The following is a 144,179-nucleotide window of genomic DNA, read 5'->3' on the forward strand; positions in this document are numbered from 1 at the left end:
CTGATTTGACCATCATAGGAAATATCCAAGACTACGAATGGTCTAACACCGGGGAGCAGTCAGGAAGTGACCACTGCGTAATTAAAACGCAAATTAAACTTACACGGTTCAGCACAATCCACAGAAAGAGAAAAATCGCAGATTGGAAAAAATTCCGAGAACAATTGGAGAATGAAGCCGGGGGAAATGCGCTAACGGACATCGAAAAGTGGAATCGAACTGCCACGGGAGGTCCACAGAGACAATACTACGGAGCTAGAGGTTAACGATGAATATCCACGTGCGGTTAAACGATTGCTACATCTTTGAGAGGCTCGCTGGGGGCTGAGGAAAAGATGGAAGAAACAAAAACATAACAGGAAATTGAGACTTAGAATAGCTCAAATCAATAAGGAGATAGAAGACCACACCGAAAACTTACTTACAGATAATTGACACCAAATTTGCAATGAACTAAACGGCAACTTGGGTAGCGCTAAAACATAGGTGCTGATCAGGCACCTCATCGACCTGACAAAATCGAAGAGAGAAAACAGCAAAACGATAGAACGTATCACGGAAAATTTTCAGGGAATGGATGCCCAGATTACAGATTTTCTTTGGTCCAGGTACGTCGGAAGCACGCAGGTGCCACCCTGCACCATGGTATATTCAGGGACAAGGAACTCGAAGCTGGATGAACCGATAAAAGAGTAAGAGGTATAGGCGGCTGCCGGGTCATTCACGAGGAACACAACACCGGGAAAAGATCAAGTAACAAATGCAATGATCAGAAACCTCAGTGATGACCACATCGAAAGCCTAGCTGGACAAATTAACGAGCACTGAGAAAGGGGCACGGTCCCGGCGGAGTGGAAACACGCTGAAATTATCGTGATACCTAAGCCAGGGAAAACACCCAGTTTAGAGAACCTTAGGCCCATATCACTAACTTCATGTCTTGGTAAACTATACGAGAAAGTGGTCAAGACTGGACTGAGCAACTACATGGAGGACAACGGTCTCTTTCCGGATACCGTGTTCGGGCTCAGAACGGGGCTCTCCACGCAAGACGTGATGCTCCAGTTAAGAGTCACGGGACTAAAAAAAATATCGAGAACTCGAGAAGGCGTAATCTTGGCTGTAGACCTCAAGGGGGCCTTCAACAACATCGGCCACAACGCCATTCTCACAAAACTCTCGGCAACAAACTGTGGGGAGAGGATCTTCGCATACGTAAAGGTCTTCCTGTCGAACAGAACAGCAACGATCGGCATCAACAACATTAGGTCAGAAAAGAAGACGACGCCAAACAGAGGGACACCACAAGGATCCATTATCTCAACTTTGCAATCCATAGCAATGATTGGATTAACTAGGCGACTGAAAAACATCAAAGATGTAGAACATTCAATTTATGCGGACGACATAACAGTGTGGACGACAAAAGGATCGACTGGAAACAAGCAAAAAATACTGCAAAGAGCAGCGGATGAGATCGGTGAATGTGCTTTATTTAGCGGGATGCAGTGCTCCTCAGAAAAATCAGAATTTATTAGACATTACAAAAACAAAGATGAGAGGGGAATGACAGAATTAGAGATAGATGGACAACCCTTAAGAAGGACAAATAAGCTTCGCATCTTGTGAATGTGGCTGCAGGAGAAAGGCAAACTGGACCATACCATCTAGCTCTTGTAACATTCAACGAAACAGATATGCAGGATTCTAAGCCGGATTACGAGCAAGAGAAAAGGGGTGAAGGTATGAGTTGCGTTACGGATCACTTCTGCGCTCATCATACCGAGGATGAGGTACGCGCTTCCGTACCTACAACCTAACAAAGGGGAAAAGAACAAAATGGAAACATGCATCAGAAGGGCGTATAAGCAAGCCTTAGGCGTCATGACCTGCGCCTCGACAGAGAAGCTGATGAACATTGTGGTGTACGGCACCTATGAGGAGCAAAGCGAAACCATGCTCTGATTTCAACTGGAAAGACTTAAAAGAACAGCCGCTGGCCGCGCACTACTGGTAAAGCTAGAATACCCGGCAGAAGAGGAGGGCGAAGACAAGACAGACATTGACAGCCAAATTAGGACCACTTTCTTGGTTAAACCAGTGCCCAGAAACATGTACCCGGAGAACCACAAAGGAAGACGGGCGGCGAGATCATCGGAGTTGGACTGGTTCCTAAATCAGAAACAGATGGTATTGTATCTTGACGCGTCCAAGTACAGAACGGAGGAAAGCGCTAGGGCGGTAGCAGTAGTGAACGCCAAAGGGAGGATAATTACTCGTGCATCAGTGCGCAGAAGGACAACACAAGCAGCGGAAGAGATCGCCATAGCTCTAGCCCTGACTGAAGCCAATCGGCAGGAACTGAATTACTGGATAGCGACGGATTCTCAGGCTGCAGCGAGGGCATACAGAGATGGAAGGATCGGCCGAAAACCGCGAGGATCCTCTTCGAACAAAAACAACCCAGACATGGATCAAACGACACAAACATTCAACACACCATCTTTTGGGTCAGTGACACTGGGGTTGAGGGAAATCTCATTTTAGACACCGTTGTCGAGGGTTCACGAACCGGAGGTCGGGTTTGCCGGTCGAACCCTTCAGCACGCCAGAATCTTACGGGGTAGCAATGAAGGCGTTGTTGGGAGCGCGCAAGAAGTACAGCGGATATCCTCAACAGAGAGCAGGGCACCACGCTCAGATGACTACAAACAGACACCTACCCAAGCAGAGCCATGTATCATAAAATGTGGCCGAACAGATACGCGAAAGAGTGCGTGTAGTGTGGGGGCTACGCCACAACGTACCACGCCACCTGGGGCTGTGAAAAAAGCCCTTTATTACCGAAGATAAATAGCCCTAGTCTAGAGCAGTGGGAGGCCCTCCTGACTGACTCCGACCCGAGCACACAGCTTATGCTGGTGACGAGGGCCAAGGCAGCGGAGGAGGCCAACGGGATCCTGGAATAGGGAAGACCGACCACTGATGCTGCACATCTCTCTATCCCCCACCCCTACTCCCTAACTCTCCCTTTTGCGACAATCAATGTTTTTTTACTACTACTACTACTGGGATGGACCACATATGTGCATGTTCCATATAGACTGAGTGACGTCGTGGTGACCGCTCTGCATGACTGCGGAGGAGCCTAGCGTCATTTTCTCATCTCGACATCGTGAGGTGGGAAATAGAGATATGACTGCACTCCTAGAACTGCCACGTACGCTGCGCAGTGCAGCAATTCACGCACAAAGAACTGAAATCTAACACTGCTGGCTCGAAAGTTATCGGTGGTCGTACCCGATAATACTGAAGTTCATTCGCTTGTTCAGTTTTAGGGAGCAAGGACAGTGAAATTACCAGTAAACGTTGGTAAAGTCGGGCCACAGCGAGACATCATCAGTTTATACCAACCAGAACTCCCATGATTCGCGTTTATCTGTTAAATCACAAGATAAAATAGCACTCTTCCTGTCCAGGTGGCAAGGTTGGTGCCTAACAGAAGTTGGGCAACACATGCAGTCGCTTAAGGACTCAGATGCATACATGGTCCCACAGCGACGCCGCATCACCGACTTGAGCAGTATCGCGGAATGTGAGCTCGTGAGTCGGTGCAGCCCTACAGTGCAGCTATAAAATAGATTCACAAGAAAAACTCAAAGGAGACGCGCGATGTTGCACGCTGAGGCGCGGTTTCTGGTGAAATATTTGCGCACCCAAAATGCCGCGCAAATTGCGTCTGAATCCCCGTAAAGTCTCGGAAATAATTGCTAGTCGCCACGCGCGCAGCCATCGGCCTGGAGTTTCACCGTCTACCAAGAGATGCACGGTTGTCTACGAAAATACTGATTGAAATGTGTGCATTGCCTGTTCTATGTGGCGGTGCAGAAGGGCGCAAAAGGAGGCCCTATGCTGTCGCATTCTTACACGTAATCAGCAATTAAATATCCCCCCCCCCCAGTATTTGATTAAAAAACTATTCTGTTAGGTCCCACTTCATAAAAGCACGTTCGTCAACGCTACATACGCAGCAAATTATGACTACCTGGGGCAGTCATGAAGCAGACCCAGAACTCGGCATGTGGGATGAAAGAATTGTGTTACATTGTGTTAAATTTAGAGCGGTTATCGTAAACTTTGCAAACGCTTTTTGAAAGCACAGGCTGACTACATGTATTGAAACTTACAAGCATCCCATTTTTCAAAAGCGTTTACTTCCACTCCTTTGTCACCTCTGTTGAGGCTAAGCGCATGGACCACGTTAACTGCGTTCAGGCCGAGTGCAACCAATGTGTGGAGCTTATTTCCATAAGAGTGCATTGTATTGAGATTTTCACTGAAAGTTACGCTAATGCACAGTGACATTACAGAGTATTAGCTTAGCGAAGACGTGTTAGTGCAGTCGTATACAGGATTAACAAATGCCTGCTACGCATGTGCCGTCGATTATTCACTGTCGAATTGGCCGCGCTGCTGCCATGGCGCGTAGTATCAGCCTGAAATGAAACTAGAACAAGGAAACTGAAAGCAAAGTGCAAAGGTGAAGGATATTGCACTAGAAAGACATATTACACGAGCGGTTGATTTTCGCATCTAAGGGTTAAAGACCGCTCTTTGGAAAGGTTAAAACCACGCCTGTAATTCGTCTCCATCCGGTAATATTTTTGATTGCTGGAGCTGACGTTTCAGTCTTTTGTTCGGGTTGCAGTTCACACTGATGGTACGCAGAAGTAGTGCGCTCTATAGCATTAAGGCAGTCGGTGATATTAATTTTGCATCCGCTCAGTTACACTGTATTTTTGCAGAAAAGTGCTGAAAAACGTTAGTTAAACGCGGGCGGGGTTTTTTGTCCTCCTGTTTAGCGATAGGCGCAGAACCTTGATGCGACGCTCCACTCCCATGCACTTCACGCTTCGACGGAGTTGAGGGTGTAAACGAACATCTGGAAGCGGCATGCTCGGCACGTTTGCTAACTTTATGCTTTTTATTTGTGAAAAGTGGATCCCAATTCTCAGAAACGTCATGTGATGTGTACGCGCTCTGTACAAGCGCCAAATATCCCTTTTCTTTTTTGCTATTTCCTCGCATAGAACATGCAGCTCTGCATAATTTCTATTAGGCGTAGCGTCACACCCGCCATAGTCAGCTACGATTCAGCCATATCACGGGACAGGAATTTTTCAGCCAATGAGCGCTCCCTATTTAGAGCTGTGCTACAGCTCTTAATGTACTCCATGTTGGTCTGTGGGAACGCGACCGCCCAGATTGCACCGAAGGGAGCAGCACGTGCGGCATGTTTACGGCCTCGGAGCCGCGCATCATTCGATCCCCGCTGCTTTTCACTCGCTCGGTTGCTGCCGCTTTGAGGGTGAACGGGAACGGTACGCTATCGGCTTCTGCCTGCCTCTGCAGTTCCACCACTTCGAAAAAAACGCGCGCGCTAACTCCTATTAGTGCTTCGCTATACAAGCGAGGCTAATGGCACTTTGGGATTACCGATCGAGCACGAACGGAGCGTATTTCACGACAGTTACCGATTGGGCCGGTTGGTGCATAGAGGGCGTAGTGAAAGCGCGAAAAGGACTAGAAAAAGAGTCGACTTCTTTCTTTTTTTTTTTGTAGCGCTTGCTCCGACTCGTTTATCGATTGAAGCGGGTAGGCTGCTGCGGAAGGCCCTCGAAAATGCCGCATGACGTAAATAATTGTAAATTGCAAATGGAAAGGAAACAATAAAATAAAATGAAAAGGAAACAATAAAATAATCGCTGATGGAAAATCTGCGCTGCCTAGCAGCGTGTTGTTAACAACACGCTGTGCTGCCTAGCAGATGGTTCTTAACAATCAAAATTCCAATCCGCTACCAGTAACATCAGGAGTCCCTCAATGTTCTGTACTAGGCCCGCTTCTATTCCTAATTTATATTAATGACTTACCGACCAATGTGTGCTCTAATATTCGCATGTTTGCTGACGACTGCGTTGTTTATCGCACGGTTACTAACGCCTCCGACCCAACATACCTTCAAGATGACCTAAACCACATACAGGAATGGTGCGATCGTTGGCTAATGGAACTGAACCCTCATAAATGTAAACGTTTGTCCTTCCACCGCCGCCGTATCCGCTTGATTTCCCATATGTAGTCGCTAACGTTCACCTGCAGTCCGTTTCATCATACAAACACTTAAGCGTCACGCTGTGTAACAACTTATCATGGGCTAGACACGTTACTAACATCATTTCATCGACTAATAAAACTCACGGATTCTTACGACGTCATCTTCGCCACGCTCCACAACCGGTAAAATTACTAGCATATAAATCTCTTGTCAGGTCAAAGTTAGATTATGCATCGCCAGTTTGGACCCCTCATCAAGTTTACCTTATCAATGCGCTCGAATCACTTCAAAACAGAGCAGCCAGATTCATTCATTCCTCTTATTCGTACGACATCAGTGTGACATCTTTAAAAGCGGAATCCAGTTTAGCGCCCCTTTCACTTCGTCGTCGTATTTCTAGCCTCTGCCTATACCATAAATTTTTCCATAGTTCGCTGCGCTGCGCTCCCTACATTGCCCCGCCAGCCGGCATATCCCACCACATTCGTCATCCTTTCCAAGTGTTTCGCCCACGTGCCCGTACTGTTACCTGTGCCGCTTCTTTTTTTCACCGTGTTTCTGTAGACTGGAATGACCTCTCCAATGACATCGCTACCATCTCATGCCCATCCACACTCGCCGAAGCTGTCACCAACCTTTTTTCAACATAACACTTGTTCAATTGACTGTTTTGTACCCACCCCTTATGTAATACCCCCAGTGGGTCTTTAAGGTATTAAAATGTAATGAAATAAATGTTAAAAGCAGCACTACGTAGTTTTAATATGAGTATAATCCCAATAGAACGGGGCAGACGAGCCATTTTAGCATGGCTGGTGCGGTCGCTAGCTTTCCAGCTTCCTCCATCGTTCGTAGCGTTTTAGTGCGCTAGTCCTTTGAGTGGCCATTTCCCGCATTTAGCGCATTTAGCCGTTGCGTGTTTGTTTGTCTGTTTGTGTGTTGTCTGAAGACGGTTTTATGGCAGGCTCCTCACCTGCTCATCAACTGGTAGGCAGCTGAACATGAGCAGCCTGCCCATCGTGTCAGGCGGCAGCTCAATTAATCGCGAGAGGCTGCTCGCGGAGAGCAACGTGGATCGCAACCCAAGTCCCACCGATGGAAACATCTTCCATGGAAGGGAAGTGGCGCATCGCTTGACCGCTACCCCATTGTGCTAGGAGTGCTGACTCCCAGGGATCATGAATGTATGGATTAGCCAGTTCCCATATATATGAACATTAACTCATTATCGCTATCCGAATTGCTATCCGCTAACACTGGATGTGAACACTCTACCCAGAGTGAAAACCGAACTCACTTAATTCGCATTTGACCTAATTTTTTTTGCAGTTGTATTGTTCCGAGGACTGGTAGTTTCTCTAGACTGGTTTAACAGAACGACTTCATCACCCCCGTCACTAGCCAATTAAGAAATATGACCACTAGACATATATTTTATCACTCTGCGTTGCATTTTTGCGGCATATTTGAATTTTAGAAAATAAAAGTGAAAATGGTTCTTTAGGAAAACTGCCATTGCAAAATAAACCGTAATTGCTTTTGGCTGCGTGGTATTAGTAATGATAAGAGCGGGGGGCTGTGCAGTTACATTCCGATTTTTAAACATTTTCATGATTACATTATTCTATCAAAATAAGTGACGTTTTCATTGCTATATCGCTGGTCATTCAAATTTTATCATCGCCATTACGAAAACAACTGAAATACTAAAATACTGAGCTCATAGCCACCACCCTTAGAAAATTTAAAGGCAGTAGAGGGTTATATGGGCTGGGCTTCATTCGATGTACGGGAAGCTCAGAGTCAAATATTACATGAAGAACGCCTGAGAAAATTGGAGGTTAACAGATGAGCAGCTAAGGTATTTAAATTCTTCTACAAAAGAGGGTTGGCTCAAAGTAGTAGAAAAGGACTAGAAAACTGAGCAGCAATTACCCAGGACGCAAGGAAGGAGAAAATAAGAACTTCAGACGGCAAGAAAAAAACGCAGAAGGTGAAAGCTGGATTAGTTCAGGGGGAAAAGAGCAGATTGAAGAACTATATGGCAATTTCAAAAAAAAAGGCAGGTCAAGAAGCAATTGTTCTATGCTAACTCAAAAGGCAGTGCCCTATTATTTGAAGCTGGATGAGGAAGTAGTGATCACGGACGGACGTAAAAGGAGTTGAAAAGGCGCGAAATTCTGCACGCCGCATTTCTCATAACAGTGCGCAGCAGCCGCTTGGCATCCGATAGTAGCCTAAATGTTTATGCATTACTACTGGTTAATGATTTTGTCATAGGCAATATTTAAGAATTTTAGCTCCCTGGTATCACAGACAAAGATATTCTATGAAAGACATGAGAGCGCAAAACGGAAACAAGGACGAATAAGGGAACAGGACGAGCGCTGCACTTTCAACAGGATTTATTCAAGGAAAAACGTTAATATAGCCTTTGCCCTTATCCATGATCTTAATTGCGGACATTCACCTCTAACAGATATGCATCAAGAAACAGCCTTTCACTGTGGCGAAGAACAACTGACGTGTCGCTAATGCAACTATCACCTCGCTTCTTGATATAGAAGGCTTCCACAAGCTCACGTTCTGTCCTATCTCGGCTTTTCAATAGCACTTTGCAATCAGATAGTCGAGGCTTCCAGGCTATACGCTTCCCTTTCGAACAGGCTTGGCAGTGGTCTAGAAGATAGCCTCTCTTGTTTAATGAATTCTTGTGTTCAAGAGGCCGCTCATTCAGACAACGTCCGGTTTGTCCAACGTACACCTTGCCGCATGCAAGCGGGAACTCGTAAACTACTCCTTTCTTGCAGCCAACACGTGGCATTCGATGCCTGATGGTGCACTCTTGTACTTTTTTTCTTCCAATGCGTGAACACATTCCGGCGAGTTTTCGCGGCGCTGACAATACCACATCGACGCCATACTTATTGGCCAGCTTCTTGAGGTTATGAGAAGTGTGGTGTACGTAAGGTACAACTTCCGGCCTTGCCTGCTTTTTATCTTGAAGTCGGTTGTTTTCCTTGCTGCCCTTCAGCTTTTTCTGCAAGGACTGCGCCACGGAGAGAACCAGGCAAGCCGGGAAGCCTGCTTTCTGCAGCCTGGACGCCTGAGAAGCAAAGCTTGCGTGCATGGCATGGTGGCAAAACTTGTTTAGTGCGGATGCTAAGCACTGGGAAGCGATAGCCCACTTAACGGTCTTAGAATGGTTCGAATGGAAAGACAAAAAATCTTTCTTTGCGCGCGGACAGTACCGCCAGCAAACGTGTGAAGGGTGAAAGGTTAGGGTGAGATCTAAAAACAGTAATTGATTATTAATGCTAGACAGTTCGTCAGTGAAGGTGAGGCCCATGCTGTTTCGACCAGACGTACCTAAAACATCAGCTACTGCTACGTCAAAAGTAAAATCGTTATTGCCAAAGGACCAGGTAATCGTGTACATATCTAAAAACGTGGACTATACAACCCGTGTCAAGTTCTTCACTCAAGCAGCGGTCAATTTCAGATAAAAACATATTACAGAGTACCGGGGAAACACACGAGCCAATACAAATGCCCTTTTCTTTTGTAGATACGTTTGGTCATTAAAGTCAATAAAAGTGGCCTCGAGATAAAAATCAAGTAATGGCATCAAGTTGTCCACATTCAAACAGGAAGCGTTTTGAAAAGCCGTGGCTCCATTTCTGTCTATGCACTTACGCACTGCAGAATAGAGATGTCGATGCGGAACAGAGCAGAAAAGATCTACAGCAATTGAAAAACCAGACCTTATGTTCTTATGAGTCTGAAGGAAGGCTGTCACGTCATCCGAGTTCTTAGTTGCAAAGGGGTCTTCTACTTCCAAAGTCTTCAGTTGCTTGAGCAAAAATTTTCTGATTTGGCGTTGCCAAGTTTCCTTTTCGCTTACTATAGCCTGGAAAGGCGTGTCCCGCTTGTGTGTTTTGGGGGCGAAAAAAAACCGAAAGGCTCTTCTTTTCACACTTGTTGATGGCCCTGGCTAGTGTATGAAGTTGCATCTCCTCACAAAACGGCACTGCATCTTTTTTTCATTTGCGTCGTCTTCACTTTCACCGACCTGAAATTCTTCTTCGCTGCTTCTATTGCCTTTTCGTTGTATAAACCGGACGGTATTATAACCAAACCGCCTTCTTTGTCTGCCTGCACGAGCTGCAGATCATTCGCTTTAAAAAACGAAACGACCTTCGCCGTGGGATCAGCTCGATGGCTGGGAGGGTTTGGATCCCTGACTGACCTGGTGAGGGTGTCAACGCCGTCCAAGAAGCACCTTTCCTGGTTTTCTTTCGTTGTTTTGTTGGCCGGTCGTTGGTTGAGGGCTAGCCATTCATGTGGCTTAAGTTCGGCTTCTACGCTAGATCTTGGTCCTTCCTTTAGGACTGCCGCTATTCCTTCCGGGAGTTCGACTCCTCCCAAAACTATCACCTCGTGGCGTCCGGGATTCTTGGTCTCCCCCTTCTTGAGTTGTTCCAGGTGTCTCGTTACTTGGTTCATAGAGCACTTCCACCAAAGCTCTGTTGTCTGGGCCGCGAGCTTCTTCCTTTCTCGATGTCTGATGGCCGCCAGCCACTCTTGGTCTTGGGCGTAACATGCTGCGCCTAAAAGATCTTAAAGCAGCCTCACTTGGTAACACAGTTCGGAGCGGAGTATCTTGCAGACACGTTTGGCGTGGCCTACGGTGCGCTTAAAAGGACCGAAGAGGCCTGTGACTTCACTAGGTACGAGTCCTTTTCGCTGGAAGAAGCCAAGTAGCCTGGCCTGACACGTTGAGGTGACGATGTTTGCGATGAGCAGGGGAACATGGGAAAGAGAGGGCTGAGCACAAAACAGAGAGCCCGATGTAGAAGAAATATGGCTAACAAGTACTTGAAGTTGGGCTTGTAGGTGCGTATTCGTGAAAGACATGAGAGCGCAAAACGGAAACACGGACGAATAACGGAACAGTATGAGCGCTCCACTTTCAACAGGATTTCAAAGTGAAGACGACGCAAATGAAAAAAGATGCAGTGTCATTTTGTGAGGAGCTGCAACTGCATACACTAGCCAGGGCCATCAACAAGTCTGAAAAGAACAGCCTTTCGGTTTTTTTCGCCGCCAAAACAGACTAGCGGAAAATGCCTTTCCGGACTATAGTAAGGGAAAAGGAAACTTGGCAACGGCAAATCAGCCTGTTTTTGCTCAAGCACCTGAAGACTTTGGAAGTAGAAGACACCATTGCAACCAAGAACTCGGATGACGTGATAGCCTTCCTTCAGACTCATAGGAACATAAGGTATGGTTTTTCAATTGCTGCAGATCTTTTCTACTCTGTTCCGCATCGACATCTCTATTCTGCAGTGCGTAAGTGCATAGACAGAAATGGAGCCACGGCTTTTCAAAACGCTTCCTGTTTGAATGTGGACAACTTGATGTAATTACTTGAGTTTTATCTCGAGGCCACTTTTATCGACTTTAATGACCAAACGTATCTACAAAAGAAAAGGGCATTTGTATTGGCTCGTGTGTTTCCCCAGTACTCTGAAATATGTTTTTATCTGAAATTGACTGCTCTTTGAGTGAAGAACTTGACACGGATTGTATAGTCCATGTTTTTAGATAAGCATACGATTACCTGGTCCTTTTGGCAGATAACGATTTTACTTTTGACGAAGCACTAGCTGATGCTTTAGGTACGTTTGGTCGGAACAGCATGGGCTTCACCTTCACTGACGAACTCCCTAGCAGTAATAACCAATTACAGTTTTTAGATCTCACCCTAACCTTTCACTATTCGCACGTTTGCTGGCAGTACTGTCCGCGCGCAAAGAAAGATTAGCTGCCTTTCCATTCGAACCATTCTACGATCGTTAAGAGGGCTATCGCTTCCCAGTGCTTAGCATCCTCACTAAACAAGGCTTGCCACCATGCCATGCACGCAAGCTTTGCTTCTCAGGTGTCCAGGCTGCAGAAAGCAGGCTTCCCGGCTTCCCTGGTTCTCTCCGTGGCGCAGTCCTTGCCTAAAAAGCTGAAGGGCAGCAAGGAAAACAACCGACCTCCAGATAAAAAGCAGGCAAGGCCGGAAGTTGTACCTTACGTACACCACACTTTCATAACCTCAAGAAGGTGGCCAATAAGTATGGCGGCGATGTGGTATTTTCAGCGCCGCGAAAACTCGCCGGAATGTTTTCACGCATTGGAAGAAAAAAAGTACAAGAGTGCAGCATCAGAAACCGAATTCTACATGTTGGCTGCAAGAAGAGAGTAGTCTACGAGTTCCCACTCACATGCGGCATGGTGTACGTGGGACAAACCGGACGTTGTCTTAATGAGCGCCTTCTTGAACACAAGAATTCATTAAACAAGAGAGGCGATCTTCCTGACCACTGCCAAGCCTGCTCGAAAGAGAAGCGTATAGCCTGCAAGCCTCCACTACCTGATTGCAAAGTGCTATTGAAAAGCCGAGATAGGATAGAACGTGAGCTTGTGGAAGCCTTCTATATCAAGAAGCGAGGTGATAGTTGCATTAGTGACACGTCAGTTGTTCTTTGCCACAGTGAAATGCAGTTTATTGATGCATATCTGTGAGAGGTGAATGTCCGCGATTAAGAGCGTGGATAAGGGCAAAGGCTATATAAAAATTCTTCCTTGAATAAATCCAGTTGAAGGTGCAGCGCTCGTCCTGTTGCCTTACTCGTCCGTGTTTCCGTTTTGCGCTCTCATGTCTTTCACGAATACGCACCAACAAGCCCAACTTCAAGTACATCTTAGAAATATTTTAGCAGCAAACTACACGAGGGGAAAGGGCGTAATGGAGGTGTTCTGGATGGTCTTATTGGTTAGTCTAAAGCTCTTTCCTTGTTTTTACGCTCTTTAAGGTATTCAGAACGTATAAATACATAACTGACTGCCCACTATCGCGCACAATTAAGGAAGAGAAACACAAGAAGCGCCGTTGCCGCCATGCGTTTTGGTGTTTCCACAGGCGCACACCACGGAACAGTAAGCACTCTGAACCAGAAGGGACTGAAAGATGCGAGAGGTTAGTCTTTTCGGGGACTGACTGACTAGCCACAACCATTAGTGCTTTTCGGGACAGACTTCAAATGGCTAAAACTGTTTATCACCTAGGAAAGGGTTGAAACAGTTAGTACCAGGGAGCAGCGCTGTTTAAAGAAACAATGCAAATGAAACGTTACTTACAGCGTAATTCAGAGTTAAATAGTTAAGGCAGCAGCAGTTATAACATATAGCAACAAATAAGGTAACACATGAAGACATGAAAACTCCAGAATCTGAACCAGCTTCTAGCGGATTTTGAACCTAGCACGGATATGACCAGGCCACCACAGAAGAGGGTCCGGAGTACAAAATAAACACCCTATACGAGGGGGTACCGAAAAGAAACCGCACTAAATTTTTTGGTCGGCAAAGCTTCTGTGGTACCGCTTTTTGGCACTAGGAGCGCATAGAACGAACATTGCAGAGTCAGTAAGCCGAGTGCTTTCGTTGAAGGAGGTCAGACTAGTTTAGACAGAGTTTTAGAGTGACGACTGTTTTGTGTGAATGTTGTTTTTGCAATGGCTGATTTTCGTGAACAGCGTGCGCCGGTGAAATTCTGATTTTTGCTTGGAAAAAGTTGAATGGAAACTTTTGAAATATTAAGAAAGACGTACAAGGACGATGCTACGGGGACAACTCAGGTGTTCCTGAATCGAATCCTGAATCAAAGCAACAATCATGCCAATGGAAAACTTCAAATTCACCTCGCCTCAAGAAAGCTCGTCAGGTGAAACCAAACCTCAAAACAATGCTGATTTGTTTTTTCGACGTGAGAGGTGTCGTCCACTGAGAATTTGTTCCGCAGGGTCAGACAGTTAGCCAGGCTTTCTACTTAGATGTTTTGAAAAGATTGGGCAACAGTGTGCGGTGGAAGCGGCCAGATTTGTGGCCCTCGGGTGACTGGTTTTTCCATCATGGCAATGCCCCTGCTCACACAGCCCTTTCTCTACGATAATTTTGGACCAAAAATGGCATGACCCCTATTCTTCAACCCTCATACTCTCCCGACCTTGCCCCGTGCTACTTTCTTTGTTTCCTAGAATGAAAAAATAGGTGAATGGAAAGCGTTTCGCTGATGTTGCTGAGGTGAAGAAAAAAACGACGGAGGCACTGTCAAGCATCACAAAGATGAATTTAAACAATGTTTTGAAAAATGGAATGAAAGATTCGACAAGCGTATCATTGCAAGTGGGGAATACTTTGAAGGAAATTGAAGGTATGCGCTTAATATGTGAACAAATAAGTTCAAACAAAAATAAGTCTGGTTTCTTTTGGGTACACTGTAAAAAATAAAACACCCTTAAAGGAGTTTCCAGGTGTCTATAACTCGCACCCTTGCACCCGGCCCAGAAGGGTGTTTTGTGATTTCAATACACCTTTCACATGGGGTGTTTCATGAAAAAACCAACCCGAAAATGATATAACTTGACCCAAAGGTGTTGAGGTGTATCACACACTTTACCACCGAGCCAAAGGAGTTTTATGCTTCTTACACCCTACACCCTTCAGGAAAAAGCATGCAATGGGTTCATAATTTGTCCCCACTTTTATTACTTTTCTTAAGCGTTCTTTAAATTTACCATTATAATGCCTATGTATTGCAATATACCTGTGTTACTGGAGCTCTTCATAGCAGTAAACAGGCTGTATGCACCTAAGAAAAACGTTTATTGACAAAACTCACAAAACTGCAGAAATGTTGAAAATTTTTATTAGAACAAAACATCCATAAAACAATGCACAAGAAGCTTCTCCAATGAATTCCTCACTGCCATCCAAGGAACTTAAAATTTTAAGGTACAACAGCACCATACCTGCCATTACTGGGTTTATGGTGCTGCAAGAATAAGGTTCCATTGCACTTACTCTACCTCCTAATTTTCCAGAGCAAACAATGAAAAATTCATGCTTGTGCAGCCTTTCAGAGCAAACAGAATGAAAAATTCATGCCTGTGCAGCCTTCTATACCAGCCTGAAGAAGGCTTGGACTGTGACGCTAACTCCCAGGAATAAGCAAAAAAGCAAACTTAAGGCAGCTTATGCTGAACACGCATATTCCTGACATTATGGCAGTTGTGGAGTGAGCCGCAGTGGTAAGCCTGAGGAGTAGTCATCCTCCCTCGACGAACAGGTTCTCAGCCACCTCAGGATTGTCTTCGGTGAACAGCATACATGGTGTGAGTCTGCATTTCAGACAAAAACAGTAAAATATTTCACATCAGTTTACACTGCTCAATGGTCCTTATAAACGCCAACATATTGCTCATTAACAATGTGTTTTATAATGCATGCTAACACTAACAGAAAGAAAATCTGCCCAAGTGGCAAGCAAGTGCCAGCTGTTATCTTTTGAACCATTCCAAAGAGGCCACCGTGGTTTAGAAAAAATAGCTCTAAGCGGCATTATATAAACAATGTTTTAGCTAAAAAGCTAGATGTTATGAAATGGAATGAAGGTGGTCAGGCCATGCAATTAATTCTGCACGAACTGCTAAAAGCTAGTGCAAACCACTGGCCTGCCTGGCGGGTAAACTGACTATAAAAGGCACAAAACACCATGACAACAAAGGTGAAAATAGAGCACTTCAAAATGCTTTACAATAAACCGAACGACAAGTAATGTGCAACATTCACTGTAACAGAAAGCACAGTATCTGATCAAAGTCAGCAATACGACCCCTTCCATGAGAGTGGTCGGCTGCAACTAACGCAAAGCATGCATTCATTATTATACCAAGCAAGTGACATCTTGAAAGGCAGGCAACAGTGCTAAGTTAACATATCTCCCATGTCTGCAGCCAGTAACCTCAAAAATCCATCAAGAAAACTTTGCACAAGGCCACTAAACTACTACAAGAAAAGGAGCTCGGCCAGTTGGTGCATGAATCTTTGCAAAACCACGCAGGATAACAGGACACAGACAAGACAGGTGCAGCGATAACAACTGCGGAATTTATTGTTTAGTTTGCAATGAATACAGGAAGCATCATCCAAAATACAAAGAAGGGAAGTCATGGAATCGTCATTTTGTCAAATCTGTCGTGATTATTTATCCAGGTAATTGATTTCTTTTTCCTTAGAGTTAGTGATGATGTGCTTAAACAGGTTGAACAATTCTTATGTACCATGCACGTCTCTTACATTTCCTCAGAATTTTACATTGTCGAAAGTGTGATATACACTCACAGTCCGATACGTGTCTTGGTAGCTTGCTACCATATCCTTTCTCAGTATTCCGACATGTTGCATTAGATAAATGTTAACATGCTGACCTTATTTCCCAACACAGGACGCTCCGCGTGACGGAGTGTTCTTGTAAACTAAGCCACTGTTGCATGCCATGAATTTGTCTCTGTGCGTCTTACGCTGGGCTGTTTGTGAAGCACCTTTGCTAGGAGCATTGCATACTACATTCAGCTACTTTCTGTGAAAAAGCAAATGAAGCCACTGCAAAGAGCTTCCACAAGCTGCAAAAGAAAGTCATGCCAACAACTTGACCAAACTAGGGCTGGTTGTGAAAAAGAGTGAGGGCCTATGCCTGAATGCCTTCTTTATGGCAAAAATGCAATGATAACTGGCCTTTCAGAGTAATTGTCTCTGAACAAGGATCGTGGCAACAACCCTTAGGGCAGTATCTGCAAGAATTGCTCTCCTTGCTCACCGTGGAAGACCTTTTCCTGGTAAAAAAGCCAGATGTGTCCGCATTCCTCTTGAACAGCCGTCTAGAAGGAGTGTCTTCTCATTGTCATCAAGGACTAACATTACACGCTGCCACTTACCACCTTGTTTGAGACTGTAAGAGAAGGCATTGATTCAATGGGAGCAGCATGATTCCAGATCCAATGTAGAATTAATGCTCATAGATTCCTCGAGTTGCTAACCATCTATTATTTTAGTTTCATGACCTGCACATACAGTGGCAAGGAGTATGCACCAGTTCCTGTGTTGCACTAATTCTCATTGTCCTGCTAGCCTGTCAAGATAGTAAAACTATTAAAAAGCTTTGCATGGCACCAATTTAATAATGACCTTCCAATTCTTGGACGACTTCCTAGTAATCCACAAGCTTCATAAGAAAGGGCAATACAACGGCATTGTTCACATATTGAAGACCTTCTCCGAAGTTCTTGCTGGAGGTACAGCTTCTCGAGCTATGCCTGCACATCAGAGAGGCCCATATGTGTTGGTGTTACGTCCCACAGTTGAAAAAGACTGTTGCTACTGGCACACTAAAAAATGCCTCAAACAGATTGTGTACTGACCGTCAGCAGGAAAGCATTGAGGCCCAATTAACATAGTTACCTGAAGCTGGTTTACCCGATGACCTGGTCTGCAGCCTAGGCTTGAAGATAATGAAAGAAATTTTCTGATCCACCCTAACGAGGCTTCAGAAAGAAGAATGGAAGTTAGCTGTGACGGCGTATGTGCATGGTATCAGCCACGCGCTAGAGAAAGTGGTCAGGCAAGCTGGTGTGAACTTAGTAAACAAGGCGCCTAAGTAACTGTCGCATGCTGTGAATTTGACTGCCTTCTATACCAGGCTGTCTTTGAAGCACCCTTGCTGGGCGTGTTGCATACTAAGTTCACACCAGCTTGCCTGACCACTTTCTTTCGCGCGTGGCTGATACCATGCACCTATGACCTTAATCACCATGTTGCCCACTACCCTCCCGGCTTCCACGTACTCCTCTGGCTCCCTGCGCACCATGTGGGCCTGGGTGAGAAGCTGCTGCCTCATTGCGTGGGTCCTTACCGCATCTTCTCTTAAGGCAACTGAGCAATGTGACCTATCAAATCACGTCCCTGGACTACCACACTCCTCCCACGGCCTCCCCACAAAGCTCGCGCACGTCACCCGTCTTAAGCCCTACTATTCACACCACCTTAGGGCACCCAGGGACTGTGCTTCCTTCCACGAGGCAGAGGGGGTAGTGCCACAGTGCAAGTTGCAAGGTGAAGAGGACGTTTTGACGCTGGACAGTCGACAACGGGGACGCTGCAGCTAGTGCTTGGGGTGAACTTGGTTTGGTGTGCCTTCTGAGTGCGACCTGTCGCGCCTGCTGCTGAGCTAAACCCAATAATAATATTCTACGACAGCTATGGTCCGTTCTTTCTGAAGCCTTTTAGAGGTAGATAGGCAAATTTCTTTATCCTGAAGCCAAGGCTGCAGATGAGGTCATCTGGGAAATCAGCTTCAGGTAGCCATGTCAGGTGGGCCTCAAGGCATTCCTGCTGACGGTCAATACACGACCTATTTAGGATATTTTTCAGTGCGCCAGTAGCAATAGCCTTTTTTTTCGACCCTGGGAAGAAACGCCAGCACATATGGGTCTCTACAAAGTACAGCCATAGATTGGGAAGCTGTACCTCCAGTGACATTTCTTTGGTCAGCTCAAAGTTGGCAAGAACTTTGGAGAAGGTCATGAAGATGGCAACAATGACTTTGTGTTACCCTTGGTAATGAAGCTTGTGATTACTAAGAAGTCGTCCACAAATCGGAAGGTCATTATCAAACTGGTGCCATGCAAAGTTTAATAGTTGGCTATCTTGACAGGCTAGCAGCACAATGAGAATTAGTGCTACGCCAGAACTGGTGCATACTCCCTGCCACTGTATGCACACATCATTAAACTTTACATAGGTAGAACGGAAGTAGATGGTTAGCAACTCGAGGAATCCATCCGCATTAATTCTGCACAGGTTCTGGAATCGTACTGCTCCCATTGAATTAATGCCTTCTCTCATCGTCTCAAACAAGGCGGCATTTAGCAGCGTGCAATGTAAGTCATTGATCAGAATGAGAAGACAATTCTTCTGTACAGCTGTTAGAGAGGAATGCGGACACTTCTGGCTTCTTTACCAGGAAGAGGTCTCCCACGGTGAACAAGGGGAGTAATTCTTGCAGATACTGCCCTAAGGGTTGCTGCCTTGATCCTTGTTCAGCGACAATTACTCTGAAAGGCCAGTTATTGCTGAGTGTTTTTGCAATAGAGAATGCATTCAGGCACAGGCCATCACTTTTCTTCATAGCCAGCACTAATTTGGTCAAGTTGCTGACTTGACACAATTTTTTAGGTTTCGTTCTTCACTGTATGGCGCTTGACCTTCTTTTGCAGCTTGCGGAAGTTCTTTGCGATCGCTTCATTTGCTTTTTTGCAGAAAGTAGCTGAACGTAATATGCAACGCACCCAGCAAAGGTGCTTTAAAAACAGCCCAGCACAAGATGAAGCACTGAAACAAATTCACAGCATGCGACTGTGGCTTAGTTTACAAGATCCGTCTCTCATGCAAAGCATCGTATGTTGGGAAATAAGGTGAGCGTGTCAACATTTGTCTAATAGAACAAGTCAGCAACACTGAGACAGGATATAGTAGCAAACTAGCAAGACACGTGTCGAACTGTGAGTGCACCCCACACTTTTGACAATGTAAAATTCTTAGGAAATATAATGAACAGCTCATGCCGAGACATATGAGACATGCATGACACATAAGAATTGTTCAACCTACGCAAGCACATCATCACTAACGCCAACGAAAAAATAAATTGACTATCTGGATTAATAATCACGACAGATGTGACCAAATGATGATTCCACGACTTTCCTTCTTTTGTATCTTGGATGATATTTCCTCTATCTATAGTGAGCAAAGCAATAAATTCCTCAATTGTCAGTCAGCACAGTATCTGCGTCTTCCTGTCAGTGTCCTGTTACCCTGCACGCTGCTTTGCCTAGACTAATAGACTATCTAAATCTGGAAAAAGACCACAAGGGGTTCCAAGCTGTTTCCTTTCTGGTTTGCGTTCCCTTTCTTTGAGGCATACATGCACCATGTAGTGAACAAAAGTACAGAGTAGATAAATAGAATAAATCATTTGGCAAATATCACTACTGTAAAATGGTGTTAACAAATGGCCACATTCATCCTTAGGACAGATCTGCACTTCATCTGCCATTACAAATGAAACATGAAAATTCCAAGCACCCAGGTGAATGCATACATTTTTCCCAGAAATTTACCAAAGGTACACACAGTGATACCATTCCAGTGGATCAGTTGAGTATGCTGCTCAGGAGCAGCAATATTCATATGGGGTGAATGCTTGCAGGAAAAAATATTGGCAATGGAATATAAGTTCGCATACAAGATGCGAAATAAACGGTATGATATGGAACCATTCCAATTATGCCAGCAGAAAAAATTGCATTCAACCTACACTCCAATATTAATCGAGTTACAAAAATATCATAAAGGCTTTTTCAAACAAGCACACAGTTGGCATTTATATGTCATTGGATCATTCCATGCCAACTGTTCCAGGCTTACCACTGAATCTTCGATTTCTTTAAAAAATTCATGGCTTATTGCATTACTTAGGCAAACATTATCCCAGCTTGTTTTAGGCGGAATAATTTTTTCCCATCGTGGCCACCATCTCACGTTTGTAAGCGCTAGCCAGACCTAACCTTGCAAAAATATTTGTGAAAAGAAACATTCTTAAGCAGGACTATGAAGTTTTTGTTGTATAAATTAAAGGTATTCTATATCCAATGCAGTAAATTGAACTTATTTTGTTTTAAATAAAACATGTAAGAAGTACAAAATATGAAAATTTGAGATCTTTTATCAAATTTTATGTTCTCACAGTATTATTCTATTTTCTAAGCTGTCGAGAAGGCAAAGGTGATAAAAATGTTTCAGAGAGCAAAACAAGTAAGGCAAGTCAGCGAAAGGATTCTAAAGTCGAGAAAATTTGCTTTATGTGACATATTCAGTAATCTACTACATAATGAGGTGATCTTAATTAAATTATGAAAGATAGAAAGTTAAACAGCACCATTTAATGGCATTTATTTTTAGTTCAATTGGAGCTCTTTTTTTGTTTTAAGCGAGAAAACAATCTTGCAAGTTGAGTCCCAGCGTTCAACATTGACACTGCACAGTGCTTCCTTTTCACTCCAGCCCACTTTGCCACCGGCTGTAAATTACACAAAACCACCACTCCGCTGCACGAATACAATGGTGTGCTGGTCTTCGATGGCACCAGCTTCGGCAATAAAGAAATCTGCTGAACGATAGATTTACAAGAAGTAAAACTGAAGTGGCCACATGGCAGAACGACTCTCGTTCCTCGGCACAAACAGTACTCAGCCAGGAAGCACTCTTGCGGTCTGACCAATCATAGTTAAAACCTCTACTACCATGAAAATTATTTAAACTTTTCAGTGGAATGGACTTTTTCACCACATCACATGGGAGGATTGCTTGTGACAGCATTTGTGGGAGTGTGAGGCCCCCTGCAGCAACAGCAAGCATTCAGAGGCCATAGAAAGGTCAAATACTGTTCTTGTATAAGCTATTTACATGGGCGGAGACAACCATTAAGATTGTCGTAGCCCTCTGGGTGCTCCAACAAAATATTCAAGAAAACAAAGGTGAACTCACTAGGCGGTTTACAAGAGTGCTACCATTACAAGGAATACCCATTTTTCACCACATCAAGCCTTTTTTATCTCTCTCAATGGTGCACGCTGGACTTAAGTCATGCTTGAGTTTAAACTGACAAAATTTGAGCGAATATGCCAGCAGACTTCTCAAAACCAAAATATGAGGAGCATCCACATGGAGTACCGTGCAGCAAAGCTTTGTCTCCTTCATGCCGGCTCTAGCATGCACCGCAGTGTCGAGCAAGCAGCCAGCAATGCTGCGGTTGAAGGTAGACTCAAATTGCAAAATTATTTTCTCGCCTAAAATGAAAATCGCTTCAATTAAAATTTTAGAAATGTCACAGCCATTAGAAAATAAATGAGGCCAACCTCACTGTGCAACTGGTGGCTGAATATGCCTCAAAAATATAATTTTTTTTAGCTGACTGACATGCCTTGCGTTTTTTTCATCTCTGAAACACTTTTATTCCATCCTTTGCCTTTTGGATAACCCAGAAAAATGGTTTAAATGACAGTTATGAGAACATAAATTGGATAACATATATCAATTTCCAATATTTTTGCACCTTCTTTCATGTTTTATACATGAGTCCAATTTATTGGATATGAAAGCACATCCTTCATTTATACGAAAAAGTTTCAGTCATGCGTAATGCATTTATTTTTAACATGTTCTTTTGCAAGACTTAGCTTTCCTTGTAAACATAGGACGGTGGCCACGACATGAAACTTCTTTTTCTCTGCAAAGAACATGATGGAAAAATCTTTGTCATGGTAATAAAATAAGCCATGATTTTTTTTCTTTCTTTAAGAAATCAAGTGGAGTCGAGTGCAAAAGTCTGGATAAGGTGGCTTGGAATCACCTTATTCAGTATTGCACAGGAACAAAAAACACAGCCTACTTATCACCAGGCATATAGCAGCTTCCGTATAGGTCAATATATTGGCTGGGCTTTAAGAGGCTTCTGTAACACTAGAAAAAATTACAATTGCAAGTTACAAAGAGGACACCAATCTGAATCTTTACATTGTACAGATGTATAACCCTGACACTGAGAACTCCCACTCCCCTACTTGGATGGTGGCATTGTTCCTGCCAGTCTACCAAATATGGTCCCCGCAATATCATAATGAGTCGAGCATTTTGCCTTCTGTAGAAGTGAGCAGCAAAGGAGACTTAATGCTGCTAACAACAAATATAAGCATCCTAAGAGTTTCGTAAGCTTGCAAAATTTAAGCTTGTTCGTTTCCAAAAAGATGCAATAGCAATCTGAATGGTCATTCATTCAAACCATGCGAATGCAATTGGTAAAATGGCTTCACAATGTAAAAAGTTACTTTCTTGAACTAGTCGGTACATGTTCGTCAGCATGAAGGGCACACCATGACAGTAATGGGATGAAAGAACTAGACAGACTCGGCGCTGACTGACGATTTTTATTGCTGCCACACAATAAACAAGTGAAAAAAGGGCACAACCAACATTTTTTTTGCAACAGTTTGCCTGCTTGCAAAACATGTGGCACTGCATTAACGATTGTCTGCGAAGGGCAAAAACCCTGGCGAATAAAAACAAAAAAAGTGTTAAAAATGTAGAAAAAACCATCACTCTGCCGTCTTAACTGCTGAGGTAGCCTAGTTCTTTGCATGTGAGCACAACAGTAGGTTTGCTGATGCATTTGTCTTGCTCCTGACACATCAAACGCATCAACAACAATCTCCCGCGTGTGCTGGTCCTTATGTAAGTGCACAGTATGGTTGGCTGAAAGCAGAGGCGCAGTTTTCACACGACAGTCAATATATAACCATATTGCTTTCGGGAGGTGGTTTTAAGGAGCTCTTGTGTTCGCTCAAAGTCGTTTAGGCATCTCCTGTTTGACTGATACAGCCCGTTCCGCGGGATAGCTCACTTCTGTGCGCCACATTTTTGGGGCACTTGTACATAAGAGAATTCTTGGTTCTTTTCGCATTCTGCGGGTGGCAACCCTTCACAGTTGACACTCTTGCAGAGACGTTGCAATTTGCTTGGAGCAGAGAATACTACGACGCTCCACTCCCATGCACTTCACGCTTCGACGGAGTTGAGGGTGTAAACGAACATCTGGAAGCGGCATGCTCGGCACGTTTGCTAACTTTATGCTTTTTATTTGTGAAAAGTGGATCCCAATTCTCAGAAACGTCATGTGATGTGTACGCGCTCTGTACAAGCGCCAAATATCCCTTTTCTTTTTTGCTATTTCCTCGCATAGAACATGCAGCTCTGCATAATTTCTATTAGGCGTAGCGTCACACCCGCCATAGTCAGCTACGATTCAGCCATATCACGGGACAGGAATTTTTCAGCCAATGAGCGCTCCCTATTTAGAGCTGTGCTACAGCTCTTAATGTACTCCATGTTGGTCTGTGGGAACGCGACCGCCCAGATTGCACCGAAGGGAGCAGCACGTGCGGCATGTTTACGGCCTCGGAGCCGCGCATCATTCGATCCCCGCTGCTTTTCACTCGCTCGGTTGCTGCCGCTTTGAGGGTGAACGGGAACGGTACGCTATCGGCTTCTGCCTGCCTCTGCAGTTCCACCACTTCGAAAAAAACGCGCGCGCTAACTCCTATTAGTGCTTCGCTATACAAGCGAGGCTAATGGCACTTTGGGATTACCGATCGAGCACGAACGGAGCGTATTTCACGACAGTTACCGATTGGGCCGGTTGGTGCATAGAGGGCGTAGTGAAAGCGCGAAAAGGACTAGAAAAAGAGTCGACTTCTTTCTTTTTTTTTTTGTAGCGCTTGCTCCGACTCGTTTATCGATTGAAGCGGGTAGGCTGCTGCGGAAGGCCCTCGAAAATGCCGCATGACGTAAATAATTGTAAATTGCAAATGGAAAGGAAACAATAAAATAAAATGAAAAGGAAACAATAAAATAATCGCTGATGGAAAATCTGCGCTGCCTAGCAGCGTGTTGTTAACAACACGCTGTGCTGCCTAGCAGATGGTTCTTAACAATCAAAATTCCAATCCGCTACCAGTAACATCAGGAGTCCCTCAATGTTCTGTACTAGGCCCGCTTCTATTCCTAATTTATATTAATGACTTACCGACCAATGTGTGCTCTAATATTCGCATGTTTGCTGACGACTGCGTTGTTTATCGCACGGTTACTAACGCCTCCGACCCAACATACCTTCAAGATGACCTAAACCACATACAGGAATGGTGCGATCGTTGGCTAATGGAACTGAACCCTCATAAATGTAAACGTTTGTCCTTCCACCGCCGCCGTATCCGCTTGATTTCCCATATGTAGTCGCTAACGTTCACCTGCAGTCCGTTTCATCATACAAACACTTAAGCGTCACGCTGTGTAACAACTTATCATGGGCTAGACACGTTACTAACATCATTTCATCGACTAATAAAACTCACGGATTCTTACGACGTCATCTTCGCCACGCTCCACAACCGGTAAAATTACTAGCATATAAATCTCTTGTCAGGTCAAAGTTAGATTATGCATCGCCAGTTTGGACCCCTCATCAAGTTTACCTTATCAATGCGCTCGAATCACTTCAAAACAGAGCAGCCAGATTCATTCATTCCTCTTATTCGTACGACATCAGTGTGACATCTTTAAAAGCGGAATCCAGTTTAGCGCCCCTTTCACTTCGTCGTCGTATTTCTAGCCTCTGCCTATACCATAAATTTTTCCATAGTTCGCTGCGCTGCGCTCCCTACATTGCCCCGCCAGCCGGCATATCCCACCACATTCGTCATCCTTTCCAAGTGTTTCGCCCACGTGCCCGTACTGTTACCTGTGCCGCTTCTTTTTTTCACCGTGTTTCTGTAGACTGGAATGACCTCTCCAATGACATCGCTACCATCTCATGCCCATCCACACTCGCCGAAGCTGTCACCAACCTTTTTTCAACATAACACTTGTTCAATTGACTGTTTTGTACCCACCCCTTATGTAATACCCCCAGTGGGTCTTTAAGGTATTAAAATGTAATGAAATAAATGTTAAAAGCAGCACTACGTAGTTTTAATATGAGTATAATCCCAATAGAACGGGGCAGACGAGCCATTTTAGCATGGCTGGTGCGGTCGCTAGCTTTCCAGCTTCCTCCATCGTTCGTAGCGTTTTAGTGCGCTAGTCCTTTGAGTGGCCATTTCCCGCATTTAGCGCATTTAGCCGTTGCGTGTTTGTTTGTCTGTTTGTGTGTTGTCTGAAGACGGTTTTATGGCAGGCTCCTCACCTGCTCATCAACTGGTAGGCAGCTGAACATGAGCAGCCTGCCCATCGTGTCAGGCGGCAGCTCAATTAATCGCGAGAGGCTGCTCGCGGAGAGCAACGTGGATCGCAACCCAAGTCCCACCGATGGAAACATCTTCCATGGAAGGGAAGTGGCGCATCGCTTGACCGCTACCCCATTGTGCTAGGAGTGCTGACTCCCAGGGATCATGAATGTATGGATTAGCCAGTTCCCATATATATGAACATTAACTCATTATCGCTATCCGAATTGCTATCCGCTAACACTGGATGTGAACACTCTACCCAGAGTGAAAACCGAACTCACTTAATTCGCATTTGACCTAATTTTTTTTGCAGTTGTATTGTTCCGAGGACTGGTAGTTTCTCTAGACTGGTTTAACAGAACGACTTCATCACCCCCGTCACTAGCCAATTAAGAAATATGACCACTAGACATATATTTTATCACTCTGCGTTGCATTTTTGCGGCATATTTGAATTTTAGAAAATAAAAGTGAAAATGGTTCTTTAGGAAAACTGCCATTGCAAAATAAACCGTAATTGCTTTTGGCTGCGTGGTATTAGTAATGATAAGAGCGGGGGGCTGTGCAGTTACATTCCGATTTTTAAACATTTTCATGATTACATTATTCTATCAAAATAAGTGACGTTTTCATTGCTATATCGCTGGTCATTCAAATTTTATCATCGCCATTACGAAAACAACTGAAATACTAAAATACTGAGCTCATAGCCACCACCCTTAGAAAATTTAAAGGCAGTAGAGGGTTATATGGGCTGGGCTTCATTCGATGTACGGGAAGCTCAGAGTCAAATATTACATGAAGAACGCCTGAGAAAATTGGAGGTTAACAGATGAGCAGCTAAGGTATTTAAATTCTTCTACAAAAGAGGGTTGGCTCAAAGTAGTAGAAAAGGACTAGAAAACTGAGCAGCAATTACCCAGGACGCAAGGAAGGAGAAAATAAGAACTTCAGACGGCAAGAAAAAAACGCAGAAGGTGAAAGCTGGATTAGTTCAGGGGGAAAAGAGCAGATTGAAGAACTATATGGCAATTTCAAAAAAAAAGGCAGGTCAAGAAGCAATTGTTCTATGCTAACTCAAAAGGCAGTGCCCTATTATTTGAAGCTGGATGAGGAAGTAGTGATCACGGACGGACGTAAAAGGAGTTGAAAAGGCGCGAAATTCTGCACGCCGCATTTCTCATAACAGTGCGCAGCAGCCGCTTGGCATCCGATAGTAGCCTAAATGTTTATGCATTACTACTGGTTAATGATTTTGTCATAGGCAATATTTAAGAATTTTAGCTCCCTGGTATCACAGACAAAGATATTCTATGAAAGACATGAGAGCGCAAAACGGAAACAAGGACGAATAAGGGAACAGGACGAGCGCTGCACTTTCAACAGGATTTATTCAAGGAAAAACGTTAATATAGCCTTTGCCCTTATCCATGATCTTAATTGCGGACATTCACCTCTAACAGATATGCATCAAGAAACAGCCTTTCACTGTGGCGAAGAACAACTGACGTGTCGCTAATGCAACTATCACCTCGCTTCTTGATATAGAAGGCTTCCACAAGCTCACGTTCTGTCCTATCTCGGCTTTTCAATAGCACTTTGCAATCAGATAGTCGAGGCTTCCAGGCTATACGCTTCCCTTTCGAACAGGCTTGGCAGTGGTCTAGAAGATAGCCTCTCTTGTTTAATGAATTCTTGTGTTCAAGAGGCCGCTCATTCAGACAACGTCCGGTTTGTCCAACGTACACCTTGCCGCATGCAAGCGGGAACTCGTAAACTACTCCTTTCTTGCAGCCAACACGTGGCATTCGATGCCTGATGGTGCACTCTTGTACTTTTTTTCTTCCAATGCGTGAACACATTCCGGCGAGTTTTCGCGGCGCTGACAATACCACATCGACGCCATACTTATTGGCCAGCTTCTTGAGGTTATGAGAAGTGTGGTGTACGTAAGGTACAACTTCCGGCCTTGCCTGCTTTTTATCTTGAAGTCGGTTGTTTTCCTTGCTGCCCTTCAGCTTTTTCTGCAAGGACTGCGCCACGGAGAGAACCAGGCAAGCCGGGAAGCCTGCTTTCTGCAGCCTGGACGCCTGAGAAGCAAAGCTTGCGTGCATGGCATGGTGGCAAAACTTGTTTAGTGCGGATGCTAAGCACTGGGAAGCGATAGCCCACTTAACGGTCTTAGAATGGTTCGAATGGAAAGACAAAAAATCTTTCTTTGCGCGCGGACAGTACCGCCAGCAAACGTGTGAAGGGTGAAAGGTTAGGGTGAGATCTAAAAACAGTAATTGATTATTAATGCTAGACAGTTCGTCAGTGAAGGTGAGGCCCATGCTGTTTCGACCAGACGTACCTAAAACATCAGCTACTGCTACGTCAAAAGTAAAATCGTTATTGCCAAAGGACCAGGTAATCGTGTACATATCTAAAAACGTGGACTATACAACCCGTGTCAAGTTCTTCACTCAAGCAGCGGTCAATTTCAGATAAAAACATATTACAGAGTACCGGGGAAACACACGAGCCAATACAAATGCCCTTTTCTTTTGTAGATACGTTTGGTCATTAAAGTCAATAAAAGTGGCCTCGAGATAAAAATCAAGTAATGGCATCAAGTTGTCCACATTCAAACAGGAAGCGTTTTGAAAAGCCGTGGCTCCATTTCTGTCTATGCACTTACGCACTGCAGAATAGAGATGTCGATGCGGAACAGAGCAGAAAAGATCTACAGCAATTGAAAAACCAGACCTTATGTTCTTATGAGTCTGAAGGAAGGCTGTCACGTCATCCGAGTTCTTAGTTGCAAAGGGGTCTTCTACTTCCAAAGTCTTCAGTTGCTTGAGCAAAAATTTTCTGATTTGGCGTTGCCAAGTTTCCTTTTCGCTTACTATAGCCTGGAAAGGCGTGTCCCGCTTGTGTGTTTTGGGGGCGAAAAAAAACCGAAAGGCTCTTCTTTTCACACTTGTTGATGGCCCTGGCTAGTGTATGAAGTTGCATCTCCTCACAAAACGGCACTGCATCTTTTTTTCATTTGCGTCGTCTTCACTTTCACCGACCTGAAATTCTTCTTCGCTGCTTCTATTGCCTTTTCGTTGTATAAACCGGACGGTATTATAACCAAACCGCCTTCTTTGTCTGCCTGCACGAGCTGCAGATCATTCGCTTTAAAAAACGAAACGACCTTCGCCGTGGGATCAGCTCGATGGCTGGGAGGGTTTGGATCCCTGACTGACCTGGTGAGGGTGTCAACGCCGTCCAAGAAGCACCTTTCCTGGTTTTCTTTCGTTGTTTTGTTGGCCGGTCGTTGGTTGAGGGCTAGCCATTCATGTGGCTTAAGTTCGGCTTCTACGCTAGATCTTGGTCCTTCCTTTAGGACTGCCGCTATTCCTTCCGGGAGTTCGACTCCTCCCAAAACTATCACCTCGTGGCGTCCGGGATTCTTGGTCTCCCCCTTCTTGAGTTGTTCCAGGTGTCTCGTTACTTGGTTCATAGAGCACTTCCACCAAAGCTCTGTTGTCTGGGCCGCGAGCTTCTTCCTTTCTCGATGTCTGATGGCCGCCAGCCACTCTTGGTCTTGGGCGTAACATGCTGCGCCTAAAAGATCTTAAAGCAGCCTCACTTGGTAACACAGTTCGGAGCGGAGTATCTTGCAGACACGTTTGGCGTGGCCTACGGTGCGCTTAAAAGGACCGAAGAGGCCTGTGACTTCACTAGGTACGAGTCCTTTTCGCTGGAAGAAGCCAAGTAGCCTGGCCTGACACGTTGAGGTGACGATGTTTGCGATGAGCAGGGGAACATGGGAAAGAGAGGGCTGAGCACAAAACAGAGAGCCCGATGTAGAAGAAATATGGCTAACAAGTACTTGAAGTTGGGCTTGTAGGTGCGTATTCGTGAAAGACATGAGAGCGCAAAACGGAAACACGGACGAATAACGGAACAGTATGAGCGCTCCACTTTCAACAGGATTTCAAAGTGAAGACGACGCAAATGAAAAAAGATGCAGTGTCATTTTGTGAGGAGCTGCAACTGCATACACTAGCCAGGGCCATCAACAAGTCTGAAAAGAACAGCCTTTCGGTTTTTTTCGCCGCCAAAACAGACTAGCGGAAAATGCCTTTCCGGACTATAGTAAGGGAAAAGGAAACTTGGCAACGGCAAATCAGCCTGTTTTTGCTCAAGCACCTGAAGACTTTGGAAGTAGAAGACACCATTGCAACCAAGAACTCGGATGACGTGATAGCCTTCCTTCAGACTCATAGGAACATAAGGTATGGTTTTTCAATTGCTGCAGATCTTTTCTACTCTGTTCCGCATCGACATCTCTATTCTGCAGTGCGTAAGTGCATAGACAGAAATGGAGCCACGGCTTTTCAAAACGCTTCCTGTTTGAATGTGGACAACTTGATGTAATTACTTGAGTTTTATCTCGAGGCCACTTTTATCGACTTTAATGACCAAACGTATCTACAAAAGAAAAGGGCATTTGTATTGGCTCGTGTGTTTCCCCAGTACTCTGAAATATGTTTTTATCTGAAATTGACTGCTCTTTGAGTGAAGAACTTGACACGGATTGTATAGTCCATGTTTTTAGATAAGCATACGATTACCTGGTCCTTTTGGCAGATAACGATTTTACTTTTGACGAAGCACTAGCTGATGCTTTAGGTACGTTTGGTCGGAACAGCATGGGCTTCACCTTCACTGACGAACTCCCTAGCAGTAATAACCAATTACAGTTTTTAGATCTCACCCTAACCTTTCACTATTCGCACGTTTGCTGGCAGTACTGTCCGCGCGCAAAGAAAGATTAGCTGCCTTTCCATTCGAACCATTCTACGATCGTTAAGAGGGCTATCGCTTCCCAGTGCTTAGCATCCTCACTAAACAAGGCTTGCCACCATGCCATGCACGCAAGCTTTGCTTCTCAGGTGTCCAGGCTGCAGAAAGCAGGCTTCCCGGCTTCCCTGGTTCTCTCCGTGGCGCAGTCCTTGCCTAAAAAGCTGAAGGGCAGCAAGGAAAACAACCGACCTCCAGATAAAAAGCAGGCAAGGCCGGAAGTTGTACCTTACGTACACCACACTTTCATAACCTCAAGAAGGTGGCCAATAAGTATGGCGGCGATGTGGTATTTTCAGCGCCGCGAAAACTCGCCGGAATGTTTTCACGCATTGGAAGAAAAAAAGTACAAGAGTGCAGCATCAGAAACCGAATTCTACATGTTGGCTGCAAGAAGAGAGTAGTCTACGAGTTCCCACTCACATGCGGCATGGTGTACGTGGGACAAACCGGACGTTGTCTTAATGAGCGCCTTCTTGAACACAAGAATTCATTAAACAAGAGAGGCGATCTTCCTGACCACTGCCAAGCCTGCTCGAAAGAGAAGCGTATAGCCTGCAAGCCTCCACTACCTGATTGCAAAGTGCTATTGAAAAGCCGAGATAGGATAGAACGTGAGCTTGTGGAAGCCTTCTATATCAAGAAGCGAGGTGATAGTTGCATTAGTGACACGTCAGTTGTTCTTTGCCACAGTGAAATGCAGTTTATTGATGCATATCTGTGAGAGGTGAATGTCCGCGATTAAGAGCGTGGATAAGGGCAAAGGCTATATAAAAATTCTTCCTTGAATAAATCCAGTTGAAGGTGCAGCGCTCGTCCTGTTGCCTTACTCGTCCGTGTTTCCGTTTTGCGCTCTCATGTCTTTCACGAATACGCACCAACAAGCCCAACTTCAAGTACATCTTAGAAATATTTTAGCAGCAAACTACACGAGGGGAAAGGGCGTAATGGAGGTGTTCTGGATGGTCTTATTGGTTAGTCTAAAGCTCTTTCCTTGTTTTTACGCTCTTTAAGGTATTCAGAACGTATAAATACATAACTGACTGCCCACTATCGCGCACAATTAAGGAAGAGAAACACAAGAAGCGCCGTTGCCGCCATGCGTTTTGGTGTTTCCACAGGCGCACACCACGGAACAGTAAGCACTCTGAACCAGAAGGGACTGAAAGATGCGAGAAGTTAGTCTTTTCGGGGACTGACTGACTAGCCACAACCATTAGTGCTTTTCGGGACAGACTTCAAATGGCTAAAACTGTTTATCACCTAGGAAAGGGTTGAAACAGTTAGTACCAGGGAGCAGCGCTGTTTAAAGAAACAATGCAAATGAAACGTTACTTACAGCGTAATTCAGAGTTAAATAGTTAAGGCAGCAGCAGTTATAACATATAGCAACAAATAAGGTAACACATGAAGACATGAAAACTCCAGAATCTGAACCAGCTTCTAGCGGATTTTGAACCTAGCACGGATATGACCAGGCCACCACAGAAGAGGGTCCGGAGTACAAAATAAACACCCTATACGAGGGGGTACCGAAAAGAAACCGCACTAAATTTTTTGGTCGGCAAAGCTTCTGTGGTACCGCTTTTTGGCACTAGGAGCGCATAGAACGAACATTGCAGAGTCAGTAAGCCGAGTGCCGTCGTTGAAGGAGGTCAGACTAGTTTAGACAGAGTTTTAGAGTGACGACTGTTTTGTGTGAATGTTGTTTTTGCAATGGCTGATTTTCGTGAACAGCGTGCGCCGGTGAAATTCTGATTTTTGCTTGGAAAAAGTTGAATGGAAACTTTTGAAATATTAAGAAAGACGTACAAGGACGATGCTACGGGGACAACTCAGGTGTTCCTGAATCGAATCCTGAATCAAAGCAACAATCATGCCAATGGAAAACTTCAAATTCACCTCGCCTCAAGAAAGCTCGTCAGGTGAAACCAAACCTCAAAACAATGCTGATTTGTTTTTTCGACGTGAGAGGTGTCGTCCACTGAGAATTTGTTCCGCAGGGTCAGACAGTTAGCCAGGCTTTCTACTTAGATGTTTTGAAAAGATTGGGCAACAGTGTGCGGTGGAAGCGGCCAGATTTGTGGCCCTCGGGTGACTGGTTTTTCCATCATGGCAATGCCCCTGCTCACACAGCCCTTTCTCTACGATAATTTTGGACCAAAAATGGCATGACCCCTATTCTTCAACCCTCATACTCTCCCGACCTTGCCCCGTGCTACTTTCTTTGTTTCCTAGAATGAAAAAATAGGTGAATGGAAAGCGTTTCGCTGATGTTGCTGAGGTGAAGAAAAAAACGACGGAGGCACTGTCAAGCATCACAAAGATGAATTTAAACAATGTTTTGAAAAATGGAATGAAAGATTCGACAAGCGTATCATTGCAAGTGGGGAATACTTTGAAGGAGATTGAAGGTATGCGCTTAATATGTGAACAAATAAGTTCAAACAAAAATAAGTCTGGTTTCTTTTGGGTACACTGTAAAAAATAAAACACCCTTAAAGGAGTTTCCAGGTGTCTATAACTCGCACCCTTGCACCCGGCCCAGAAGGGTGTTTTGTGATTTCAATACACCTTTCACATGGGGTGTTTCATGAAAAAACCAACCCGAAAATGATATAACTTGACCCAAAGGTGTTGAGGTGTATCACACACTTTACCACCGAGCCAAAGGAGTTTTATGCTTCTTACACCCTACACCCTTCAGGAAAAAGCATGCAATGGGTTCATAATTTGTCCCCACTTTTATTACTTTTCTTAAGCGTTCTTTAAATTTACCATTATAATGCCTATGTATTGCAATATACCTGTGTTACTGGAGCTCTTCATAGCAGTAAACAGGCTGTATGCACCTAAGAAAAACGTTTATTGACAAAACTCACAAAACTGCAGAAATGTTGAAAATTTTTATTAGAACAAAACATCCATAAAACAATGCACAAGAAGCTTCTCCAATGAATTCCTCACTGCCATCCAAGGAACTTAAAATTTTAAGGTACAACAGCACCATACCTGCCATTACTGGGTTTATGGTGCTGCAAGAATAAGGTTCCATTGCACTTACTCTACCTCCTAATTTTCCAGAGCAAACAATGAAAAATTCATGCTTGTGCAGCCTTTCAGAGCAAACAGAATGAAAAATTCATGCCTGTGCAGCCTTCTATACCAGCCTGAAGAAGGCTTGGACTGTGACGCTAACTCCCAGGAATAAGCAAAAAAGCAAACTTAAGGCAGCTTATGCTGAACACGCATATTCCTGACATTATGGCAGTTGTGGAGTGAGCCGCAGTGGTAAGCCTGAGGAGTAGTCATCCTCCCTCGACGAACAGGTTCTCAGCCACCTCAGGATTGTCTTCGGTGAACAGCATACATGGTGTGAGTCTGCATTTCAGACAAAAACAGTAAAATATTTCACATCAGTTTACACTGCTCAATGGTCCTTATAAACGCCAACATATTGCTCATTAACAATGTGTTTTATAATGCATGCTAACACTAACAGAAAGAAAATCTGCCCAAGTGGCAAGCAAGTGCCAGCTGTTATCTTTTGAACCATTCCAAAGAGGCCACCGTGGTTTAGAAAAAATAGCTCTAAGCGGCATTATATAAACAATGTTTTAGCTAAAAAGCTAGATGTTATGAAATGGAATGAAGGTGGTCAGGCCATGCAATTAATTCTGCACGAACTGCTAAAAGCTAGTGCAAACCACTGGCCTGCCTGGCGGGTAAACTGACTATAAAAGGCACAAAACACCATGACAACAAAGGTGAAAATAGAGCACTTCAAAATGCTTTACAATAAACCGAACGACAAGTAATGTGCAACATTCACTGTAACAGAAAGCACAGTATCTGATCAAAGTCAGCAATACGACCCCTTCCATGAGAGTGGTCGGCTGCAACTAACGCAAAGCATGCATTCATTATTATACCAAGCAAGTGACATCTTGAAAGGCAGGCAACAGTGCTAAGTTAACATATCTCCCATGTCTGCAGCCAGTAACCTCAAAAATCCATCAAGAAAACTTTGCACAAGGCCACTAAACTACTACAAGAAAAGGAGCTCGGCCAGTTGGTGCATGAATCTTTGCAAAACCACGCAGGATAACAGGACACAGACAAGACAGGTGCAGCGATAACAACTGCGGAATTTATTGTTTAGTTTGCAATGAATACAGGAAGCATCATCCAAAATACAAAGAAGGGAAGTCATGGAATCGTCATTTTGTCAAATCTGTCGTGATTATTTATCCAGGTAATTGATTTCTTTTTCCTTAGAGTTAGTGATGATGTGCTTAAACAGGTTGAACAATTCTTATGTACCATGCACGTCTCTTACATTTCCTCAGAATTTTACATTGTCGAAAGTGTGATATACACTCACAGTCCGATACGTGTCTTGGTAGCTTGCTACCATATCCTTTCTCAGTATTCCGACATGTTGCATTAGATAAATGTTAACATGCTGACCTTATTTCCCAACACAGGACGCTCCGCGTGACGGAGTGTTCTTGTAAACTAAGCCACTGTTGCATGCCATGAATTTGTCTCTGTGCGTCTTACGCTGGGCTGTTTGTGAAGCACCTTTGCTAGGAGCATTGCATACTACATTCAGCTACTTTCTGTGAAAAAGCAAATGAAGCCACTGCAAAGAGCTTCCACAAGCTGCAAAAGAAAGTCATGCCAACAACTTGACCAAACTAGGGCTGGTTGTGAAAAAGAGTGAGGGCCTATGCCTGAATGCCTTCTTTATGGCAAAAATGCAATGATAACTGGCCTTTCAGAGTAATTGTCTCTGAACAAGGATCGTGGCAACAACCCTTAGGGCAGTATCTGCAAGAATTGCTCTCCTTGCTCACCGTGGAAGACCTTTTCCTGGTAAAAAAGCCAGATGTGTCCGCATTCCTCTTGAACAGCCGTCTAGAAGGAGTGTCTTCTCATTGTCATCAAGGACTAACATTACACGCTGCCACTTACCACCTTGTTTGAGACTGTAAGAGAAGGCATTGATTCAATGGGAGCAGCATGATTCCAGATCCAATGTAGAATTAATGCTCATAGATTCCTCGAGTTGCTAACCATCTATTATTTTAGTTTCATGACCTGCACATACAGTGGCAAGGAGTATGCACCAGTTCCTGTGTTGCACTAATTCTCATTGTCCTGCTAGCCTGTCAAGATAGTAAAACTATTAAAAAGCTTTGCATGGCACCAATTTAATAATGACCTTCCAATTCTTGGACGACTTCCTAGTAATCCACAAGCTTCATAAGAAAGGGCAATACAACGGCATTGTTCACATATTGAAGACCTTCTCCGAAGTTCTTGCTGGAGGTACAGCTTCTCGAGCTATGCCTGCACATCAGAGAGGCCCATATGTGTTGGTGTTACGTCCCACAGTTGAAAAAGACTGTTGCTACTGGCACACTAAAAAATGCCTCAAACAGATTGTGTACTGACCGTCAGCAGGAAAGCATTGAGGCCCAATTAACATAGTTACCTGAAGCTGGTTTACCCGATGACCTGGTCTGCAGCCTAGGCTTGAAGATAATGAAAGAAATTTTCTGATCCACCCTAACGAGGCTTCAGAAAGAAGAATGGAAGTTAGCTGTGACGGCGTATGTGCATGGTATCAGCCACGCGCTAGAGAAAGTGGTCAGGCAAGCTGGTGTGAACTTAGTAAACAAGGCGCCTAAGTAACTGTCGCATGCTGTGAATTTGACTGCCTTCTATACCAGGCTGTCTTTGAAGCACCCTTGCTGGGCGTGTTGCATACTAAGTTCACACCAGCTTGCCTGACCACTTTCTTTCGCGCGTGGCTGATACCATGCACCTATGACCTTAATCACCATGTTGCCCACTACCCTCCCGGCTTCCACGTACTCCTCTGGCTCCCTGCGCACCATGTGGGCCTGGGTGAGAAGCTGCTGCCTCATTGCGTGGGTCCTTACCGCATCTTCTCTTAAGGCAACTGAGCAATGTGACCTATCAAATCACGTCCCTGGACTACCACACTCCTCCCACGGCCTCCCCACAAAGCTCGCGCACGTCACCCGTCTTAAGCCCTACTATTCACACCACCTTAGGGCACCCAGGGACTGTGCTTCCTTCCACGAGGCAGAGGGGGTAGTGCCACAGTGCAAGTTGCAAGGTGAAGAGGACGTTTTGACGCTGGACAGTCGACAACGGGGACGCTGCAGCTAGTGCTTGGGGTGAACTTGGTTTGGTGTGCCTTCTGAGTGCGACCTGTCGCGCCTGCTGCTGAGCTAAACCCAATAATAATATTCTACGACAGCTATGGTCCGTTCTTTCTGAAGCCTTTTAGAGGTAGATAGGCAAATTTCTTTATCCTGAAGCCAAGGCTGCAGATGAGGTCATCTGGGAAATCAGCTTCAGGTAGCCATGTCAGGTGGGCCTCAAGGCATTCCTGCTGACGGTCAATACACGACCTATTTAGGATATTTTTCAGTGCGCCAGTAGCAATAGCCTTTTTTTTCGACCCTGGGAAGAAACGCCAGCACATATGGGTCTCTACAAAGTACAGCCATAGATTGGGAAGCTGTACCTCCAGTGACATTTCTTTGGTCAGCTCAAAGTTGGCAAGAACTTTGGAGAAGGTCATGAAGATGGCAACAATGACTTTGTGTTACCCTTGGTAATGAAGCTTGTGATTACTAAGAAGTCGTCCACAAATCGGAAGGTCATTATCAAACTGGTGCCATGCAAAGTTTAATAGTTGGCTATCTTGACAGGCTAGCAGCACAATGAGAATTAGTGCTACGCCAGAACTGGTGCATACTCCCTGCCACTGTATGCACACATCATTAAACTTTACATAGGTAGAACGGAAGTAGATGGTTAGCAACTCGAGGAATCCATCCGCATTAATTCTGCACAGGTTCTGGAATCGTACTGCTCCCATTGAATTAATGCCTTCTCTCATCGTCTCAAACAAGGCGGCATTTAGCAGCGTGCAATGTAAGTCATTGATCAGAATGAGAAGACAATTCTTCTGTACAGCTGTTAGAGAGGAATGCGGACACTTCTGGCTTCTTTACCAGGAAGAGGTCTCCCACGGTGAACAAGGGGAGTAATTCTTGCAGATACTGCCCTAAGGGTTGCTGCCTTGATCCTTGTTCAGCGACAATTACTCTGAAAGGCCAGTTATTGCTGAGTGTTTTTGCAATAGAGAATGCATTCAGGCACAGGCCATCACTTTTCTTCATAGCCAGCACTAATTTGGTCAAGTTGCTGACTTGACACAATTTTTTAGGTTTCGTTCTTCACTGTATGGCGCTTGACCTTCTTTTGCAGCTTGCGGAAGTTCTTTGCGATCGCTTCATTTGCTTTTTTGCAGAAAGTAGCTGAACGTAATATGCAACGCACCCAGCAAAGGTGCTTTAAAAACAGCCCAGCACAAGATGAAGCACTGAAACAAATTCACAGCATGCGACTGTGGCTTAGTTTACAAGATCCGTCTCTCATGCAAAGCATCGTATGTTGGGAAATAAGGTGAGCGTGTCAACATTTGTCTAATAGAACAAGTCAGCAACACTGAGACAGGATATAGTAGCAAACTAGCAAGACACGTGTCGAACTGTGAGTGCACCCCACACTTTTGACAATGTAAAATTCTTAGGAAATATAATGAACAGCTCATGCCGAGACATATGAGACATGCATGACACATAAGAATTGTTCAACCTACGCAAGCACATCATCACTAACGCCAACGAAAAAATAAATTGACTATCTGGATTAATAATCACGACAGATGTGACCAAATGATGATTCCACGACTTTCCTTCTTTTGTATCTTGGATGATATTTCCTCTATCTATAGTGAGCAAAGCAATAAATTCCTCAATTGTCAGTCAGCACAGTATCTGCGTCTTCCTGTCAGTGTCCTGTTACCCTGCACGCTGCTTTGCCTAGACTAATAGACTATCTAAATCTGGAAAAAGACCACAAGGGGTTCCAAGCTGTTTCCTTTCTGGTTTGCGTTCCCTTTCTTTGAGGCATACATGCACCATGTAGTGAACAAAAGTACAGAGTAGATAAATAGAATAAATCATTTGGCAAATATCACTACTGTAAAATGGTGTTAACAAATGGCCACATTCATCCTTAGGACAGATCTGCACTTCATCTGCCATTACAAATGAAACATGAAAATTCCAAGCACCCAGGTGAATGCATACATTTTTCCCAGAAATTTACCAAAGGTACACACAGTGATACCATTCCAGTGGATCAGTTGAGTATGCTGCTCAGGAGCAGCAATATTCATATGGGGTGAATGCTTGCAGGAAAAAATATTGGCAATGGAATATAAGTTCGCATACAAGATGCGAAATAAACGGTATGATATGGAACCATTCCAATTATGCCAGCAGAAAAAATTGCATTCAACCTACACTCCAATATTAATCGAGTTACAAAAATATCATAAAGGCTTTTTCAAACAAGCACACAGTTGGCATTTATATGTCATTGGATCATTCCATGCCAACTGTTCCAGGCTTACCACTGAATCTTCGATTTCTTTAAAAAATTCATGGCTTATTGCATTACTTAGGCAAACATTATCCCAGCTTGTTTTAGGCGGAATAATTTTTTCCCATCGTGGCCACCATCTCACGTTTGTAAGCGCTAGCCAGACCTAACCTTGCAAAAATATTTGTGAAAAGAAACATTCTTAAGCAGGACTATGAAGTTTTTGTTGTATAAATTAAAGGTATTCTATATCCAATGCAGTAAATTGAACTTATTTTGTTTTAAATAAAACATGTAAGAAGTACAAAATATGAAAATTTGAGATCTTTTATCAAATTTTATGTTCTCACAGTATTATTCTATTTTCTAAGCTGTCGAGAAGGCAAAGGTGATAAAAATGTTTCAGAGAGCAAAACAAGTAAGGCAAGTCAGCGAAAGGATTCTAAAGTCGAGAAAATTTGCTTTATGTGACATATTCAGTAATCTACTACATAATGAGGTGATCTTAATTAAATTATGAAAGATAGAAAGTTAAACAGCACCATTTAATGGCATTTATTTTTAGTTCAATTGGAGCTCTTTTTTTGTTTTAAGCGAGAAAACAATCTTGCAAGTTGAGTCCCAGCGTTCAACATTGACACTGCACAGTGCTTCCTTTTCACTCCAGCCCACTTTGCCACCGGCTGTAAATTACACAAAACCACCACTCCGCTGCACGAATACAATGGTGTGCTGGTCTTCGATGGCACCAGCTTCGGCAATAAAGAAATCTGCTGAACGATAGATTTACAAGAAGTAAAACTGAAGTGGCCACATGGCAGAACGACTCTCGTTCCTCGGCACAAACAGTACTCAGCCAGGAAGCACTCTTGCGGTCTGACCAATCATAGTTAAAACCTCTACTACCATGAAAATTATTTAAACTTTTCAGTGGAATGGACTTTTTCACCACATCACATGGGAGGATTGCTTGTGACAGCATTTGTGGGAGTGTGAGGCCCCCTGCAGCAACAGCAAGCATTCAGAGGCCATAGAAAGGTCAAATACTGTTCTTGTATAAGCTATTTACATGGGCGGAGACAACCATTAAGATTGTCGTAGCCCTCTGGGTGCTCCAACAAAATATTCAAGAAAACAAAGGTGAACTCACTAGGCGGTTTACAAGAGTGCTACCATTACAAGGAATACCCATTTTTCACCACATCAAGCCTTTTTTATCTCTCTCAATGGTGCACGCTGGACTTAAGTCATGCTTGAGTTTAAACTGACAAAATTTGAGCGAATATGCCAGCAGACTTCTCAAAACCAAAATATGAGGAGCATCCACATGGAGTACCGTGCAGCAAAGCTTTGTCTCCTTCATGCCGGCTCTAGCATGCACCGCAGTGTCGAGCAAGCAGCCAGCAATGCTGCGGTTGAAGGTAGACTCAAATTGCAAAATTATTTTCTCGCCTAAAATGAAAATCGCTTCAATTAAAATTTTAGAAATGTCACAGCCATTAGAAAATAAATGAGGCCAACCTCACTGTGCAACTGGTGGCTGAATATGCCTCAAAAATATAATTTTTTTTAGCTGACTGACATGCCTTGCGTTTTTTTCATCTCTGAAACACTTTTATTCCATCCTTTGCCTTTTGGATAACCCAGAAAAATGGTTTAAATGACAGTTATGAGAACATAAATTGGATAACATATATCAATTTCCAATATTTTTGCACCTTCTTTCATGTTTTATACATGAGTCCAATTTATTGGATATGAAAGCACATCCTTCATTTATACGAAAAAGTTTCAGTCATGCGTAATGCATTTATTTTTAACATGTTCTTTTGCAAGACTTAGCTTTCCTTGTAAACATAGGACGGTGGCCACGACATGAAACTTCTTTTTCTCTGCAAAGAACATGATGGAAAAATCTTTGTCATGGTAATAAAATAAGCCATGATTTTTTTTCTTTCTTTAAGAAATCAAGTGGAGTCGAGTGCAAAAGTCTGGATAAGGTGGCTTGGAATCACCTTATTCAGTATTGCACAGGAACAAAAAACACAGCCTACTTATCACCAGGCATATAGCAGCTTCCGTATAGGTCAATATATTGGCTGGGCTTTAAGAGGCTTCTGTAACACTAGAAAAAATTACAATTGCAAGTTACAAAGAGGACACCAATCTGAATCTTTACATTGTACAGATGTATAACCCTGACACTGAGAACTCCCACTCCCCTACTTGGATGGTGGCATTGTTCCTGCCAGTCTACCAAATATGGTCCCCGCAATATCATAATGAGTCGAGCATTTTGCCTTCTGTAGAAGTGAGCAGCAAAGGAGACTTAATGCTGCTAACAACAAATATAAGCATCCTAAGAGTTTCGTAAGCTTGCAAAATTTAAGCTTGTTCGTTTCCAAAAAGATGCAATAGCAATCTGAATGGTCATTCATTCAAACCATGCGAATGCAATTGGTAAAATGGCTTCACAATGTAAAAAGTTACTTTCTTGAACTAGTCGGTACATGTTCGTCAGCATGAAGGGCACACCATGACAGTAATGGGATGAAAGAACTAGACAGACTCGGCGCTGACTGACGATTTTTATTGCTGCCACACAATAAACAAGTGAAAAAAGGGCACAACCAACATTTTTTTTGCAACAGTTTGCCTGCTTGCAAAACATGTGGCACTGCATTAACGATTGTCTGCGAAGGGCAAAAACCCTGGCGAATAAAAACAAAAAAAGTGTTAAAAATGTAGAAAAAACCATCACTCTGCCGTCTTAACTGCTGAGGTAGCCTAGTTCTTTGCATGTGAGCACAACAGTAGGTTTGCTGATGCATTTGTCTTGCTCCTGACACATCAAACGCATCAACAACAATCTCCCGCGTGTGCTGGTCCTTATGTAAGTGCACAGTATGGTTGGCTGAAAGCAGAGGCGCAGTTTTCACACGACAGTCAATATATAACCATATTGCTTTCGGGAGGTGGTTTTAAGGAGCTCTTGTGTTCGCTCAAAGTCGTTTAGGCATCTCCTGTTTGACTGATACAGCCCGTTCCGCGGGATAGCTCACTTCTGTGCGCCACATTTTTGGGGCACTTGTACATAAGAGAATTCTTGGTTCTTTTCGCATTCTGCGGGTGGCAACCCTTCACAGTTGACACTCTTGCAGAGACGTTGCAATTTGCTTGGAGCAGAGAATACTACTCGCACACCGGCCCTAGCTCCTATTCTTTTCAAGTTGTGAGACACGTGTGAGACGAGATTGTTGTTGATGCGTTTGACCCGTCAGGAGCAAGACAAGTGTGTCAGCAAACATTCTGTTGTGCTCACACGAAAAGAACTATACTTGGGGTAAGCTTTCTGTGGCTATGCAGTGGAAGCTATGAGGGCAAGGCTTTTACAAGCGTGCCTTTTATCACACCGTCACGAGGGACAGAGATAGGTGGTTAAGCTGGAGGTGCGTGCTCGTACCTTCCACTGCATAGCCACAGAAAGCTGTCCCCGACTATAGGCTACCTTAGCAGCTTAGAAGGCAGAATAGTGATTTTTTGAACATTTTTTATTCTTTTTGTTTTTATTCGCCAATGTTTGTTTTGCTTTATGTAGTCAATCTTTGATGCAGTGCCACGTGTCGGTAGTGCTCGTTTTTCATCGATTTATTGCTTAACAGCAATAAAGATCAGTAGTGAGTCAGCACTGTACCTTTAAGTGATAGCTTCACAATGTAATGAAACATTTTTGGTACTACTTCAGTCAAAACAGACATCAATAATAGTTAAGGAATCACAAACGAGAGTGTACTAGAATGTAAAATAATGCAGTTCTGCAGGCACCTCACAGCAGCATGAAAATTCATTGCATACCAAAGGCTAAGCTTAAAGAAACCTTAAAGATTAACCATGAGCTCCCCAAAAGTGATCAGAGACCGTTTGTTGACTTCCACCTGTTCCTTGGGAATGATCACATGTGCTCCACGTACTTTACTGCCAATGGGTGTAATCACAAGGCAATATGAACACAAGTGCTATATCCACTATCATACTGCAGGCTTTGTACACACACACAAGAAACAACAGCGACAAACAACAGCATTAATTGAAAAAAACAAAACAATCTACACAGTGGCTACCATTACACTAGTCAGATAGGCAGCTACCTCCCAAATGCATGCTTATACCCGAGAGAAAACACTTATTTTAAACAACCAGAGTGACATTTTAGCTGCACTTCTAGTATGTTCCATTTCACACCTTAGTAAAATGGAGGCGAACCTATGCTAGTGAGGCAACAGCTTCCGAAACTGTGACTGGCCATGTTAGGTGGAAGACGTTGCCTTTCACTAACAACTTCTAATGCACTGCAAGAAGTGGTGAGGTGAAATATACTACTCTGCTTGCAAGTCACAGACATGCTGGATTAGGAGCAGCAGGTAATTGCTACTGATTACACTGCGGCCCATGCTCTGCGCAGTTGAAATAATTGTGATGCCAGCTACTGCTACCTCAAAAAAAAAAGAACAGTGGGGCTATGAGTCACACAGTTGGCTATTCTGCTTTAACATAGACCGGACTGGCATAAGTGACTGTACAGGAAATGGGAGATGTATTAAAGCCAAAAAGCCATTCAGCTTGCTCTTGCCTACATCTGCAAGTGTGCTCTTGGTGCCAGATGTCCCACAAACTAACCCTCTAGGCTTTCTATGCGACCGTTATCAATGGCTTTTAGTTGATTCTAGCTGCAGCTAACTAACTTGAATGCTGATGCTACAGTAAGGGTCTAGGTTTTTTTTTTTAATTATCACTCTTCATTGTCTAAGTATTCATACCTGCTTCTGCATTGGGCTTCTGACTGGCTTATTTAAATGAGTGTACCTGCATTATATTTGTCATACTGAGACCCTTACATATGCCCACATATATTTAGTTACAAAAGCAGGTCTTAAAGTGAGCACCCAGTGAGTAGAGGTTCTGTTTTAGCACAGGATTTTATTTTGCAGCACTTTTTGTAACAACCCATTTTCCATTACCAAAAACTGATAACGACAATGTTTAGAAATTCCCAACTTCGTGACACACAAATAAAGATGCACCAAAAAGCTCTAGCTTTTGTCCTAATCCCATTCACATCATACAAAACAAACCCATCCACACATTTGGCACTTCGTTTGTCTTCTCTTGGAATCCATTCCGTTGGTCCTCAAGTGTTGGTTGGTTGGCTTATGAGGTTTAACGTTCCAAAGCGATTAAGGCTATGAGAGACGCCGTAGTGAAGGGCTCCGGATATTTCGACCACCTGGGGTTCCTTAACGTGCATTGACATCGCACAGTACACGGGCTCAAGTGTAACGGAGTGGATTCCAAGAGAAGGCAAACGTAGCAGTGGGCGGCAGGAGGTTAGGCGGGTGGATGAGGTAAAGACATTATGCGGTAGCACACTTTTTATCACCAAATGCTAGTACCAAGTTCGCAGGGATATGGTAGCCGCAGCTGGCAAAGGCAGTCCTTTGCCCTGCAGTGGGTGTAATCAGGATGATGATGATGACGAGAAAACTACGTTCAACAACACTCAAACTGGTTAGCAATAACCTTATGCTGACAACGAACTAGCAAGGATGTACAAATAAATGAGGGCATGGTTAGGCTATGTACCCTGTTTCATGAAGCAGCTTGATGAAGGAAAGAAGGGAAAATGGCCCAAAAGAGAACCAAGCATACAAAATAAAAAGAAGCTGACAGCAAGAACTAAAACGCACCTTTGCTTCCATACTGCTCATGAATATTGCCCAGTGGCAACAAGGTGCAAGCTGTCGCTGTGGACTCCCATGTGGATGTAGATGTTTCCCCTGCAGACATCCATTTAATACCATCACGATTACAGACCGCCAAAATTCAGAAATTAGGTCACCATGGCCAAACAATGAAGCTTTTAAAAACTTGAAAAAGCAAGCTAAATATACCTAGCTGGCACAGCACAGGATTCTTTAATCTGGATGCCGTTCTAAAAACAATTAAAGAACCAAAATAGATAGCAGCGTCAACAAATTTTTGCAAAAACCTGGCCTGATGCAAAAACGACCAGCGGTCAGCGCCTGCAGCACACAAAACTGAAAGCTTATCTCAGACGTCACGCTGACGCAACGCATTTTACGCAGAGATACGGAATAGACCTTACGCACAGGAGGAAAAATTACCACGTGCAGATAAACCGTAGGACAAGGAATTTGACGAAATAGCGTTAAACGGCTTTAAATTTGACAGAACACACATACTAGAGCTCTTAAGTAACATGAGGCAGTACTCTGCAACATTCGTTTCGTCAAAACAAAAACAGCTCTGAGTAGAATCATTCTCGGCGAACTCTGTTTAGTGCTGCTTCTCTTCTTGGATACACGGAAAGAGCTGCCTGTCTGCAGATCTTGGCACTTTGGTACTAGAAGCGGCAAGCCTTGATGCCGCTCTTCCATAAAATATGCTATGAATAATGCAAACCAGCATGCATGAAGACATAGTATTGCTTACCATGCGAGGCAGGTGCGTAGTCGTGCCGAGCTGATGAAGTACGTCTCCAAATCACGGCAACGCTCGTTTTTCATTAACGCCGACTTCAGGACGTTTCTACATTACAAAATGCATTCTGGTGCATAAACACGCGCACATTATAACTTTGCCCGTGATTTCTGATATCAAACCTTTAAAACGTGAGCGAGCGCCGGCCTTTCTGCCAATCTACAACAAAGAAACGCATTCGGCAGAACCTCCAAAGGGTGCTTCTGTTCCGATACGTGAGATACGCGTACTTGGACAGCAGTGAACGAACCTACGCACTACTCCAGTTATATATGCACAAAAAACACTTCAGTTCAACGCGGTACCTCGAAAAATGCGGTCGAAAACGCAGTTCACGTCAACCGCTGAAAACCGCACACCACGACGCGACGCCATACCACACACAACAGGCGGGAAAAAATCAACAAAGGCCCGACGGTACCGGTGGCCGCCTAGCGGCGGAAATGTAGTTTCACTTTCAGTTTTGAATTCAGTTTATTGGGCTTTTTACAGTGCGTACGGAAGCTAGAATGTATTTGCAGCATTGGAACAGCATACGCAACGATTGCCAACCGTTACCAGTTACGGAAAATGCGAAGTGATTAAATTAGATATATTTCTTCGGATTCAAAAGTTACCATGAATTGGCCCCCTTGCCGTTTTTTTCTTTTTACGTTCACTCCAGCGGCTGCATTTCGATGGTGGCGAAATATATATAAAAAAAGTGTAGCCTATATCGTCGTCGAAAGTGGAGGGAGCATGAAATGTATGGCAGTCACGGCGTAGCACATTTTAGGACGGCACCCCCACCGTCAAGCGACACCTTCGAAGGGCCGCACAGGGACGGTGCCACGGCATTCGTGGTGAGGTGGCTCAGAGGTAGAAGATGGGCGGGAGGGTGCTATGCTATGATGGATAGGCATAATGCCCCTAGGCCTGTGGCATTGCTCTTCATAAACTTAAATTAATCAACAAAACGCAGCGGTGATTGAGAGCAACGCATAAGGCCGAATGCGGACTGCAAGGTCTGATCGCGACAGATTTTTCTCCGGTCCAGTAGACCTTCGGCTCCCTTGGCGCTCTCATGGACCCGCACAGCGTGCTTCCACTCGCAGCGCGCCTGTTACGGGATCAGCGGGAGGATGGAAATGTTCGCTTAAGGTTCTAAAAGTTCTAGCTCATGTTCTCTGTCCTGTGCGCTGCTGTGCGTAGACGATGTTCGCTAGTTTGTCCAGAACGGAAACTGGAAGCACTAAATGCCTAAATTGTCCGTGTATTGTGCGAATGTCAGTGCACGTTAAAGGACCCACGATTGCCTAAAATGGTATGGAGTCCTCCACTACGGTGTCTCCGATAGCTCAGGTTTAGCTTTAAGACATTAAACTTTTTTTGTAATGAGTTTGCACAGGTACCTTCTGCTACTCGCTCAGTTTTGGAGAGCTACGTAGGTCGGGGCAAAATAAAATTTTTGTTTTCTTCCCTTTGCTCTTTGAGCTTCTCAAGTGCTTCTGGGACCCTCATTAACTTCAGGTCTCCATCGTTACCTTTCTTCCAGTTGACACAGAGGTTGCTTCAAGAAATTGCTAATTTTGGTCTTGTTTTTTGCGCGTAGTTTCATGCGTAAAGTAGAATGATTTCGCGCTGACAGTACTCTGTTTGAAAAATATGCAGGGTGTTTCACGTAACTTGAACCAAGGATTTTAAAAAAGCGGTACACCGCAGCCAGCTGAATCCAACGATGCATTGTTCGCCATCATGTGGCGCTCCTTGTGGCGCTCGGTTAACCGCTTTTTCTAAATACTTGGTTCAAGCTACGTGAAACACCCCGTATTATCGCAACACTTTAACGTAATGATTCCTCTATTCACTGCGATGCAGTCGTAACTGCTTCACCTTGATATGGATTCAGTACAGGAGCACGTTATTATCAAAACAAGCAATTAGCACCCACATTCGTGGCATAGGTATTATTCCAGCAATTTTTATTGGCATTTGTAATAAAATCAATAACCCTTTTTTTTTCAGCTGCGAGTGAACCAATATTTTTCTCGCCGCTGCATGTATGTTCTCGGGTGCGAAAGATGTAAACCATGCCTCAAAGTGCAATCCTCAAAAGCGCATACTATCGCCCCCGTCAGAGCGTTTGTACAGCCTTTAAAATTAGTTAAGTTGGGATCGCCATGTGGAATGTTGCCTTAACAATCGCGTCGATGCATCAGTGAAACGTGGATAAAATGCCGAAAACGCATGTTACGGCTTCACACGTGCACGTGTTGTTGTCACAGGAACCACGCCAACATATTTTGTCCCATAAAACACACGAGCTACAGCTATATTTTATGTTTTTTACATTTCCCTTCCCCAATTAGTCCGGCATGCATAACTGAGGTGAAGCCAGCTTTACATTTTTTAAAGGAACACCCTTGCCTGCACTGGGGGGTATTTTGGCCAAATGCACCCGCCCCTAAAATGCTAGCTTGCAGGACGGGTGCAGGACGGGTGCACGAGTAACAGAAACTCCTATTTTGTCGGGTGCGAGGGTGTGTTAGTCAGTATGTTCCCTTTAAAGGTGTGAAATTTTTTACAGTGTACCCCCTCGTATACGAAGCACACACATTGCTTTGGTTTACTGCTCATTGTTTTATGAAACCCATTGCTGTTTGGACCAAAGTACGGTGGCTTTGCTATCATTTGAATTCGCAACAAGCTACGATAAGCCTTAAAGCATGCGCACAGCGGTTTAAATCGCGCTTTCGGCCCAACAATAAGTGTCGAACCGCGCGTACTTTGCAGCCGGTACTTGGCGACCACAAATCCTTGTTGCTTTTTTTTTTAGGGGCGGGGAGGGTAAAGTGTTCGTATTTGTAGCAACTGGCACCTGCTCATTGCGGCCTCTTGAAACAAATATAGAACGCCGTGGTTTACATCGTCTTTTGCTTCTGGCGGGTAGCGGCGTCGAGGAATCAAATGTTTGCAACTCACCGTTTCGCTAAGTGTCGCCGGTACTTACACAGCACCACATAAGCTCGTAAACAAATGGCAACGAAATGAATCTAATTGTGCTTGCTTGACGCTAAGCGTTTTAATTTACATTCGACACGTATTGTAGCTCGTAGTACGTCTTTATGCACTTTCTGAGCTGCCGGTTGGTTCGGTTCCACGAAGCTTTTTTCTCACGCAAAAGAGTATATCCGCTTAGGCACGGAAAGCAGCGGTGATGTCTCTGACCTTATGGCTCGTTCGCCCTTGGGCATTCGGCGAAAAGAGCGCGCGAAATCCGCCGCCACCAAAATGCTACCTCGTTCAACTTCCCGGCCACTACGTCACCGCTCGTGTTGTATACAGAGATATGGTTAGGAAAAGTATGGTTAGGTCACCCAGCAAAGGAGGTCTGATCACTTGCTGCACCTCCTCGGAGATGGCGCTAGCAAGAGAGCCGGCCGTTGGTTGCGACGCACAGCAAATCCTCTGAACCTCTTTCCGTACAATAGAGGGTAACATGTCCCGGAGGAGGCCAGGGTTGTGTTTGCATTCCGGGAAGGACTTTGTGGCTGAAGGAGCAAGTACTGGCCTTTCGTACACGGTGGAACGCTGCGGAAGGACCTACTCCTGCACCATTGTAACCGCCCCCGTGGAAATCTCGGCGACACTAGAATAGGGGGGGGGGGGGGATGTTGCGCACGAGGCCAGCGAAAAGCTGTTCTTGAACTCCACGCATTAAGTGACGTAGCTTTTTTGCTTCCGACATAGCTGGGCCAATTCGTCGCAAGAGCCGCGTCACGTCTTCGACATACATGGTGACAGTCTCATTGTTCGTCTGTATTTGGGTCGGCAGAGCTCACTCAGCTCGTTCCCAACGATCCGCGCTGGTGCATGTCGCGAGCAGTCGACGGCGTAAATAACGCCATCATCTCAGAACTTCTTCGCAATTCTCGTACCACGTATGAGCGCCGTCTTCCAGGCTGAAGAATTCATTCCGAAGGTTCGCGGCATAGTTCCACTGACTGAACGAGGCGACGCATCAAACTGCACGAGCCAGTCTTCCACGTCCTCAAGCTGAGTGCCGTGGAAGGACTTCGATCCTCGTGGGTTCTGGAGGGTGTACTAATTAGTACCTCGCATAGCTGGTCGTGGGGCATGCTCTGAGGGAGAATACAATGGCCGGTGCTCGGGGGGGGGGGGGGGGGGTGCAGTCCTAGGTTGCGGCGATTGACTCGGTGAACTGCTGTGTCGACCGGCAGAGGCCCGATGTCCGCGGTGCGAGGAGGGCTGTGTGATATGGGCCAGGAAAGTAACTAGCACCTCCACCAAAAATATTTTATGGAACCAAGGATCGAGACACCGTTCATCAGCACTGTTTCCAGAAAAACCCCCAGGGCGTACGTGCGAGCCTTCACCTCCTTATCTTCTAATGCTGCCTTGGGCCACCTGGTGGCAGTATAAAGCGACGCCGTCGGCGGACCAAAAGCGTATTCACGCTTACGTAGGCTAAACGGAGGTATTTTGTGGGAAATTACGCACTTGCGCCCAATCCCTCTTTTTGGTCTGCGTGTGCAGTGACAAAACGACAAGTTTATCCTAGTGGCGCCGTCTGGTTTTTAGGACGGGAACTATTTTTGTCGCCAAACCGACGCATAACTGAAGCCTAGAAGTGGCAAAATCGTCTCTCTCAATGAAAAATAAAGCAACTTTATCGCTCAGACGTTTTCTTATAGGTGAGTTGAGACGAAGCGAACGACGAGTGCCCCATTTATCTCCACTGAATGCGCTGAAAAGCGCAGTAACAAGGATGAAAGCAGTCTGAAGCGAGGGGTTATGATTTGAAGGGCGCCGCCATGTTTGTTTGGAGAATAACGGCGAAGCAGAGGGATCTGCCCTTCGTCCTTCAGGTGGTCCTTTTCAGGCCAAGGACAAATTATTTGGTCTGTAAAGTTTGCACACGGCACGTACGCGGTCGCAGTTGCTCCTTTCGTGCTGCTCACGGGGACCAGCGGCTGCAATTGCTCCCACGGGACCAATTTCGGCTAATAGTGAAGAATATGAGCCAGTATGAAAGGCAGAAAGTGCATAAAAAGTCTCAGGAACCTCAGCGTCGCACTCTTTCCGGCAAGCAAGAACAACTATTGCACAACGCATTATTAAAATGGAGAAAGCTTAGTTCGGTGTGGCCTAAAACCACATTGAAAACCTGGTGTTCACTCGCAGCGAATTGCACCAAACCTTATCTCCATTCGAGAAAGCTGAACATGAGAGGAAGAGCTATGACAAAAAAAACAAAAAAAAAATGCCGACGATTACGTCCCTTCCTAATGCAAAATTTGAGCGCAGCTCATCAGCTGTTTCAGCTTTTGGATAGACTGAGGCAAAGAATTCGAGCAAGACATGTATGTACAAATACAGACAACTTGTTATTTTTCGCGCATATTCGTTCTTCAAGAAACACTCTAGTAGCAGTTCTTGATTGTCATGAAAGAAGCTCTGTGGTCAAAAAATAGATGGATATATGCTCGAGTTGCTGCACCATTGCCTGGTTCTCAAAGACTAGGTCTATGCAATTATTTCACGAAGTTGTCACAGCCGTGGGAGGCGTTACGAGCGAGAAGAACGGGATGTTCTCCCGCTTAAGTGGTAAGAAATTCCTGTTTGTCATCATATCTCCACTAAAGTCCCCACCCACCCGCCACCCTGACAAGTGGCAGTTAATGGTTAATAAAGAGAGTTCGCTCACTGTTGTCAGCGCTAACGCATGCAGCCGCCATCTCCCTCTCGCCCCCCCACGTATCTAAAGCGCGATTCTGGCGTCCACTGACCCAGGGAGCCAGTTATGCGCACTTCCTTTCCTTAAAATGATCGGAGTGTAAAACGTCAACGCCAACGAACACAACGAACGCCGACGGCCTATGGCTTCAGCGCCGCGCTTCTGGCACAACGTTGTCAATACCAACGCATGTCACTACCGCTACGTAGCTTAAAGCACGATTGAGGTGTCCACTGCTCCAAGAGGGCAGTTATGCGCCTTCCCTCTGCTTTCCAAGCTCCCGCTCCTATGGTTTCGCATCTTAAAGCGCGAATAAGGTGTCCACTGCTGGTTACAACGGACAACGGCGACGGCGACGGCTACTCCGCGAAACGCAGAAACGGGCGCCAAAGAGCTGCGCTCTAAAAAAAAAAATTCGCTGTGGCTTAGCTTGGTTAAGCCCGGTAATTGCGAAAGCAAAATCCGTACCTACGCCATGGTTCAGCTGGTAGTGTATAGCTGGTGGTGGGGCTTGTGGTTAGACTTGTGGTGATGCATCGGTTATACAATCCAATCCAATGTAATCTAATCTAATCTAATCTAATCCAATCCAATCTAATCCAATCCAATCCAATCCAATCCAATCTAATCCAATATAATGTAATCTAATCTAATGTGATCTAATCTAACCTAAACCAATGTAATCTAAGGCCGCCGGTGGTGGCACCGCCACTACTCGCAGACGGTGCGAGATGGCCGCCCAGCTCTTCGGTGTGACGTCACACAGAGGTCATGCGAAAGGTCAATGGTGGCACCGCCGCGTCACGGCAAAGGCTTGAAAGTGCAAGTAGTAAATCTTTCGCTTTAAAAAGGGGGGGGGGATGGCAAGAATTAAAATCTTGGGGGACAATAAGCTCCGCCTTAAGGACATGAGACGGTAGCTCTGTAGATGTAGCGGGCATCACTACTGCGTGATGTGATTAAGGAGGTTCGTAAAAAACAGATCTAGAACACGAAATTACATTGCTCAGATCAGTGCGACGCGAGCACAGACCAAGACTGACTGAGAAGCTGCTACGAGGGAAAACTTCCTTCAGTCAAGGTAACTGCGCGCGCCCGGCGCGAACACGAACGCTGCTCGGCGCCGTCTCCCCTCGCGCAGCGGCGCTCCGCGGCACATCTTAGTTCTGGCAGTCACCGCGTGCCGGCGCCACTACATTAGACAGTTTGGAGTGCCTCGATAGCCAGCGCGCGGACATCAAGACACCGTAAGTCAGTTCACGGTGTCTTGATGCCCGATCGCCTACGCTTTCAGAATTCAGGGTGTCTTGATGCCCGATCGCCGACGCTTTTAGGGTAGGGACATCCTATGTCCTACTCCGCGCCACCGTTTGCCCCTTGCAGCGGCATGTTGGGTCCCACGCGCTGAGCGCTATGCGTTTGGTGTGGTTGGTTTGCGATTTCGTGGCAGCTGAAAGAATGCGACTGAACTGCAAATAGGCAGCGCCTAGTTGTTTCGCAAGCGGCAGTAATATTCTGGCACTTCTGAATGTGTATTATGCACGGTGCGATCGCTCAGACTACCCGGCCGTCGGAAAGTTATGACGGACTGCTGTGTTCCCCATCCACTGGCCGCAGTGAAAAAAGACAGCAGTTAATTGGTCTTCCTTGAGAGTGGTAACATAGACTACATCAGGGTTGTTGAATTCCACTGAATTATGCTGTTTTTGTCGTTTTGAACGTAAGGACTGTTCACAAGGCCCCAATTTTCTCGGGCGTACAAGCAGCTCCCAGGATGACCTTCCAAATGTAATATTTTTGCGTAGTTAGCACCCACTTCTTCAAGATTCTCTGAGGATTCTCTGAGTCTTATCACTACACAATTTGTGAAAAATTCCATGTAGTAATGGCAAATATTTCTTCCGAGCGGTCCATTGCCTCAGTGCTCTGGACTGAAAAGCTGAGGACACGTCTGAAACCAAATGGTCATATTTTCTGAACTGCTTCCGTTAGTGACCCGCCGCGGCGGCTCAGTGATTAAGGCGCTCGTCTACAGAGCCGGAGTACCAAGGTTCGAACCCTACCACGTAGGCCGCGTTTCGATAGTGGTGAAACGCAAAAAGCGCCCGTGTGCTGTGCGATGCTAAATATCCCCAGGTGGTCGAAATTATGCCGGAGACCTGAACTACGGCACCTCTTTCTTCCTGTCTTCTTTCACTCAACCTTTATCCCTTCCCTTAGGGCGCGGTTGAGGTGTCCACCGAAATATGAGAGGCAGTTACTACGTTATCTCCTTGCCTCAAAACCAATCGTCAATCATCATCATCCCTTAGTGGCTTTTGCCGTAAAAAAATAACGAAGGTGGTTGTGTTTCCCTCTGATGGTGTTGACTACATGTGGACTGATGATGCGATGCGACTACTTCTTCCTGAACGGCAAGTCGTTTTATTCGAGGACATATTTAACCAAACAATTATTTTTTTTTCTCTTCGAAACTTGAAAAAAATTATTAAAAGCAACTGTTTCATGAAGGGACCTCACAAAATCAGCCCCTGATAACTACTTATTTTGAATCCCATTGTCCTCGCCATCCTAAGCTAACAAAGAGGAGTCGGAACAACACAGGTCACCTTACTCGCTTCCGCGGAACAGTCTGGTCCAGTTGCCAAGAGATGCTGGCTTGCTGCATCGCTTGATTGTCGTCGGGCAGGGCAATAATTTTCTCATTAAGGTATGGGTCTGGGCTAGTTGGAAAACCACGCTTGATGTATAAAGCGCGCAGAAAGGCGTGGACCAGTGAACACGACAGACAAGCACTCATCCGCAAAAAAGCGATCTCTCAGGCATGGTTGCCCAGAAACAGACGTGCCGAATTTTAGTGATGCGGCTGCGTGACGACAATGAAAAGAGTCTTTTTTTTCCCACTTCCGGTTTATTTAAAAGCGACACGGAAAGGAAGGAGAGATAAACCATTACTGAAAAAAAGGCTCATTTGGTTGGCGTCACGCAGGCACGAAAATTCTTTACTTACTGACGCACAGAATACGGCACCATAATATACGTAGCGAGCTGGCGCAAAGAAGTAGAGGGGTGAGGTGGGAGGGGTTCAGAATGCCTTCGTGAGATAAAGATAAATGAACTGAATAAATTTCAGGACGAAAACTCACATACTCGCTTACAAACGAGAGCGCGTCTAAATAATATGGGTGGAAACGTCTTCGCCGATAGATTCTGTAAAAAGCGCTCGGCAAATTTTGATGTGGCCTGGAAAGTTTTAACACGAGCCTTTCAGATTTCCTGGCCTACGTCATCGGCGCAAGTGCTGTTGGTCTGGTGAACAAAACGTGCGACTCCTGACAGCGTGGGGTAGAAACTGCGATGTGTACCGATGCGGCTGTAATCAGGACAAGAAAGGCCACGACGCGTAACGTCAACGAGGTGCCTCTAATCGAGGGAAGAAAGATGGCGGAGCACGTTCGAAACATGCAAAATCGGGGCGAAAACAGGCAGTTTCACCCATCGGGCCACGCCCCTTTGCTTGAAGTGAGCTCTTGATGTGTGTGATGCTGAAGTCAGAGATTAAGCTATGAGGTCTATTCTTTTCCTGTGTGTTCTGCCCACATTATAAAAGGGCACCAGCTATTTCGCTTTGCTCGCGACAGCGCGCACAGAAATAAAGTGGCAGTCGGAAGTCAGCCGGGAGATGTAGACCAAAAGTAAAATTTAAGTATGCGAGGAAAGGCGTCTGAAATGCTTACTTTCCAGAAACATTGCTGCTGGGGACGAAGGAAAAGATTGGAGAGGACACTTCAGCTCCGTCTTAAGGGTATGACGCGATAGCCTAGGGGGTTAGGCTTTCCATTCTGAGTAGTTTAACACCTTTGAACGCATTTTTCATTTTATTCAATTGTTTAAATTCATCAATTACACACTGTAAATTTTTCTATTAGCATCATCAAGCATTGGCTTTTCACCCTGGGCATTCTGACACCTTTGAACACCCTTTTTCAAATTTTTCATTTCTTTAAGTAATCAGTTAATCAATTAATTACACTGATTTCATCAACTCGCCGCCGCCTATCACACACCAATCAATCATCAATCACTTGAACCACAAATTACCATGACACGATTTTTTTCACGCACCCTCGATTATAGGTCACCGGTTCGAATCTCTGCCGTGAGCTAGGCTTTAACTTACCTAGTAACATTATGTTGATCGAAACGCTGAACCTCATAACACCATCCAGAACATTGTGCGCCAAACGGTCGGCATGAGACGATTTTTTTAAGCAGCCACCAACTTTTTCGGACACGCTGTGCCGACAATGCCGACGGCTTTTCGACCGAACGAGCTGTATACGCTGTCGCGTAATAATGCACAACTTAACTTCGCATCATAGTAAACACTGAAATTAGCAGCCATAAAACGTGCCTTCTCGCACTTCATTTGAGGACGAACGAGAAGATTTTTAATGGATGTCTTTGACGAATATGCAACTGCAGCTGTAAATAATAACCGTGATTGTTGGGAAAGTAATCAAAATTAGGGAATCCGGGTCAAGAAACTGCGCTAAAATGGGCTATACGCGCCTTGTATGAATGGTATTATGAAAGAGCGCAGCGCAGAAGAAACGGGAGAGAAGAGTACCAACACACGTGAGCATAGCGACTGTTCACAATGCGCCGACTTTCTCGGCAGATTAGCTGCGAAATATAGTATATGGTATACTTTCGAGTAACTACTCCGATTCACTGTTTAAACAATCTCTGGTACCACCCTGTCTTGGTAGAATACCAAATTTCCGCTAGTTCCACGCAGCAGCTGCAGTTTTCTCTTCGAAGCTGCCCGCCACCGCATTGTACTGAATGCAGCCGAACGGGAGAGTGGGACCCGGCTTGCCCCCGCTGAGAGCGGCGTCTTCATCCTGAAAGCGGCGCTGGCCATTTAGGCACCGTAAGTCAGATGCGTCCGTTGTGTGGCGCTGCGAAGCCAGCCTGCCAATCCAGAATTTTTCGCTCGCGCTCACGACTGACAACGGCCAGCGCTGGCGACGCTGTTTATCTGTGACACGGAACGTTTAAGCTGCGCATGCGGTGTGGCTTGAACTTGCCACTGTGCATGCGGAGCTCGGTTAAAGTGGAAGCGAATAGCGCTGATCGCGGATGCGAGGAGCTTAATCGATCTTTTGTTTTCAGACATTTATGGCAATAGTTTTTCCTGCGTTTTTAATAAACGGGAGATAAAAACGCAGAAAAGAAAACTTAACCTCAAAATGAACGCAACTAAATATATTCAGAGATACCGGACTTTCTGACGGAGGCATACCATACATTATGATAAGCGAAAGAAGAAATCAAGGGCGGGGGGGGGGGGGGGGGGGCGGCTTCAGCCAATGGCTTCGACTGGTTCTATGAGGTTGCGGTGAATCTCGTAGCCGCCAATCGTCGGTAGCTGAAGGCGCCTCCATTAAATGGGATTAATAGCGACGTCATGACTGTATAGACTGATGTCTTTGGATGCAGGGCTTCCTTTGAGGGACACTGGGCACTTCGCGCAACGTTCTTGTGCTGCGTTCGTCCGACTATGGTGTCGGTGAGCGCAGGAAGCAGTTGATGGGCCAAGTTTTTGAGCAAAGAGGATGAGTCGGCCATGAGAATCCGTGTGTTCGCGCAGAATAACGCCGCACTATCTAGTTGTCTGAAAATTAAAACGTATACATATCCTCATTGAGGTGCGCAGTGCTCGGTGCTGCCAGCCAACAGACGACGCTAGTTCGTGATGTTCAGGAAAGCTGTGCGTGCTGTCATGCGTTGCATGCAGTTTAAAAGTCCCACTGCGAAGCAACCCGTGTGTGCGCGGCCGCTTGTTAGTGATGAGAACGCCGACGGCACCTCATACGTCGGTGCTATTGATTTATGTACTGATATATTTATACTGCAGGCTAAAACGGGCGCAAGCAGGAGGGCCAATGCAGTACAAGGCATGACAAAGCAAAACAGTGGTAAAAACTCAGGTGGCTACAGTTACTCTGAAGACGCTTGCTTAAACCTGATCCTGAAGATGGACGTTCGTAGCAGACTTTTAAAACGTTTCAACCTCTACGCAACACATTTCCCGCCCGTACAAGCAGCAATAAGATGACTCCTGGTCCTTCATATATGGCTAAGAAATGGAAAACGATGGATATATGCCACGTACAACTCACTCCCTCCCCCTGCACACCCCCACGTCAGCATGGGTGCCCCGCGCCAACACCCACCAAGGTCGCGTGACAGCACATGCCTTTGTCCACGTGTAGAGCCCAGGCCGAAACACTTCAGGCTACGTGTATTGCTTCTGAGCTGTGTAGTGGAGCGCTTACGGCACCCTTCAAAACCGAAAAGATCTTGAAAAGTGAAGGCGAGAGTTCACCGTCACCTCAAGAGATTAAGAATTTCAGTGATGCCTTAAGTTCGCCACTGCCCGGCTTGAAACGAAAGGTTGTGGCGCGAAGGCATTTTGACTTTGGCCGTCCTGCGCAACATTCTCTGTGCTCATTAGGTAAAAGCACGAGTTTTCACTTGCGACAAATATACTGCGACGCCGCCCCAACGGAGAGCCAATTGTGTCCACCCCATGGAAATTTCCTCATGCAGCTGCATACTTGTTCAGATTCTGTGCGATATCAGTGCACGTTAAAGAACACCATGTGGTGAAAATTTCCACCGTCCCTCATAGCCTGAGTCGCCTTGGGACGTTAAATCCCCTAAACAGTAAACCATAAACAAGTTTCTGCTGTTATGCGTGAAAGATCACGCAGTCGTTGCGATCGACGTACTGGACAGGCTCAACTTTTGATGTATTGATAACACGCTTGTCCTCATGTCAGCACCACGAAACGAACTGGCGATGTTAGTAAAGGCTACAAAACTAGTACAAATGTGTTGGAAACTATATTTTTCGTTATCAGCAATAATTCGCAAGGCATAGCAAGAGGAAAGAAAAACACTTGTGGTGGGTGTAATCCATGCTAAAGAATAAATTCCAAAGATGTTTCCTTGGCAAGAAAAAAGCAAGTGCAACACCGGTGGCTCTATAGGAACGCTACCCACTATGCGGCGCGCAGGCGCGACGGTGGCTCCGTCTCTCTAGGCTTCACCACAAGGGAAAAGTGATAATGGTACTATTGGTGAACACTGTAGAATTGCAAAGCCTCGCCTCGTGTGCGTGGACGACCGCAATTTAGGAAAACGAAAGCCACTAGAAGATCACAACTTTCACACTGCGTGGACGAACAACGCAACGCAAGTGCAGTGAGCTGCGCTTAATTCCTGATCGCATGGGTAGCTTGCTATGAAACTTAGCTTATTCCTGGCTTCTATGTTTCGAAGACTCGTTCGGCCAGTTGGGCATACCGACTGGCAATTAACCGCCGAGAAAATGTAGATATAAACGGGCAGCGCCTCAAGCAACATCACACAAAAAAAAAACTATTCCCTGAGGTCTTTGAATGCGCCTTATTGCCGACAATCATCAAAACTCACGTGGGTAGTTGGCGTCGGCAAACTACCAGGAAGCCAACTCTGTAGCTGGAGGTTTTGCGGAAAAAAATTCTTATCAGTACGAGAACGGATGAATTGTGGAGCCCATATGAAGGCCCGGGAGTCTTTCTTTTGTGCACAGGTAACTGTCGTGTACCTGTACACAAAACTAGCTCGGGACGGGATACTTAACTAGAATAATAAGAGGGTTCTTTTCGTTCAATTTTATTCAGCTCTTATGAATTGCCACTGCGATTCGTTCATCCTGAAACAATTAAGGGCGTGGCAATGTTGTCTAGATAATTACCGAGGCCTCAAAGGACTTGGAATATAACGGCATTTTGTTCTGCTCACTATTGTGCTGTTGTACCAATGATTATATGCGTAAAACGCCGTATAGACTGTTTTCCATCGCAAAGCAGGCGGTGCAGGCGGTCTACCATTCAAAGGCACTATTTAATCACAAAAAACTTCTAAGAAATATTTTCTCACATCATTTATACGAACCTACCTTTCGTTCAACTAAGCCAACTTCAAAAATTTGCACAGAAGTGTATGGCACTTTGTGCCGGTATGTGTTTGTTGAGGCCCAGTTACCTAATCCTTAAGTGGGAACCAGGCATATCGTTCAGGGCTAGAGGAATGCTTCCTGCGTCGACGCACCACTTCTCAGCCTCTTCAACATGCATCATTGTTACGCCTTTATTTTCCGCCCCTTTTCTAGCGTAGATGCATTTTTTTTAGACAGTCATTTCCTCCCGCATTGAAACTCCAGTCACAAACTTCCTGCCCCAAGCGGAAAGTGCTCGCGTCTGTGAACGGATCGATGGAAGCCTTTGTACAATTTTTAAATATAAATCGCTGGGTTTGATAAAGTTTCCTGCAGAGAAATAGCGTTCAAGTTAAAAAATGGCGCACATATACCACTGTCTATCGAAAAGAGCTTTTTATTATTTTACTCGTGTCCGCCCACTTCGATGCTCTTTTGCTTGAGATTATCTTTATACTCGAATGAGATCTCCACAATGGCAAAGGTAACAAAGAGGTTTCTGAAATCCTCCAAAAGAATAACCATTGCTGTTCCTGTAGTAGAAGCCACTGCTCAGGACTTCAAATCATGGACCGAGATAGCAAAGCACCTCGCATCTAATGACATCTTGTGATTGGCTGGGACGTGCCGTGTTAGCAATCGCAATAGCCCGGTGTACGGCAGAAAAAATGGCGGACAGTTATTATGCATTGCACGAATGCGCGAAAAGCTCTGAGCACTGTTGTACCTGAAGTTATCGCGACACCTAAGGATCGAAACCCCACAAATCTAGCCACCTGCCGCAGCTACGGATGTCGTAACTGAGCGCAACTTCCTACACCAGCGTCTTGGGAGGTGGAACGCGTTCCGACAAGCCCCCGGCGAAGCCATACTATACAGTGTACTAGAATCCATACACCTGCGGCAGCTGCAGAACCCGGCTGTCGCAATCGAGTGGCTCTGCGAATTCTATCTGCTGTAGGGTATCTCGGCATCTTCGACTTCGATATGGTCTTCGTACGGTTTAAAAAAACGATTAAGTGATCATACGATGTGATGCGAAAAATCTGTGTTAGTAGAAGTCGCTGTACAGTTCGGTTTTATATTAATGGCAATCCTACTGTTTTTTTTTATTTTATTTCACCGATGCTCCTTTGTTTCGCTGCTGTGTAGGCTTCTGGTGGGCGGAGGCCTTCTGAGAGGTGAAACTGCACGGTGTGGTTGGGAGGCGAGGGGCCCCCAATCTAGGGGTCGGATGGCGAGTGGGTTCAGGGTGGAGTTTGGTGGATGGGTCGCATTCTAGCTAGGGGGTGGGGGGTGAGATGAGCGGAGTGAGAGGCGGGTTCACATGCGGTCTTAAGGCGAAAGGTGGCACTGGTTGATGAGAATCGGTATGAAGCTCCATCAAAAGTGGTCATGGGTATAAACATGCTAATATGCAGTGTTTATGAAATAGAAAAGGCAGAATGCAAGTTCTAATATCCGCATGCGTCCTCGCATCGAACGTTTCCTCTTTACAAGTGTTGTGAGTCGTGCGGAGCGTGGTAGAGCATCACTTGCGCAGGGTTGACTCAGTTACTTGTGTTGTCTGTGAACAGGGTTCAGCTTCCATCGCCGTATTTGAAAGCAATAACCTCCCTCGGTACAACAAAGCTGAGCGGATGTTGGCTAACCGCACAAGCGACCCTGAGACAAAAGCTTTGCTCGTCTGCGCAATGACACCAGTGAGTGCCACGTGTCGAGGATATAAAAACGGCTTGAAAGTACCATTAGGCCCGCCGCGGTGGTACAGTGGTTACGGCGCTCGGCTGCTCACCCGAAAGACACAGGTTCAATTACGGCCGTGGCGGTCGAATTTCGACGGCGGTGAAATTGCAGAGACCCGTGTACTGTGCCATGTCAGTGCACGTTAAAGAACCGCAGGGGGTCGAAATTTCCGGAGACCTGCACTACGGCGTCCCTCATAGCCTGAGTCGCTTTGGGACGTTAAACAACCGTAAACCAAAAGTAACATTAGGTTAATACGTAGCGGCCGCAGCAATTCACACAGGAAAATTTCAACGCGGCAGCGTTAAGGGCCTCGTTCAGCGGTAAAGGTAGCGTCGTTCCGTCGGCCTCCGGCGTTGTCTTCAGTCGCGCAACTCAGGTTCGGTCGAAAAGGATGGATGTTACACGTAGAGCGGCGTAATTGTAAAGTGATTAAAACACTCCATAAACTGTTGTCACAAGGTCGCAACATGACTGAAGTGCCAATATGACAAGTATCTAAACAAAATGAATTACGATGAATATAAATTTCGTGTAATTAATGGGGAATCGAACCATCTCACCCTTAGATTGAAAGCCCGACACGCTACCACTAGATCATGGAGGCACGTTCGCGCGGCGCGGTTAAAGCGGGTTTTGTACGCCTGTTGTGAGGTCTTTCACATAATGTACTAGCTTACGAAGTTTGATAATGACTATGCGTAGGGTTAACGAGGCATTAATTAAGGAAGCAGTGGCTGGGCGAGTAGCAAAGTGCATGTCCGTGAAGGGTAAGCGCCAGCGAACTACTGTGCGCTTGTGTCACGTAGCATTGGTGATTCATGTGATCTGTAACATTAGTAGAGCAGGTGATCGGGTAATATGCTAATGAGGTCAAGTGGAGCCGCTGACGGGACCCCTTTACATTGTCACATCATACCGTTCAAGGCGAAGCTTAAAGGGACAGTGAGGAGAGCTCTATTAATATTTTTTATAGCAAAATCCGATAGTTCGGCATTTCATGGCTTTGTTGCCACTTGGCCGGCAGCGAAAGATGCATTTATTTCTAAGAAATATGGATTCGAAGTTGAAAGAGTTTTTCCCGCCGCTCTGATTCAAACTTGGGACTCTCTTATGACGACACAGGACTAAGGGACGTGAAACATGACGTGCACATGACGTAACGCAGACTCCTTGATTTCTGACTCCTAGCCATGGAGGAAAAATAACTAGGAGGGAGAATGTCGTCATAATCTTGAAGCCTAGTAATAAAAACTTTATGGAAAGCATCATGGGAAATAGGCCCTCACTTGACAAGGAAGCGGTAGTTCTTACCCGATTTTCGGTTTCGCTCTCTCGTTGTGCTGTGTGAGACGACCAACACGGCTGCGCGCGAAATTTGAGAAGCGCTCACAGGCCATGGAGCTTGGAGATTTTATGTGCCGAGAGGCTAGTGCCTAGTGCGCCCGTGTGTTTCGCGAAGTGCGGCTGGGTCGTCTGAGCTGCGCAAGGAAATGCTGCCTGCCGGGATGCAGGAGCCGCACGGAAGAACGCCGTCCTGGGGTTTCGTTCCATGGGTAAGTAAATACGCTGTGCTCATTCCTTGAGAAACGAAACTAGTATCGTGTAAACTCCGAACATCGGCTCCGAAACCGACAAAGAAGCTAATGCCGATGGCCGGGAGACCCCGCGAAGGGGCAGACAGGCAGACGTAAAGCCATCGGCACACTCTCTCGACCGCGCGAGAGAGAAATACTTTACTGCTGCATTTCACGTCGGAACTGCGTATGTGCAGGAGCGTGTTCGGCGCGACTTGTGACTCGAGGGTAGCGGAGAACGGCGGGCCCATGGGCAGGCCGAAGTCCGCCTGCGCGAGAAATAGATTTTTGCGCAGCGCGCCGGAGCACTCGTTAAACACGTTCGTCCGCCGTGAGCGCTCTGGAAGCCAACGCCTCCTTTTTTCTCCGCTTAAAGCATGCACTGAAATAAACGCTCTGTATGTGTGTATAACGACGATAGGAATTCATTTCCATTCTCTTTATGAACCACAGTTGAACAGTGACGAGGTCGCAGCCGCAGGCCGCAGGGAAAAATTCTGAATTCTAGAGACATTCAAAGCGGGCATGTGCAATTTGTATTTCTAGCAAGAACATGAAAACGCCTCTACACGTTGGTACTGGAGTACAGTACACGTATATATCGTACAGCGACGTTAGTTCAAATGCGCATAGTGCCCCAGACGAACCCAGTTTTCTACACCGCACCCAAAAACTCAAGAGTGTAATCAACAGAAGTGTTGAGACGCGGAGCCTTCAGACATCCTCGGTACGCATTCCAACAAAGATGCAAGACAGGCGGTGTGCTCCTCCACTACATCGGAGCACGGACGTTCACTAAAAAGCACCGCGATCCAAGCTGGTTGGCAGTCTGGTAACTGTGGAGAGCCTATTTCCCAAGAGTCGTCGCGCAAAAGGGCCCTCGGCAGCGGCGTCAGAGGAGGATGGCGCGTTAGGTCATGCTCCCGCCTATTTTTTTTTTCCTCCATGCTCCTAGCTGTGCGGCCTAGCAGCAGCCGAAATGAAAGCAACCGCCGGCTGCACGTTCGTTGAAGGCATCTATTGGCTATTGCGGCCGTCGCTACCGTCCCTTCGTTTACGTTTTCACCGGAGTTTTGCCAGCGTTACGATGGATCCCGTTCTCGAAGTCGTCAACGAAGTTCTCGCGAATAGACACCTTTAGCATACCGTGTACCTTGTTGCCGTTAGCGGAATGCCGGGAGCCCGCCTACCGCCGGTGAGCAGGCGCTGATTGGTCCCGATGCTGCAGGCGCGCGCGTAGCTGCCGGGTACGTGAAGCCATTTGGCGACGTCAAGGAGATTTGCGCATTCATTGGCTGCGCGCGGGGTCCCGGAACTCAGGTACCGGTAACGGGAATACGGTACGCGGTATGCTAAAAGTGTCTAATAACTCCGGCCTGCACTTCAGCGATCTCAGCCCACAGAACGTCAAGTAGCTGGAAGTTGACTGGCACAACCGGGAACGTTTCGCCGGGCGAGCGTACGAAGACTCAAGGTGCTCTTTACACTGCAAACTTCCTTGTACGATCACCGAAAATCGTGCCATCATAGTTTTTCATCTACCGTGGCGATCATCTGACCAACCTTAACAGGCTCCTTCAAAAGTTAACTAGAATTTGGAGCGGCACTTGGAGTTCCTCTACTGTTCCGCGCTTCTAAATCGAGGCGCGTCAAAAACGAAACCACGCGGGCATGCAGAGCGCACAGACGCGAAGCGCCATAAGATACCGAAACTCATCTGGCCGCCCGTGGAGCCGCTAAGTATTGATTTTCTTCGGTTACAATATTCACGTTGTCTTTTGTCGGTGTTCCTTGTGTGATAAAAGCGCACTATTGGTTTCAAAACAAAACTTACTTCAGTATTCAACCGCGCAACCTTCGTTTGTGATCCTCAGTGATTCGTGGCGTCTCGTGTCCCAGTGTTCCTAGAACCATTGGTTCTAGCAACACTGTCTTGTCTTATGACGTTATCACGCTTGTACTTGCGAGTTTGGCCTGTGGCGGCGATACCTGTATTTTGGTTCTTGCTCTTTTCTACGTTACAAGAGCTTTGTTGTCAGTATGAGTGGCGTTTTTGTAATCAGGAGCTGGTAATTTATCGATACATGCCAATTTCAATTTCTCCTCAGTGTCCCTTTAAGGGCCCCCAATATTTGTTTTTTTTAATTTATTATGCGTAAAATAAGTATGCAAGAGTCTATTTGGTGCAGATTTTTAAATTGCAAGTTAAATAGCAGTATATAGCAGCTCTGGCCACCAGTGCTGAATGCGGCGGAACGTAGCGCCAAAAGAGACCGAAAGAGAAAAAAAAAGCAAAAATATCAGAAGTTGTGCAAGTGTGGTAAAATAGTGTGATACTCTCAGGCTCAAAGTGCCTCATCGCCCTAGTTTGCGCATCAGGGTCACAACTTCCATAGTTGTTGCAGCAGTTTCGCAGGTTGCTAGTGACACAGTCAGTATGTGCTCCTCAAAATATAGTACTTCGCTGCTTGCTTTCAGATCTCTTGAAGATATCAATGACGAAACTCTCATGTTGATGTGTTCCAGTTGCTCCTTCGTTTTCTTTGGAGGGAAGTCACCAACAATTATTGAAATGATGGAAAATAAAGACAGCCAAAGGCCATGAGGCTGCCACACATTCACAAAGTGTTCCCGCTCGAAATTTCTTCCCGGGGAGACATTCTTTAATTTTAACCGAAGGAAGCAACAACATATATACTTTTCATCGAGAAAACATTCGAGACATTAGCTCAGGCTGCAAGTTGGATCTTGCCAATAGGATTTCTCGAAATTTTCAGGGTTCTTACAGCTCATAGATATGTTTTTTACAGGGGTGTCATGCCATGAGCTCGCTGTTCTTGTCTGACAGCACGCCTGTATTGAAAGAAATTATTCATACGGGGTCCGTAAATAAATGCGAGGCGCGCTCTTCACAACATGGTCATCAGCGCAGATGACTAAGGATGGGCGCACTATAAGCGTGAACACAGATTATTCATTTATTGCATGATTGCATTAGCAGTAATAGGAGCTTTGGTTAGGTGTGGCTTAGTTTTTTCTGGTGTGAAAAATGTGCACTTTTATTCGCATTTTCACATTCAGTTCAATTCTGATTCCCCTGTCTTGTAATTACACAATATACATGTGCTAGCAGTTCACTCAGCTGATAGAGAATGCGGACGGTAAGGTTTATATAGAGTCGCTTGATAACAAGTATTAATCTACATACTGTTATTAAAATGCGTTACATGCTTTCGCCTCGCTGCTTGCAAACAATGAGGTTGAAGCAGTCAAAGTTGTTCGCAAACGATAAATCATCGTGTATGCTTCATTTATTGAAGACTTATTGTTTTTGTTTTCAGTGTTTTAAGTTACCTCTTTCACACGTTTCGCCCTGAAAGTCCGAGCATCCGCGCTTGCGTACTACCCTGACCAAATTTTAAGAATCCTAGGGATACATTGTAGAGATTTCCCTTCAAAAGCCTTTGCGCATGCACTCAGCAAATGCAAAGTACTTGTGAAACAAAAAGATCAGTTGAGCCGAGAAATCATCCAGGCAGCTTCAATAGGATCAGTACGCCGTCCGTCGCGTTAGCAAAGAAGGAACTAGACATGTTAAACATCGATTCCCCTCTATGAAAGTAGAACGTCTTTTGAGATTTTCGAGCGCATGAGCGATATGGGTGTGACGTATGTGGTTGGGCAGATGGCGTAAGAAGCCGCGTTTCTTCGAAATAAACTGAGTTGTAAGTCAACACCTGTCTCCTGTCCTGTCCCGTCATTTTGCACTGTTCCATCACAAATGAATTACCGACATGCTCTATCTGCTGTCGTGGTCAATCTGGCGGCGGTAATTCAAGCATGAACACACGATTTCGAAATAACAAATTAGAGGCGTCGATCTGAAATTTGCCGATATACACCGCTTCACACATCAACCGCAACGCTGTCAAGGTTAGCGCTCTTTTCAGCGCTGCTCGAATCCGCGATCAAAAAGTAGTGCGTTCCTTGGGGTCAACGAGAAACTGTAAAAGCTTTGCCTGCAGACTTTTTACGAGATACGTTTCTCATGAGCTGGAATAAATGCGCTCTTATTGCTGACGACATGTTGTCCCTCTCTCGTGGCTTAGACCACTCGACCAGAGAACAAGCGCGAAGTAACACGCCTACCTTTATTTTTTCATGCTGACTGCTTCTGTACCTAGCACAACGTTGCACCTGATGTCTGAAACGCAATATAGGTACCTAACACTGCTGCACTATGATGATAGTGATCATCGAGGAGGTTAAGTGCACAGTGAAAATAAAATTCGCACCGCCTTTGAACGCCCATCGCAGAACAGCCACACAAATTCAAACGGGTTAATACTGAATTGACGTTAAAACGCCCGTGTAGCTCGCCTGCCTCTTGCGTCTGGCTGAAGTGGATTGAACTGATTCGCGGTGCTCGGTGAGCGGTTCAAAGTTGTTGCAAAATCACACATGTGTTGCGAACGGAACGCTGCAAATCGCGCGAGTTATAACTGAGCTGACCTCCGAAGCGGCTCTTCGTGATTTCGTGAGGTCGGATTTCAGGGTCAATTTGTCGGTGATTGCTTCCCATCTGCTTCACAGGCACGTATCCCAGAGTTTTTCATCGTCGATGCACGCGCTCACGGAGACATTCACGTCGCCGTCAACGCCGTTATCGAAGCTTAACCGAGTAGTTTCGGCCGAGCCATCAACGGGCAATATACTAAGTTTGCGTAGCTGTTAACAAGCCAAATCCAAGGGAGGCCCATCTTTGCCGGCCACATTTGCTTGTATTAATGTGTCTGCGTGCGCGTGTAGCAATTTAACGGTGATCTAGCAACGGACCCGAAAGACGGAAAATTCCGACGCGGTCGGAATAAACCGTCAATCTGACCAGCAGCTGCACTGCCAAGCTGAGTGAGAAAAGAATGTGTACCTATGTGTATGTACGCATGCATTCAGGGGACTGTGTAGCGCCTTCAAGTATGCATGTATCTATACGTACTTCCAATAGCAAAAGTGACCTTCTCACCACACGTTTCGAGCCACATTTGCGTCCCCGAGTGGCATCGTAGTGTTGCCACTATTGGCACTATTGGCACTAGTGGCATCGTAGTGTTGCAACACCTATTGTGTTTTTTTTAATTTGAAATAAAATGTTAACATCAGCCATTTCTCAGTTCGACCATTATTGAAATTAAACCTTGAGGAGGGTATTTTTTTCTTGCTTTCGCTAATCGATGCACTCACACAGATAATAACTTCAACGAATTAAACAATTGCAGGGCAATGCAATGCACATTTCATCATATCATTCCAATTCCTGTTACCCCATTTTTAGATCAGTGGTAATGGGATGATCGTAACTGGCACGAAAACAGTGCATCGGGTAGCAACAGTCGGGCGCCAGCACCGCGTAGGTTTGCACTGCAGCACTACGGGCGTCGATCAGGGGCATTTATAGCGGCACTGTTTTCTAGATACAGAATAATCGGCCTTCTTGAATTTCGCTGTTTCGCTAGGCTCGCCAATGTGACAGAGCTCTTTTTCACGGCGTAAACAAGACGTATTTCATTTCATGTTTGTTACGTCTGTTTTGGCGTCGAAGTATAAAATAATTTTGACAGCATCTTGAGCTCCTACCACAGGGTCCTTCAACCTAAGCCCGTCTCCAAGATCAAAAACGAAGTAGTTTCTCTAGCGGTTGCCTTATTCTCGATTTCACCCTGTAAATGTATTCCGCGCCCAGCGCTAGTACATAATTATCGCACACATCGCCGGCGCAACACGCACACAACTGGCTCACCCAAACAGCGCTTCAAGGTTATGTAAGCCGACATCCCGTCTAAGCTAATAAAGACAGGTATAAATAGAAACACAAATATATGAAGGCATCTGCGTGCATGATACACGAGAACAACGTGTCTTTGCTTCGCGGAGTGGGCAAACCCTCTGGTGCGCTCCAACTTCGGTGTACCGAAAAGAACCTCGGCGGTGAACATGTATGTCGCCCTTCCTCAGCAAAATTTATCATTTAATTTCGCTCTTGGAAGAAAAGCCTCCGTTCCCGTCATGCTGAGTACCTGAGTGCTTATATTGGGCTTAAATATGCGATGCACGGAAGTGGTTGTATTGATACTTGTGTGCGCGCATTAATTCGGACACTAACTTAATATACTCCTGGATGTCTAATATGTCTAGACGGTTTGTTTCACCTACGATTTTATAGAATTTTTATTTATTTATTTACTTATTTAAAATACCTTACAGGCCCCATAGGGGCATTGTGTAAGGGGGGTTACAGAGTAAGCAGCAAAACATGAAACAGGAACAACTGTAGTAATGAAAGGCCACAAAGGTACACTTAAGGAAATAACATGAGTAAAACTTAACGTAAGGCATTAATACTAGAAAGTAAAAAAAAGAAAAAAAGAAAAACGCAAAAAACACAAAAAATGACCATATCAGGGAGTACAATTCGTGAAGTGATATTCAGGGAAAAAGACGCAAAAAAGCAATAATATATACAAGGCATACAAGTGAACACACGACGCAGCATAAAATAGCAATTCACAAGGGCGAGGTAGCAATGAAAAAAGAAAATCACAAGAAGTTCAAAGCAGATTGCCAAGTGTAAGAGACAAGATAAAGTGATTTGTAAGTGCTATTGTGAAAAATGCTCGTGTAGGAGATGACGAAATTTTTCTTGATCTGACTCGGAAGCAATGTGATCAGGCAGATTGTTCCACAAGCGAATGGCGGTAGGGAGTGCGGAAAAGTTAAAAGCATGTGTCGTACCGTACATGCGCGCAAAACCTAAGTGGTTATTTAATCGACGAGACGTGTTCGAGGCGGTCTGGGTATGAAGTGTGGATTGTGTGGCATTATAAACATATTTGTGAAACAAGGATAACAGAGCGATATAACGGCGAAGAACTAAAGGCTGTATGGAATGATCGAGTTTCATTTGCGTTACGCTGGAGTGATGGCGATAATTACGTGAAATGAAACGGGCAGCTCGGTTCTGGACTGATTCAAGCATGTCGGTTAAGTATGTAGGATGTGGGGACCAAATGGATGATGCATATTCGAGCTGTGGACGAACAAATGTCTGATAGGCCCATTTCGGATGTTGGAAGGTGAATTACCCAGATTACGACGTAGGTAACCTAATGTCCTTGAAGCTTTTGCGCAAACGGCTGCAATATGGTCTGTCCAGGAGAGGTTTTCGGTTAGTTGAACACCCAAATATTTATACGATACTGTATGTAACAATTCTTTATTATTGACGTTGTATAAAAAATGTGAGTTATCACGATTACGACTAAAAGAAATTACCTGACATTTTGACACATTTAAAGCCATTAACCAGGTGTTACACCAACTATGAATTAGGCTAAGGTCATTTTGAAGGGCCAGGTGGTCGTCAGTACTGTTAATTGATCTGTAAATAATGCAGTCATCAGCGAAAATACGTAAGCGAGAAGAAACATTAAGTGGCAAATCATTTATGTAAATTAGGAAGAGTAAAGGGCCCAAAACGCTGCCCTGAGGCACACCAGAAGTAACGTAAGTAGGAGACGAAGCAATATTATTAACTACTGTGAACTGTTGACGATTCGAAAGAAAATTTCGAAGCCATGTTAGGGTGAAGGAGTCAAATCGAAGTGCAGTTAATTTAGCAATAAGGCGACAATGAGCTACACGATCAAAGGCTTTGGAAAAGTCAAGGAAAATGCAATCGGTCTGCTGGTTATTATTCATGTTAAGGTGCAGGTCAGTCGTGAATTCGAGTAACTGTGTCTCACATGATAATCCTTTCCTGAAACCATGTTGATGGCGAAAAAAGAAATTATTGGACTCGAGGTGATTATAAATATGAGAAGCAATTATATGTTCCAGCATCTTGCAGCAAATGCAGGTCAATGAAATTGGACGGTAATTTTCCGGGGAGTGTTTATTCCCAGTTTTAAATATGGGTATGATTTTTGCCATTTTCCAGTCATTAGGCAGCTGTCCCGATGACAAAGACTGCTTAAATATATGGTACAGAATGTTACTGGATATAGAAATGGTATTTTTTAATATCTTGGAACTAATATTGTCAATACCAGATGAAGTAGAAATCTTCAAATTATTAATAAGACATGCAATTCCCTCCACCGAGATTTCAATACTTTCCATGAATGGCCAGTCATAGTCAGCAACATCAGGTACATTGGTATGATCCTCGCGGCTGAAAATCGATGAAAAAAACGTATTAAACGCAGAGGGGCACTCATTGTCAGGGAGGGGAGTATTTGTATCGCTATGCAAGGCTATCTTGTTAGAGTCACGGTCAGGTGATATAATTCGCCAAAACGTTTTCGGATTCGAATTTAAGAGAGAAGGTAAATCTGTGGAGAAATATTTATTTTTGGCTGCAGCTAAGGCAGAACAGTACGTTTTTAAGCACGAAGGAGCATTATTGACGCGTTTAGCGGTATTGTACCGACGTTTCTTTTTATTCCTGAGCTTACGTAGGGCATTAGTAAACCAAGGATTTGTTTTGTCATTTGCTATCGAGATCAACGGGATATATTTGTTAATTAGAGCAGACATTTTATTCTTGAAACATACCCAGTTATCTTCCACCGAGCGATTATAAAAAGAAGGAAGTAGCGTGCGGTTGAAAAATACTTCAAGTTCATTGTTTATTTTAGAGTAGTTTGCTTTGTTATAATCACGTATTATTTTCTTTGAGATCCCTGAAAAGGGTAGTGGAACACTAATTGTAACCTGAAGTAGATCGTGATCACTAAAGCCGTTTAGGTGAGCTACGGATTCGACGGTTTCGGGGGTGTTGGTGAGTATAAGGTCTAGAATGTTAGTACCACGGGTTGGTTTGTTAACGACCTGGAACAGGTTAAGATCTAAAGTTAAGTTAAGAAAATCCACAGATGTTCGAGAAGATGATGATAGATTACGCCAATTTATGAGCGGAAAGTTAAAATCACCGAATAAGTAAACAGAATGCGCAGGACAGAGGGCCGTGGATATGCTATTGCGTAGTTCTGTAACGAAAGAAGTGCTGTAGTCAGGTGGACGGTAACAGGCACCTACCAGTAGTTTGGTCGAATTTATTATTACTTCAACCCACACAATCTCAAGAGATGAGTTCGAGTCGATAATAAGAGAAGATAATGATTTTTTAACACCAAGAACGCCCCCGCCTCTCTTGCTAGTTAGATCTTTGCGGTAAATATTATAAGAATGGTTATCAGGAAGAATTTCGTCGTCTGTAATGTCAGGATTTAGCCATCTTTCGGTAAGAACAAGAATATTAGATTCGTTATCGTCAAGCAGAGAGCAAGCTAATTCGCGCTTGGGCATGATGCTTCGTATGTTTGCGTAAGATAGTGTCAACAAAGACCCATTGATTGGTAGCTTTGACTGTGGAAGAGCCCGTGAACAAGTGCTTATGTCTAGCTATCTTTGCGACATGACAACGGTATCAGTGTTTTTGTCGTACGTGTAAGTGTGATTACTTATAAGCAGCCGATCAACTGACAGTTTAAAAGGAATTTTTTGAGGTTTGGCGAAGTCAAGCAGCTTCCTTCTAGCTTGTCGCGTAGCTGGGGAGAAATCTTCATCGATTGAATATTTTGAGCCTTTTAATTTGTGTGCAGATGACAAGATGCGTTGCTTGTCTTTAAAGAAAGTTAGTTTAGCTATTATAGCTCTGTTCTTTCCTTCTTGGTATTTCCCAAGCCTATGTACGCGTTCGAATTGCGAACTTGTTGTTGCAGTTTGCAGTTTTTCAGTGCAGAATTTTATGACTTCCTTTTCAGGGGTAGCCCTGTCCTCTCCAGGGTCATCTTCTATCCCGAAAAACAGCAAATTACTTCGTCTGAGCCTGTTTTCTGCGTCCTCACATCTTGAAGTTATTGTTTGCAGCTGATCTGTGACATCACGTAAAGTTCTGCTTCCTTTTCCGTTCACGCTCGAATTTGCAGCGCTTTCTGAGGGAGTGGCCAACTCAAGCGCCGCAACTTTGGCTTTTAGAATGATGAGTTCATTGTCAGTGGCAGCTTGTTTGTCCTTTGCGCTTTTTAATTCTGCCAAGAGCGCCTCCTGTGCGGCCTCTAGTTTCTGTATCGACTCAAGAGCCGAGGCAAACGCATCTGCCTCAGCTTTTGACATGGGACCTGGGTTCGTCTCAACGTCGCCAGAAAGCAAGAGGAGCAACTCAAGCATTGCAGAGTAGAGGGAACACAGGAGTAAATTAGAACGCTTGAAGAGATCAATCCACTCAAGAGGGCACGACACCGCGATCAAACAGCAGTTGTTACTCTTAATGCATGAAGCACACCGTACGTAACTAACCTGCAATAGCAGTAGCTGAGTACGCTGCATACTCGATGCGGTGCCGTGCCCGAAGTGGACGCTTGCTGGCTGGCTTTTAAGTCCTCTTTCGGTGGTGTCCGTTGTAGTCCCCAATCGCCGTTGCCAGATGTGCGCTAAAGTCTGGTCTGGATTCGGCGCCGTGATTACCAAGGCAAGCCGAGGTGGTGTCGCGTCATCGGTGCGCAGTCTGCACGTGCCGGGAAGTGCTGAGCAAACGGCCCAAGTGACGGTCACCTGCAATAGCAGTAGCTGAGTACGCTGCATACTCGATGCGGTGCCGTGCCCGAAGTGGACGCTTGCTGGCTGGCTTTTAAGTCCTCTTTCGGTGGTGTCCGTTGTAGTCCCCAATCGCCGTTGCCAGATGTGCGCTAAAGTCTGGTCTGGATTCGGCGCCGTGATTACCAAGGCAAGCCGAGGTGGTGTCGCGTCATCGGTGCGCAGTCTGCACGTGCCGGGAAGTGCTGAGCAAACGGCCCAAGTGACGGTCACCTGCAATAGCAGTAGCTGAGTACGCTGCATACTCGATGCGGTGCCGTGCCCCATAGGCTTTTTCAGTTAGAAGAGCGCTTCTTACGGCACAGCATTCTCAGCGGTGTAATACAACAGAATACTACTGAGACATGCTAACTAGCAGGATAGTTAACTATTATTGAATAATTAACTTTTTAGTTATTACTGTTAGGTTCGTTAAATAGTGAGGTGCGTGTAGCCCACTGCAGTTACTATCCGTATCAGGTTTTAAAATTTCCAAAACGCGGTTACCCTCAGAGCTGTGGTCCAACAAATTTTGGCTATTTAGACAAGTTACGTGCACTGGAAAGGTAGCTTTGCCTGAAAGTTTCTCGAAAGCGCTTGCATTTTGGCGAGTTTTAGCCAGAATCTGTTGGGCCACGGCGCCGAGGGCAACCGCGTTTTCGAAAGTCTAAAAACTGCTATGGATATTATTTAAGGTGGGCTTACGCCTCTCAATAATTAAGGATCCCAACAGCAATACTTAAGATTTATACTGTTCAAAACTAGTTAAACCGCCCACCAGTAAGCACGCCTTAGATTTATTCAAATGCACTACACCGCTGAGCATGCTCTTCCGAAAAAGCGCTCTTCTAACTCAAAGCGCCTATTGTTAAAATTTGTTTAAGGTCTAAGGTGAAACACCCTGTATACTGGTAATCAGCTGTGTTTTTATTTAGTAAAATTTGGCAGCTTTGCTGTGCAGTGCCACCTGAACAGAGCCATGAATGACCCCCTTTTTCTTTTCTCTCACAGAATGCATGCTGTGGGTGACCCCCGAAGCGAAGAATTCCGTGCCCGAAATATGCCAGGAGAAGTTTAAAGAGAAATGCATCGGCAAACAGCCAGTCTTCGGCACCATTTCGGATCGACTGAAACGCACTCCTTTCAATATGAAGATCTACTTCACCAATATGACGTGCGCTTTCATGGATTACATTTGTTGCACAATAAAAGTAAAGATTTCATTCCTTGCTCCAAAGCAATCTTAGATTAGGCTTATTTAAGTAAAAGTAGCAAGAAAACACTGTAGCGCAGCAGAAGACGAAAACACAAAGAACAGAAACGAACGCCACGGGCGCAATGAACCAACGAGCCCACAAAGCCGCACTACAGTAGTAAGAGCATAGTGCTTAAGTGCTCTGCGTTTATCTGAATATTAGTACTTACGGAAACCATATGTTCCATTCATTTCCGAACCCGCGTGCTATGAGTGATACCGGTACATTTTTGGAAGGACACGTGTCAGCAGTGCGTGCGCATGTGGTAGCATAGACCACAAATTTAGTCACGACTTTGAAAACAAGACAGTGCATGCTCGATGAGACCAGTTACAGGGATATATTTTCTAAACTACTGCTGGCAATGGTCATCGGCTCTTGTAAGAAAACAGACCAAAAATACGTATGACAGGAAGGAACCAGTTCTCTGCGCAGCTTGGGCGTCTTCGCCGCTGTGCGTTGCTGCTTCCGGCCAGCATCCGACACAACACCAAAAACCAACTATATGAGTAAGAAAATAACAAAACTAATGGGGCATCTCGACTTCACCTGGACAGCTCTTGAAGCTTCGGCTTTCCCCATTTTCTCTCCAGGGCAGCCAAAGTTGGTCCACGTGACTGCCAGCACTCTGTCCTGGCCAACAGAGCGCACCACGTGCCGTCACGTGGAGCCCACTTTCATTCTTCAATCACATATGACTTGGCCTCAAAACTGAAACGTGACACCTTCTCCTGCGTTTGTCCTTGCTCCACGAGGCTGGATAAGACAGAAGAGAGTGAGTGAGTAGAAACTTTATTGATTTCTAAAATTTAGCCTGCGGTGGAGGTGTTCTTCAAGTCTTCTCTTCAAGTCTTGAGGTTGCCTCCTTAGCCTTGGGTGGTCCCCTAGTCCAGGGCTCCACTGAGTCTGGCCACCTCGCTTGCGTGTGCTATGAGTGCCCTTTGGGCCTCTAGCTCGCAGCTGGTGAGCCGGCTCTCCCATTGCTCCGCACTTGGTGTGTCGTGTTTGTGGAACGATATGTTTCTGTCGCATTCCCATGTTATGTGGTATAGTGTTGGCCTCGCTTCGCACCAAGGGCATGTGGCGCGGTATTGTGTCGGGAACATCTTGCTTAGTATATATAAGTTGGGGAAGGAGCCTGTCTGTAGCTTCCGCCATTTTGCGGCTTCTTCCTTGCTTAGTTCTTTGTGTGGTGGGGGGTATTTGTATCTTAGCCCCCTGTATAAACTTAGTGTTTCAGAGTACCCAGCCCCTAGGCTAGTCCAGAGCTCCTCCGGGGCTTGTGACCCCCCAGCTCGGATAGTAAGCCCTCGAGCTAGTTCGTCCGCCCTTTCGTTGCCCCAGATCCCCGCGTGGCCTGGTATCCAAATTATGTTATGTTTCTCTCTCCTCCCCGAGGGTGTCCCCTCGCTGAGGATCCTGAGTGTCGTTTTGCCTACCCTTCCTTTTGTGTAGTTTCGACACGCTTCTTGTGAGTCTGTTAAGATATTCAAGGGTCTCCCCTTTCTATCCCCCTCCCTCATTGCTAGGGCTATCGCTATCTCCTCCGCCTCTGCTACATTTGATGCCCTGGCCGTGAGGCTCGTTATGTGTTCTCCCTGGTGGTTGACGACCACCGCCACCATTTTATTTCCTCGTTCACCATAGTACGGGGAAGCGTCGGTGTATACCGTGCTGTCCCTGTGCCCTATTGTTTTTTCATAGTATTCTGCCCTGGCTCTCCTCCTGCTGGCATAGAGGTTTGGGTCCAGGTTGCGGGGGATGGGTTGTACGCTTATGTTTCTTCTTAGTGCGTCTGGTATGTTTGCCCTGTTGTTGTGATGGTTCTCCGTCTCCCGACCCAACCTAGTCAGAAGTGCTCGTCCGGTTCTTGTGTCGCTGAGTCTTTGAAGTTGTGCCTTTATTTGGCATTCACTCAGCTCTTCAAAAGTGTTGTTTAGCCCTAGTTGCATTAGCTTCTCGTTGGACGTGTTCCTTGGTAGATGTAAGGCTATCTTGTACGCTTTGCGAATGATAGCTTCTGCTTGCTCTCTTTCAGCTTTGATGGTTACGTGGTATGGTAGTGAGTATGTTATTCGACTGACTATCAGGCTGTTCACCAGTCTGATTGTGTCTTCTTCCTTCATGCCATGCCTTTTGCTGGCTACTCTATTTATCATTTGGCCTACTTGCTCCGCCGCTTTGCGTAGCAGGCTGAGTGTGTGGCTGCATTTCCTGCTACCTTGCAGCCACATACCGAGTATTCTTATCATTCTTTGTTCCGGTATGTTCTGCCCTTCTAGTTTCACCTCGAGGTTAGCCTCTGTAGGGTGCCTTCCTACTCTGAGAAGTTCGGACTTTTCGGTGGAACACCTTAGTCCCCTCTTCTTCATGTATCCTTCAATGCAGGTGGTTGGCGCTTGTAGACTTTTTTCTTTGCTTCCTAGCGAGCCTTCGCTGGTCCATATGGTGATGTCATCCGCATACATTGCGTGTCTGATTCCTTGTATCTGGCTGAGCTCTTTGGCTAGGATGATCATTGATATGTTGAAGAGCACTGGTGATATCACTGAGCCTTGTGGAGTTCCCCTGCATGGTGTTTGAAAGACCTCGCTTCGTAGGTCTCCCAAACCCACCGTTGCAGTTCTGTTTGTGAGGAAGCTTCTCACGTAGTCGTGTGTTTTCTTTCTGCAGTTGGTGGCGTTGATGCCTTCCATGATTGCTGCGTGGGATACGTTGTCGAAGGCCCCTTTGATGTCACGGCCATGACTACGTTTTCCCCTTTGCTTGGCATTGTTTCTAGTACTTCTTCTTTGAGCTGAAGCAGCACGTCTTGGGTCGATAGATGTTCCCTGAAGCCGAACATGGTGTTGGGGTACCATCCTCCGTCTTCTAGGTGTCTTTGTATTCTTTTAGTGACGATTCTTTCGAAAAGCTTGCCCAGACACGATGTTATCGAGATAGGTCTGAGATTTTCTATCTGCAGTTTTTTGCCTGGTTTGGGTATCATAACGACTTCCGCGTGTTTCCACTCTTTCGGAACCGTTCCCTCTTCCCAGAGTTTGTTTAAGTATTTTGTGAGCTGTTCTACCGCTTCATCGCTGAGATTTCTTATCAACGAGTTCTGGATCTTGTCCGCCCCCGCTGCCGTGTTCTTTGTCGTTGCCCTTATGGCTTGAATAACGTCTTCTCTTGTTATCGGTTTGTCCATGTCCTGGTTTTCTTTCCCTTGGTATTCTCCTTGGTAGGCTTTCACCTGTTCTTTTCCGTAGCATTTCTCTTTTACTGCTTGGATTAGCTGCTCCTCCGTCCCTTCGTATTGGTGGATCAGTCTTTGTATCGATTTGTTACTTTCTGCTTTGTTCTTCGATGGGTCCATGAGCTTCCTTAGTATTTTACACGTTCTGGCCGTGCCTAGGGTGCCATTCAGTGTTGTGCTGAATTGTTGCCATCCCTGTCTAGCCAGTTGTGTTGCGTATTCTTCCGCTCGCTTGGTGATTTCTGCTATCTTCTTTTTTAGTTTCCTGTTAAGCTTCTGTTTCTTCCAGCGTTTGGTTAGGCTTTTCCTTGCCTCCCATAGGCCGAGGAGTCATTTATCTACCTCTGGTGCCTGTTCTGTGCGGTTAACTTCTTTGGTATATGTATGTCTTATTTGTTTAAGTTGTTGGCTCCATTCTTCTAAAGACGTGATGTCGCCTTTGATGCTTTTGCAGTGGGTGCGGAAAGCGTCCCAGTCTGTCAGTCTTGCCTTGCCTATTTTCCTTCTGATGCTTTCGCCTTCAATGGCCACTCTGATTATAAAGTGGTCGCTGCCTAGGTTCTCCTGTGTGTTTTCCCACTCTGCTTGTTTAGCTCCTCTGACAAAGGTTAGGTCGGGACACGTGTCTACGCTTACGCTGTTGCCTTGCCTTGTGGGTTGGCTCTCATCCGTAAGTAGCTCGCAGCCTGTGTTTTCAGCTGCTGTACATATGCTCCGCCCTTTTATGTCCTCTTTTTTGCTGCCCCATTGCGGGCTTTTCGCGTTGAAGTCTCCTGCTATAACTAGGGTGTTCTGCCCTGCAAGTTTCTTTGCCTCCGCGAAAAGCTTGATGAAGTCTCCCCTGTTTTTAGGTGGGCTATATATGTTTATAACAAAGGTGCTTTTTGCTTTCCTTTTCTTTTTGGGAATTATTTCAGTTATCACGTGTTCTAGGTGTGTGTCTGCTACTTCCCCATGATTTATTGCAGTTATTTTGTCGGTAATGAGTGTTTCTGTTTTCCCTTTTTCCTGGCATGAGTAGCCTCTTACGGTTGGGGTACAGTTTGTTTCTTGTAATAAGATTAGGTCTGGTGGGGTTCCCCTAGTGCTAATGAATTGCTGCAGGAGCCCCTGCTTGCGCCTGTAGCCCCTGCAGTTCCATTGCCAAATCTCTAGTTGTTGTCCTCCTGCCATGTTGCTGTGTTGCAGCTACTATTGTTCCCTTGGGTTTCTGTACCGAACCTCCGCTCATTAAAGAGGCGGTCTCTGGCGTCGTTTAGTGTTCTCTGTGTTGTTTGATTTTTAACGTAATTACGGAAGCTGTGGTCTTGCAAAGCTATCTTCTGGCTTAGTTGTTGCATTTGTTGCTGCATTTGTTGTTGCATTTGCAGCATGAGTGTTTTTAGGTCTTCCCCTGCCGTGTTGGTCTCCCCCATGTTTTGTGGGTTCTCTATAGTTTGTGGTGGTGGTGTTGGCGTTCTCACTGGTGAGAAACCTGTTCTCCGTATCTCCTGTAGTTCTGCGATTAAGTCGCTGATCTGCTTTCTTAGCTGCCTATTCTCCGTTCTTATGTTGTTGATTTCTGCTCTTAGGCTTTCGTTTTCTGCCTTGGTGTCTGTTGTGTTGTTTTCCTCGTGCGGAGCAAAAAGTATTTTGGGAGAGCCGCCTCCCCAGCTTACCTTAACTCCGCCGCTTTTCTTCTGCTGCGTTTGCTGCTGGCTGGCCGTGGTCTGGCTCGTCTCGCCTCGTCCCCGGCTCTGGCTCCGGTCCCGGTTGCGGCTGTTGCTGCGTCCCCTGGACTCGCTTCGGTAGTCAGGTTGTTTCTCCTGGTCCTCGTTCCGGAACCAGCGTGGTCGTCGTCCTCCATTTCTGCCTTGGCTGCGGCTGCGTTGCTGCTGACCCCAGGCTCGTAGCTCTCCGAATGATTTTAGTCGCTGTGTGCATTCCCTTGCTCCTGTGACGTGGGAGCCCTTGCACACGAGGCACTTCGGTACGCATTGGTGTTGCGTCTCCGGATTTGCTTGGCCGCATTGCCTGCATGCCTTGCTTTCCGGGTTTGGGCATACATCTGCTCGATGCCCTTGCTAGTAGCAGTTGTAGCATATCTGCCTCGTTGGTCTGTATGGGTGGCACCACATCTCTCCCCCGTAGAGCAGGACTTGCTTGGGAAGGATTGGGCCGCTGAAGGTAATGACTGCTGTGCTGGATCTCCCTAGCATTCGTGCCGCCAAAATCTTCACTCCGTGCGTTCTTGTCCTTAGGTTGGCCTTTAATTCTTCTTCTGGGGTTCCCGGGTCTACCCCGTGGATGACTCCCCGTAGCGTTCCCTCCGGCGCCGCCACGTGTGCTGTGACTTGGTAGCTTCTTCCGCCGAAGTTGAGCTGCGCTATGTTTCTGACTTGTTTGGCTGTCTTTTCCTTATTCGTGCTGACGATTATGATGTTCGAGCCGTTGCGCAGTCGGATTATAAGGTCTTCTGCCTTGCATCCATGCCCGGTGGCTGCAACCACCGCTCGCGCCACTTGGTGTGTTTGCAGCTCTCACACTGCTAGTCCCTTTGGCCTCAGGATCACCTTTAAATCTTCTTTCGGTAGGGGAGGGAGTCTCCTCTTCGGCGCTCCTTCCCTCTCGCCTTGCTTGGTTGTGCTTTGTTTGTCGCCTGTGCTTTTCCCTCCGCTTGAGGGGCTCGGATCCCCCGTCACGTGGCCTGCCGTCGCTTCCTGGCTCTTCCGTATTTTCTTGTGCCGCCGTTGCGACATGGCTACTGTCCAGTCTGAGTCCGAATCGTATTTGCGACTCGCCTGCGCTGTTTTTGTTAGGGTGCTGCCTCCCGGGATTTGGGTGTTCACCGTCGGGCACTGTAAGTGGGATCCTTCGGCGGTGGCGTCTCGTTGGTCTTCCTCCATTCTTTCTTGGGTCTCCATAATTCGGTTTGCCAAAAATTCATGTCTGGCATGGATGTCTTGCGTCTGGGCCATCTTTCCGCTGCCTCCGTCGCCAGCCGAGGTCGAGGAGTCCGCGGAAGTCGCCGCCCGTGAAACCTAGTCGCTAGGCCTAGCGTTGGCTTAGCTCATTCGTCCACGTGGGTGATCTTCAAGACCGGATAAATCCAAAAATATTGGGCCCACCGGTTTGAAAATGGTTTCCTCGTGGTCCGCTTCTCCTCCTGCGTCGCCTCCCGCCAAAATTTTGGCAGTTCCGCTGAGTTGACCGGGCCAAAAAGCCCAAAAACTGCGGAGCGCATGTGGCGCACGTCCGCTCGTAGTGATCGCGAACGCTCGATCGAATTATAACATCGCATTTCTCTTCAATTTTTTTCTCTTCGCAGGCTGCATTCAGCCTTCATAACCGTTTGGTAACCAAGATTGATTTAGGGCAGGTGCAGCAAGAGTTCAAACAAGCGGGCGTCGATTACCTCCTGACAAAGGCGTGTTACTTGGCACGCTGCGTTGTTCTGGAGTAGAATACGCCCGCCCTGTGGGTTTCCAGGTCGTTTCTTCGCAGTGGGACAATAAAGACCACCCAAAATCTGAGAGTGATACCCAGAATCTCGGTCTGCGTTTTGAACGTAGGCAGCGATCAGTTTTCGGCTAGTCTCAGAAGAAAAAAAGACGCTTGTCAGATTTCAGAGGCCTGTTGAGGGGAAATTTTACGGCTCAGCTTTTACTCGCCCGTTTGTGAGGTGAGCGGCGACGACGTTTAAGGGGGGGGGGGGGGGGTGACGCAGCCGTATCCCGTAACCGGACAAAAGGCCAACGCTATTCGCGCCTGTCTGCGAATAACTCTCTCGGTTGTGGAGAAGCAAATGAATAAAAAATTGGAGCGGAAACTTAAGCTCCGCCTTAGAAGTATGAGGCGTTAGTGTTAATAGCAAGCGCCCATATTTACTAATGAATAGCGATGGCAGGTGCTGCCACTGTTTTGGGCTTGTGATATCCAGGTTGCTCTTCCCTATAACCTCCCTCGTATAATCACTAATTTGACTGCCACCTTCCACGTGGTCAATTTGCTCAAATTTCAGTGGGCAGGTTGTGATGATGCCACCAGGTCAAGAGACCTAATTGGCCCACCTATAGGATGCTTCTCCGGCGATTCTTCGCTCATATCCCCGACGGCGACGATACTGGTGACGATATCGGATTTTCTGCAGAACGGGAGCCTTAATGCTGTCTCGCTAAAGCGCTCGCACTCTAAAGGGCCTCGCACTCTCTCCACGAGCGCCTTGCTCTTCTCCTCAGATGTGGAACCACGCACACTGCGATCGCTTTTCAATTGAACAGAGCCGCACAGGTCCGTTGGATTTAGATGCCAAATTTCGACCCCAATTAGACAGCAAAGGAAATAAACTCACAAGATGATTGCGATACTTCCGTGATTGCGATACTTTCCATGATTGCGATTTTTCGTCCCTTCGGAAGTAACAGCGATCGTTAGTTTTGGGAGAAGAATTGTACTGTGCACAGCTCAAGGACTAAATTTCCAGCCGTCTGTAGCGAAGAGGTAAGCGGAGGGAGGAAGGATATCGTTTTTAGACTTCGCTCTATTGGTCTGCTGCGTTCTATCTGGAAAACTTTGGTGGCACCTTTCCTGCTGATGCAATTAGCATTTTTGTAATCGAAGTACGCGACAGTACCCCACTAGACAAAATATTAATATGATAAGGTTGTTCGCGAACAATAGCATAGTCGCTGTAAGTGCGAAGGTTCAAACTCCCGCTTCAAGGAAAAGTTATGGGCACCGGAGGATTGCCAGTTGAGAATGCGGGTATATGTATAAGACGCTTTTTTGAACGTGTATGAAGAAATGTTGATAGGTGTACGGAAAGGATGAACGGAAATTCATTTCGTTGTACTAAGTATATGGATTTTCCTTTACTTTCTGCAGCATGACCAACCACCGTCCATATTACTATTAAAACGAAATTTCAGAGCGCTCCTTAGCTTACATTGTTTCTTTACCACAAATGAGGAGCCCTTCATAATTCATTTGCTGTAGGATGCCTTGAATAGAGTCTTCCAATTTTCTGACCGTCCGTAGCCGCTCCTTGGGTAAGAAGACACTCAAGCTACGAGGAGCTGCGTGTACGCGTCTGGTATCGGTCGTAGAAGCATAATAATAGAAATATAGTTGTCTAAATTGAAAAAAAAAAGCCAAGTGCACGCGTATAACTTTGCATCTCTTTTGAGGTACGCTCCCCTATGCAGGCTCGGGTTTCTTTTTACGCGGATTGCTCCAATGCTCTAGACAGATTGGCAGCAAAGTATGGTCTGGCAACGTCCCATTGTTTACAGCTCACCTCTGTTGTCTATAGAGAGTAGTGCAGCGACAGTGCAGTAGCAGCAGCGCATGTTGCTTCTGCAATTATGAACTTGGCGTCGCCGCCTCCCCCGAAGACGCCGTATTCGGCAAGCGCAGAGCAAGTTGCGCAGTGAAGCTCCTGCATAATTGTTAAAACAGATGCTTGGGCAAGTTGGTAACTCATTTTCACCGGAAGAGCGCGCACTAAGACACGGACACGAAGGAAGACACGACACACACAAGCGCTGAATTTCAACTGGTGTTTATTGTTTGGAACGAGGCATATATACAGTTCCAACAACACAAGGAACACAAGGAAACCATCCATTCATAGATTCATAGTCAATTCATGCATGTCGCACTGAACAAGGACGATAACAACATTATCATTTTCCCTTCGCTAAAAATGCCAATTCTTTAGAACCGATCGATAAAGAGGGGCTACTGACACATGCGTCTTTAGACCAGGCGATGTGCGCTGCTTCGATTATTTCGCGTGTTAATTGGGCACTGTGTTTACTTAAAATTTGTGTGCGAGTGAAGTCAGGGTGGCAAGTTTTGCTTTCACAGTCTCTACAATGGATCCCGAGATGCCCTTTTACTGTGTTATGCACGTTATTATTGTGCTCCTTCAGGCGTTTATTGAGGCATCTCCCCGTCTGACCCACATACCCACATACACAGTGCCCAATTAACACGCGAAATAATCGAAGCAGCGCATATCGCCTGGTCTAAAGACACATGCGTCAGTAGCCCCTCTTTATCGATAGGTTCTAAAGAATTGGCATTTTTAGCGAAGGGAAAATGATAATGTTGTTATCGTCCTTGTTCAGTGCGACATGCATGAATTGACTATGAATCTATGAATGGATGGTTTGTTTTCCTTGTGTTGTTGGAACTGTATGTATGCCACGTTCCAAACAATAAACACCAGTTGAAAGTCAGTGCTCGTGTGTGTCGTGTCTTCCTTCGTGTCCGTGTCTTAGTGCGCGCTGTTCCGGTGCATAATTGTGCCGTTTTCTTTTACTGTCCCTATATTGGCATCGCTCTCCATTGACATCTTCCGGTTCGGTTCGGTTTGCTTTATGGGCTTTAACGTCCCAAAGCGACTGAGGCTATGAGAGACGCTGTAGTGAAGGGTTCCGGAAATTTCGACCACCTGGGGTTCTTTAACGTGCACTGACATCGCACAGTACACGGGCCTCCAGAATTTCGCCACCATAGAAATTGAATTGCCGCGGCCGGGATCGAACCCGCATCTTTCTTGTCAGCAGCCGAGTGCCGTAACCACTGAGCCACAGCGGCGGCTATTGACATCTTCAAAATCAGGCAACGGATCACAATGATTCACGACGAGGTTGCCATTGATGGAGGTCGCTATCTTTGCTTTCATTCACGGCCGCTGATAGACTGCAGCACATCTTCATACCAGGAAGAAACTTAGAATGAATATTGAAACGGCAGCTACTTTGTGAAAAAGAAGTTTACTTGTTCCGCAATGTCCCCTTCACAAATAGGCAAAAAACGTTTCTTTCTTTCTTTTAATCGTAGTTCGTACTCAAAACCCCTGGCTACCCGGGCGCAAATACTGCGGGCGCAGTAAAGCACCGTCGCCCAGCACCTGTACGAAACAATAACTCAAAACAGTCTTATTGCATGGGCAAACAGCCTAACACCGTACGCGATATCTTGCGTGCATACAGTGAAGATGAAAGACCGTTAAGGCTATGTTAGATGGTCTCAGCGCGGTAAAGAGGTGTCTTCTCGCTATCTCTAAGTTAGAGACAACTTCCTCTGACTGCGCAGTAGAAATGATCACTGTGTGGCAATGATTTCTGAAGTGACGTGATTTGCACTTGGCGTTAGAACTCCTGTGGAAGCTCCATAAAGGGATTATGAGGCTTAATTTCAGCGCAGGCCTGCATTCTTTGTAATGTTTTTGGAGAAATACAGCTTCGTGGCAGAAATGGAACAAGCTTTCACACCCTCTGCCAATAGCATGCGGCCACTGGTTACTAGACAAGTGAAACGCTTATACGTTTCATTGAGCTCTCGGTAGTAATTGTCATATTTTTTGCAACGCAGCAAGGTCCGCAGCAGAGTAAGTTCCATATGGTTACTGCTATAAAAGCATACTAAAGGAACCTGAAAGAAACTGGCCACAGTGCGTGGCTTGATGCCAGGCGCTGCATGCGGGCTTCAGGCCTTGTTCAGTTCTTTCAATGGCAAGCAAGCGCGAATCTATTCGGCCACTGTAGTTTCTTAACACGTATTCTTCGCTAGCGCGAAGCAGTTGCCGTCGATCATTTCCGAGCGCTTGCGAGAACTTCGGCGCTCGCAGCATCTTGCAGCGCGAGCCACCGCTTCGGAGCAGGTTCCGAAGGTGACGCTGCGCTTTGCATCGATGCAAGCGCCCTCGCAGCGGCGCCGGGAAAAAAGTGATAACACAAACGCCGCACTTACTACAGCGCAGCCAGCGCGACTCTGTCTCTCTCACCCGCCCGAGAGCAAGAGAGCCATGAAGAGAGCCTTTCACCCTCACATTCTTTACCCTCGCAAAAAGCGCGCGTAGAAGACAGGGACGCCACCACTCGGCTCCTCAGCCGCTCCGCGGCCGTGCGCGGTGGGCTGTATATTTTTGACGGGGGCTGTGCGTTATTGATAACGGACAATCAACACCTGTAGTCAACGTTCGCACTTTCCAAAGCGTGAATAAACGAAGACAAAGAACACACTTCCACAAGGTCGAAGCAGGCTCACAATCGCGTATTATGAAAGAAACAAGAACTTAAGAAGGAACTCCATTCTCACATGATTTGTGCAAACTTCCCTATGTTCTCATTTTAGCTCGACGGTGACACGTCCTTAGAACTGTCATGTTTTTATGAGCGCAATTACGCAGTGATTACTTGTGCCCTGGCCTCTACATTGCCCTGCAAGCTGTTTCGCTGGCACCGAAATTTTAAGAGGCCCCTAAACCCTTTCTTCAGGGTGCAGTTTTTCATTGCTTTTTACAGGACTTACCTGGGGAAAGTGGGCTCTAAAGGTGTGCCTGGATGTTGTGAGCTCTAAGGCGCCGCTCTCTTCAGTCAAGTGCGCCATCTTTGCTCATGTGGTTCACATGGATCTGTGCTTTAATAGAGATGTGGGCTGGTAACTAGGTAATGTTCCCATGCCCTTAATTCCTAATCTTTTTCTCTGCGCAGTCCATAGTAAAGCGCAGTCCATAGTAATGTGGCCTAAGGGCCGTAATTTCAAAGGATTTCGTTTTATAATCTTGGGACTCTCTGCAATTAGACGGCTAATTCCTTGTGAATAAGGAAAGGGCGACTCACGTCGCAGTCAGTGCCATATGCGAGGGTGATCCTAAAAGTAAGGCATCCAAACCGCTGGGGCTGCAGGAAAAATGTCAGCGCGACTGTTGGCCGCACTGCTGTATTCGCCGCTCCATCCTCTGCCGGACAAGATCTCGCTTGCCCGCTGGGCCAGCCAGTTTGGGCTCGGCAGCCGTTTGAGTAATGGAGCTCCCAACTGTCGCTGCCGCCAGGTGCGAGGTTTGCGCAGTTATTCGTTTTTTGAACGCAAGAGACCTTCATCATGCTGAAATTCATCGCCATTTGACGGAAGTGTATGGAGACCCGTGCATGGATGCCAAAAACGTCCGCAAGTGGTGAAGAGAGTTAATAGCGGGTCTCACTGAAGTTCACGACGTCGAAAGAAGTGGGCGACCTTCAATTTCCGGCGAGACCGTCGTGAAATGTGGAGAAATCATGCGACAAGATAGAAGGATGACTCTCGATGATATCTTCATTCTGGTTCCTCAGGTGTCTCGAAGTGCCATCCATACTGTTTTGACTAAAAGACTGAAATATCGGAAGGTGTGCGCCAGATGAATCCCGCGAATGCTCACACCCAACTACATCGGCAACAGGTTAAGTCTTCCCGCGAGTTTCTTCGGCAGTATGGAGATGAAAAGACACCTTTATGGATTCCATTATTACCTTTGATGAAACTTTGTCATTTCAATTCTCATCTGAGGCAAAACAACAATCACGTGTGTGGCGTGATTCATCATCCCCTAAGCCACGAAAATTTAAGCGCACACTGTATGCCGGCGAGTCATGGCAACAGTGTTTCGGGACCGAAAGGGCGCATTGTTGGTCGACTTCATGCCTCCTGGGACCGCGATAAACGCTGACGAGTATTATGAGACTATGAATACCTCATACCGGCGATGCGCAATCGGAGAAGAGGAATCCTAAGAAAGGGCGTGAGACTTCTCCACGACAACGGTCACCCCCTTGTTGCCGGTCAAACTGTCGCTCTCCTGCAGTAGTTAAGAGGGGTAATCATCACACATCGACCCTATGATCCGGACTTAGCACCCACCAAACTACCACTCTTTTTCAAAGTAGAAAGAACATCCGGCTAGAAGGCCTTTCCGCAACGATGACGTAGTGAAAGCTGAAGTCTAACGCTTTCTCAACTGCATGGCGGCGAGCTTGTATGAAGAGGGCATACAAAAACTGCCCCAGCGCCTGCAAAAATGCATCGATCGAAATGACGATTATGTGGAAAAATAGAAGAATGTTCAGCCCTAAATTGTTGCATCACTTGTTGAAAATATACGTTCATTTATTTATATTTAAAAAAATTGAGACCTCATTTTCTTGGTCACCCTCGTACACAGTACGCTACCATTTTTAGCAAGCAGTGTTAAAGATCACTCTTTGGGCTGATGAGTGGTAACATATTCCAAAAGAACAGATAAAGGCTGCGTCCTTGCTTTAACGACCGATCCGGTCCGAAATATTAAAGAACCCAAAGACGCATTTGACATACCAGACGTTTTTTTCCGGCGGCACTTCCACCTCATTAAAACAGACCTTGGTTTTGTGACGAAATGGTTAACGAAGTTTATGTCGAAACCTAGATGAGTGTTTTCCATCTTCACCTCGTGAACGCGGACTTTCTTTCGAGTTACGCTTTTAGGGCTGAAGACGGCCCCTCCCCATCTAGACATTCTGATATCCAATCATGCAGAGATGTCTCGCATATTCAACACCAGTTCACTGAGACCACTCCTGGGCGAAGCACTTACCACCACAGATTATTGGAAGCACCTGTGCCACCGCTCTGCTTTTGGGACGATATTACAAGAGGACGCCAAACTTTCAAGACGGAGTAAGCATACAGGTAGCGGAATTTTTTTTTATTATTGAAGACAGAGTGAAGGAGTCAATGCTAAAACAGCTGACGGGCAGAGTGAGTTCTGAGTCCTCGAAAACGTGTAGTTTCAAACTAGTGTTCAATATATCTTTCTGCGCGGTAAAGTCGAGCTGCACAGGTCAAGCGGTGGTGCAATTCTTGGCACTGTTGAGTCCGCTTCCACCAGGGATTAGCCAGCAGCTCTTTGTTGTACATTTGAAGTTGAAGCTGAATATAGAGCTACTGAAACCACGAGCCCAAGGTGAGGTGGCGCCACCGTGCTCTGCAGCGCAGTGTTTGAGTCGTATAGATCAGCGTGTAACGTCTGAGTAATTTGTTTCCTTTGTAATTTTTTCTCTTTCGTAGAACTGAAATTCTCTGAATGGATGTGAAAGTCTCCATATTCATAACAGTGGAGCAGGCAGCCATAAACTTAGGTGTTCGGTAAATAGTATCAGTGCTCTAATGCTGGAAATTTCACACTCTATTCATTAAATATTTACGATCAGTATCTCAGTAACCACTGACTACCTGCTATCATTAACACGAGTTTGTTTCCTCACCCATTCTGCCCGCTTCCGGTCTCTTAGCATTACACCTGTCATTTTTCTTTCCATAGCTAGCTGTTTTGTTCTTAACTTAATGTGAACCCTTTTCCTTAGCCTCTATGTCCCTGCCACATAGGTGAGTATCGGTGAGATACAGCTGTTGTATATTTTTCTCTTGAGGGATATTGGCAAACTTCCATTCATCATCTGAGGGAGCCTGCCATATGCGCTTCACCCTATTATTATTCCTTTAATTATTTTCGTCTCATGATCCGGATCAGCGGCCGCTACCTGTCCTGAGTAGACGTATTCGCTTACCACTTTCAGCACCTCGCTACCAATTCTGAACTGCCGTTCTCTTGTGAGACTGTTCAACATTACTTTGGTTTTCTGCATGTAAACTTTAAGACCTACCTTTTTTCTCTGCCTGTCTAAATAATTGATCATGCTTTGCAGCTCATCTCCTGATTGACTTAGGGAGGCAAACTCATCAATGAATCGCAAATTACGTACTTATCATAAATTAACTCTTATCCCTAACTGTGCGCAATTCAGCGCTCGGAACACCTCCTGTAAATAGCCGGTGAATAGCATTGGCGAGATCGTGTCTCCCTGCCTGAGGCCCTTCCTTATTTGAATTTTATTGCCGAGTTTATGAAAGACTATGATAGCTGTGCAGTCGGTGCAAATATCTTCCAGTATGTTCACATAAGACTCTTCTGCACCCTGATTCCCTAGTGCCTTCATGACTGCTGCGGTTTCCACTGAGTGAAGTGCTTTCTTGCAGTCAATGAACGCTGTATAGGAGGGTTGGTTATATTCTCCGTATTTGTCTATCACCTTATTGATGATGTGATTATGGTCTATTGTCGAATATTCTTTGCGAAAGCCTGCCTGATCATTTGGTTCATTGAAGTCTAAAGTTGCCCTGATTCTATTTGCGATTACCACCTTACTAAATGCGCCTTGCAGGCAATGGCCAGTAAGCTGATCGGTCTGTAATTCTTCAAGTCGTTGACGACTCCCTTCTTATGAATTAAGATAATATTGGCGTTATTCCGAGCTTGACGTGCGCTCTTGGTCGTAAGGCCCTGCCAAAGAGGGTGGTTCTTTTTTCTAACACAATCTCCCCTCTGCCCTTCAAGAGAAAGCTTTTGCCTGATCCTCACCAGCTGCTTTCCCTCGTTGCATAGCTGCTTACGCTTTCTGTACTTCGTCTTTTGTTACTGGTGAGATGACCCATTGCTGTGCTCTACTGCTTCTCTCATTAACGTTCCGATTACATTGGGTACTGTACAAATCCGTGTAGCTACTTTAAATATCTTATCCACATTGTTAAAACATTGTTCTCTTTGAGTTTGAGAGCATACTACGTTTTTTTTTCACTGCGTCTGCCCTAATGACCTTGAACAGCAGGAGCGGAGCTGCAGCCGCACGCTCCGCTACGCTGAGTGGACCGCTGCGCGCTGCCTATCCAGTGTCTCGCTATGGACGAAGCAAGCCAGCCGGAGCCGGTGTTCTCGAGACTGGGCATTCGCAGACGTCGTATCGAGTCTGATCATCCGGTCGACATTGTCAACCGTGGCGGAATTTAGCAGTCGATAGGGAGCGTAAACCCGCTTAACGGCCAGCCGAAAGCGATGGACAGGGGGAGCTTCGAAAGGCAAGGAAAGGCGCATAACTGGCTCCCTGGGATAGTGGACACTTCAGTCGCGCTTTAAGCTACGTAGCGGTAGTGACAGATGCGCGCTGCATCCGTTGGAATTGGCCACGTTGTGGCAGGAACGCGGCACTGAAGCTATAGGCCTCGGCGTACATTGCGTTCATTGGCGTTCCAGACTCCGATTATTTTGAGGAAAAGAAGGGCGCATAACTGGCTCCATTAGGTCAGTGGGCGCGTAAATCGTGTTTTGAAATACGTGCCAGTGGTGAGAAATAGCTGTGGGCAGCATGCATTCGCGCTGACAACGTTGTGGCATACAAGCGGCGCTGCAGCAGTAGGCAGCACCATGATTTCACGACGGTTATGCAAGCTTGACCTTCGCTTGCATAACCAGAGTTAGTTGGGCTAAGCAGCAGTCATTTTTGCCTATCCCTAGTGTCTTCTTCACTGCTTTCGCTCTATAGAGCATGCTCGATTTTATCTATATTTAGCTTCCTTATATCGGCTACGTTGCGCTTCTTTATTAACTTTGGTAGCTCTGTCAGTTATATTCGATCCGTAGCGCTAGACGCATTCATGCTTTGGCGTTTCTTTTTCAGATTTTTCGTCTCCTGAGATAGCTTGCCGCTATCCTGCCGAACCATACTACCATCTGCTTCTTCTGCGCAGTCAGTAATTATAGCTGTGAGATCATCGTTCAATGTTTCAACATTAATATCGTCTTACTGAGTTACAAGCCTATATCTGTCCTGCAGCGATATCCTGGATTCCTGTTCTTTCCCTCCTTCCTCTAGCTCATTAATGAGCTTCCGCTTCAATAACGTCTTCGTTTCCTCTTCAGGTCTAAGTTATTTCGATACCTTACTATTTTTTGGTCCGTACAACGAACCTTTCCGACGACCTTGATATCCTACACAATACCATGGTTAGCACATTGTATGAAGTCTACTTCATTGTTAGAATCTTCATTGCGGCTCTTTCATGTCCACTTCCTGTTCTCTTGATTCCAGAAGAATCATGATTCTTAAATTATTTCTGTCAGAGAACTCTACTAATAACTATTCTCTGGCGCTTTGTACACAGTTGTGTAAGCGGCAAACTTACAGCCTTTTCTGCGAAACTGTAGCCCTTAACAGTGATTTCATTATTTCAGTCAAATTGAGCACCCGTCTTGTTGCAAAGAAGTTGCTTTTTTGTACGATGTAGCAAATGCAGTAAATAATATTTCACATAAGAGTTAGCTAGGTAGCACTTTGTCCGCCGTTTTTGCAGACAGATTTTGCCGCGAGTGAAAACATCGATTGTTTTTGCTCAATTTCGAATGTGAATGTGAATATTCTAACAAATCTGACACTTTATACGGAATTATCCACATCGTTCAAAAAACTTACCTGCTTGTCTTTCACGTTCGAAAACTAACAAATTTCCTTTCTTGAGGCCTGTATACTCTACTTAGGTGGAAGAATAATTGATTTCAGTCAAAACAAAATATGGCGCCTGAAAGGGTTAATGGAGCCTAAGCCATAGTCGCCTACTGCCTGGTCTCTGGCCTGATTCTTACCTAACTCCGCACTGAAGTCGCCCATTAGTAGAATGTACTGTGGTTTTACTTTGTTCACTGCTGATTCCGCGTCTTCATAGAAGCTTTCAACGATCTGTACAACATGGCTGGATGTACGCGCGTAGGCCTGCACCACCTTCAGCTTGTACCTCTTAATAAGCCAAATTACAATAGCTGCCACCCTCTCGTTGATACTGTAGGACATTTCTATGTTGCCAGCTATATTCTGATTAATGAGGAATCCCACACCTAGTTCTCGCCTATCCACTAATCCACGATAGCACAGCACACGCCCGCCCCTTAGTACTGTATACGCCTCATCTGTCCTCCTAACCCCAGTAAGACCTATGACATCCCATTTATTGCCCTCTGGTTCCTCGAACACCACTGCTAAGCTAGCCTCACTGGATAGTGTTCTACCGTTAACCGCTGCCAGGTTCAGTTTGCAATGGCGGCCTGGCCGGAGCGAGAGATTCTTAGCCCATTCCGCTGCGTCACAGGTATGACCGCCGCCTTGGTCAGTTGCGCCGCAGCCGCTGTGGGGTGAGGGCCGAGGGTTAATTAGTTTCTTCATAGAAAGTTGTGTCCAAGTACTACACCAGATTTACCAAATCCTGCTCTAATGAGGGAGTGCGGCGTTGCCGGTTCTTGTCACCGAGTTCAGGCCGCACTCCAGGCCTGGTTATGCATCTTGCGAGTGCATGCTAATGAATTTGTGTGCCATCACCGAAGTTCTAAATACAGAAGTAGTAATTAAATTTGTAGAAAAGTGCATGCTAGCGTTTCATAACCTATTTGCTTCACGTGCCATAGTAGTGCTGTCATGCAGCTACCACCTGAGAAGCCATGTGATTTATGTACGCCGCCGCCCCAACAGTTGTCGCATGAGCAGTATAAATTTTTCTCACTGTGGAACTATCTTTCTGCTCGAACGCTAGTTTGGGGCCTTTTGGTAGTCTGTGTACTCCAGTGAGTACCAATCAATGTCTGTTTGTATAGTAATAACATAGTGAGCGTAAACTGCAGAGTGGAAGTGTTCGAAGACAAGAATGTGGAGTTGAGATAATTGTGATAAGTGTGTGAATGTGAATAAAGAACAATGGTTTTGTGTGAAGAGAAACCGCTGTAGGTGTACATTAGCTTAAGCCTCCTCCTAATTATTAAACTAATGCGACGCCTTAACTTGAAGGGTCGTTCCTGATCGAAATTTCGCATTCCAGCCCATTTGCTTTACCTCTGAAGTTCTTGTATTCATGAAATTTATTTCCAATACAGCAGGTGCGACCTCGGAAGAGGCACGAAACTACACTCAATGCAGCGTAATTTTCTAGCGTCTTCTTTATCTTCACTTTCTAAATACGGTGTACTTCTAACCATCAGGTAGTCGAGCACCTTGCTTTAAACGTCATGTCAGACCTGCCTGTTGGTGTACTATGCACCGAGCTCTAAATTTAATTCCGCTTTATTCACTGTGGAAAATAAACAAATTGTTATGGACCTGGCGGCCAATTCTTGCATCAGAGAATTAATAGTAGTAGTAGTAGTACAAGACCTTTATTCGGCCATAATTTACAGGCCGAGCATGTCGACCGCCTGGGCGACCAGAAGTCGCTGTTCTTCCTCCCCTTCAGCGCCAAGCCAGTCGAGCCAGGTGGGGATGGAAAAAGAAGGTGAGGGGTAGGAACCCGACTGCTGAGCAGCCGTGCAATAGAAGAGGCAATGGGCCAGGTCCGCATAGATACAAGGGCAGTTAGGACAGGAAGGGTCTGATCGATAGCGATAGAGAAAGAGGCAAGACGGGGTGATAACTGCATTCATTTGGATGTGCCGAAGAAGGCGAGCCTCCGGCACCGCGAGTGATGGATGAGGGGGAGGGTAAAGGCGTTTGTCTAGGCGGAGCTCCAGGTAGACTTCGTTTATGGTGCGGCGAAGGGTGAGTCTCCCACCGTCCTCCGAGGGCTTGGGCCAGGGGATCAACGGTGCTCGGAAAAGTGTGTCTCGGGCGAGCTGATGGGCCAGCTCATTGCCGTCAATCCCTGAATGCCCAGGGACCCAGCGGAGGAAAACGATGGAAGGCTGCAATGCGGAGACCGCTCGTTCGACCTCCTTTTGGAGAGAAGGGGTTAGGGTGCGTTTCTGTATGTGGTGTATAGCGGCTTGTGAGTCAGAATAGACTGTGTACTCTTGAAGAGAGGGAAGGAGAGCAAATGACTGAAGGGCATGTGCAATGGCGAGGACCTCGAGGGACAGTGCATCCGGAGGGTGTAGATACGGCCCGCTGGTGTGGGTTTCAGGAGCGGGGAGGTGGGGATGGTACAGGGCGTAGCCGCAGGAACCTCGAGGAGCCACTAAGGAGGCATCCGTGTAGGCTACACCCTGGGTATCAAAGAGAGGGGAATAGTGCTGCGTGGCCGCATGACGACAGCCGGCGTGCAGGACGGGGGACATGTTGGTCGGGAGGGGGAGGATACGAAGATTGGGAGCCGGGGTGGGAATAGGAGAGGTAAAAGGGGCGATGGGAATGGGCGAGATACCCTTTTGAGTCAGTAACCACTGAGCCTGACGGGTAAGGGAAAAGCGGGAAAGCGGCGAGTCACGATGGAGAGAGAGAAGAGAACGGAGAGGATGAAAGAGGCCTGTGGCAAAGATCTTAGCGGTAGAGGTAGTGATAGGGAGGTTGAGAGCTGCATTGTAGAGGCCCAGAAGGGCAGTCTCGAGAGTGTTATGTTGAGCCTGATTGAAGGAAATGTAGGGTACAAAGTACAAGACCTTGTTGAGGGCCAGCGCGTGGGCAACTCGGCTCAATCGGACAATAGAATGAATATTGAAAAAAATAGTGTGTACATATTTGCACAAGGCATATATTTCCAAAAAACAGTATTGAGTATGTTTGTCTTCCTAAGCCTTATTTTTATTAGCAGGGATCCCTCCCAAGTAGCGCATATATTCGGGGCAATTTTATGAACTGTTTCGAGTTCATAAAAACTCAGGCCAGAGCCATAACAAGAAAACGATGTTTCTCACAACGCATTTAACGCAACGTAATAACTAGACACCACTAACGTGAGACGTGGCACCAATCCGCAGATACCTAAGTCATAGCACCAAATTCTTAGTCGCAATTTGCATCAGTTATCTGTAAGGAGTCGTACTGTCAACCAACACATGCATGGCTGTCTATGTGACGCAGATATATTGAAATGTGTGCATTGCCTCAGAATACAATTTGTGGTAGGTATTGATGCATAAAGGCACACATTGAGGTTCTATGTTGTCGCACTGCTGCACGTAATAAGCTATTATGTGTCCCTTCGTTTTTCTAACCCAAAAAATATGATGGTAGGCGCCATTACATATAACCGCGTTCCACAACGATATACGTACCCAATTATAACTAGCCAGCGCAGTCATGAAGCACGCGAAGAACTCGGTAGGTAAAATGAAGGAATTATATTATGCTACTTTAGCGAAGTTATTGTGAACTTTGCAAAAGCTTTTTGAAAACACAGGCTGAGTGATTACACGTGTCTTTAAACTTACTAGCATCCTGTTTTTCAAATGCTTTTATTTCCCCACATTTGCCACCTCTATTGAGGCTAAGCGTATCGAGCCCGTTAACCACGTCCATGACGAGCGTAAGCAATATGTGGCATGTACTTCCATAGGAGTGCGTTTTATTGAGAATGTCACTGAGAGTTTCCAAGAGAGTGCTTGCTAGCTGCACTAATGCACACCGACATTAGAGAGTATCAGCTTAGCGAAGAAGCGCCAGCGGAAACTTCAACCGGATTACCGGATTCCCGCTGCGCATGTGCAGTGGCAAACAACAGAACACGAACGCACAACGCGAACAGAACCGAAACCCATACTGCAAAACTGGAACACCGCACTAGAGAGGCAGATTCGCATTTCAGTCGTTTTGTTCGCGTTTCATTTGACGCTGATGGCACGCAGACGTAGTACCCTGTAGCATGAGCCAGCTGGTAATCGCAACGACGCCTCCGCTATGCTAAAGCTCTCTGTACGCTTAAAATGGGAAAAAGGTTAGTTGGCATTTCTTGTTCTCTTTTTTAGTTGCATACAGAACCTTGATGCGCACATTTAACGCGTAATTATGTGGAGCGCTCCACTGCGACACCCCTCTTGACGCTTCGACGAACTAAACGCTATAAACGAACATGTGGAAGCGGAATACTCGACACGTGTGGCACATTTTTGTTTTTCGTTCGTGGTAAATAGATACCATTTTTCATGAACACAATCTGACATGTACGCGCTCTGTACAAGCTCCAAATATCCCTCTCCTTTCTCGCTTTTTCCTCGCATGAAACGCACAGCTGCGCGCAATTTATACTCGGCGCAGCGTCCCACATGCGACAGCAACGTACTATTTAGCCAAGTGAGAGGACAGGCTTTTTTGCGCGAACGAGCTCTTCCCATGGTGCGCTTTGCTGCCGCTCTTTATGTCCTCCATTTTGTGTGTTGGAATCCAAGCGCCCAGGTTGCACCAAAGGATGCAAAAGTGCAGCATGTTTGCGGCCTCGGAATGGCGCGTCATATGAATCCCGCTGTTGTGCACTTACTCGGTTATTGTCGCTTTGAGGGCGAACGGAAACGGCCCACTAAAGGTTCCTGCCTGCCTCTGCAATTCCGTCACTTGTTTAATGAACGCGCCCGCCAACTCGTATTGGTTCTTCGGCTACATGTGCGGCTAATGGCACTTCGTGATTATCGATGGAGAACAAACGAAACACATTTCATGACGGTGAACAATTGGGCCATTTGGTGCGGAGATGGCGTATTGAAAGCATGAAAGGGACAAGAAAAAAAAAAGCGGCGAAATTTTTTTTTCGTTGTTGCAGCGCTGGCTCCGACTCGATTATCGATTCAACGGGTGTGCTTTGGTGAAGTACCTCGAGAACGTAGCTTGAGAGAAGTAACTGTAAATCGCAAATGTAAGCCCACACTTAAATAATGTTACACGCGGCACCACCGAGCTTTACAATGAGTATCATTTCAGTACAATACAAGAGGCGAGCCGTTTAAGCGTGGCTGATGCGGGCGCTAGCTTGTAAGAATTCTCCTCTCTTCGTAGTGTTTTTGTCGCAATTTTATTGTCCCCAAGAGTATCATTTTCTCGAGATTGGTTTAATAGAGCAACTTGATCGCCGCAGTCGCTTGCCAATAAAGAAATATGGCTACTTGACCTAAGTTTCATTACTATATGTTGATTCTGGTGCGCGTTTGAATTTTAGAAAATGAAAGGAAATATGGCTGTTTAGGAAAATGTCATTTTAAAGTTAACCTTAATTCATTCATTACTTTGTGCTGCTTGGTATTTGGAATTACAAATCTAGGGAGCTCTGCAGCTAATTTACGAATTTTAAACATTTTCTTGATGAGAATATTGTATGAAAATGAGTGATGCTTACATTGTTACCGCTGGCCATTAAAATTTAATCATCGCCATCGCGAAAAAATATTAATTACTAAGATACCGAGCTCATTGCCATGTTCGATATAAAATTTCGCCCTAGCAGAGGCATGCTAAGGAGTATTCGCTGTTTAATATGAGAAAGGACTTGAAAGGACGCTGTTTAATACGAGAAAGGACTTGTCAAGCTGCTATCGCAGCTTTTTGCCTCGCCTCCCCCATCTTTGATGGAAAATAAATGGAAATGGAATAAAGATAGGTTGCCTTAGTCTGCATCTTGCCAGAGAAAGTAGAAAACAGAAAAAGAGATTTAAAGCTGTCAGAATGCGCCAGTTGATTTTTATGGCCTAGAAACTAACAAAGGAAGTGACCCCAAGTGCGTATGCATTACAATCGTCAGGAATATGCGAGACAAGAAAGTTTCTGCATAAAACAGCGATTTTTATGTTTATTTGGGCACTGAATTTGGGAATGCCTTGTACATATTCTATCCCAATAGTAAAAACAATTTGAAAACAGAAAAAAAACTGTTCTTTTCGTACATAATTATGCAGTACCTAATACATAAATGCTAAAACTTTGTTCCCTTCAATATCACTCCTGACTGTACCTTCCTTGTCCACACGGCGGAGTTCGGCAGCTACGTCATCGAGCTGCTGCTTTTTAGCCGCCTTTACTATACTGCTTGCGCTTGTGCACGGGACAGGGATGGTTTTCGGGTTAGCTCCATGTCCTGGGCCATGTTTATTCCTGTGTCAGTGCCCACATTTACTAGGACTTCGTTTATGCCCTTTGGTCAACAGCAATCCGCAGAACAGCAAGGCCTGCCCCTGTTTTGACTAGCTTCAAGGATGCAAGTTAAGTCCTTGGGCAGCTCTTAACTGTCGTGAGAGCGGCACAGTGCCCGTCATTTGTTCCTCCTCCCGAGATGAGGCGGGAGGGGGGGGGGGAGGTACTGAAGCTAGGTTATTTCATTCAGTGTTATTCAAGAAAATTGGGCGTCAGTAAAAAAATGGAAAACATTGTGTGTGTCGTCTAGTGTGCTGGACGAAATCCGTTACTTCAAAGCATCCACTGCGCACAAACACCGCTGCACAGAATTCCCTAGTTAAAAAGCCTTGCCTGTGCAGCCGCTAAAGGCGCATATGGAAAACTCAAGCTCCCCGTAACACAAGAAAGAAGCAAAACTGTTTTGGTTCGAGGCGGAAGAAAAGAAGGTGATTTGCTCTATAGGTTAGTACGTATGGGGACGCGAAAAATTTACAAACAACTCCTATGCTTGTTGCGTCATTGCTAAATTTCGCAAGAGCTGCAGCAAGTGTCAGCTTATATTGAATTTTTCCTCCCCCCCCCCTTGCTTAATTACCTTCCTTCACCGTACGATGCAGATATCCGCCACCAGGATGTCTACCGCCACAGCCTTCCTTATAACTGTTCGTGGCCGCTGCGCAGACGCGTATTCTGTGGCTACGGTAGGGCGAGTACGTTCGTGCCTTGAGTTATGCTAAGCTGTGGAGTTGGGCTGCTGAGCACAGGGCAACGAGTCTTGATCCACTAGCGGCGGCCGCATTTTGATGGAGGCGAAAGAATCGAGGATGCAAAACCTCGCCCACCACTCAGCTTCTAACATGCTTCACCAGCATGCTGGCGCTGTGGTGACGTGATCGCGGGGTGGTACCTTGCGCGGACGAAGCTACACGGAAGCAACCGGCGAAGATTCCCAACATACAACTCTCGCTGTAACAGTTTGCAAAAGTTCTGGAATTCCCAACCAGATCCCAAAGTTAAAGCAAGAAAAAAAGCGCTGTCAGTGCTACTGAAGCGACGCGCATTTTATTCGCAGAGAACAGGCAGCAGCTCCTAACCGGTGTTTCGTATGCCCGTACCCTGCTACAAGGACACACTGAAACATTTCAGTCGAATAAAAATCGAGACTGAATCGGAGTGGCACTTGGACCCGATGGAGTTCCACGGTGCCCCAACACGATTACCAGAGACAGTTTAAAACTTCGTTCACTCTCTGTAGTGCAGCTGCACTGCAGTCGTGAAGTTGAGTTTTTGTCTATTATCTCGTTCTGAGTGCTTGTCGCAAATGAGCTGTTATAAACGATGTTGGCGGAAGAGGTGCCGCTGATATGGGTTTTTTGTTTATGTTGAAGATAACTGCTATTACGTAATGCGACGTTAAGAATCAGCAGCCGAAAACCGAAGCCGACGAGATCAAAGATGATCGACCGAGCCGTCACGTTGTGCAGCGACATAGCACAGTAAGTAAAGAAACCACTGCATGGGAAGAAACTACTGTACTTTTTACCGCAAACACTCATGAATGTTTGTTTTCACATGTTGATCTGAAGACACCGCGAACGAGGATGCTTGTGTTGGCTTTCCAAAGCATTTGAAACTCACGAATCTCTACACGGTGCTCCGTCAACTCGAATGACGTCTGAATCAAAAACCGCTGGAAAAAGTACTGCAGCAGCAAATGACTACAAGTTAAGTCGAATGACATTGATCGCTTCGACGCGATTTCAAATGTGTTTCTTTCCCGGGTATAAAAACTCCCTTACAAAAAAAGTTTTAGACAGTCTATAGAGTGTCTATAGACTTCTGTCTATAAAGCCCATAGACTGTCAATAGACAAATCCTAGAGAACAGTCTATAGGCAATACAAATGTCATAGACAGTCTATAGCCAATCTATAAATTTATGGCCATACACTTTGGTAGACTTTTGTCTATAGACAGTCTATAGACTATGAACTAACAAAAGGCAATTTCTATAGGAAGTCAATAGAGTTAATAAAAGGTCTATAGACTGTCTATAGACGATTTTTAAAAGGACGTATCCGTCGACTTATCCAAAGGAGCAACTGCAAAGAGCATTACGATAGTATCCTGTTGAGAAAATCACTAGTACATAATCACATAGCCAAGTAATGCGTCAAGCTATTTATGTTGCAGACTATGTGCTTGAAATATGCTGGAGCATTGACCATTGCTTACTGTGGTTGGTGGTGTGGTCGCTAAAAAGAACAAAAAACATACTCCGCTGAGTGCGCTTCGACAGAGGAGGCCGCGCTAATTTAAAAAGTTTGTTTCTCATACACCACAAAGCACCATACATATACAGGGTGTCCCAGCTAACTTGGACCAAGATTTCTAAAGAAAACTAAGCGTTCTTCAAAACTTGAATCGCGTGGATGTTGTTAGAGTTTATCTAAAGTTACAGTACCATTTTTGCGGCCCTCCTATTTGAATAATTAGTTGAGATAAATAAATTAACTTTTTAAATATAGCTTGAGACATTCAGGCGTCAATAGGAAGGTTGTGGAGCTCCACAAATATTGTCCAAACCAGAAACTTCCAACGAGGTTGACTTAGCGTGGCCGTTTTTATTCGGGAAAAACTAAAGCCTGCGGAGTTTAAAAAATACCACCTGACAACGCGCTCCGTGCGCCCGAATGCGCCACGATTACAGCGCTCTCATCTATGCTTTGTAAAAAGCATCACTCGCTTCGCGCCTTTCGTGCTGCCCAAGACAGGGCTTCGCGTTGTGCTTGGTTCCAAGATTAGCGCCAGTGGGTTCTGGCGGCAGTTCAAATAGAGCGCGGCTTCCGTTTTTCATCGTGATTCACACGACGTTATCAAGCTTGTTATATGCATCTTTGATTGTTTGGATCTTGCTCCGAAATTCGAACTCATGAGATTGTCATCGCTCCTCCGCATGCATTCTGCTAACGTGAGTGCGCAATTATCGCTGCAGAAGCGGGACCCGCTCTTTCTTTCAACTGCCGCCCGTGCACACGGGCGCTTATCTTGGCACCAATCTCAACGCGAAGCTCTGTCTTGGGCAGCACGAAAGGCGCGACGCGAGTGATGCTTTTTACAAAGCACAGGTGAGATCGCTGTAATCACGGCACACTCGGGCGCACGGAGCGCGCTTTCACGTAGTATTTTTTGAACTCCGAGGGCTTTCGTTTTCCCCGAATAAAAACGGCCACGCTAAGTCAATCTCTTTGGAAGTGTTTCGTTTGGACAATATTTATGGAGCTCCACAACTTTCGTACTGACGCCTGAACGTTTAAAGCTATATTTAAAACGTTAATTTATTTATCTAGACTAATTATGAAATTGGAGGAGCGAAAAAATGGTACTGTAACTTTGGATAAACCTTAACAACATCCACGCGATTTGAGTTCTGAAGAACACGTAGTTTTTTTTTATAAACCTTGGTCCAATTTAGCTGGGACAGCCTGTATATGAGCCGCGAATGAATTTACTGTACTTGTCTGACCACCTTATTCCACTTCTGCCACCTTTCCCACCCACCCCCGCCCGCCCGCCCGCCCGCCCGCCCGCCCGCCCGCCCGCCCGCCCGCCCATCCATCCATCCATCCATCCATCCATCCATCCATCCATCCATCCATCCATCCATCCATCCATCCATCCATCCATCCATCCATCCATCCATCCATCCATCCGTGCGTCCGTCCGTCCGTCCGTCCGATACGACAGCGCAGGTTCCGTACAGTGCATTTCCATTGCTGATATCGGGGTGAAAAGTGCACTGATGCATATATTCTTCGAAAATTAAGTAGCTTGTTCGAACGCAGGGTCACAGTGCGGCACGGCGGCGTTCCTTCAGTGCAGGCTGGCCTGTCTATGATATTACCGATCTCAGGGTTTTGTACTTTCTTGCGGAGTGTGTGGTGAAAAGAAAGAGCCATTGAAGATTGATGACGATATCGATAGAAAGGAACTTCAGTCGTGCACAGAAGGCAAGCCAGAGTTGTTCTGCACGCCACCCCGGCAACCAGGGACACCGCAGCGAATAAATTGTTAGTAACATTTAGATAGACGCTCTTTGAGCAAGAGATAAACTTGACACGGGTGGCTCGTCGGGCGAGTTGCCAGTCGCTATTATGGGGCGCAGAAAAGGCAGAGGATGCCGAGAGGAAAACTGCTAATCGAGCTCCTTCGTGCGAAGTTGCCCTTTTGTCGGCGCCATTTTCTGCGCTTTCAGATATCGACGGCACACACAATAGACAGCGCAGACACAGTAAGTGGAAGCATTTGAGTTCGCTCTGTTCCTGCGCTTCATCTTCACCTCTTTTCTGAGCGACACCCAAGGACAAATAGAAGTAATTAACGTGCTCAAGGTGAGAGCCTGTTTGGTTGACGGTGCCGCTTTCATGTTTGTCCTGCAAGAACAGTGATTACCATGGGGCGGTTAGCGCTTTATAATTACTCGCATGCAGCGTAATGCACAGCGCTAAGCATGCGCCACCTCTGCAAAGAGAAATAATTTTTAGAATGACAAATAAAGCACAGTTTTCGAGCCTCCTAGGTGTTGCATAGCTTCGCGGTCGTGAGCTGTAACCATATCTTTTCTCTATCTGGACAAGAATGGAGCGCGACAGAAAGGTGTTGGGAAAGGATCATTGCCACACTTTGCGGGCTATAGTCTTGCTATTCCTCCTGCACGAGTGGTTGCAGCAATGTTTACTGATACATTACTGTACAGAAATTTCGCTTCGCAGGCAGTGAACATAAGGTCTTTTTTGTGGGTTCACACTCCTGTCCACATCGTTACCGCCCCTACCTATCCTTCGTCATCACTCTTCCTTCCCCATTGCGTAGTAGCAGGCCAGAAACTTATAATTTTAGAAGGCCTCTTCTTTTATTATTGTTTATTGTTTTAAAATGCTCACCGATTTCGCCACATTCCTTAGTTAATGAATTCATTTCTGGTGTCCGATAAGCTGCTAATAGATTTTTTTTATGTTTTTGAAAGCGCTGGTACGGCATAATAAAGGCCATAATTAAAATACTTTTTTGATATGCCAATTGGCAGTGGAATTTATCTCAGCAAAAATATAGCAGAGGGGGACCGCTTCCGCAGCTATAGAGACAGTGTGTTATAAAGCACGTTGCATGTCTCTGCTGCTGACAGCTGCGATGTTTTCTCATAGAAGAGGAAACCCACTGGTAACGTGCGGTTTCCTTAATCCTTTTGATCCGTGAATGAAGCAAAGAGATCTCAATGGGCACCAAGAGCAACTTCAGCGCAGCGAAACATTGCACTTATAGCAGGCGTTTGTGCCTGTTTCCTTTGACTAAACGGCATGCGATGCATTGCAAGTACTAATAGGCTTTCATACCCAGAAATTGTGGACAAGCGCATTTTTCAAAGGAAAGAGCTTAATGAACATTATGTTTTCATATCTCGTAAGATTCCAGTGTAACAATCAATATATCTGAAGATATTACCGCGGCAGACACAAATTTTTGACCTGTTAATGTTTTGGATATTGTCAAAAACGTTCCCGATTTTTTTTATGGAAGTCTTAACTACTCGTTGCGTGCGATGGAGAAACTTTAAAGGAAACTTTTTGCTGCACAGCGGAAGGATTCACTATTATCTTCAATATTTGCGTAGCAGTACATTAAAATACTCCACAGTTGACTTAACAAATAAAACTGTCGTCCAGAAATCCTGGACCTGTTAGTGCGGCCACTGAACACGTTGCTTTTTTGCGGGAGAATATTTTATTCATATAAAGCGCCCCCAAAAATCAGACACTGACGAAATAAAAACAAAAGCTGTTGGGGTTTGGGGCTAGAATTTAGGCATGAAAGAGAACACCGCAGACATGGTCCTGGTTAATAGGGTTCGAAAATGAAACGGACCATCTTTTACTTGTCAGTGCTTCATGTTGCTTGAGTTCATTGCCAACTTGGATCTTCCTTAGCGGCTGTTTCATGCTTGCTTGCGTCACGACGTCTTCACTTCATGTAGCAAGGTTAGAGTTTGGATCTTTTGGATGCTGTAGAATATTTGGGGTGCTATGTTTATACAACGATGGGAGGTAGTCAGTTCAAATTGGATTCATGAAATAGAGAAAGAAATAAGGCCTGATCGGGCTCGTTAAGCGAGCACTTTTTTACCGACAAGACCCCGTGCAAGGCCGCTAAAGTGAACCTCGATAATCACTGTTTTGTAGAATAGGCTGCCCAAAGCACACTCTAATTGTAGTGCGCGCTTAAGACCGTCATTCATTCAGAAAACACATTTAGACACTTTCTTTATACTGGGTCTTTCACCTAAGATTTTACATAATTTTTAAAAAAGATGATTTTTGAGTTAGAAGAACGCTTTTATAGGCGCAGCATTGTTAGTGGTGTAGTACATTAGAATACAGCTAAGATGTGCTAACCAGCAGGCTGGTTAATTAATACTGAATAGTCAACTTTTCAACTATTACTGCTAGGACCCTTAATTATTGAGAGGCGTGTAGCCCACCGTAAGTAATAGCCATATCAGTTTTTGGAATTTCGAAAACGCGGTTACCCTCGGCGCTGTGGCGCAACAAACTGTGGCTACATCACGGCAAAATACATGCGTTTCGAGGAGCTTCCAGGCAAAGCAACCTCTCCAGTGCACTTAACTTGTTGAAATTGCCAAAATTTGTTGGGCCACAGCGCGGAGGGCAAAAGCGTTTTCGAAATTCTAAAAACTGTTATGGATATTACTTACGGAGGGCTACACGCCTCTGAATAATTACAACGCCTAATATTAATAGTTATAAAAGTTAACCATTCAATATCACTTAACCAGAGCGCTAGTTAGCACGCTTACCTGTATTCTGATGAACTACACCACTGACAATGTTATGCCGAAAAAAGCGCTCTTCGAACTCAACAAAGCTATTTTTAAAAACCATGTAAATTTTTAGCTGAAACACCCTGTATAGCGCTGCTACCGCAGTTTAATACCATTTCAGACCACAATGTTCAATTTATGTGCCCCAACATTGCTTTGCACTAGCCTGAGCAACTCAAACTACATGACAAAAAGCATAATTAAGTTCGTTCATAGCACCGCGTAACACCTACTGTAACAGTCCCTAATTCAACGCACTCCTTTCAGAAGTGAAGTCGCATGCGTGTGTCAGTGAAACTGGTCCGTTCAGCTGTTCACGAGAGGTCATGAGCCTGAAACGGTTGTACAGCTGGTCGAATTCTCTCCACGGATAAACAGCATACTAAATGTGAAAGTAATCCATGGTCGTTCCTGGCTTGACTTGTGCGAGGCGGGAAACATGGCGGGAATCGTCAAAGTGATAGCTCACTGCTTCACGAAGATTTCGAGCACTTCTCGTTTAAGTAGGCTTTGCATGCCGTGCAATCGCTTCCCACTCTATTAAAATACCTGTTTTATCGTGACAAGTATTTTATGTTTACTTTCCTCTGCTGACGTGGCGCACAGCGTAATATCGAAGGAGAACGTGCCTAATGGGTCGGAAAGATCTCACTTCGAAGAGCGCTGTCCTAATCCCTACCCCAAAGCCGGCAGCCTGGTACCGGCTAGAGAGAATTGGGACACATTTGCTTTATTTTACTCGCTCCATACTTTTACTCCCCAAGAAAAATCTTTCCGGAAGTGGGTCGCGAACGGCGTTGGAATATGTGCTCTTTTTCAATTAAAAATCGCGAAATTCTACTGCAGTTCTATAGGTAATGCTAAAAAAAGGTTGTTGGAACTTGTACAGCCTTTAAATGCGCCGTCCTATTAAGGTTTCAATTAAACGCCGCATTACAGACATCCATACTCATGATCCACCGCGCCTCCTCATTAACAAGTATGCATAGCCTAAACATATGCTGTCCCGTATTTCCATTTAGAGAAATGCGTGGCCGGCGCTTGTGGGTCATCGGCTCCGAAGCATCCGGTATATGGGGAGAAACGAAACAATTTCACTCAGGCGATGGATGTGTCACAGCACTTGTATACATGTGCCCCAGCGCCAAAGGCATAAAAGGTAGATGCTAATCGCGCACAAGGAAATGCTCTCTGAGGCGTGTTCTATGTTTTAAAGTGATGGGCACTCAGAATTCTCTTTTTTCTAGATTTTTCAGGAGAAATGCGGATTGCTGGTGGAACGTTTCCGAGTTAAGCGTGTTGGGCAATAATAGTGGAAAGATTAAGTTGAATTATCTCGAGTGATTCTTTTTAGGACATAGTGTTTGCTTTCATTTAGTACAGTATACGAGCACGTGTACTTCACTGATGGCTGCCTTTCTCCCATTAACTATTAGCATTAAGTATTCATAACTTTTCCGTAAACCAACGGTCATGCAATAAAGAAAGACACCTTCAAGGCTTCTTAAAATGAATACACCTGAGAATTGCACCTGAGAATACACCTCAGAATTGCATTATGCTCTCTGGGCAAAAAGTATTCTTTAATTCCCGAAACAGCAAAGGAGGTAGAAGTCTGTAGCCATTGTTACGGCCACCGGCTGCAGAGTTGCTCTCTGCACGCTGTGCTGAATGCTCAGCTTATTCAACATTTGAACAGTTGAAGAAAGAGCTACATCAGCATTTGAGAGAGAAAAAGTATCACTTGACCTTCTGAACTTTATCGAAATATTTGCAAAAGTTGCTACTACTGTTGCTACTACCGTACTACCACACAATAAGCGCCACCCATCTGGATGATTAGGCTAATCATGCTGGCTAGCATGCAACCTTTATTAACGCGACAACGTTAAGGGTCCGCTTCAGCGAAATAGTCGGCGTCGTCAATTCGGCGTCCGGCGTTGTGGTTGAATGAAGGAACTCTTGACTGGTCGAAAACGTTTAATCTCCCATGTGGGCGGTGGATTTGAAAACGAATTAAACATTACATATATAAAGTATATAAGTTTATAAAGGAAGGAATTGCACTGAAAAGAAAATTGGGATAATTTGTTGGGAATGGAATACCTGAATCTAGTACTAAGAGTAAGACATGCCATCCCTAACTCACTCAGCCCTTTCATGCGGCTTGTTTTAAGCGGGGATATATGTGAATGTCGTATGGTCTTTCACATGACGTCACAGCGTACGACTGTTTGGTAAATGAGTATGTGTGCGATCAGAGAGGCACTAATTAACGGGGCCCTTCGACGTAGATTAATCATGAGGTCTTTATTCTTTGTATGCAGAGTAAGTGGCATTGTGGCTCCTGAACGCCCAAAGAGATCACCGAAAACGCAGTATTTAATATTTTAATCTTCTCCAGAAATGTTCGTTTGGAGCCGATGGTGTCGCAACTCAGCGGCCATTTTCGACAGCGGAAAAGAGGTGGCATCCAGATTGAGCGCTGCCTCTCTGAGTGGTTGTGCGTCCAGTTTCCATATTTTTTCTTTATACTCACGATATAGATCCAAAATCTGATGTCTCTGAGCACTCAAAGCTTTTTGCATGCCACAGAAACTGGAAAGAAGCAGTGAAAGCGAACGAAAACTAATATGAATAAAGGTAGGGGCGACACTTTCCGTTTCGCTTCAAACATTCGTGGGGACGAGCGCTGTTCAAACCACACCAAGGAGGCAGCTAAATAAAAAAAGCCAGTCGATACACCTTGCCCAAAAATGTGTGAAACATTGTCTAGGTGCCCCTGCAGACAACCTCATCTGCAGTCATTCATTGGAAAGCTGTTTCAGTTAACCCATAGGGTTATGTAAAATGCGATCTCTTGAAACATTGATTACATAATTAAATCTTGTTGTGCTACGCTTCACCTAGCCTTTTCATCACTTCACCTAGACATTTCATATTTAATGGGCGTGAGGCCAGGAGATTATGGAATAATTGTAAAACATTTGTTTTATTGATACCTGTGCATAATAAGAATAAATTCATAAAGTTTCCGTACTAGTATTGCGTTTCGCCCCATGCACGCATCCCTAACTAGCAGTGCACCTGGCGACTGGAACATTACTTCGGTTCGGCACAGCCTTGCTTCTTTCTTTTTACGCAGAAAACCTTGGTTCATGTTGCAATAGGCGCACAGGTGTGCGTAGATCTCCACTGTGATGGTTCTCTCAACCCCGCGCTCGGTGTCGTAAACAGCACGCGAGAGAAAAAAGGCCTATTCAGCACATACATTTGGTGATTTTTATTTTTCCGTCATACTTAGTATATCAAAAACACCATGGCTCGGAGGCATAGTTACAAGCGCCAAACACATATTTTGTTGTTCGCTTCCCGCTGTGAAAAAGCTTGCAGATGTTAACGATATCTACTGGGCTAGCGTCCCGGGGCAGGCTTTTTACGAATCAGCGCTGCCAGCAGGCGGTATTCTAGGACCTCTGACGTCATATGTGTGTGGTGCGTGAACCCTGCAGCCAAGGTTGCAGCGAAAGATGCGACACGTGCCGCAGGTTTCTGGCAGTCGAGCGGGGTCATGATGTCCCTTATTTGCGTTTACTTTCTGTTGATTTTAGAATGAACGGAAACAGCACGATGCCGCCTCTTCCCTGCCGCTGATTCCGTCGCCTGTGGGAAAGAATGAACTCGCTCTTATTGGTCCGCAAGTCGGCGCCAACAACGTTTAAGAGTGCCCGACAAACTTGGAACAGAACACATTCGACTACGCAACGACTGAGGTATCTGCGCCATCAACATGGCTTCCCTCGTCACCGCCTTCGTCCTGGTTTCCATCTTAGCCTCCTCTGCTCAGGCCGACACCCAAGGAGGAGACGACGTGGTGGACGTCCTAGAGGTGAGAACGTGTGGCTGCATGTAGAGCTGCGCTCAAAGAGGGCCGCAGCGCTTCTGCGCATCGCGACTGATGTTAAAAGAATGCACCCCTACGCATAGTGCATGACATTTAAGGGATGCGTTTCGGTCTTCGTTTTCGATTACCGGGAGATAAAAACTCTATGGTCGCCGGCAGGTATGCAGAACAGTGCGATAAATAAATGAAGGAATCGTGTTGCGGCACGACCTTTAAGAACAGCATAGCAGACGACGGTCGGCTTGGCATTTGCGTTGTGCGCATGCGGCTACTTTCAGCGAGTTGGTCGATTCGCTGCGTCATAGGGCGCTGATCGTAGGAACGGTAAGCGCTCGCGTGATATTATTAAAAAACTGGAACCATGTACGTTTTCCTTACTGAAATGCCTGGTAAGTATAGCGAGCGCGAAGGCGCTCCATTCATGCGACCACTGCAAGCGCAGGTTTGGAAGACGAGAAAACTATTACAGAAAGGAGGCCCTACCCTTATAAAAATTCATTTAGACAGTCCATAGACTGTCTATAGACTTTAGTCTATGAAGTCTCTGGACTGTCTATAGACAAATCCTATAGACTGCTCTATAGAAAGTCTATAGATTTATGGCCATACACTTTTAGTAGACTTTTGTCTATAGACAGTCTATAGACAAATGTCTACTGAAAGTCTATAGGTCTATAGGAAGTCTATAGACACAGGTCTATAGACATTCTATACACGATCTATAAACTTATGGTTATACATTTCCTATAGAGTTGTCTATAGACACTTGTCTATAGACGACCTATTGACTTATGGCCATAGACTTCCTGTAGATTACTGTCTATAGACAGTCTACAGACAAAAGTATACTGGTCCAGTAGACATATGTCTATAGACTGTCTACAGATATTCCATAGGTGTGTGGCCTGGCAGTGCTATAGACCTTTGTCTATAGACAGTCTATAGGCCTCTGTCTACTGAACTATTAGTAGACCATTACCTATAGACTGCCTATAGACAGACAGTCTACAACCGTTGAAACAGGTGACCGGACATAGTTCACAAATGACACAATCAATATACTTACAAATTTAGTTTATTTCCAAGCTATCCAGGCTGGGAATATGCAATACATGCACCATAAGAATGCACCACAGTAATATAAATGTTGAAAGTAACAGTCCGGCTAGTTTCCTCAGAAGCATTCTTGCGGCCTGTTGTCTGTAGTCAATCATCCGAGCATGTTCACCTGTATAGCACTAAGGAAAAAATAATATAAGAGGAACTGAAAAAAATTCCCATTTCATCTCTACACGTGCTTTACAATGCAAGGCTTATCCTAGCTATGCCATTCTATAAAGGCAATCTTTATCTTTTGGTTTGGTCTTTTATGGGGTTCAATGACCCAAGGCGACACAGGCTACTAGACGTTGAAGTTAAAGGCTGCGGAATAATTTCGGCCACCTGTGCAGAGTACACAGGCCTTTATCGTTTTGCCTCTACTAAAATGCGACCGCCTAGGCCGAAATCGAACCTGCACCTTTCAGGTCGCCAGACGAACATAATAGCCACTGAGCTATCACGCCGGCGCAATCATTTCAGTAAATACACGACAGATTATAAGTGTCTTCATAAAACATTGTAACAAAGACCCATAATCCTTGGAGCACTCTCAATCCAGTACTGATACTTATTTTTGTATGGCAATACTGTTACGGCTAATACTGATCTCTGTATGGCATTCCTTTTACATTATTTGTAACAGAAGACTTCGAACAATTGTGCCACATATTTGCAGTGACTCGCTACGAGCTGTGGAGAATGCCACCTCCATAAAATACAGAATCAGCGCGCCTTACACAGGGATCCAAAAAGGAGAATATTGCAGCATTTATTCTTATAACCGCTATAGAAGAAGCGCTTCAAAATACCCTGCGTGAAGCCTGGTACACCCGGCCAAGTTTCTAACTGGCTCGGGTGTTGCATCGTTGAATGCACCGTGCTAAAAAGGAGCCTTTCGGCTACACCGCTGGCATATTCATGCTGTAATTTGACGAGTGAGATGTCATTTCGTGGTTCATTTCTGTTCACATAACGTTTGAGTGGAGCACTTGCGTGTTTAGATCAACGTTATCAGAAATATTCATCGGCTGCCACTACGAACAGCTAAAACAAGCGGCATACATAGAAATGGATCTGGTCCATATGGCCTCATCCCCTGTGTAAACTACCACTCCTTTCATGGCGGATAAGTCGTTTACCCAGAGTAAGTGCAAATCCTCCACCAGAACCATTGCTCGTGGGTTGTTCGCGGTGTTTGTGCACGCCGGCCGTTCGCGCCGGCAACGATTTTTATTCACCAATCATACTATAAGTATTCCTCCAACGACGCTTGACTACAGCTTTGACAAACGTCCCGTGCTCCAGTCATTGCGTTACAAAACACCTTTGCTGAAACGTCGGCGTCTACGACGCGCACCGAGCGAGCGCCCACACGTAGGAAGTAATGCACACCTCACAAAGAACAGCAGCACTCCATGGTCCGGACAGGCGATAACACAAAGATAAAAAATAAATGTAATCCCCTAATAACGCGAGTGCATGTACGTTTTCGGAGGTGCCAAGTAAATTGAGCTCACACGGCTCTAACTAACGCACAGTTCCATTTCGGCCATCATTCACAGGCTAAACGACATTTCTGAGAAAAAAACAGCGCAGGAACAGGGACACAAGAAAAGAAGACGACGGGAAAGGCGGTGACTAGCAACTGAAGGTTTATTGCACTGAACACGAAAAAATATACTCTACAAACCACCAGGAGCACGCATGATCGACGCCAACAACACTGATTAGATGTTACAATCAGCCATGATCTTCAAGAAACGATATCTCGCAGTCATGAACAAGGACGGATGGAGTGCTTACGCATGTGTCGTGGTTTTTATCAATATGAAATGCTTCGCTAATTTCCCTAGTTAATCTATCTTTGTTATCGTTTAAGACTTTTGTGTCGTTAAATAGTGGAAAACATTGTTGGGCAGCGGGCGCGGAGGTGTTACTATTACATTCTTTGTAGTGCAAGGCTAGGTTCGAGGAAGGGGCCCCTTTCAAAGAGGTGTTATGTTCACGCAGGCGGGAATTTAGGCATTGAGACATTTCTGGCCGCGCATCTACCTTGAAACACTAAAAATCTAGTAGAGAGCTCGCGAGCAGCGGCTTACCATCAAGGGTATCGCGGCGACTGCCTTTCCGCGCGTTAGTAAAGACAGCGGCACAGACATAAGCGGCATTAGTCGAGAACCCGATGGCTTCCGCCGCTTATAACGCCGCTTGAAACGAAGATAAGACGTTTCACGCTGCGCACGTAATCTGTTCTGTACACACAGCTCTGCTTAGAGTCGTTCAGGAGAGCAAATGAATAAAACATAATCGTGTAGACTTACTGTAACCGGACGATGAAGTTGGATTTTGATGAAAACGTAATCCGCGAGAGAACACGCCGACGCCAACGGTGTAGCCACGCACACGGTCGTTTGCAGCCTGAATGATTTTCTGCCGTCTCTCGGTAAAAGGGGTAAAACGTGAAACAAAAACCCATTTCACGGTCGTATCTTTATCGCTCGCACTCTTGCCGTGTGCAGCTTGATCTGGTATCCAAGACCACAGAAGACAATTGGTTTATAAGCTTAAATTCTTAGCATACCCTCTAAAAAAACTTATTGTTTTCGTGAAAACAGAACCGAAATCTAACTGCTTGTCCGTATACGCGCCGCATCTCCTACCGAATAGTATGTGGTAAAATTCTCAAATAATAATTATAAGGTTGCATAGCATAACGTCTTTTTTGCGTGTGTTCGTGTCTGGAGAACTGATATTCGCGACATCAGCGTGGCATCGGCTCCGAAGGAACAGGTGCAAGGGTAGGAACAAAATAATACTGACTGTGAATGTTGCGTCACAGCACTTTTTCACGTGAATGCAAACTGCAAAGGTTTCTCAAATGGCAGATGTTAATCGAATAGATGACCATGCTCTTTGAGACTATTCTAAGGTGTTTCTTTATAGACTTTAGTGTATAGAGAGTCTATAGACCGTTTCTCAATGAAAGGAAATTGAGGGAGCTATAGACGTTAGTCTATAGGGAGTCTATAGACCATCTATAGACGAAAGGAAATAGAGTTAGCTATACACTTTAGTCTATAGAGAGTGTATAGACCGCCTCTCGATGAAAGGAAATTGAGGTAGCTATAGACCTTAGTCTACAGAGAGTCTATAGACCGTCTATAGACGAAAGGAAATTGAGATAGCTATAGACCTTAGTCTGCAGAGAATATATAGGCCGTCTATGGACAAAAGAAAATTATGGCAGCTATAGACCTTAATCTACAGGAAGTCTACAGACTGTCTATAGACAAAAGGAAATTGCGGTGAGATACTTTTAAGGAACAGCCGCCGCGGTGGCTCAGTGGCTATGGTGCTCGGCTGCTGGCCCGAAAGACGCGGGTTCGATCCCGGCCGCGGCGGCTGAATTTCTTTGGAGGAGAAATTCGAGGCCCGTGTACTGTGCGATGTCAGTGCACGTCAAAAAACCCCAGGTGGTCGAAATTTCCAGAGCCCTCCACTACGGCGTCTCTCATAGCCTTAGTCGCTTTGGGACGTTAAACCCCATAAACCAACCAACCTTTTAAGGAAATATCGATAGTAATGGCCCATTCTTCTGATAGGTAGCAAAATCTTTCTTTTGCATTGTTTTTATCGATCGCGTGGAACAGTTAAGACTTAAACAGATATGCATTAAGGAACTGTTTTGACGATAGGAATAGAAAAAAAAATTCAAGACTGCCGGTTGCTCATCTGAGGATATAATGCTGATTACAGTGAAATATTACATGTAAAATATGGATTAATAAAAGATTTGCCTTTCAAAAATTCTTTTGTCCAGAATTGTTGGGTATGGTTTGGTTTGGTTTATGGGGTTTAACGTCTCAAAGCGACTAAGGCTATGAGAGACGCCAATTGTTGGGTATGCTTTAGGTTACACGTATTTTTCTTTCCATAGCTCGATGCGCTGACCTTAACTTAAATTGAATCCTTTTCATTAGCCTCCTCGTTTCTGCCCGTAGGTGAGTACCGGCAAAATGGAGGTGTTATACAGAGTAGCCACGCTAACTTCAGCCAAGGGTTAAAAAAATAAAATATTTGAGGTAGGCCAGGGAAACCACTTACATACATCTACCAACCGGATTGCGCATCATAGGCAATTTTTTGTTTTGCAATAATTAATTAGCACTAAAGATAATTTTTCTAAACGCGTCAATATTGACTTTGGACAGCAAATGTGAATAGCAAAGTTGGAGAGCACCTTCAGAACCCCCCATTCCATTGATTCGCGATAAAGAAAGCCTGACGTGTATCTTTTTTCCGATAACCAAACGCAGCCCGCGAAATACAATAAAGTCACGTAGCTAGCACATTCGCGCGTCACGATTGTGCTGGTCTTAAACGTGGCTTGAGTGAACGAAATCAGCTGCTGGCAAGGCGTGACGACCTCAATGCTCCGGCAGGCCGATGTGTCAGCGGTGGTTGCGGCGCCCGCGCGAGCCAGTCTGTAAGCGTGACGGTGCAAGTTAAGTTAAAGAAGATCAGGGGTGGTATTCTCCCGGTGTCGCCTTTTGCGACATGTCGCATTCGCTCTTCGCTGATTGGCTCGAGCCGCGGTGACGGCGGCGTGACGACACGGACCCGCCTTCCTGCTACGTCATCGTGACGTCTCCCCAATTTACTACGCTTAGTCGAACAACGGAACGCGCTGAAGCGATTCGCGGGGGCGACGGGCTACCGTTAGCGTACAAACGCAATCGGCAGTTGCGGCTTTTGCGCCCTTAGCGTGAAAACATGGCGACGTCCTTTCAACCGAGAGCCGCCCGCTTCAGCCAATTCAGCAGTCCTTGCGATTCCGGTCGGCATGTTTACCGGCAACTACTGGTGTTGTTACTTTACGCTCTGACTTACCTTGCTTCGCCGATAAAGTTTAGGCTGCAATTCAGCCTAGTTTTTTAGATACGCTCTCGATTCTGGAGCGCGCAAGCCTAATGGGACCTCCAGCTACACTGCTACCGTCTGCAACTGCCCGAAACGCAGCCGAAACCTAGCACAACCGTCCGGAACGAAAGAAAAATAGATTTGGAGCTTTTTCGCGGTGTTTTATAGACTGAAATGAAGTAAAGTGAGTTTATATTAAATTTGCAAATGTTTTTTGAACATTAGACGTCATGTGATGGCAAATATTCTTGCTATAAAAGATACGAAACTACTGCTGCTAGTGAATCAGCAGTGGTAAATTGTCGCTTCTCGGAGTGAATGAATGCACCGCAGACGAAAGTGCCGGCGGCTTTTTCCGTTTATTCGAGCATCTCTAAGCACTTTTTTATGCCCCGCCCATATGCGACATATCGCAAAAGGCGACACCGGCAGAATACCACCCCAGCTTATCTTCTTTTGCCTCTCAGTGGCCTACGAAACTCCTCTCATTTGTGTTTATTACCTTCGGCGATTTCATAGTTCACAATGCTCGGCGCGTTCGCTGCAACTTGCACCGTCACGCTTGCAGACTGGCTCGCGCGGGCGCCGCAACCACCGTTGACATATCGGCCTGCCGGAGCATTGAGGTCGTCGCGCCTTGCCAGCAGCTGATTTTATTCACTCAAGCCACGGTTGAGAGCAGCACAATAGTCACCTGATTTTTTTTTTGTATTTCGCGAGCTCTTTTTGGAGCTCGGAAAAAAGATACACGTGAGGCTTTCTTTATCGCAAATAAATAGAATGGGGCTTACGAAGGCGCTCTCCAACTTTGCTATTCACATTTGTTGTCTAATGTCAATATTTAGATATTTAGAAAAATATCTCAATTGCTAATTAATTAATTGCAAAACAAAAAATTGTCTATGATGCGCGAGCCGGTTGGTAGATGTATGTAAGTGGTTTCCTTGGCCTGACTCAAATATTTCATTTTTTAACCCTTGGCCAAAGTTAGCGTGGACACCCTGCATACTTTTCTCTGGGGAGATATTGATAAACTGCCCAACGGTGCGGGCTGGGCAGCATTATTTATATTTCTTTTTTACCCGTCCGCCCTACTTCATGTTCCTGTACACCCGCATAACCATAAAAACTGCCTATAAATTTGCCTCGGCAGAGTGACATTGAAAAAGTATATTAATCTAACACATGGATGCCCCCCTATACCGTTCGAAAGATAAGGCACTAAATGTTCGATCTTCAGTAGAGCTCGGCGAAAATTCTCGTACCTAATGCATACTGATGCTGATTCTCTTCTCTCATCAAACTCTGGAAAACCTGGACTAAAACTTTTAGTTCGCACAGCTGCCGCCATGTGCCGCGGGGCTCTTAATACTCGTAATCATCGCGGGAATTTTGAATGTTCGGTACATCCCATTGATTTTCGATGCCGTGTCCGCAGTGTCCGATGCTGTACCGATACATCACCTGAATTCAATTATTCCTGCCACCTGCATGCATATATTTCTGTCAACAGCACACACGCCTGCAAGCGAATGCGTTTTAGGGAAGCCCGTCAGACAAGCATGACGCTCCCCCCAATTTAAAATAACCGGCGCAAAGTGCAGTCGTCGGGTATCTGGTCGCGCCCGCAGCACCCGCAAGGAGATGAGTACAACGGGCGCGAGCAGCACGCGATGAGAGAAAGCGCGCGCAGCACACGGACACGGTCAGTCAAAGCGTCTGGTCGGTGTCGTGCCCGATCAAAGCGTCAAAATTCTACCGTTTGGAAAGGTACGCGGCGCTGTCGTCGCGCAGCTAGCATAAGGTTGCGGTGCCTACACTCGGATACAGCTCAAGAACGGATTGGAAAATGTCCCTTAAAAGAGGCGCTCTAGCCAATAGCGTCGACCGGTACTCTCGAGGTTGCGGTTATCCCAGAATGTGAAGTCGCCTGTGGCTGGAAGGTGCCTCCATGAAATGGGATTAACAACAACGCCCTCAAAGTTCGCCGTAGCCATTGGCAGTAGGGGCTCTTGAGTGACACTTGCCGCCGCGTTTTCGAGCTGCATCCGACTGTGGTCTCTGTGAGCGCAGGTAGCAGTTTATGGGTCAGGTTTTGCACCGAATAGGAAGAGTCGGCCAGATAAACCGAGCGTTCGCGCAGAATCACGCTGCACTGTCTAGTTTTCCGAAAATTACAAATTGAATAAATATACATTGAGCTGCGCAGTATTCGCTAGTGCGGGCCAACAGACGATGGTAAATGCTCATCTGCAGAGAAGCTGGGTGTACTCTCAGGAGTTGCATTCAGTTTAAAAGCCCTTCGACGGCGCAACACGAGTGTGCGTGGCCGCTTGCTAATGATGTAAACACCAACTAGTCGTACCAATGCTAGTTCTATCATGAAGCTGCAGACGCCTGATCAAGTGTGGTGCTGAGGATGCACATTCGTAGCAGACTATTAAAACATTTCAGCCTTTAAAGAATAGTTTCTCTGCCCTCTACAAGTTGCAACAAAATGACACCTGGTCCTTCATATAGGAGCAAAAAGTGTCAATTATGGCTATGCCGCACACCACTCTCTCACCTCCCTCCCCTACCCAACGTCAGCAAGGGTGCAGCGCGAAACACACCCACCAGGGCCACTTGACAGCACATGCGCTTGTCCACGTGTAGAGCGGCGGCGAAAACTTCTGAGCACCTGGATTTCTTTTTAGCCGTGTAGTGGAAGGCTATCAGCGCCCTTCAAAGCTGAAAACGTCTTGAAACGTAAGAGCGAGAGTTCTCCGCCCCTCAAGAGATTCAGAATTTGAGGGATGCTTAAGTTCTCCACTGCAGAGCTCAAAAGAAAATAAAGCGCAAGGGAAAGAATCGAGACTTTTGACTTTGGCCCTCCTGGGCAACATTGTTTTTGCTCACCAGGTAAGTGCACGAGTTTTCACGCGACATATCAATGTGACGCCTAGCCCGACAGGGAGCGATTATATGATCCGCTAGGAAAGTCCCTCGTGCAGCTGTATACTTGTTCTCTTTCTGCTGTTATGCGTAAAAGATCCCGCATTCATTGTGACCGGTGTTCTGGAAAGCCTCAACTTTTGATGTGTTGATAACAGGCTTTGTCCTGATGTCAGCGCTAGCGTGAAGCGCATTCTTACCACACGTCCCACATGAACCGTTGGTGTTAGCAAATGCTAGAAAACTGGTGCAAATGTTCTGCAGTACATTTCGTTTCCTTCATCACTAATAAATTAAACTCCATGGAAAGAGGAAACAAATGCATTTGGGAGGGTTTAATGCATGCGAAACAGAAAGTGTGGCACCAAAAGCAAGTGCAACTGATGGCTGTATAGGATTGCTGCCCACAATCCGGTAAGGGAAGGCGCGGCGCGGCTGCTCCGTCTCTCGTGGCTTCGCCGCAAGGCAAAGTAACATTGGAACCATTGTTGTGCAGCGTATTATTGTGAAGCCTCGCCTCGGGAATCGAAAAGCCACAAGAAAATCAGAATTTTCGCGATGCGTACACGAGCAGCGTAGAAGTGAAAGGATTACTGTGGAGGTCAAATGAGTGCAGAGAGCTCCACTCATTTCCTGATCGCAGATATCGGTTGCTATGAAACTAAGCTTATTCCTCGCTTTAATGTTACTCGAAAACTTCTTCGGTCAGCAGCGGATACCGACTGGCACTCAACCATTGAGTAAGTCTGAATATTAAAGAGCAGCATCTCCATTAACGTCACACTTAAGATTGTATTACCTGGTGTTATTGAATGTGCATTATTCCGGACAGTAGCAACAAACCACGTGTGCCGTCTGTGGAATGTAAGGAGGTGAACTGTGTAGGTAGATGTTTTCCTGGAAAATTTTCTGAAAGTAGGAAAACATATGAATCGTGCAACCAGAATACGGCCCGGAACCTTTCACTGATGTGCAGGTAACTCTGAATGTAAGATAACTTTGAAGGTCTCTAACCAATCAGAGGTACCTTGCGCGAGCTCAGGATGGGATACCATACTAGTATGATTCAACAACTTTTCTTTTCGTTCTTTTTATTGCATTCTTATCATCTATCTCTCCGATTGATTAATCCCGACGAGAAGGGCGTCGAGATGCTTCGAGATAATTACCGAACCATCAAAGTAGTTGTATAAATGCTCTCGTAGTTGTAGACATGATAATCTCTGTGAAATGTTCAATAGAGCGTCTTCCACCGCAAAGCAGGCGGTCTGCCATTCAAAGGCAGTGTTCATGCATGAATATCTTTGCAAAAAACTTTTCCCTAATCTTTTGTACGAAGGCTTATAACAACACCGTGCGTTCAACTTAGTCACTCTGAAGGAATTTCCACCGCAGGGTATGGTCCTTTATGTCAGTACCTGTTTATTGAGGCGCAGAGGCAAATCGCTCTGGTGCAGAGGAGGGCTTGACGAGTCGACGAATGACTTCTCAGCCTCTTCAAAACGCATCATTGTCATGCTTTTGTTTGCCGCTCCTTTTCTAGCGCGGATGCATTTTTTATTTAGACATTTGTTTTATTTCTGCTCGCAATGAAACCGCAGTTATTTGCGATAAATGGAGCGGTATACTCAAGGCATAAACTTAACATTCTGCCCCTGGCCATTAGCGCTTGAGTCTGTGAACGGTTGAGCGGACGTCATCGTACGATTTTCAAATATAAATTTGTGGGTTTTTAAAATGCCCAGCAATGAAATAACGCTGGAGTGAAAACTGGTGCAACATATGCCACTCTATGTCGAGAATAGCCTTTTATCCTTTACTCGTGTCTTCTCGCTTCGACGCTGTTCTGCTTGAGCTCATCCTTGCACCCGAAGGTGGCCTACGCAATGAAAAACATAGCAAATAGGTTTCTCAAAGCCCACAGTAGTATTACCGTTGCTGCTCCTGAAGTAGAAGCCACTGTTCACGCCTACAAATCACGGACCGAGCTTGCAAAGAACCTGGCATCTTGTGACATCTCGTAATTGGATGACACGTGTTGATTTGCGAATCGCAATAGCCTAACGTACGGCAGAAAAAATGCCAGACAATAATTATACGCTGCACGAATGCGCGAACTGCTCTGAGCACTGTTGTACCTGAAATTATCGCACCACATAAAGATCGAAAGCCGACGAAGTTGGCCGCCTGGCACCGCTACGCAGCGCCATAACTCAGCGCAACAAGCCCCAGGCGGAGCCATACAGCCGAGGAAGCTGCAGAGTCCGGCTCAGGCAATCCAATGGCGCTGCACAATTTTTCTGCTGTGGAGTATAAATCTTCGTGCGATTTAAAAAATCAAGCGTGAGAACATACAATGTGATGCAACATATCTGTGCTACCAGTAGTGGTTGTACATTTCGCTTTCTTAATGATGGCATTTCCATTGCTTCTTTGTATTTGATTTAGGCGCCGCTGCTTAGTTGTGCTACTGCGTGGGTTTTAGGTGGGTGGTGTTCTTAAAAAGGTGAAGGTAAAAAGAGGGAGGGAGGGTGAGCTGCCTGGAGGTGGGACAGGGATCTAGGTGCAAGGAGGAGTTGCGTAGATGGGCAACCTTTCAAATGTGGAGGTGGAGAGATGGGTGGAGGGGTGGTGGGCATGCTTGCGGTGTTAAGACGAAAAGTGATGAAGATGGATGCGAATCGGTATGAAGCGGCGTCATAAGTCGTTATGAATACAAAAATGTTAATATATACAGGATGTGACGTGCAAAATGCATAATGGCAATGTTATCACCCACCTGCATACTCTCATCGAACGCTTGCACTTTGCCAAGGTTGTGAGGCGTGCTGAACATGGTAGAGCACGGCTGACTCAATTGTTTGTTATGTTTGTGGACAAGGGTCAACTTCCGTCCCCATATCTGAAAGCAATAACCTCCCTCGGTATGAATACAGTTGTTATTGGGAACAAAGAGCGGATGTTGACCAACTGCGCAAGCGATCCTGCGAAGCAAGCCAATGTTTTTCGCGCGTGCGTATGAACACATCAGTAAGAGCAAGATGAAGAGGTCGTAAAAGCGCTCGAAAAATGAGATTATATCTATGCGTGGCGGAACCGCAGTTTATGGAGGTAAATACCAACGCGACAGCGTTAATGTTCCAGTTCTGCGAAAAATGTACCGTCGTCCTGTCGGCGCCTGGAGTGGTTGTGGAGTCGCTAAACTCCGAATTGGCCGAAAAGGTTTGACTTCATGAATGGAGCGGCATAATTGAAAATTGATTATCATAACATAACATAAAGTGTGATAACAAGGTCGCAACATGCCTCAAACGTCATTGTGACATGCAAGCGTATGAAGTAAATGAACTGCGCATAAATTAAAGCTGGGATCATTAGTGTGAATGAAACCCCACTCCTTCCGATTGCAACTCCGACACGCTACCGCTAGACTACGCAGGCGCGTTTGAACGGCAAGGTTGAGGCGGGGTTTTATATGAATGTCGTGTGGGCTTTCATATAATGGTGTAGCTTACGACGATCTGAAATTGAATATTTGTGTCTTATAGGGAGGCACTACATTTTTTTTCATTTTTATTTCTCAATGTATACACGTCTTTAACAAGGTTTCTTAGCTGCAGGCTAGTGATGGATCCTAGTTTAAAATACATTATTTGGTTTGACAATTCAGAGCAACAGAAAAATAAACAAAACATAAAAGTGCGTACAGTAATGAAAAGGAGAAGTTGCGCCGTAAATAGAACAAATATAAACCCAATAGAAAAACTGTCTCGAGATTACATTTTGCAAAACAACAAAGAAGATTGCCAGAGGCACCATGATAACACTGTTTTTATACGTCACATATGAAACAACGATTTAACTAAAAAAGCCAACTAATTGGGGCATATTTCTAGAAAGGAGAAAATTTCTTCAGCGCTTGAAGTGTGGTGATAGCAAGATAGATGGGGAGGGGGGGTTCTTTTAATTTTCACACTACAAAATCCAAGATGTCGGTGACTGAATTTATTGTTCGATTTGGGAAGTATTTTTCTAGCGAGGCTGAGCGGGAGCTTGGTGAAGCCGACGTGAACGAAACTAACGGGATGTTGTTTCGCTGAATAATAATGATTTTGATATGAGTGGCTAAGTGTTGGTCTCTCTAATTCTGAAAGTGGAATAATTTTGTTCGATACAAATTAAGGTTTAGATGAATTTCCGAGAACCGCGAAACAGTCCTTCAGAAGAGTTGAAATCTGGGTTAGTTGGTACATTATACTTAAGAAAAACCAGCCAAAAGACTGGCTGTTTTTTCAATAAAGCACAGTTGATAGTCCAGTCGTTGTGTGTGCCTCGTCTCTCCTTTGTCCCTGTCTTTTTGGCTGGTTTTTCTTAAGTATGAAACAGTCCTTTTCTGCAGTTTTATTACGTGAAAAATATATGAGGAATAGGTTATACCCTAGGCCTCAATACAGTGTGCAAGCTGTGATTGGAAGAGGCTAAAATGTAATGTTCTTAACGTGTGTGTCTCAAAATATTTACGTTACTTTGTTAGTACATAGCAGGAGTATGAGAGCTTTGTGCAGAGTACATCAATATGCCATTTCCAGTTGAAAATATTATCCAGTATGGCTCCTAGACAGGAAATCGTGTCGATCTCTTGTAATTCGTTCATTTCAATACACAGCCGGCAGGGCGATAACTCTTTCGGCTTGTGGGGTGATTTGAAAACAACATATTTAGTTTTCTTTCTGTTTAAATAAAGTCTGTTAGACAAGAACCAATTTTTAATGCATTGCAAATGGTTATTGATTATGAGACTACAAGTTAAGGGACTAGTGCTTGAGCGAGCAGCAAAGTGCCTGTTGGTGAAGGTTGAGCTTAAGCGGACGACTGTATGTTTGTATCACGTGACAATGGTGCGCCATGTGATGCGGTAAAATTAGTAGAGCACGTGATCAAGTAATATGCTAATCAGATCAAGCGGAGCCGCTGACGGGTCACATGAAGTTTTCACTTCATATCCTTAAAGGCAGAGCTAAAGTGTCCCCAAATTTTTGTTACTGCAATTTATGCAGCGTAAAATAACCTATGCAGGAGTTTTTTTGAGGGAATTTTTTTTTTATTGAATGCGAACAGCAGTGTAAAAAAATGCTGTGTTTAGCGGCACTTGGCAGAAAAGGAGAGTGAAAGAGGCAAAAAAAAAAAGAGAAACAGAAAGCATGGGATGTTGTACAAGTGTGGTCAGATATAATTATACTCTGAGACACTCAATGCCTCTATACTTCAGTCCTCACGATAGCGCTATCAATTCCAGTAGTTGTAGCAGCAGTTTCGCACGTTGCTACTGACGCATTCATTATGTGCTCATTAAAATAGAGTACTTACCGTTTTGCTTTGAGATTTTTGAAATTAATAATTAAGAAACAGACAAAACTGCTTCGTGTTGATGTATTGCAGTTTGCTCCTTTGTTTTCTTTGTAAAAAAAGTCAGCAAGGATTAATGAAATGACAAAAATAACGCAAGCCAAACGGCGACACGCTATCACACATTGGCAAAGCATTTCCGCTGCAAATTTCTTCCCGGGGAGACGTTCCGTAATCTCAGCCGAATGAAGTGACAACAGATACTTTTCAAAGACAAAGCATTCGAGTCATTACCTCAGGGTGGAATTTGGATTTTTCCTTTACGGTCTGTTATAAATTACATTGTTCCTATAGTTCGCAGATATGTTTCTTTACAGGGGCGTCATGCCATGAACGCGCAGTTCTTGACTAATAGCGCGCCTGTATTAAAAAATATTCATGCTGAGCCCGTAAGCAATATACGAGGCGCGCTGTTCACAACATGGTGCTCAGCGGAGAAGACTAAGGATGAGCAATTTTAAGGGTGAACACAGGTTAAAAATTTTTGCTTGATTGCATCATCAGTAAATGACGCGTATGGTTAGTTGCGGATTTTTTATCCGTGGTGTGAAAAATGTGCAATTTAAATTGCATTGTCACATTCTGCTCAATCATGATTGCCTTCTTCCTTTGATAATCCACTATATACCTGAACTAACTTCTTGGATAAGATGGCAAGGAGTGTAGATGCTAAGGTTGAAATAGAATGGGACGTTAAGAACTATTAATCATTATGGCGTCATTAAAACTCGGTGCATTGTTTTCCTTGCCGCTTGCAAACAAAGATTTGAAGCAGGCAAGTTGGACGTGCAATGCAGTTGCTGAGCGGAAGAAGTGCGTGAAAAGTAGAAGCTGCCTTATCGCATTAGTTTAGAAGATCCGTTTGCGTTTTAAACTCGTGGTCACGGTAAATACTCAAGAACGCAACGTTATAAATTACAATACGTCTTCCACAACTGTCGAAGTTATGTCGAACTGTCGCTAGCACTTCTAGTGGCCATTCCCTTCATTTAGCCATTGTGTGTTTGTTGTTTGTCTTCTGTCTGCTTGCCTGAAGCTGGCTTTGTGGCACGCTGTTCACCAGCTCACCGGGGGGTGGCCAACCTGCCCATTTATATAGCAACCTGCCCACCGTGTCAGGTGGCATCTCATTTAATCGTAAGTGGCTGGTCTTGAAGAGCAAATCAAGTTCCACTGGCGGCAGCACCTGCCATAGCAAAGCAGTGGCGCATTGCAACTTGGCCGCTGCACCACTGCGCTAGGAATGCTAGGAAGACTCCCAGGGATGACTGAATGGAGTGAATGACCAATTCCGCAGCATATATGAGCATTAACTCATTATCGCTATCCGAACTGCCATCCGGGAGCACTGGATCTGAACACCAGAACCGAAGGAAAAGCCGAACTGCAAGCGCTTCTAATTCGCATTTGGCCTAACTACTCAAATCGACCATCCTTCTGTTATCTCCAAGACGCGCGCCGACAGTCTACATCTATGCCTTGGTGGCGGAGTTGCGCATACGCGAACCAAGTACACTTCGTCTTTCTTCGTTCATAGATGGTAGCCGCAATAGGCGAAACAGTGCAAGCCTGTCGTGACCTTTAGGAAGCGCGGCTCTACTTAAAATGAAAACACAAGCAGTACCATTCTGGCATGGGAACTTTTCCAAACATTTGCACTAGATCTCTCTACCAATCATGAGGGTAATCTGCATTCTTAAAAGGAGTAGAAAAATATGCAGCAGGAGTGACAGCAGTGCGGATTGCTTAGTTAGCAGCAATTTTGACTTTGATAATACGCGTACAAGAATAGAAAAAAAGGGAACGATGACAAGGTACTATTTCACAGTAGTGAAGGTCTTCCAGTGCAGGATTACAGACCTGTCGTTTTTTTTATAAAGTGTTGTGCGGTGTTTTAACTCTTCTTCCTTCTCCCGGTCTTCCTACACGCAGGCAATAGAGAACTTCAAAGTAGCCACGGCCATCTTCAGCACCATTGACGACCCCAACCAGAAGTGCCTCGTAACGAAGCATGGAGAAATTGATTATCAGACTGGGTCGACGAATTTCACGTGGTACTACCAGGGACTGGAAGGCTCGCCAAAGTATGCATTGAATAGAATCGAGTATCAGAGTATCATTACAGTGCGGCGCGGATGAGGTGGCATGCTGAAAGAAAAGATGCTCAAGGCTGAAAAGGGGCTGAGCACCCAGACTACCTTGCGTCCTTTGCAAATTATGTTACAGCCAACGTACCATAACGTACCATACCATACCGCACCATACCGTTTCGTCACTACATATGTGTGGAGAATACGGGGAATGGAGACCACAGCCATTCTACACCCATTGCCGCCATTTAGTCATCCTGTGTCATAACCGTAGGAAAAAACATCCAATGGCTGCACTGGTGAGAGTAGCATAGCACTTCAGCTTTTTTTAAAGTGCGCTAGCTATAGTGGTCATTCCCATCATGTGGGCGTCGCCTGTCTGTCTGTAACCGGTTTTGTGGCATGATACGTGCCAGCCAGGTGGTGGGCTACCTACCCACCGTGTCAGGCGGAAGCCCATTTAATCGTGAGAGGCATCCCGGTAAGAGCAATCTGGGTCGCATTCCAACCCAAGCAACCCAATTCCCACTGATGGAACACCTGTCATAAAACCTGCCTTGTGCCATTGCGCCACTGCTCACCTGGCCACTGAGTAGTTTACTCACCAAGGTGTAGCCGGTGGTAACTAGGCGAAGACCTGGAGCGCTGCCCCAATGCTCACCTGCACACCGGGTGGCCTATTTACCACAGCGTAGGCAGTGGTAACCAGGCGAGAAGCTGAGGCGCTAATTAGACGGCACCACCCCTAAGCCACGGTCCTTGACAATTGATGCCATGCTAGCGCATATATACGCATTTGGCCAAATTACCCCAATCGACTGACGTTTTTTTAATATGTCCTCACCCAGAATAGTGCGTCGACGACGGTGAGTCTGTCGGGCCCAGCGCTGGTCTGGCTTTAGAGCTGCCGCTGCACGAGAGATTAAGTATTTGTTGTTGTTGTGATTCCGCCTCAGCAACAGGAGCCAAGGAAAAAAAAAGAAATTAGCCCTTATTCTCCGAAGTGCTTCTTCTCATCTGTCTAACAAAGACGCGTAGGCATGCCTCAGATGCTTACTCCTACCCTATTGTTAGTACAGGGACGATGACACGGTTCCAAAGCGTGGGTTTTAAAGCTTATTCATAGGCAAGTATTTTCGATGTGGGAATTTCGCTTTTTATCTCCTTGGAATTTGGTTCGGCCCGCGCAGTTAGCTAACTCTGGCTCCACTGAGTGCTTTTCCAGACAAAGACGAGTGCTGGTTTACCTCACGCAGAACCTTCAATATCAAAATTTATAAATGTATGGGTCAAATTGTTAAATTATGACCCGCGGCCAATTCATCCATGACTGCTTCATCAACATACCCGTCACTTGCGCGATCGGACCACTGTCTTTACCTTCCACGGGTAATCTGTAAAGTTGGTTTTCATAAATTTACACCAGAGCTATGTCGTGCTCAAGCTTAATTGCTATGTATCGTTCATATTTTTGTACTTTACGAGAGTGAATCCCTATTGCTGAACCGACCACTACCGTAGTCAGCTGTGAAGACTTCCGCAATCCTTTCACGATTATTGTATGCTCAGCGGACTAAAAATGAATATCTCTATTAGGTAGTTAATCCCTCTGGGCCAGTTAACTTTGGAGTGTTTTCAGGCTTTGAGTGTAGAATGTGCAAGTAAATCTCCAGTGTATTGAAAGTGGTATCTAAAATATCGATTGCATTCCTTGTCGTCTCCTTTAGAAGAAATCAATAAATATGCATACCGTTTTTCCCGAGTCCCACAACGGTGTGTCATCATAATTCGCGAAATTCATCCGCTGCAAGACAATATTTTAGACCATTGGCCTCTACACTGTTGTGTCCTACCGAGTCGCGATTGCCCTCTTCTATACTCAGTTCCCCACATGACGCTTCTAATCTCGGTTGCGTTTCTTCTCCCTTGAAAGCCCTTGGAACAATGATTACATTGGAAATGAAAATTGCGCATGTCTTCATAACGTTCACGTGCGTATTTACGGTACACATTAAGGAGAAACTTTTGTGGAGCTATAACTGCTTTATGCTGGTACGGAAAATTCCCAATAAGCATATTTATAGTGCCTGAGGCTCATGGTCTATGCATTCCAGAAAAGAGGCTTCAAACCGCTTGCATATTACGAGCAATGAAGATGATTGTGAGAAGCAGCGCTATTGTGTTTCGGTGACAAACGCTCACTACGTCCTCGGTGATATCTTTTTTGACAGCTCGTTGTACTTCATTACAGGACGAAATGTTTCTACAACGAGATGGACCAATCTAAACCTGGGCTATTTTATATAGCACCATGTGATGGTAAGCTTGTATGATTTACTCTTCTGTTTTGTGCAAAGCAGTAACTGTAATATGAGACCGCTTCAACGGGTTAAAAACTTTGCCATCATAGTGTGTCGTAAGAGAAAAATTACGTGTTTGCGTGCTAGTCGGTGAAAATGCTATCAATGTGAGCTTTATGGCCCGCCTGGATAACATTTGAAGGGCCTGCACGGAGAACAGGATATAAATAATAGTCGCTCCTGGTCGGGGGTGTGGCGCGTAGTACAGATACCGCTCTCTGTTATTCGGTCACGTGGAAGCAGAAAAGTTAAGTTGTTCTTACACTCAAATAATTCCACAGACTACGTGAAAAAACAGACAGCAGCGAGCCTTTTTTCTTTCTTTCTAATACCACAGCGTTCTTTGAGGAGGATCCATCCGTGTATGAACTGTACACGGGAAATCTAGCGGAAATTTTTCCACTTTTTTTTTTCCAGTGGTGCTTTTAGGGCGCAAGTGCGTTCTTTTTCCTTGCAATAAAAAAATGCGCGAAACAGGAGATGTCTGTGCCTGGAGAGCATGCAACTTGGTCTAACGAGACTGCAGCCGACGTTTCGAAAACCCGGAATATCGTTCTTTGTGAGGAATGGGCAGTAGAACCACCTTGGTGGAAAAATTGGCCTGTGTGTCTGGCTGAAGCTTCGGTTGGCAGGTAGAAAAATGTAGAGAGAGAGAGAGAGAGAGAGATAACTCTCCCTGTGTACTTGTAGAGGAGACGAGGTAGATGGAAAATGAATAGAGGGTGGCAGACGAAGGGTGGGGGGGGAGGGTGGGTTGGGGGGGGAGGGGGGAGGGAGTGAATTGAGGACGGCGCGTTAGTCCATGAATCTTTGATTCGATCGGAAGAGTGTAGCAGGGGGTGCAGCCAGTCACATGGTGATTGACGGACTGGACGATGACACCCGCTCGCACGATCTGAACCCGTCAGCGGGAGCGGCTGCTTCATCAGGAGAGGACATTAATGCTCATCATGCATACCTTTCGGCATGATTCCCATTGATCGCCCGCAGTTTTTTTGTTGTTGTTGTTTCGACCCTTACAAAAATGACTTTTGAGCTTCAGTTGACGCCTTGTTGAGCTCTTGTTGAATCAACTGGGAACCAACATGAACTCAATGTATGTTGAGCCTACTCAACACCTGCTACACAGAATTTTTGTTTAGCCTAGTCAAGAAATAACTGTTGAGCAATTTTGTTGAATTAAGGTTGAATCATCTCAAGGCAGCCGTTTCTAAGCCTAACTAAATTAAATCATTTCGACATCCGTCGTATAAACAGAACCTGATTACATTACACATACTAAGAACGCATGCAGCACTAGTTAAAACTCTCATAAACCGCTCAAAGTCATTTTGTTGCATAGAAACAAGTGCTATTAGTGCAATATGCTCATTCAGGCATACCTACTTTGAAGGATTCGTATGTGCTCTCATAAAAAGGGCGCTTAATTAGTGCTTTATTTGTATTGTTTGTGAATAAATCAGGGTCGTCAAATAATAGACCGTTGCATGCGAACTTGATAACTTATACTACACATCAAATAAATAAATATTAATAGTAATAACTGACATAACTTTCCTGATCAGCAGGCCACAACTTGCGCAGGTCCGGACACCCCTGAGTACAACTATATAAGGGCGAAGCCGAGGTTGCATTTAAGATCGTAAGATGAACTCTAAGTCAGTACATGCTATATCCTCGGGTGCAGTACTGTTCCATGTTCTTTATCTGATGAATGTGTAAGGCTAGAGTGTATGTATCTATATATATATATATATATATATATATATATATATATATAAGGGATAACAAAATCTTCAAGGCATATATATATATATATATATATATATATATATATATACACGTGTTTGTACGTATGTGTGGAGCACTACGTCACAGGGGATGACGGCTTCACGTTAACGAAAAATTGCAGCAATAAATATGAATATACCGCCGAAAATTGCATTGGTAGTCGGTCCATCTGGCGCAATACGAATGTATTCCCAGGATTTTTTGCTTTTTTGCCCTAGCCAAGATTTAGAATGACGTGTTGATTCACTCCCGTAATTTCAACATGAATTCAACATGAACGCAATGCAGAAATTTCATTGAGAATGCTCAACTCTAGCACGGTGGCCACTTTTCCAATGAGTTTCAACTCGGCCTCAATAATTCACCAACACTAGCCCATCCTGGTCACAACAAAAATTCAACATGGCGTGTTGAGTCTGCTCATGAGAACTTCAACACTGTCTCAAGAAGCATTTTTGTAAGGGGAACGCTTTACGCAAAGAGCGAAACAAACTTAAAAAAGGAAATGGCCTTGAAACTACAGCCTCCTTTACTCAAATCAAATCTGTTTTATAGTTTTACATAAGAAAAAGAAGGAATGCACATTGTTTTATAAAATCTGTCTCACAGATAGAGAACAGTCCCTGAACGCAATCAAGGCATTCAGACTTTATTGTGACGCATATTGTGACACATATAATTTCTCAGTCGAATCTTTTATTCTCATATGGAGCTACTATTAGAGTAATTGCGTATAACCAGCTAATCGGGAACCCTGAATTAAAATAAAATGCGTGTAGTTTTAGGCAATCGTCACTAGTTTATGTTCTAATGCTAAAGCCGCTGCGGTGGCTCAGTGGTTATAGTGCTCGTCTGTTGATCCGAAAGACGCGGGTTCGATCCCGGCCGTGGCGGTCGGATTTCGATGGAGGCGAAATTCTAAATGCTCGCATACTGTGCGATGACTGTGCACGTTAAAGAACTCCAGATGGTAGAAATTTCTGGAGCCCTTCACTGCGACGTTCCTCATAGCCTGAGTTGCTTTGGGACGCTAAACGTCATAAACCAAACCTGATGCTAAGCTTTTCGCAAAAAAAATCGGCACATAGGACGCGAGACACTATACATATTTCCCTGCGAAAAAAATGCTTATACACAGTAATTAAATCTTGTCAACTTTAACGGCCACCACAGGAAAAAACAACGAAAGAAGAAATGAGTGACATCCTTGCATAGATAGCATCAAGCTAAAATTGAATTATAGTGTACTTGGTTTTTACCTCGTAGAAGCTCAATATTACTTGTTGCAACATCAAGCTTTTTAGCCACGTAAACAACGCCCATTGTTTCCGTATGGTAGTGTTTCTTCATTTCGCCTTGAATAGTATGAAGACCCATCGAGCGCATTACGTGAGACTAAGTTTCGGCACCACAGAAAAGACAGGAAGGTGGGACCCTTGAGAACAAAGAAAAATGATTAAGGGTAATGAAGAGCATAATTAGAAAATGAAAAAAAAAAATCGCAGACAACAGTCATTCCTTGACACCAGAAAGCAGAGGAATGCAGTTTATATCTTGTAGTCAGCAATAAAATTCCAGTAAGGGAGTAAGGCGGGGAGACACGACCTCGCCAATGCTTCTCACCGCCTTTTTACAGGAGACATTCAGAGGCCTGGATTTTGAACAGTTGAGCATTACTGTTAGTAAGAATAGCTTAGTAATCTGCTATTTTTTGATGACACTCCCTTGCTAAATCAGGAAATGAATTGCAATGTATGATCAAAGACTTAGACAGACAGAGCAGAACGGTAGGTATAAATATGATATGCAGAAAACCAAAATAATGTTCAAAAGCCTTACAAAGAAACACCTGTCTTCAATTAGCGATGCCCCGACACGCTGGCTCAGTGGTTAATGCGCTCAGCTACTGAGCCAGAGTTCCCGAGTCCGAACACAGTGAACCCGGATCCGAAACCGAAACACATAAGGCGCCCGTGTGCTGTGCGATGTCGATGCACGCTAGTGATCCCCTGGTAATCAAAATTATCCCTGAGCCACCCCCCCCCCCCCTACAGCACCCCTTTCATCTTTCACTCCCGCACTCCTCCCTCCCCTTACAGCGGAATTCGGGCATGCACCAAGATGTGAGACGATCACTGCGCCATATCCTTTTCTTAAAACCCAATTACAATTTTTAGCGAGGCGCTTGATGTGGTATGGGAATACGTCTACTTAGGGAACCTAGTGTCCGCAGAACCAAATCAAGAACGTGACATAAATAGAGGAATGAGAATGCGGTGTAGTGCGCTTGGCAGGTGCTCTCACATCATGAATGGCAGTTTACCAATTTCTCTCATGGGAAAAGTATAAAGCGCGTGCACCTCAACGCTGCTCCCCTACGCGGCAGAAACATAGAGGCTAACGAAATTGGATCAACTTAATTTGAGGACAAAGAAACGAGCTATGGAGTTGAGAATTATGCTTGTAATATTAAGAGACAGGAAGAGGGCAGAGTGGGACAGTGAAAAAACACGGGTTAAGGACATTCTAGTCAAAATCACGAAGAAATGGACTTGGGCTAATCGCAAGGCAAGTTAACTGATGGTCGTTAAGGGTAACAGACTGGATTCCAAGGAAAGGGAAGCGTAGCAGGGGGCAGCAGGATGTTAGGTGAGCGGGTGAGATTAAAAAGTTTGCGGAGCTAGGGTGGCAGCAGCTGGAAATAGGATTAATTGGAGAGATATATGAGAGGCCTTTGTCCTGCAGTGGGTGTACACAGGCTGATTATCAAGATGCTGATGATTATGCTGGCTGTGCAGCTGTTATAGGTATCTTCTAGTATTTTTCCGTATGGTCCATCTGTACTCACGAAAGGAGCCAAACGTGAAAGTGGCTACGCAGGCACGCGGCTCCGCTCAAAGGTGGGACAGTCATTGACCGTGCAGCACCCATCGCTTTTAGTCAGGTTTCCACATTTAATGTCTCAATTGAAGGGCAGCATTTTGTAGTGGGAGCTGCTTATAGCTTTCCTGCCTGGAAGGCGTAATTTTTTTCAGTCTCCTGGCAATGGTTATTGCGGCATTTTTGTAGGGCCTTAAGGGCACAGGATAAGGTAAAATTAGAAAAAAATAGTTTTTTTTCTTTTGCAATTTGAGAAGTTCAATTCTTTCTACACATGTTCCATGATTGCACTTTCCTGAGAAAGCCATATTTCGGGCTGAAAAACGGTTTTTCCGAAACCAAGTAGTCGGCGGCCACGCCCCCTTTCCAGATACCCTCCGCGTTTATCGCCAATGTTTTCAACCAAAAAGTCCACCACCTGATTTGAAAGCTTGTCTGAAATCAGCTACATATAAAAAATTGTTTTCCAACTATTGTTCAGCTGTCTTTTTTAGCCAAGATAATCCTGAGACGCTGCGCACATTTTTTCCACGTTTCTGCAACTTTCATGCAGCGGCGTACGAGTGCTTTCCCTTCCGATGAGTATTGTACTTTGTGCCGGTGTTGGTTGTTGTTGACAAGATGAGATGCCTTGAGCAAACAAGGTCTTCGGCAGGCGTGAATTTCACGGCAACCGTTACACTCATCGTGAAAAAATAAAAGGATGTGCACGACCTAATGAGACGCCGAACGCCAAACGACTCCTCGACATCGAAGCTTTCAAGATTTTCTGTCTGCTTCCAGGAAGACGATGTGCTACAGAGCAGCAGAGAATATGCCTTAATGGACATGGACGGTATTTGTGCCGCAATTACAAAGAGTTGCGTGTGTAGGCAGTGCGGTGGAACGGTTGAGCTCACCGAAGTTGTGATAAAGTGCGCGTTTGTTAGGCTTCAGACCCTAAGGATGGCAGCACTGGACGCTGTTATTCCATTTATTGATGGTAGCATCGCACGGGCCAACATTTTGAAGGCGTGTGGATTGAACCCAGGGCGCAACACCATCGAGTGGCTGAGGGAAGCTGACCACAAGCGTATGTACTTTGCGGACCGAGCAACACGACAGCTGACAAAAGAGGCCCGGCAAGCAAAATGATAAGCCCAAACGCAAAACATTGACTGCGACAGTGACTACGAAGTAGGGGGCTATTAAAACAATGCCTATGAATGTGTTTGTGCGAATAAAAATTCTTTTTCACATCTTTTTTCACTTTAGGCTCAATTTTCTCAAAACAGTGTTTTTTTCTTACAAAGGTACCATTATTTCCAATGTCTTTAAAGACACACAGCTGATTTTCTTTTAAAACAATCTACATAAGTGTTGGCAACTACTGAACTAGAATAGAATTAAGCAATTTCACTCAGTAGTTTTTCCGTTATAAATTTTCAAACGTGAAAAGAAAGCCGAAATTTATGTACTACAGGTAGAAATTTCATTACAAATAAAATTTTAAACACATTTCATTCATTCTAGTTCAGTAAAGAGAGAGCAAAATTTTGAACAAAATGATATATACATTACCAGGGTACACCTAATAGTTGGCGAGAAACATGTACCTCCACATGGCCTAAAATGCATGGGAAGTATAGGGCTTACCCTGTGCCCTTAAGATCTCAGCTAAAAATATTAACAACTCTTTGAAGAAAACTAATGAAATCCTTTTATAGGTTTACAAAATGTTTTTAAGTATTGCTAGCTCATTAAACGTTCTGTAGCTTGCATTTACGTCTCCCCGCTTGACTGCGCTGAGATTGTAGCAGCAGCACTGTACCGTCGAATTGTCACGCACGACTGCCTCAATTCAAAGGACCTTTAAGGCAATGGCGTGAAATTTAGCCGCACAGGCCGCACTGCGCGAGCCTTTGAACCAAAGTACCGCATTTTTTGAGGCACTTGAGGTCTCCGTGTGGCAGCACTTTGCTATTGATGCGCCGTCACTAAGCCAATTGGTGCAAATCTTGTCTCGGAAACGTGCTTGCTCTGATGAAATCTTTCGCGTTATTATAAACTTTTTTCCCTTTCACAGCGCAGCCTTTTTTATCCTTTTTCTGCAGACCAGAAAAATATGCAGGAGGCCCATGAACTCTATTCCGATGGCGAGTCGTGCTTCGTGGGACAATTTCCTCTGATAACCGGCAATCGTAAGAAGTCATTATGTTCTTCGCTTTTGTCCATCTCATAAAACATACAAAAAAAACTTGTTTCTTTTTTTATTGAGCATATATATCAGCACAGCTCGCAAATTTATGCAGCTAGGTTAGATCCAACCGGTCCCTCAGCTTGTCTCGTCCTTGTGGTGATGTCATCTATGAAATGACACGCGAAAAGTGTAAATCGTAGCGACATAAAATTTTAATTCACGTAGGCTGAATATTAGAGCTGTTTGTGGTCACAGAGTTCGATGAGTGGTCTTCACGAGCGGTAAATCATGGCGTATGTTTATGTGTCGATGATTTCCCGCTTGTCTGTTCGTGTTTGAAGTTACCACCCTCGCACGTTTCTCCCTGAAAGCTACCTGTGTACCATCCGGACCAAATGCATTATGAGCGCAGTAATATGCAAGCATGGACACACGGATGCGAAGTAAAAAGAAATTACGGGCGGCGTTCATCCGAGAGCTGGGAAACTTCAGCGCTACCTAGATGCCTATCTCTACCTCAGTGTGATGATACTGATCATTGAGGAGGTTAAGCGCAGAGTCTGATATTCACACCATCTTTGAACGCCCACCGCAGAACAGCCACACAAATTCAAAGGCGATAACATTGCAGTGACATTAAAACAACCTAGTACTTCGCCTGTCTCTTGCGTCTGGCTTAATCGGTGCTCGATGAGTGATACGAGGTTATTGTAAAACCAATAGTGTGTTACGATCGGAACGCTGCAGATCGGGCAAGTTATCCCTGAACTGACACCAGAACGCCCGCGTTCCGCCATAGTCAATTGCTTTTAACCTGAGTGCAGTTTAGTCGCTTTTTTCTTCCTGGCATGTACCAGAAGGTGTTGCAGCTGGCGCCTTCTGTTCGTGGTTTTGTAGGATCGTATTTCAGGTTCGTTTTGTAGGGGGCCGATTCCCACCTGCCACACGAACACCTATTTTAAGGTATTCTCACCGTCGACTGATGCGCTCAGGAAGACATTCATGTCGCCGTCATCGTCGTCATAGAAATCTATCCAAGTCGAGTTTTGCTTCAAGCTATGAAAGGTCAATCTATCGAGCTTGCCGGCGCACCTGTTAATGAACCAACTCAAATGGAGGCCTACGTTTTCCTTTGTCGCCCAACTGCCCGTGTATAGTCCTCGTCGTCGTCGTCTTCTGTGTGCGTGTACAGAAATTTGGTGGTATATTGATCGCGAACCCCAAGGGCGGACAGTTCCGATGCGGTCGGCGTAAGCCGCACATCTCACGAGCAACTGGCGTTGCAAAGCTGAGTGAGAAAAAATGCATGCTTACGTGTATTCACACATTTATTTACGCGAGTATGTAGCGCACGCTAGTGTGCACGTATATACGTGCCTCGAATAGCGAAAGTGGCCTTTTCAGCATACGTTTCGAACCTCATTTCAGTCGCGAGCAGGAAACGATAGTACTTATTTTGGCGTTAGGTTTTTTTCTAATCTAAAAGGATCTTGAATATCAATAGCTTTGTCAGCTGAAGCGTTATTGAATTTAAATCCTGAGGTAGCCATTTTTCTTATGGATGCACTCATGTTAGTATTAACTTGAACAAATTATACAATTCAAGGCCAGTGCAATGTGAATATCGTCTTCTATTATTCCGACGCTTACTTCGCCGTTTTTAGATCAGTGGTAATGGGGGGTTCTTAACTAGCATGCAAGCAGTGCGCCGAGTAATAAGGGTCGGGCGATAAAGCACATGGCCAGCGCCTTGCAGGTGTGCACTGAACCGCAACGCGCTGGTCAGGAGCATTACAGCTGCGCTTTTTTCGAGATACAAAATAATCCGCCGTCTTGAATGGCGCTCTTTCGCTCTAAGCTCGGCACTGCGTGTAAACTGTTTTGAACGATGTAAGCAAGACATTTTTCATTTCATGTTTTTTTGTTACGCATGCTTTTAATCACAAGAATAAAATGCTTTAGGCTACGTCTTGAGCGCCTACTACACGGCGCTCCAACCTAAACCTGCTTCCAAGAAAAAAAAAATAAATCTAGTTCGCTAGCGGTTGCTTTAATCTCGATTTCACCGTGAAAATGTATTCCGCGTCCAGTGCCGGTACTTATTTATCGAACACATCGCCGGCGCAACTCACAAAAAACAGGCTCACCGAAACGCGGCTTCAAGACTATGAAAGCTGAAAATCCATTTTAACTAACAAAGGCGGGTATGAATAGAAAGATAAATATACTGATATGTATTATTATGTATTATTGTTTAATGTACTATGCATTGTGTTTTATATATTGTGTACGATATATTTGATATGATAAGATATGCTATGATACGCGGGTCCAACATGTCTTTGTTACCGTAGTGTGCAAAATCTCTGGTGCGCTGCAGCTTCAGTGAGCATCACCGGGCGGTGGACATCATTGATGGTGAAGGACCTCGGGCGATGAACATCAGTGTTACCCTCCCGCCGCGAAATTTATCATTTAATTTCGCTCTTGGAAGAAAATCTCCTTTGAAGGCATATTGAGTATACTTTACTGCTCATATAGGGCTTAACTATGCGACGCATGCAGGCCGCTGTATTCATCTTTATGTACGCACATTAAATCACACACGAATTAAAAAAAAACTCCTATACATCTATTGTATGCTAGTTTATCAGTTGCATTTTTTTTTTGCAAAAGCAGCTTTTTTGTGCAGTGCGACCTCAACAGAGCGATGAATAACCTCCCTTTTTTTTGTTCTCACAGAATGCATGCTGTGGGTAACCCCCGAAGTCAAGGATTCTGTGCCCGAAATATGCGAGCGGAAGTTTAAAGAGAAGTGCAAGGGAGATGCAAATGTTGTCTACGACAAAGAAAGCTGCAAATAGCGAGTGTGCGGCACCGCTTTTGGATCGACTAAAACACCGTCCGTCCAGTATCAAGATATATTTCAACAATATCACGGGCGCTTCCATGGATTATATTTGTGGCACAATAAATGCACCTATTGCATTTCTTATTTCGTAGCACTATTTGATTAGTCCACTTTCTGTGAAAGTAGTAAGGACGGTGTGTTAATGTACTATTTCGCCTCTGAATATTTCTGCAAGCGGAAAGCCTAGGTTGCCTTGATTTCATAACTCGCCGTAATACGAGTGGTATCATTACTTTTTTTTTGAACGACATATCCCACTAGAGCTCCGCATCTGCAAACTTAGACACAATATTTGATCGCGCTTCCAGAAACAAGAGGATCCATGGCAGACTAAGAGAGTGATAGGAACATATTTTCCAAATTACGCTCTAGACACGGCGATTTCAGGCGATGGTTATCGGTTATTGTCAGACAACAGGCCAGAAATACTGAATGGAGCAAGGAAGAACCAAATCTGCACGCCGATTGCTCGTGTCCGCCGCTGCGAATTGCTTCTTCCAACCAGCGTACAAGAGGAGACAAAAATATGCGACTAACAGGACTAAAAAACGAACAAATACTAGTGCGGCATGATAACGTCATGAGGACAGCCTTCGGTAGCGAAGGTGTCTTGAAGCTTGTTCCCTTCCTCTTTTTTCTCTGGAGTGCAGCTTGAAATGGCCCCACATGACGGTCAGCAGTCTGTCCTGGCCAACAGAACGCACCATGTGCCGTCACGTGGAGCCAACTTTCTCCCTTGTATGATTTATCCCTTGTATTCATTGTATTGTACTTTATCATTTATGACTTGGCCTGCGAAATTGTCACGTGACGCTCTCTCCTGCGTTTGTCTCTCCTCGATGTGCAAAAATCTAGAAAAGAAAGAAGAGACGACTTTCGCGGTGCGTTCGATGTAACAATTACATCCCACTTTAATTAATTTGCTCTCTTCGCAGAGGAAATTTAGCGTTTATAACCTCTTGGTAATTAATACTGATGACATAAGTCAGGTGCAGCAACAGTGTAAGGCCTCTGGAGTCGATTACTTCCGGACAATGACATGCTATGTAGCACGCTGCGTTGTCCTGGATTAGAACGGGCCCAGGTTGCATGTTTTAAGCATGTTTTTTTTCTCAGTGGTGGCTCTGGACACACCTAAAAGCTGTGAATGATATTAGAATTTGATCTGACGCTTTGAATTTAGGTGTTCATCAGTTTTACATTAGTCTCGGACGACAGAAGATTCCTGTAGTCATATTTCAGATGCCTGTCGTCGGAGCATTTTACGGCGCGAAAAACAAAAGAGAATTATGCGTTAAAAAATTCTTTCCCGAGGCTTTATTTTTATGAGCAGTGATCGCTCCCATAGAGCGCACTTATTTGGGGCGATATTGAGAACTATTTCGAGTTCAGAAAAACTCAGGCCGGAGCCGTAACGAGCAAACGGTGCTTGTCACAACACATTTAATGACTCGGTAATGCCTAGGCACCACTAACTTGAGACATCGAAGTCTAACTGAATTCTGAGCACAGTCCCGAAGACACCGAAATGATAACGCAGAATCCCCAGTCACAACATGCATCAGCTATCGGTCGGCAGACGTACCGTCAACACATGCACTTCTGCTGAGTGAATCTATTATTCTTTAACACCTTGCCGCACGGATGCGCTCTGTAGAAGTGCCGAGTATTTCTTTTATTTGTCTCTATTTCCTTGCATAAAACACGCAGCTGTGCATAATTTCTATTCGGCGTAGCGTCCCACACACCATAGTCAGGTACGATTCAGCCACATCAAGGGACAGGAATTTTTCAGCCAATGAGCGTTCCCTATCTAGCGCTGTGCTACAGCTCTTAATGTCCTCCATGTTGGTCTGTGGGAAACCGACCGCCTAGATTGCACCAAAAGGTGCAACACGTGCGGAATGTTTACGGCCTCGAAATGGCGCGTCATGTGACCTCAGCTATTTTGCAGTGGCTCGGTTGCTGCCGCTTTGAGGGCGAACGGAAACGGCGCGCTACCGGCTCCTGCCTGCCTCTGAAATTCTGTCACTTGTTCCAAAGAACGTGGACACTATCTCCTATGGGGCTTGCGCTACAAGTGCGGCTAATGACAATTCAGGATTTCAAATCTAGCACGAACGAAACAGATTTCACGAGGGTGAAAGATTGGACAAGCTGATGCGGAAACGACGTATTGAAAGTGCGGAAATGATTAAAATGAATACGACATATGTTTTCGTTTTTGGCGCTGGCTACGACTCATTTATCGATTGAAGAGGGCGTGCTTTGCGGAGGCCCTCGCGAGGGCAGCACGACATAAATAATTGGAAATCACAAGTGAAAAGCACGCACTAAAGTAATCACTAATGGAAAACCTGCGCTGCCCAGATGGCGCACTTAATTGTTACACACAGCACCACCTAGTTTTACAATGGGCATCATTTTAAAAGCAGGAGAGGCCTTTCAGCGTGGCTGGTGCGGTCGCGAGCTTGTCAGTTTTCTTCTATGTTCGTAGTGTTTTTGTCTCAGTTTTGTTGTCCCGAAAACTATGATTTTCCAGAGACTGGTTTAACAGCAAGACTTGATGGCCGCAGTCTCTTGCCTGTTAGAAAATATGTAACTTAACCTATGTTTTCTTACACCATGTTTATTCTGATGCATGTATGAATTTTAGAAAATAAAAGTGAAATAGCTGTTCAGGAATGACATTATTTTTAAAGAAACCCAAATTCTCTATTTGGCTTGTGCTGCGTGGTTTTAGAAATGACATGTGCGGAGGCCTGTCAGTCACTTTTAGAATTTTAAACCTTATCGTGATGAGATATATTACAGAACTGATTCATGCTTTCATGGTTATCACCGGTCATTCAAAATTTTATCATCGCCACTCCGAAGAAACTTAAGTAGTAAAATACTGAGCTAATAGCCACCTTCCCTAAAGAAAAGCCACCCTAGCCGAGCCGTACTGTTGCGAATAAAAAAAGATTAGCTCTAGCGACGTGCCACCGGAGCGGCGGATAGCAACGCTGGACGCTGCAGTTAGGAACAAGCCGATAACATGAGTTCCAGGTGTTTTCCCAAAGCATGGTGCCGCGCCAGCCGCGCAGTGCGACGTTCACCGCTTCGCTGACGTCATTGTGCTAATCTTTTTTACTTGCGGCTGTAGTGAAGGCATATTTTCTATACTTCAAGAAGAAGAGAGTTTTCCTAAGACTGCAATTTGCCAGTTAAACAAGAAAGCGATTAAGAGTTTTCAAACCACGCCAGAAGATTTTTAGAGCCTAACTAAAGAAAAAAAATTTCACCAGGAGTGTATTCCAGTCGTCAGCGACATGCGAGATTATAATGTTTCGCGTAAAACTGCGATTTTTTTGTTTATTTTCGCACTAAATGGATGCCTGTGGCAGTGGTCAGATTTACTAGTACTTTCTCTACGCCCTTTAAGCAACATTAATGCCCAGAGAGCCGTCAAAGATGCAAATTCAGTTCATGGGCAGCTCTTCTCTACCCCTGAGTTGAAAGACTCCTCAGAATTCAGGGTCTCACTTCTCGAACGCCTTGGGAAGGGCTCTGCATTTGCCAGCGCTTATTAGGGTGGTGAGTTCATGTTTTGGGCACAAAGAAACCTCTGGTGCCTTTTGTAGGAGCGCCTTTCTGTCTTCGACAATCGGGGCCACATAAACGTCTCGGCTTCCAGAGTGCAGATCGTCATTAAAACTTCGAAATAGGCTCTTAAATTGACTAAGAGTAAAAAATGCAATTCTCTGGCAATCACCATCTTTGTTTAGGAAACCACAATCTTGCCATCGTATCCTTTTCTAACTAATAGGCTTAACATTTCTCCCTCCACCCGGGGGGGGGGGGGGGGGGGGGGGAGACGGTGGAGAGGCCAGTGGTATTGAAACTTGGGTGTTTCGTTCAGGGTTAAAGGCAAATGTCTGTGAGTGTGACTCAGTACCAAATTGGACAACATTGTTTATGTCGTGAAGTGTGCTGGACAAAAGCTGCTACAGGAATCACAAAAACGATGCCACTTGAATTCATCCACTGCAGGAAATTTCGCAGAAAAAAAAGCGTGCCTGTACAGCCGCTAAACGCGCACATCGAGAACGCGAGCTCCCGATAACGCAATAAATGCAGCAAAACTGTTTTGTTTCGAAGGAGAAAAAAGAAAATGACGTCGCACTCACGTTCACACGTATGGAGCCGCATAAAATTTAAAACTCTTATGCTTGCTGCGTGAATTGTAGAATTTCGCAAGAGCTAGAGAAAGTGTCAGTTTAGTTTAAGTCTTCGCTCCCACCCCCCCCCCCCCTCCTTAATTCCTTCGTGCACGGTACGACGTAGATGCCCACCGACTGCAAGTCTGCTGTCCCGGCTTTATTTGAAACTTCTTATAACCTTTCCACAGACACGTGTTCTCTGTGGCTTCAGTACGGCAAGGGCGTTCGTGCCTTGAAGTATACTATAGTGCGGCGTTGGGCTAATGAGCAAAGGGTATTGGGCGTTAATTCAGCGGCGGCGGCCGCATTTTGGTGGCGAAAGAATAGGATACAGAACCCCGCCTTCGACACCCTAACTTCGACACGTTTTCCCTCGGCCACTCCCTGATAGGAAAGCCGTGTGCGCTGGCTCTACGAATTCCTCCAGCCACTAAGTTTCCGCTTCAACCTCACCCGCTTTCCTTCACCCGCTCGCAACGAGAGCCGAGCATGCTGACGCATTGATCATGTGATCGCGAAGCAGGGCCTTGAGCGGACGAAGCTACGCGTCGTCAACCGCCGAAGATTCCCAATGTACAACTCTCTCTGTAACAGTTCGCGAAAATACTGGAAGCACCAACACGACCGGGTCCCAAAGTTGAGGCCAGAAAAAAAAACGCTATTAGTGCTACTGAAGCGGCATGCATTTTATTCGCAGAGAACAGGCAGCAGCTCCTAACCGGTGAGAGAGAGAGAAAGGAATTTTAATGACAGGAATAGGTTCCTAACCGGTGATTTGTATCTGGGGTAATGCCCGTACCGTGCTACAGTGGCAGAGTGAAACATTTCAGTACAATAAAAATCGACACTCAATCGGAGTGGCAGTCGGGCCCGATGGAATTCCACGGTGCTTCATCTCGGTTACCAGAGGCAGTTTCAAACATCGTTTATTCTCTGTATTGCAGGGGCACTGCAGCCGTCATATTTAGTTTCTGCCCGTTAGTTAGCTCGCACTCAGCACTTGTCGCATATGAAGAATTAGAAACGACGGCGGTGAGAGGCGCCGCCAATGAGGGCTTTAGTTTATTTATTTATTTATATTTGGGTACTCCAATCACTACATGCTGATTTTAGCAGGGTGGTACAAGCATGATTTAAAACCACTGGTTACACAATAGAAAGACCAATAAACACACAAGGCACAGCTAGGCGCAAGAACAACAAATAAACAAAAAGTTAAATTATCACTCACAATGTTATAGCAAAGAACCAAGCTAGCAAATTATACAATTTTACATGAAATACCATTATTCTAAACTTGATAAAAACGCAGTTAATGTTGTTGCAGACACGCCATTGTTTTTCAGCTTATTCCAGTAAACTATTGTGCGAAGGAAAAATGAAGTCTTGAAAGAGTTTTTACATGAGGAGAACGGGGTAATAGATTATACCTTTGGCGAGTAGCGTATCCGGAAGAGAAAGAGATGATCTTAGTTATGTCAGTCTTATAATGGCCATTAATTAATTGGTATAAAAGCTTCAGTCCGGAGTAATGATTTCTTTGCTACAAGCGATAAAGATTCGCCCTCTTTAAAAGATCTGTAACAGAAGTTGTCGTAAATGTGTTATCAATGAAACACGCAGCTCTTCCCTGTACCTTTTCTAGTTTTGCATTATTAGTTTCTGTAAAAGATTCCCAAATTATGACAGCGTAATCTAAAATAGGTAGTACAAATGATTTATAAGCTATGAGACGAACAGAAGGAGCAGAAAACTTAAGCGCTCGCCTGAGGAAAAAAAGTTTCCTGTTAGCTTTTAGGATTGCGTAGTTAATATGGGTAGTTAATTACGCAGTTAAGTTGCGCCGAGGATGAATGCTATTATGTATTTGGAGTTCGAAATTGAGGAGGCGAAACCCGAAGCCGACGAGGTAGAAGATGATTACTCGAGTAGTCATTGTTTGCAGCGACATCGGGCACAGGAAATAATGAAACTGCTGCATGTAATATGCGCTAAATTAGTTAGCTATAAAAGTCGTAAATGGTTGTTTTCAAGGGATGGTTTGAAAACATCGCGAATGAAGATACACGTGTTCGCTTTCTAAAGCATTTGAAACACTCGAA

General features: G+C 45.2%; 2 protein-coding genes, 1 long non-coding RNA gene and 2 pseudogenes across 3 annotated transcripts; 1 reads left to right on the forward strand and 4 right to left on the reverse strand.

The window, feature by feature from the left end:
• Nucleotides 1-297: 297 nt before the first annotated feature.
• LOC149357867 (uncharacterized) lies at nt 298-11,035 on the reverse strand (annotated as a pseudogene).
• A 12,648-nt stretch (nt 11,036-23,683) lies between these two features.
• LOC149357868 (uncharacterized) lies at nt 23,684-29,812 on the reverse strand (annotated as a pseudogene).
• Nucleotides 29,813-33,596: 3,784 nt separating this feature from the next.
• On the reverse strand, nt 33,597-46,792 carry LOC149357869 (uncharacterized). Its single transcript, XR_016291899.1, has 3 exons — nt 45,754-46,792; nt 44,988-45,077; nt 33,597-34,128 (listed from the first exon to the last, which is right to left on the reverse strand). It is a non-coding gene; the product is annotated as an uncharacterized LOC149357869 (long non-coding RNA).
• A 9,533-nt stretch (nt 46,793-56,325) lies between these two features.
• Nucleotides 56,326-73,834, reverse strand: LOC149357870 (uncharacterized). The gene is made up of 2 exons (XM_089576678.1): nt 72,725-73,834; nt 56,326-56,445 (listed from the first exon to the last, which is right to left on the reverse strand). The coding sequence occupies exons 1-2, from the start codon at nt 73,832-73,834 to the stop codon at nt 56,326-56,328; spliced, it is 1,230 nt and encodes a 409-aa protein (XP_089432804.1).
• Nucleotides 73,835-109,137: 35,303 nt separating this feature from the next.
• Nucleotides 109,138-137,891, forward strand: LOC149357871 (uncharacterized). Its single transcript, XM_089577983.1, has 5 exons — nt 109,138-109,285; nt 125,594-125,745; nt 128,003-128,070; nt 134,876-134,962; nt 137,704-137,891. Exons 1-5 carry the CDS (start codon nt 109,187-109,189, stop codon nt 137,823-137,825), a joined length of 528 nt encoding a protein of 175 aa, XP_089434109.1. The 5' UTR covers nt 109,138-109,186; the 3' UTR covers nt 137,826-137,891.
• The last annotated feature ends 6,288 nt before the right edge of the window (nt 137,892-144,179 follow it).

The sequence above is a fragment of the Amblyomma mixtum genome, chromosome 3 (assembly GCF_055824585.1).
Source record: "Amblyomma mixtum isolate Tamu chromosome 3, ASM5582458v1, whole genome shotgun sequence".
Classification (NCBI taxonomy): Eukaryota; Metazoa; Arthropoda; class Arachnida; order Ixodida; family Ixodidae; genus Amblyomma; species Amblyomma mixtum.

What these genes read in the sequence shown, in the direction of transcription:
- LOC149357870 (XM_089576678.1), bottom strand. Translation starts at nt 73,834, where the DNA reads ATGGGGCACGGCACCGCATCGAGTATGCAGCGTACTCAGCTACTGCTA. An exon ending in GGGCTACCCCTGAAAAGGAA is followed by an intron (nt 56,446 to 72,724) that starts GTCATAAAATTC and finishes CGCCGCTTTCAG; the next exon opens with GATGAAGACGCCGCTCTCAG.
- LOC149357871 (XM_089577983.1), top strand. Translation starts at nt 109,187, where the DNA reads ATGGCTTCCCTCGTCACCGCCTTCGTCCTGGTTTCCATCTTAGCCTCC. An exon ending in TTATATAGCACCATGTGATG is followed by an intron (nt 128,071 to 134,875) that starts GTAAGCTTGTAT and finishes CTTTTTCTGCAG; the next exon opens with ACCAGAAAAATATGCAGGAG. An exon ending in TCCTCTGATAACCGGCAATC is followed by an intron (nt 134,963 to 137,703) that starts GTAAGAAGTCAT and finishes TTGTTCTCACAG; the next exon opens with AATGCATGCTGTGGGTAACC.